Source organism: Ammospiza nelsoni, chromosome 6, assembly GCF_027579445.1.
Source record: "Ammospiza nelsoni isolate bAmmNel1 chromosome 6, bAmmNel1.pri, whole genome shotgun sequence".
NCBI lineage: Eukaryota > Metazoa > Chordata > Aves > Passeriformes > Passerellidae > Ammospiza > Ammospiza nelsoni.
In genome coordinates, this window is record NC_080638.1 from 6,073,797 (window position 1) to 6,217,975 (window position 144,179).

The following is a 144,179-nucleotide window of genomic DNA, read 5'->3' on the forward strand; positions in this document are numbered from 1 at the left end:
GAGTGCAATTTTTCCTAGCCTCTCCTCATTAGGCTGTTGGCAACCCTCTGAGAGATACCAGAGATGGCTTTGAGAGAATAAATGTTAAGGGCAGGATGGTGCAGGTTTGAGATGGGGAAGCCAAATTTTGGTAACAAGAACTACACTGCATCATCTTCATATCAAGTATTCTTTCTGGTAAGTCTGCAACATCATCTGGCAGGGAGAACAGAAATCCATCCATTATTCCAAGACAGTGAGATACAGCACCACTGTCATGCTCACAACATAACTATGAGGAAATATTTTATGGCTGCCCATAGTCAAACATAAAACACATGAGTAGAGCCTGGAAATCTTACCAAGTGCAATCAATGAAAGACAAAATACTGAAAACCACCAGTTTCCTACAGCCATATAAAGATATTATGAGCAAGACAAAGAGTACTAGAAACTATAAAAGTAGGGCATAAAAAGATACTTGAAATTGTTTCATTCGCAACCCTGCACCCTTTTATTTTTTTTTTCCCTAGGATAACAAATGTTATCATACTCCAGGGCTTCAGTTTAAAACAAAGAAGCAAAAACTGAAAACTGTACAATATTTATTTTGTTGCCTCAGCGCTACAAGGCATACCAGAAAGCCAAAAACTCCTCAAGGAAATTATAGTGTAAGTTAACACAGAGAGCTGAGAGGAACAGCAAGCACGACGTAGGCTGAAATGAATCCTCACTTGTATTTGCTAGAGTAAAGCAAGGTGTATTGAAAGAGGCCTCCCTGTTATGTTTTCTTCCCCTGACAAAAATAATGAAGGTGATCTTCTTCACACTTATGGAATTATATAGAATTGGTCTGGCTGGTGTCTTAGAATATTTAATCCTTTTACATCAGCAAAGGGATTTGCTTGCAGAGAAAGCATACAGCAGAGTGAATGCTGTAATCTTATTCTTTAAAAACATGGTTAGCACAGAAATTGTCCATTTTACTCAGGAGGATGCAATTACATTTCAGCTTTCATGTAAAGCTGCTTCATGAAATCGAAAAGCCTACACATGAACAGAAACAGAACAGCAGGGTAAAAACCAAAGACTATGGCTGGCTATGGATCATTTCTCCTTTTCCACATGGTTTGAGGGAAAAATAGCTGGCTGCACTGGGTGAGGGCAATCTGCAGTAAGCAGGCTGGTACCAGTCTGCTGACCTAATGGCAACAAGAAGCCTGGACTGAAGAGCTCAGACTCCTCAGGAAAGCAAGTAATCCAACCCCTCATGTCTGTGAGTAAAGACTTTATGAGCTGCACAAGAGAAAAAATAAACAATCACAGGAAAATGAAAAAAAAATAAAACCACACAGGGAAAAAAACCCAGCAACAAGAGATACAGAGAAATGGGAAAGCATCTGAGGTCTCAAGGGAGGAAGAAGAATCTTGTTAGCAAGCTCTAATCCAGATGCTGGGACCAAAATAGAGAAGTCCCACTCACCACTCGCTCTGCCAAAGGCTTCGAGAGACAGCAACACAAACTGCCAGGAAGGCTTTAACTGAACAGGTTTCTGTAAGCAAATCCCAGTGTCTTCATTTGGTTCAGGCACGCTAATAAGAAAAACTTTCTGAGAGAGTCAAGGAGAAAAGAATTTAAAATTTTGTTCCTTCCTCCTAATCTAGATAAAGCAATGGAAGCAAACTCACATAGAAGGAGGTATCAGGCATTTGGTTCAGGGTGCTCTTTTCCCAAGAGGACAGTCTTTGGTCAATGAAGACAGCTCCACTTTTATCAGCAAAACCAAAAAAGTCCAAAACACTCTGGAAAAAAAACATGTTTTCTGCCCATGCCAGAACAGGAGCTATCATAAAAGTCCTCCAAATTTCAATTAATCGGAAAGATACTTCTCATTCATCTCTGGGTGCATGTTAATGAACAAAAGGAAAGTTATATTCAGATACAAACTGTAAATATAACTTTCAGGTCAGAAACTCTCAGCTTAAGAAATTACACTCTGATTATGTAAGGCTATGGTAAGTTAATTAAAATTTTTTAATCAATGTTGGTTTCGATGTGAAAAACAGAAAACCCAGTCAGAAGAGATTGTCTCACATTCACACAAATACGGCTTATGTTGTGAGACATAACTGACTGTAAATCTTGACTTGTTAATTATCAAGGTCTTTACTGTGTAGTTTGATCAAAGGTTAAAATCTCCTGTGAGAGACAGATGAGCATTTGGAAAAACACAGTGATCACATTTAAGTATAATTTCTCCTTGTTTTCTGAGTATAAAGTTGTTGGACAGAATAAAAAGTTCAAAGATCTTTTTGATGGATATCTTAAAAATGTCTAGTTGCTATCGATAATGAGATTAAATTTCTGTACCCTTGACATTTGGCATGTCTGCCAAGGAAGAGCAAAGTTATTACCAATAACATCTTTGTTATGTAACGTAGAGAAATTTAAGTCACCATTGACAGTTCAGTGAGGAGAACTACCAATAAAAAAAAAATCATATCACACGTTCCTTAGTTTGCTCACATCTGTGCTTTGATAAAGTATACAGTGAGAAGTAGACACACCTGTCTGGTTTAATCATTTCGCATTTTTGGAGTAAAAGTGAAAAAAGAGAAAGTGTGAAAAAGTGAAGTCCACTGTGTGATTCAGAAGAAAGAACTGTAAAGGTTTCATCTTCTAATCCCTTGGTTCTGTGCAACACTGCAGTGCTGAAGTGAGCCCACAATTTACAGTGGGAACTTTAAATGTAGAGGACAAGATGAGATCCACCTTGAACTAAAACCCCCAGACCCCACACAGAAAAAAATCTCAGAGCTGGCTGCTGCCATGTACTGAAATACCCCAAACACAGCCACCCTCCCAGATCACTCTGCTTTTACCCAACTTTGGGAGTAAAGGCTGTTTTACAGTGTGGAAAAAAAATCACCACAAGTCTTCCCAAGGAGGGAATTCACAAGGAATTCAGTGGGAGCTGCACTGGATATTGAATGACCGGAGATGGGCTGCATTTGGAACAACCTTTTATGTTTTGGTTTTTTTTTAACTCAATACACATTCAACAGCAAGGCATGCTTATGAATCTCAAGAAAAAAATAGTTTAAATCAAAATAAAATTTTACTAAACTAAACCACTTTTAAGACATCAATGTAAAAATGCTTTTGCATGATTTTCATTTGAGACAAAAATGCATTCTCACTTAAATTCTTTTCTTATTTAGTTAGATCACCTTTTAACTGCATTTACTTTCCTATATGTTGTGTTGATTATATTTTGCCCTGTTCTTTCTGTGTAATCATACTCAACTTCTATGTGAAGAAGCCAGAAAACCTGACTACAAAGCCAACAATTTTTTCCACAGTCATAACATCATTTTCTTTTAGAAAAGCTTATGAAACCTATTTCTTTTAGCTTTTTCTCACAGGAAATGCTTACAAATCATTGCTTTGTAAGATTATTTTTTGTTTCATTTCTTTTTTTCTGGAGACTCTTCAACTCATCTATATGTGAAACTGCAGTATCCAAAACTTGTGTTAGATGAAGCATCAGCAATTTCAAATCAGAACAATTATGTTCTTTGTCTTTCATGCAATATTCCTCACCATAAACTGCAGTCACATTTCTCTCTTTTTGCAAAAGCTTCACATTGTCAACTCACTCTGTTTGTTTCTCCCCACAAGCATACAAACCCTGCTCCAGCCAGCACAAGTACAGGGTGGATTATGCATTCTTCACCTTTTATTTTCTAATATGGGGGAAAAAGGCCACTGAATTTCACACAAAATCCATGGAGTCAGGCACACACCTCAGCAGAATTCAAACTAGCTCTGTTACTGACCAAGGAGATTGCTGGCATCAACCACTCCAAGCACCACTGCAGAGACAGCCCTAGGGAACACTGGGACCAGCACCACACTTTACATTTCCCCTCAAAGGTGGGCTCCAGCAGCCACCTGGAATGCTGTTCAGAATCCTCTCCCAAAGGCAGGCACTGTTCCAAAATCAAAATTCATAGCAGCCAGAACAGCAGGATTTCAGTAAAACAGCACCTCACATAGATCACATTGGAAAAGGTGAGGCCAGGAGTAATTTCATCACAGGAAATATTTTTTCCCACAGGTTCTGGCCCAGAGAACAACTTATAATGAGGCCTGTGCCCTCTGCCTTGCTAAAGCAACCTTAACTCTTCTGGCTGCAGGGATATTCCTGGGTTGAACAGAGCTGAAAATGTCAGTGCCTAAAGAAGAAGGAGCTCTGAAAGCTAACAGCAGCTGACATAGGCTGGTGAACATTTCTTTGACAGCTACAGTATTTAGCCAGAAAAGTATGGAACATTAATCTCAATTTCCTATGCAGTCTTTTGGTGTGGGGTTTAGTTCCCAGAGTAATTAATGGCAAGAGAAACCCTTCTCACAGTGAACTAGGTGCTTACCTGATTTCCTAGCAAGCAACTCATGTATTCCAGAAAGTAATCACTTGTGAGGATTTATTTTTAACACAAATTCTGCTGTAATATGAAAGTTCAACCGCTACCGATTGTCAGTTTTCCCTAGATTTAGGCAACAATGTATTTTGGGAGTATGACTCAGGAAAACATTCACATGACCAAGTAAAGCAGGTGGCCAGGACCTACCACACAGCATCAGCTTCATCAGAACATCCTCAGAGAAGGAAAAATAGCTCCTAGCTGTTTGGGGATGTGATCACAGGGTGGAAGAAAAAGCTGTTATAAGGTATAAGTTACATTATTACAACAAATAAAGCAAACTGCAGCGTCTTTTGCCTCAGCATCACAAAGAGATACATTTCTAAAAAAACACAATTCTGCTGATGGAAGTGTTTATAATGTATTGAAAAAACTCATTTACACAAGGGACTCAGTCACAAGTTTAAATTATGCCTCTGCCAAAGAAACAGCTTACCTGGTTCTCCCTCAAAAGTATCTCACAGAGCAGCACAGTTCATTTATTCCCCCAGTGTTTCAACTGCAGTAGGGCAGAGGAGCTGTCTGCTAGTCTGTTGGGAAGGGAGATGCCCAAGATCCCATAAAATTCTCTTTGTCCTTGTGCAGATTGATGCCCAGCCATGGGTGCTGTGGCTGCACAGGAGCAGGAGGCTGGCACACATTGCACCGAGGTACCACAATGTGGCCAAAGCATCCTGTTCCCCTGGATTCCTTCCTCTCCTCCTTCACCTGGATGAAAGGGATTTGTTATTGTTCCCCTGGAATCCCTTCCTTTCCTCCTTCACCTGCATAAGAGGGATTTGCTATTGTTCCTCAGGATTCCTTCCTTTCCTCCTTCACCTGGATGAGAGGGATTTGTTATTGTTCCCCTGGAATCCCTTCCTTTCCTCCTTCACCTGCATAAAAGGGATTTGTTATTGTTCCTCAGGATTCCTTCCTCTCCTCCTTCACCTGCATGAGAGGGACTTGTTATTCCTGTCATTCCCTTGCCCAAAAGCAAGGCTGTGCCCAAGTCAGCTGTTACACAAACTGGGCAGTTTCAAGGTAAGTTTGTCATCCTTAGCCAGAGACTTGAGGAAAGGATTCTGCCTCAGGATCCTCACAGCAGCATTCCAGGACTCCTCCACATGTTCATTATACCGCAAGAGTTCTATTGTCATTACATTCCAGAGTTTTGTACCTCCTTGATGTTTCTCATAGGTGTCTCCTCTAGACACTGGCCCTTCCTTGTCTTCACAGGAGCCAACTGACTCCAGTTCCCCTTACAAACGGCCAACCCACTCTTTTGTGACATTCTTCTTATTGGCTACAGCTGTGGCCTGTTAACATCAGGCCTGCTCCTAATCCTTAATAACTGGCTCTGCTGCAACTCTCTAGGGGGTAAGATGGCTTTCTATACTACATTTATTTACTGATGTTCTATCCCCCTACACCTCCAGGGGCAGCCCTGGTTCACACTGGAAAGCACCTGTCTTTAGGGACATGGGTTGTTCCCTTTAACTGAAACCAGAAGTGTTCTGGCACTTGAAACAGTGTGCATGCATGTGCTACAACTCTGATTTGAATTCCTGCTTGTGGCAAAAGGGATTTTTAGCCCAGAACAGACACTATTTCTACATTTCCTACCTCAAGAATACCTTGCAGAAAGCATATTCTTGATGCAGTTAACTGACTATTTTTAACTAAAACTGCCTTCTGGATGGACTCCAGTTTATTTGATTGTATGTTAATCAGAACTAAAGACAGATCTAAAAGGAATAAAAACTTTCATCCTTCCACAAGGAGACTTGTGGATTTGTTTCACTTGCATGCAGATCCCATCTGACCTGTCAATTAATTTAAAATGTTTTCTCGATGTAGCTATCTTTCAAAGAAGTCCATGACTACAGAAACACATGTGATATCTGTAAGTTACAAAGCATTAATTTTCCATGACTCAAAAAGGAGGGGTTTTTTCTTGGATATTAAGAATTTGGTGTAAGCTTTGGTTTCGTTTGGGTTTTTTCCTTTTTTAGGTTAAGGTTCTGTTATCTCTTAAAGTTCAAGGATAAGGGACCATATCCTCCTCACCGAAAGTTACTTCCTTAGCATTCTCTTAAAAATTCATCATAAAACCAGCAAACATTTTAATTTCTTTCTTTTGGTTAGGAAATGTTAATTTGTAGCTGCAAGCAGCTGAGTGGAAATACATTAGCAGAGCTTTCCAGCAGTCCACATTATGACTGAGCTCAGATATTTACTTATATGAACTATACCACTCAGTGAGACTGTCAATAAGAGTTAATTAAATAAAAGTTCTACTAGACAGTGTGACAACAATTTTCAGGCTATATTTTTTTTTTTCTGCAGATGAATCTGCTTTTTGGACTAGGTAAAAATGCTTTAGAGGTAATAACATTTACTTTATTCAGTGGCTTTAAGAAATTATGAGCATGGTTCAGGTTTTATATGGAGTCCTGAATACTGGCTAGATTCTCACAATTATAACATTTTTCTGGGCAAGATACTTTCAGTGACGGGTATTGCATCATCATTTCACCTTGCAGAAAATAGGCTCTATATTTTATGCATTTACAAATTCTCAAATGATATTAACTTGGGGTTTTTTACTTATCGGCTGCCAATGCATAAAATGCAGGATCAGCTCCTATTGTTATTGTCTGGCTTCCATAAGCATTTTAACATAAATAACCAATTTCAGGGTGAGTTAAGATACCTCATTCTCAGGAGGTTCTTTTCTGACATCAAACTTTCACCTTCCCTGAGGATTTGGATATTCCAGCACGTGAGGGGAGGAGAGTAGGAAGAGTGCCTCATACTCAGCATGATGACTCCATTAACTTTCACTGGACTATCTTCAACATTCAGATCCAAAGTTAAATTCTGATTTATTAGTGTAGCAGGCTATCTGTGGCTCCCCTTGGAAGCAGAAAGGTCCTTCAATGGTTTTTGTGTGTTTATTTGCAAGAACAGAGAGCTGGTGTTCAGGGATGGAAAGCCAGATAAAATTGCAGAATCCGAAGGGGAGATAAAAACCACTGACTGCAGAGACAAGACTTTCAATCCATGTGAGCAGTCAATAACAGAAACCACAAACCACAGACTTGGGAATGCAACAATTCTCCTCAAGCTCAATTCACTCTAAAGGCTGAATTATTCAGTACACTTCTTTTTGTTCTCCCAGTAGAGTTTGCAAAAGCTGTCAAAGGAAGAGATTGTCAAATTAGAAGGCAAATCAGAAGAGATGTGTTTTCCTCCCTCTTTCTCAGGTTTTAAGGAAGCTTTCTTAAAACAGATTAAAATTGCATGTGACATGCTACAGCACCCAGAGTACTCTTTGTTAACAATGTGAATGGTATAAAGATCAAGAAAAAAATGGTAATCTGTTATAAAGAGGCCATGAAAGTGCTCCCTCATACCAAAAAGCTTGTGTTCGTGTTGAGCTGTTTACAGCCTTCTGCACAGTGTCCCTTACTCTGAGCTTGCAACTTTTCCTTAGGCAGCAAAATTTAGTCCAATGGCAGCATGGGGAAAAGAACAACTGAACAGCAACAACAAAAAAAAAAGGAACCATAAAAATCTCACTGATGTGCTGCAGTCTTGTTTTTGCTCATAACCTCCATTCAGACAACTCATTCTTTATCCATACCCCTTCAGCTCACTCTGTGGAACATATCTGAGTCCCAGTTGTAGCAGGACACTGGCTGTCAGATGTACACTCCTAATGCTCTGGTACAGCACAGCTTCTAGTGACACTTGATGGCATCTCAGACATTTGACACACTTTTCCTCTGCTCAGGAGGGACACTTGGCTTTTCCTTCAGGACCTGCTGTGAGAAAGCTCCCTACCATCATTCAGAAAACCCCAAAATGACATTTTACTCACTCTGACACAGGAATAGCTCACAGGCCTCCTGCAGAGGAAAGTACAAAGATTGGTACTATCCTAGCATTTAACACTGGGTTTATCCATTACATTTTAAAAATGTGAGCACGCATCAATAAATGACATGTGAGTTCAAACAAAAAGCCCTAAGATTTTATAAAAACCATAAGGAAAATACACTACTATCCCTTCTGTCATCAGAGTATGTAATTCTGATCTCAAAATCTTCAAATGACTCCATTATACTCAAGGACTATTTTTTCGGGTTAACACCATCAAAGTGATGATACCACCTTCCCTTTAGGTAACACTAACTTGTTCCCATATGACCTCTAGAAGTCAATGATGAGGCAAAGCCCATATGGGGAACATACCTATTTTCTAACTAAACTCCCCTTAAAAGAATTCCTAAAACCTTCTGTGAAGAATAACTAACTCATCTCAAGAATGACACTGCTCAGAAAACATCATCTCAAAACAACAACCAGTTGTAGTCACTCAGAATTCCATTCTCTTGTATGTTTACCTAAGCATTTTCTACTTTTCAGCAGCAGCAGAAGATATATCCATTAAGAACAGAAGAGTGACTGTAAATAAGAAGGAGAATGAGCCAGACAGTCTGGCACAGCCAATAACAGAAACATTTTTGACAGATATATTAATCCTTGGGCCTACAATGGCATTTCCCTTCTCCAGCCTGGACTAGAGGTGACTGCCTTTGGTGGAATGGCCTCCTTTAACCACAGCAATGTTCTCCTTGCTTTCAGCCATTTTGTCCTTCTATTTAATGACAAACTTTGAATTCTTGGGATGAAAAAATAAGCCTTGCTTGTTGTGTTCCATTAGAGACTTAGCTGTCCTATGTGTTTCCTGGATTTCCTGAAACAACGCTGGCCTCCCTTCCTCCCTTTTTTTAAAGAAAAAGGTACTCCCATGATTAGCTGTGCCCAAATGGGCAAATGGAAGTCAAGCAATTACAAACACTCAGCACAAACACTTGATAAGTTCTGGTTGCAGCACAGCCATAACAAAAATTCTGATGCAAGCTGCCTTACTTGCTTCCAGAAATGCATTTGTTTCATGAATGCCTCAGCTTTGAAGGTGACTTCATTGCCAGCAATCCTTGTGCTGCTGCCAGAACACTGGGGAAAAGCTTTATTTCAGGAAAAGAAAGACGAATGTGTCAACTGATGATGACAGAACTGTTGTAGGTCAAACAGTTAAACTTATTCTGACTCCGTGTGTAGCAGGCTTGGGGATTTTTTTGAGTACACTGTGTTGTGTGAGGGCAGCTTGAGCTAAACAGGAAAAAACAAAATAGACTTACTGTGTCAGTAAAGACTGTAACTCTCGGGATAAGGTTAATAAGAGCATCCCACTGCATCACTTTCATTGACCTTCTAGGACCAAAGTTAATTAGTGCAGCACTCATGAGGGATCTCAAATGTAACATGGTCACCTTGACTGGGGAAATCTGCTGCTGACACAGGAGCAAACCAGGAGTGCCTGCAAGAAGACAAACATGCAATCAATGATAACACACTGGCAGATACAACCGCTTCTCAGAGGCAAGATCAGGAGGGAAATGTTGCTCTTGCTCTGAGACACAGCTGATTACATTTCCTGCTGTTATCTCCAGAGACGTGGGCATTTGCTCACACAGTGCACTTAGAGCTCAGAGCTTTGGAGAATAGATGCCTTTGTTTACAAGCAGTGATGTCCAAATAGTTTCTCTCCTCTGGCAGACTGAAAAATTTCCATCTCCAAGCACCTGTATTTCAAGCATTTCAGCACCTTCAAATTGCTGCTATTCAAAAAAATGAAGCAAGATTTTTGTTATAGGAGAAGGATAAAGAAATTACCACTTGATCACCAGGCTGCCCAGAGCTCACTCTGCAGCAAGCCTGAATCCCAAGCTAGCAATGGCCTTGTGGTCCCACAGGATAAAAACCACACTCTGGCATTAATATCCCTTTACAGTTGATATATTTGTCTGTCCTGGAGAGAGGTCAAGCTATAGAACAGCACAGCTGTCTTGTTCAATGCCAAACTACCAAATTATAGCTAAATAATATGAAAAATAAAATAAAAATTATAGGCAAATTGTTTACAGTAATTAAAAATCTGGTCACACACGACCACTGGGCTTTGTATACAGATATCTCTGATAGCTTTGACAGCTTTGAGGGTTTACATACATACAAATAATCTGATAGTCCTCTTGAACCTGTTTTTTCCCTAGAAGACATTCTGGTGCCTCTAGGTCTATGAAGCTCTTTAAAATTTGACCCTTCTTCACTGCAGAAGGGTAAGCAGCAGGATGGCAGTAGTTTAGTTTCAGAGGAAGAGCTCTGACTGACAGCACCTCTCACAAATTGTCCTTCTCCCTGCATGCTTGGAAAAACAAACAAATGACATTGGTTCATCCAGCACCAAGATGAGCATTTGTGCAGCATTTATTGAGACTAGCAGAGACTTTCAGTTAGATGTAAAAACACATACTGATGGCACCAAAATCTCTGGCCCTCAAAAACATGATTTCAATGGTAACAACTGTAACAGCTATACACTATTTTATTATCTACTATTAATTCTTAACAATGACAAGCCAGCCTGAGCGAGTCGCCTGGTTACTGGTGGAATTGTGCCTGGTTTATACAATCATGTTTTACAGATATCATTTTTATATTAAAAAGGGTGGAGAGGTGGAGGAGGGAATGTCTTTCAGACATAAGCAATGTTGCCAAAGCACTAGGAGGCAAGTTATATTAGTAAACAACTTTTCTAATTAATACCCTCTCCTCTCCCAAAATGCATATCATTTTGATGATACACTTTTTTCTTTAAGAAGAAAAAAAGCGTCTACTAGAAGATGATGCTATTTCTAGAACCGTTATCAGCAGTCTTTAAACGGGAGGCTGAACATCCACACCAGTCTGAACTTCCCAAGCTTACCGTGGCCTTTGATATTTGCCTGAAGTATTATAAAAGGGAGAGAGAGAGAAAAAAGAAATGAAGTTAAATGGAGCAGCCAGTTTCTCAGCTTTTCCCCTCATGACACCCACCAGCCTCCCAGCCTACAAACCCAGAGAGCGAAGCAGCACCTTACGGATCTCCTACTTGTCAGGATAAACATGCCTAATGGCAGACATCTCCTCAGCCCCCTCCTCCTCCGCCAAGGCTCTCCTGCCCTCCCCTCCGGCTCTGCCTGGCTCTCAGGTGCCTCAGCTTTCTCAGCCGCGCTTTAACTCTTATTAACCCGTCCGTACGAATCCGCGGAACGAAGATCGCTGCTCCGCCCGGGCTACATCTCTAACACTTTCCCCTGCCGGCTGCGAGGGCGCGCGTTCCGGACAGCGAGGCGTTCGCTCGCACTCCGCCGGCTCCGGAGCGGGCACCGAGCCGCAAGGGCGCCCGGCCCGGGACGAGCGGGCGGAGAGGGCCGGGCCTGCCCGCCATGGGGAGGCGGGGGACGGGGCGCCGTCCGTCAGGACACGCGCTCCGCCAGCCCCGGCGCCGCCTCTGAAGTTTCCCCCGAGCAGCGTGCGCGCTGGGGGCCCGGGCCGGTCCTGCCCCCGGGGCGGAGAGGGGCGCGGCGGCCCCCGCCCGCTCCCCCGGCGGCAGCGCTGCGCCAGCGCGGCTGGGCGGCCGCGGCGCCGGCGCTCCCCGCCCTCGCGTTCAACTGGTGGGACCCCCGTGCGCCCCCGGCCGCGGCACCGCGGGGAGCGGCGGGCGGCCCGGCCCGGCCCGGCCCGGCCCGGCTCGGCCCGGCGGGGCGGGCGCCGCCGGCTGAGGAGGATGCGGGCGGCGGCGCGGCGGCCGCAGGCGGGCGGCGGGCAGCGGCGCGGCGCCTGACCGCAGGGCTCCGCTCCGCTCCCGAGGATGCTGCGGGGCGATGCCCGGCGACAGGGAGGACGAGATCTGCCAGAAAGCGCTGCAGCTGCTGGCCGAGCTGTGCTCCGTCGGGGCGGTGGAGAACGAGAACTGCCGCGATTTCATCTACTACCTGCGGGACAGAGCCCGGCCCCGCCTCAGCGACTCAGGTACGGCCGCCGCCCTCGGGGGCGCGGGCACCGGCGGCCTCCCTCCGGCCCCGGCTGCGGGAGGAGGGCGAGCTCCCCCGAGCATCCCCGGGCTGCCGGAGCCGCGGGGAGAGGCCTGCCGGCGCAGGGAAGGAAGGAGGTGGCGGGGAGGATGCTCCGGGGCCGCGGGTTTGCCGGGGGAGGACGCCGGTGCCCGGTGCGGGCTCGGTGCCGCCGGGCTGGGTTTTAGCCCGAGCCCGAGCCCGCGGCGGGTGCGGCAGCGCGGGGGGCGGGCGCGCAACTTCGCGCCCGGAGCGGGTCGGAGCCGCCCTGGCCGGCGCCGCCGGGGCTCTGCTGCAGTGCCGGCGGGCCGGGGCTGCCCCGCCGCTCCGCCGCCGCTCCCCCGGCCCTCCTGGAGCTCGGGGTGAAGCGGCCAGGCTCCTCGCAGCTCGGTTTGACTGGAACGCGGCTTAACGCAACTCCCCGTGTGTCGCAAGCTAACAAGAGTGTTCCTCGCGTTCCTGTGGCAGATGTGGGGCTGCGGGTCTGACAGGATGCGCGCTGGGTTGGTTTGTGTGTGTTTGTCAGGGTTATGGCTTCCACATCGTGGCATAACAGTCTTACTTAAAAACTTTAACTTAAGGAAGCTTTCTCATAAGGAGGCTGAGCTCCAGCTGGACAAAAGCAGAAAAGATTGAGGATTTGTCTCTGGATGCCAGGGAAGGGCAAATTGCGGTTTAGATTAGGAGCTTATTATATTTGTTTTTACATTATCAAGTTGAGGTTGCTAAGTATGGGGAGAAATTTAGTGAGTTAAGACAGAAGCTGATAAACCTTTGCACTACTGGGAAGCCTTGCTGTTAGATCAGCAAGTCATCACAGCACAGTATTCCTTGCTTCATTATTCTCTGAAATAAATCAGTCCATTTAGCACAGGGCAGTCTAATGACACTCTTTTCTGTAATTCAGTATCCCGAAGTAACACTCAGAGTGCAACTTCCTGACAAATCCTTGGATATGCTGGAGGCCTGGAGAAAACAAGTAAAACTAAATAAAAAAATACTCAAGGGAGGAAAAAGATGTGCTGTCACAACAAATGAATAAGGAATTTTCCATCATTCAGTTTGCTTGTATCCAAAGCTATTTGCAGCCATTCTGGCTTTTCACTACTTAAAATATTCAAATTGGAGTGATTCATGCAATGTTTGATAGGGTTTCTTTAAAAGTAGACAAATTTAATTGTTTGGTTCATATAGGCAGATTTAATTACTTTGTTCATATAAGCAGTAATTTCAGGACAGACACCTGTGATTTTCTGTAATTTTCATTTACTAAAGGATCAGTCATGTATTTGTATCAGGTCATGATTCCAAAGCCATCTGCTTAAATCAGTGCTCGCTTTGGATACAAAACTACTTGAAATGCATATGGAGACTTTAACCCCCACCACTTGATAATAGCTTTTCAGATTTCTTTCAGAAGCTACCTGCTTCTTTTTCTTTTTTTTTTTTTTTTTTTTTCCATCAGCCTCAGGCAAAAAGAATACCTGGCATCTGTTTGGGAGCGATTTTAAAACACGGCGTGCTCAGTAAAAATTTATCACCTATACCTAAAGATGATAAAAAAAAAAAAAAAGAAAGAAAAAAAAAAAAGAAAAAGTGTGTTTATTCCTACCTGTTTTGCTTGAACTGTTATTACACAACAGCCTTCCGGTGTTGTTGTGAACCTGCTCGATTTCACAGAGCAGCAGTCCCTAACCTTTGCCAGCCAATGTGCAACAACACTGAGCAATTACGCTGCAGGCAGCATCTTCCCATTGGCCTCCATCTGAACGCTTTTATTTTTTGCAGCTGCAGCCGGTCTCAGAGGGTCTGGCAGGCAACACGTTACCCACAGACCCTGGCTTGGGAAATGGTTCTGTGAGGTGGCCGCGTCGGGGATTCATTCATTTACCTAATCTTGTGTTTCTTTGATTAAAATGTGTTTCTTACCCCAGTATGGCTGTGCACGTGGTTTGTTTAGCTGGGCTGTAAGAACGGAGTGCACATGACTTCCAAAATGAAGCAATACGACTCGCAGTGAAAGGGAATAATAATATAAATAACACTGACCAGAGCCGGCTTGCTGTGTGTAGTGAGTTTCATTGACTTAACGAGGGCAAAGCGGCCTTTAAAAAGCCCTGGCAGCTGATCCATTTCCCTTTCCAGCCACTAGAGGCCTGAACAGGGATGTGGAGAAAAGTAGTGCTGAAGGACAGCATCTCCTTAGCAGAACTGGGCGAAGGATGGAGCTGTCCGTGCTCCAGCTCCTAGCCTCGAGCTGTGAATGTGATGTGCTTGAGTAACTGGCTCTCAGGCCGCCCAGAACAGCAATCTGAAAAGATCTACAGCATCAGAGTGGAGAAAAGTGCATGATTGTGGAGAACTGGGTGAAGGATGGAGCTGTTCGTGCTCCAGCTCCCAACCCCGAGCTGTGAAGGTGGTGTGATTGAGCTCTCAGGCTCTCAGGCCGCCCAGAACAGCAATCTGAAAAGATCTACAGCATCAGAGTGGAGAAAAGTGCATGACTGTGGGGAACTGGGCAAAAGTGCATGATTGTGGAGAACTGGCATGATTGTGGAGACCTGGGCAAAAGATGAAGCTGTCCTTGCTCCAGCTTCCTGCCCCCTGCACCTGTGAAGGTGATGTGCCAAAGTCAAACTGAGTAACTGGCTCTCAGGCCACCCAAAAGAGCAATCTAGAAAGATCTTCAGCATCAGAGTGGAGAAGAGTGCATGATTAAGTGGCTGATGAGGTACATGACCAGGTGTTGTGCAGGAATTAGAGCATGGGGATGTGCTTTGAAAAGAGTTTCTGAACTGAAGTAGGCACTTGCCTGAATCCATGGTGGGTACGGACAGTTCTGCAGCACCTTTGGCCGAAGCCGTTCATGGATGTTGGCTCTGTCCCCTGTCAGGACACGCTGGAAAATCCCAGCCCTAGGTGGGGAAGGAGGGAGCTGAGGGGCTGCTGAGGCTGGTGCCAGCATCTGTGTCCAAGCTCAGCCTCCTGGTGCCCTCAGCCCCAGCACGGAGCAGCCAGATCCCTGGAGATCCTCTCCTGGTATCTGATGCCCTTGGCTGTGTGGCTCAGGCCAGGAGGGGACTGCATGCCTGTGGTGTGTGCCACATCTTTATTTTTCAGTTCTTCAGGGTATTTCAGTGTTTTTCCCCTGTGTTGGGGAGTGCTGCACGTGCTTTGGGCACGAGTTTAAGGGTTAATGAGATCTGGGTTTAACAGGCTGGTCCACTGGATTTCAAGGGTGACACGAGTGAGTCAGATTTTAAAGCTTTTCAGAAAACTGAAAATGCAAATTAGGCATTTAGTGAAAAATCTTCAATTAGTTCAATAAGAGTTATATGTCAGAGCAACCTTGAAAATCCCCAAAAGGCATCCTTAAGCATTTAGATACCTTAATAAGCTGACTCGTTTTCTGTTCCATTGTAAAATGTCAATAATATTTCTGTATCACTGAAGGGCTTCGTGAGGGGGAATTGCAAAGTCTGAACACATCAGGTATGTAATACATTCATAAAGGAGAGTCAGATGGACCTCTCAGAGGATTCAAGTAAAAACAATGTTTGTCATATGGGCATTTGAAAACAATCACTCAAGATCACGGAATATCACCCCATGATACATGATAAAGCAAATATTGTAGAGGAGGAATGAGCAGAAGAATTTCTTGAATGTGTCAAAAAGAGAAATCCAGTAAACCAAAACAACAACAGCAAAATCGTGAAAGCAGAAAATCTTGATAGAGAGACTGACCATTAAAAGGAGAATTAGGACAAAAAAGCTGTTTATGAAATAAAGGTTCTAACAAAATTCACTAATCATAGTGAATTTTTCATTAATTTTGTAGTGGAAAAATTATATAAATATAAATAAAAAAGTAAAGTTTTCTGTTGCTTTGGGTTGCACATTTTGAGGATGAGCCATCAAGGTCTTATAATACTCTTAATTACATTCTTTAAAATTGACTAATAGATACTAAAACAGAATACATGATGAATATTGTGGGCATAGTGATGGCATAAAGTGTTTTACAGGTCATAAGTATGAGATAATTATTTCACAGTGATAGAAAGCCAGATTTTAGTACTTGAAGGACGTAAAGATAGTTGACAGTCAAGAAATTAAAAAATCTGGGAGTGGAAATGTGATGGATTTCAAAGAAAAAAATGTATGAGAAACTGCAATTATGGTCTTGCAGTAGAATTTATGCATTTTATGAATCAGTACTTTACTTTTTCGTGTCTACTTTCAGCTTCAGGACAGAGAAAAGCACAAAGAAAAGAAAGGCAAAGAGGCTTCAGCGTGGCCTCCCATCCCTCTGGTGGGATGTGAGAGCCCAGGTTTTCTTGGAGGGGGTTGTTCCAGTAGGCTGCTCATTGCCTAGAAAGTTAACACTTGCAATTAAATTGTACCTCAGAAAGTTTCCTTTTAATTCAGAATGGACTTGAAAAACAAAACCTGTCTTCAGTAATAGTTTGGTTCCTTAAAAAGGTGTTTTAAAATTTTTATACCTTAAATTGCTTCCTGATTTATTCCCACCTCACTCCCCAAATTTTCCAGGAGCATAACAAGCTGTGGAGTTTCATCAGGATGTTAAATACATCTCCTTTCATCTAGATAAATTTAAAAAGCATTTGCAAGTTTTAAAGACTTGAAAAACATTTGAGTGGGTGAAATAACTTCCAGTGTGTTTTTTCATTTTATTTTCCTCACTGTGAGCTGTTGCTCTCCTTATTTTTAAATTTTCTTTTCCTGATAGTATTCAATGTACCCTGCTAGTGCAAGACTTTGTAGGATAGAGGACAAGTGTAAATCATATTTCCTCTTTTGAGGTGAAATGAATGAGCAAATGTGAGGCCCAAGTTCCTTTAGGATTTGAGAACCAAAGTGCTTTTTCAAGAGTTGAAAAAAATACAGTGATGTCATGTATTTAAGACTAAAAGTAGGTATTCATTTTCTCTTTTGAAAAGTCAAGAACAAGTTTGAAGAAGGTAAAACCAATTACTTCCTGTTGCTTGAATTCTAAAATGCTCTGCTAGTTTAATTCCCTCTAAACAGAGGCTCTCAGAGGTTTTTCTGTCATACTGGAGGAGTTTAATATTGTTTTTCTCCTTGGAAATCTGTTTTAAACAGATAACTAAATTTTTAAACAAATTGTAGAAAAGAGCAAATCATGTTCAAAGTAAAGGGACTACCTGTGCACTTAATAATGGCTTGAAACTATAATTAAGATAAATCAATTTAAATAAAAGTAAAGATTTTAATTTATTATAACCACATGTAACATTTTCCTGGAATGCACTTTTTCTCTTTTGCAGCTAACCTAAAGAATTATAGGTGCTAAGTTATGACATACTCTTCAGAACCAGAGAAAAGGACAACTACAAAGATTTTCCTCACGATAAAACTGAGCTTTGATCAGGCTTGGAACACAGTCATGTTAAATACTCTTCAGATATGAAAGAGCCCTGCTCCGCTGAGATCAGTTTCTGTTTTCCAGACATGCAGAGCAGCTGCACTTTGCCTTGAGCAGCCAAACACGAGGAGGTTTTCTGTGACCAAACCTCACTCCCCTGCTGTCCCTCGGCCGCTCCTGTGCACACTGTGGGGAGCAGAAATGGTTCAAGTCTGTGAGAAAAACGCAGGAGGAAGGTGGTTTCCAGCCCTTCTTGGCCTCTGCATCCAGATTCACTACAGGCGTGGAAAGTGGGAGCTTCCGTTTCCATTTTGGTTTTAGTCCCCACTTATGTGGGGATTTCACCAAATGTTTGTTGTTTATGGTCTGCCTCATACCCTGGAACTACAACAGTGTGTAACACTGTGTTAAGTAGACTCATGCCAACTACACCTCTTTGTATTTAATAGAAAAAAATGTGTTTACTCAAATATGACATATATATATAAAAATGTGTTTACTCGTATACGACACATATATAAAAGTTTTTACTCAAATACAACACATATATAAAAATAATACTTATTTCCTGAAGTCATTGCAAGCCCATTTGTAAAGTCATGCTGCAAGTTAGAATAACATGCTAACTGAATCAGGAATCAGTTGTCTCTGCAGCCACACAGTTCATGCAAGTGTGCAGTGAACATTAAGGAAAACAGGTTATTTTCAACTGGGAGTAATAAAAATACCTATCACTGAAAATGGCCTGAAGAGTAATGACTTTGGAAAATTAGGATGCCTAGACTGAATACAGTCTGTCTTATACCTGAATTCTTGTCCTAAGTGCCAGTGCTGATGAAGAGCAATAGGTTAATTAAGGCCTTATACATACAAACTGGTTTTGCCACTAAATCTTGATCACTGCATTTGTCACACCTCCTATTTCAATGGGGTTTGCACATTTCTCCTAGATGGGGGGAGAGGGAAAATAATTTTCTAATTGTGCTTTCCTTATGCTTACCCAAAATCTTTGTACAGGCCACAGTTTACATTTGTCACCAAAAGCTCTGACTGCTAAAGCAGAGGTGTTGCTGTAAGAGATTTATGGGTTATTAATCCTAAAACCCCCATGAACCTGTGCTACAATAATGACATTTTTAGAGTTTTACTATGGTAGAATACTGAACTGTTAAGTATTTTTGTGATCCCCACATTTAGTGACCCAAATACAAATGATCAGCCACATGTTGCCCCAGGTAGCTTTCTGAAAAATTCCTTTCCAAACTAATTTGTGTGAGTTTAATTACACTGACAATTCAGAGACCTAGAAATGTAAGTCCAAAATTATTGCTGTCATAACAGCAGATCTGCTTGAGCTCAGTCTCGAGGCTGTGCAGCTCTGTACCAGCTTTGATGTGCAATATGTAGAGGCTGAGCACAAACTGCAATTTATGTATTTTTGTTTAAAACCACATTTCTAGGGTTTAGCTCTTCCCCCACTGAAAATAATGATCATTGTTGATGTAGTGCAAAGCTGTACTTAAGAACATTGCACTGTGCATTTTTTTGCTGTATTTTGTCATTCATTTAAGCTCTTCTGTGGCTTTATTTAGACCAAAGAGATAAAGAGAGATTATTTTGACCTAAAGCTTTATGTCTCTTTCATATTGCTAACAAAATTTTAGTCCAAGGGATAAAAATTTAGAATAATTAATTAAAGATGCTGTCAGTTGCAACTGCAGTTTTTAAAGTTCATCATTTTACAAGATCGATCTTTTCTGCATGCTTTGTAGTATTGTTAAGTAGGGAGTACACGATCCACTAATTTGGAGAGTACAGAAATAAAGTGTTGTGCATAACAGGTGGTGGTTTGCACATTTCTTACATTTGCCGTTGTGGTCACGCTGGGTATTGTGTGGCTTAAGCTGCTCAAGACCTTCAGCTGCCTCTCTTTTTTTGGATTTAGACATTCATTAGCCCAGTGAGATCAGCTTGGCTTCCTTTGGCAGGCATGTGCACTGCAGGATTTGATCCTGTGCATCTCCCAAGGTTAGCTGGAATTCACAAATGCAGCAGATGCAGTCAAAACTGGCACATGTGTGTATGTTTAAGCCAATTTGCAGGTGATATGTGTCTACCAAAGCTAAAGGTTGGAACAGGCTATAATTCTGTCAGAAAAAGCTTCCAGATTATTGCTGTAAATCCACCATGCTGACAAAAAAATGTCAGGCACTAATGATTTTGGAGTTAAAACTTTCAAAGGGCTTTTTCAAAAACCTTCCAGATTTCTTTTTAAAATAAGAATAATGAGGATTTGAAATAGGATAATTCCTGTCAGGATACTTTCTCACTTTCTTTTTGTTCCTGTTGAGTTTCACATGCACACAAGAAAGTCTTGCTGACTTCCCTTGGATATAAATTCCTTCAGTTCATTGCATGTTCATCAGGGAGTTATTTGGAATATCCTAATTCTATCTTACAGTCTGTGAAACTCCCTAAATATTTCCTTTCCAGCTGTGGTGGACCTTTCCTGTGTGTATACAAAACACTTAATATTTATCTCTGAAAATTTCTTCTGGTAAACCAGTCTTCATCACTCCCATCCAGGTTACTTTCTGCCTGGTTTCTCCATCCCTTTTCTAAATTATATGTGTATATACACCAATGTTCCATATGTTTGCCCCTTGGGGTGTTCCTACTCCTTTTCTCAAGCAGCATCTCATTTTATTTACTGCTCTATTTTTAATCTCTTTAATTCATCTCTGTTTTAGTTGTCTGACTTCAGCAATATAGTTTGTTTTTCTTCTCACATTTAGTAAAATTTCAGAATGCAGTGAGAGCTTCAGTAGCTGTGCAATCAGTACATAAAGTTTGACCCATCTTACACACTTCTTGTTTCATTGGGCATCTGTCTGTATATACAATTCCTTTACAGCTCTTTTTTAAAACTTTCTGCTTCTTTTGTTGTTTGCAGGAGGTTCATGGCTATGGGGTTCATGGTTTCACCAGTACCCATTAAGACATTCCAAAAGCTGTTTCTCACATCTATCCAATTTTATAAATAATTGCAACTTGTAATTCTGTACAAATTATCCGACTATTACAGAAAGGAATGTACAATGCAAATTAGGAAATGATCAATGAGACCAGCAGTCTTATTATCTTCTGTTTCCATTTGTAGCAGATGTTTTACCCATTTAAAAGAGGAGTTTATCTTTTTTCCCCCTAGAGAAGTGAAATGGATAAGATTGATGCCAAGTTATTCCATCTCTTTTTGGGAAGCCTACCCTGAATAGGCTGATCTCAAGTGTTCATTATGCTAAGTTCTCTCTGCACAGCAGAAAGTAAAAGAGAGTTTCCTGAGCCTGGCTTCAGGGAAATGCAGCAGAGATTGAGTTGTTCTTGCTGAGTGCTCTCCTATTCCCCCTAGTAGGGCTGATGTAAAATATGTGTAGCAGTGGCATTACCTGCTGTAAAGAGATTTTAGGTCCATTAGCAACTAAATACAAGAGAAAACAGAGCTGGTATTGCTTCAAAAATATGTAAAACTCTAAAGAGCAAATTCTCTTATCAGTACAATTCTGGGGGTTTCTTTTAAGCTATACCAATTTACTCAGGGTAACACAAGACACAAATCTTAATCAGTTGCTCAAATTTTGTTTTCTTCTGTGATAGTGCTCTCTCCTGCTGTAGATCATGCATCAAGAAAGGGTACTATTTCTCCAGATGCCACTAAGGCATCCATGATAACAAAAACCTAATGTAAACTTTTCTTCCTTTTTGTTTTCATTTTAAGCTGACAAATATTAAAGATGACTAATGAGTTTAAAAAAAAAAAAAAAAGCAGAGGTGAAAAATTAGGCTTAGCAGGTAAACAGAAGTTGAGGGGCTGTCCCAGTTTTGTCCATTTGTTTGAGTTTTTTTCCAAGTTCAGGGATGTTTCACAAAGGTGCAGCAGGCACAGGATTGGTTACCTGTTCTGCTCAGGAGATGGAACTGAGGAGCAGAAGAGGCATCCAGGCCTCTGAAGAGAGAGATAAAACTCATATTCCTAAGGGAACAAAGAGCACCAAGCAGACTTGCTGTCACCTGGGAATTAGAGTTAGCAGAGTTGAAGTCTGGGGTTCTGGGGACCTGCCTGGGGGGACATAGTGGACAAGAAAGGCTGTGTTATACCTTTGTTGTAAGAATTTCTATTTCTGTTTTATGTTACACTAAAACTTACCTTTTTTTGTTCTGATTTTTGCAGCTTTATGAGCTTCTTCGTGGACTTTGATTTAGGGAAAAAAAATAGATAAAGCAGATCAGTCCAAATTCTTTTTCTGTCTTGGGGTCCTCTCACTGGTTTGTTTGTTGGCTGGTGGGTTTTTTGTGGGTTCAGTAGCTTTCTAAGCCAGCCTGAGAAATCAGGATTTGCTGCTGACATTTGGGCTGTGGCTAATGAGGAAAGAGAAGGCTTGGCCATTGTGGCTTCCCCTATTTTGGAAAAGCTGTCACCTTGACTCTTCCCTGTGCAGCAGCATCACTGTTCCTGCCAGCTTTTCTAAGCTGCAGAAGGTGTAACATTTTTATATCTGCTCTCATTCTCAAGTTAATGTCTTGTTCCTGCCTACCTTATTCGTTCAGTACCTGTCTCTTGTTCTGTTGTCATTGTGTTACAAAGAGCAAATTGACTAGTCAAGATGATTTCTTTCCTGCTGCTGCTAGGAGCCAGTGATGATAAAATAGCTAAAAGCAGTTCCCAAAATAGCAGTGCACAGGTATAGGTTTGCCAGAGAGATTGGATGGTGATTACTCTGTAGGTCCTTCTGTAGTGTTACAAGTCAGACCCAGCACTGTGAACAAAAACTGCTCTTTCTTCTTTTGATGGATTTTTCTTCCTTTTTTTTCTCATTTTCTTGGGAGCTGGAAACCAGAACAGACCTTAATTGCAACAGGACTGGCAGCATCTTCAGCCACTTCAACTTTTCTTTCCTTCCCAGAATAGGGGGAAGCAGTTTTTCACCCTCAGGAACATCCAAAATTCAGTCTCGGGATTCACTTCTTATCCTAAAGGCTCAGCGCACTGAGAGATGAAGCAGTAATTTTGTTATAATGGAAAGCTTGGGATCTAACATTTTTTGGTCATTTGGCAGTTTTACCTCCCTTTTTTCTGCACCCCTTTCTCTGTGGAAGATTTACAGTGGTAGTTGTTGCCATGGCACTAAGCAGGATGAGGTGTCTACTCCAGCCTCAAAACTGGATGTTTACGGCCGTATCGTGAAAAATCATCCCTGCTGACAACTCGGGGTTGTTTACTCAGAATTAACACACCACTCCTCTTCTTCAGAGGCTCTTCAGGTCATTCCCTGTGTGTCAAGACAAATATGAGCTTCAGCAGTGCTGGAAAAGCCTCAGAATCAGCTCTGTCCTTCCAGTCCCTCGTTAGCTGTTCAAATGAACAACCGCTTCACGCCCTGCCGAGCAGCTGATTGGCCTTGGAGGGAAGAAGCATCTGAAGCAGTATTAATGTTTCATTCAAAATCATGAGAGCCAGGGAGGAGGGGAATTAGGGAATTCAAAACCCCAAATCAGGACTGCCTTTTATTTCACCAGGTCCTGTTCTCTTGAGCAGCATCCCAAATTTTCTCCCACTCTGGATTTCCTCTCAGGATGGTCTTGCTGGCTTTGTGGGGTGTTTTTGCCAAGGGTAAATTTAACAGCTCTCTTCCCTTTGTCTTTCTTTCTCCATTGTCTGCTTCTTTTCCTCAGCCCTTTTGACAGTATCTGCTATGACATATGCTGTACAGGAGATGGAGAGACAAGGAAACTGTGCAGTCCCTCTATCCTCTTCTCTTTTCCTTTCTCAAGTCTTCACTGCTGCATCAAGGCCAGTGAAAATCCCTTTTTATTTTCTCACCAAGCACAGCAGATGAGAAAGCTGAAAAGTTAGTGCCTTAAAATGTTATCTCAAAGATATGTGAGCAAACTGGATGCGATAAAGCAATCAGTAAAGGAGTGTAGTGGGTTGCATGACAGCAAGAACAGCCAGCTGCATCTGGGAAATATGTAAGTCCTTCATCTGGAAAATATGTAAGTCCTTGGACTCCAGCAGTATAAAACTTCCCATGCTGTAAAAGAAGAGCAATTCTTTCTCTTTTGTGGCAGTCCCAGTTGTTTGAAACATAGTTGGCAATTACTAATTGCAAGCATAGATTCACTGACATTAAAGGAAGCATCACCTCACAGTGGGTATTCACATAAGACCTTGAATTCCTTGTACGTAGTATAGCACGTGCTGGGGTTCTTAAATTTGCAGATGTTGCTAATAAATAAAAATAGTTTTATTAGGACAGGAATAGAAAACACACATTAGATACAGAAGTGTTGCATAACCAGCCTTGATGAGCAGGGAAGCTCCCCTTCTGCAGCATTCAAGAAGTACTGTTCCCAGTAAATGACAGCAAATAGATCCTAGGTCATCCTGAGATAAATATTAATATCACTGTTTTTTTTCACAAACTCAAGTGTTGCTTATTCTTTTACCTGTTAGGCTCTGGAAAAAAAAAAAAAAAAAAAAAAAGGGGAAAAAAGCAAGTTTTGACAGAGTGTTTCCTGACTCAGCAGTTGGATGGAGGGAACGATGCTGACGCACTTGGTTCAAGGTAATGGAAGGACTTCACCCCAGCTGAGGAGAGCTAAGAACACACAAAACAGCACAGGAGGTGCCTGCCTATAAAGCCTGCTAATCAAGTATTACTCACCAATCTGTTAATACAAATGTGTTTGACTCAGGGGTGTTTTTTAGAGACAGGAGTCATGCTTTAGTTGGCTGCCATAGATTACTAGCTGGAGACTGTGAAAACTAATACTTGTTTTTTTTTTGAATTGTGCACTTGAGATGTGATCTTGTAGAAATCTCTCAGTGCTGGTTTTCCCTACCCTTTCAGCTGCTTTTTCAGTAGTGATATGCAGTAAGAATTCCATCTAATGCCCTGTCTGTAATCAGCAGAGAAAGCAGGGCATGTCTCAAGTGTGATGTCAGTAAAGCATTGAGCAGAAAACAGCCTAAAAAGCAGCCAAGAGAAAACTGTGGGCCCAAGGATTTAGGTGGAAAGTAGCCAACGTGAATATGGCTCACTCTATTTTCATAGCAAATACGAAATAAGAGCCTGGGCTTTGCTGGGGCCTCTCAGCACTTTACTCTTATAAATAATAAACAGAATACATTTTCCTCCTGTGTGGGTTAGCAAATAGAAATGTGCCTCTGTTATCAGCAAGGAGGCCATAATTGAGAGGCAGTGATTTTGTGGAATACACAATTCAAAATACATATACATAAAAGCATTATTTATGGATTTCAAAACTTCTATTTCAGTGCTGGGTTTCATCTGTTCAGCTATGGAATTTATTTATGATAACCTTTTTGCAAATTTGGATTTACATTCTCAGAATCAAATCATGCCACTTGCTCCAGCCTGTATCTGACACAGCAACAGCTCTAACAGGGCAACTTTAGGTAATCTTTTGCATATCCCAGCATTTTGCTGTTTACTGCCCCATTTTCAGCATAATTTCAGAGTTTTGAGTGTTTGCTTTCATGGCCCGGCTTGGATTACAAATGCACATCTTGGTGTGACACCATTTGAGACTGAAACTGAAAGGAATATGGTCATGGTGATCCTGTTCACATTATTGTAGCAGAAATGCAGAATAAAACATACTTTTTCTTGGAGAGAGACGTTTCTAACATGCCCCTTTTCCAGTTTGGGTCCCCTTCCCATTTGGGATTAAAGAGTGTCTTTTTACTGGCTCTGTTTACTTGTTCTTAAGGATATCTATTTGTTTATTCATTTCAGGATGCCTCAATGTATGTTGTGCTCGTGTTTAGGAAACGTACAGAATTAATTACCCACCCCTTATATGAAAGTGCTCTAGAGAAATTACAGTGGGTAACTCTTCTCAACAACCCACTAACAGCAAACTTCCACAAGTCTGGAGGTTTGGAACATGCAGTTCTTGGAAGTGCTTGGTCCTTTTCCCTTCTTTTTTGTCAGTTTTTTTCTTAATGAATGTAATGTCATGCCTACAAGTGAAAAGTTTCCTATTTTCTTAACATTCGCATTTAGTCATTCAAAAAATTATTCCTTTTTTTTTTCCTGCAATCATCTGAGTCAACCCAATGATGGGAATTGTGTTGATTTTAAGGACATAGGATCACAAGGACTTCCTGAGCAAAGGATGTGTACAAGCACCTGAGTCTAAAGAAAATATTTATAGTACTATTCCTGTAATTCAGTTTTAGATATTTTTTCCCCTAATATAATCAAGCTGTCAGATAAGTGATGTTATTTTCTTCTTTAGACCTCATTTCTTTATTTTTTTTTAGGGGCCATGTAGAACCAGAATAAGAAGTAGATAGTGGTGCGTGCCTTATCTCCCTGTGTTGGATGACAAAGAAAAAAGTACCAAGTTCCCAAAGCTATCCTAAAATCATTCCACTGAAGTGGCTGAAAAGTTAGCAAATCCCATCAGTGTATTCCAGCTAGCAAGAAAAGTGGGGTGTGAGATACACATTTCTGGAGAAATGAGAACCCCCATTACTTTTTTTAGAGACCAGAAGTTGAAAACACTGTGGCTATAAATTTACCGTCCATTGTGTTTGTTTTTCCCTTATAAGCAGCAGAACTTTTTAAGTTCTTCGAAGGCAAGGAAAACCCCAGATTTGAGAGCAATCCAGCTGAGAAAGTCTTGGAGGAGGAGAGAAGACATGAAAGCCTAAGTGTTTCCACTTCTCTTAAGCATCCCACAGCAGTGGTGTCGTGGTTTTTAGGAACAAGGGGCTGACACCAACATCTCCTTCACACTCCTTGTAATTCTGGGAGGGAGATGAGGAGAACAGGGGTTCTCCCCTTGGAACAGGCCCAAGGAAGAGCAGTCTGCAGGAGGAAGGTTTCAGGGCTGGTGATCCCTTCTCTACATCCCATTTGTTTGTGTGCATCCACCTGGAGAGCCTGGTGCGTGCATCATGTGAAAAGGGTACCACTGATTATAATTGAACTCATCTTAAAAAACTGTGCCATACCCTGTGATTATAATTTCTCTCTCTGGTAAGGTTGTTTATCTTCTCTTTCTTGTTAATTGCTTGAGTGAAGCTAGCACATTTGAAATTCTGTTTTAGAAGTAGGATACTGTGCAACTGGTGGTATTTCACTGCAGAATAACCCCCAGAGGGATTTGTAATCCCCTGGTACTATCATCCAGTAGTGAGCCAAATTGAATAATGAGCTCGGTGCTATGAATTCAGCCTCATGCTCAGCCTCATTCTGCATTGCTTAGCATTGCTTGGAAATTAATTAATTATTACTCTGTATTTATGCTGTCAATGACATCCAGAGGCTGGCCTAAACACTCTGGAGCAATATATGTACATGCAGATATTTTTATGTAAATGCAGATATTTTGTTCTCCCTCTATAAATATGTGCTGTTGACTGTCTTTTAAAGGACCTGTTACTGCATCTTCCCCACAGCTGGACAGTACATGCTGGACATTGCACAATGACACATAGTTTGCTATTAATGTTTACAGGATTTGGAATGTTGTAATTGATTTTGGCACTGAAAGTGCAGTCTGGTAAATTGCTTGTCACCCTTGTTTCATCCCCAGTCTCGTTGAGAATCTCATATGCAATTAACCATAATTGCTATACTGTATTTATTCTGAGGCACACAGCACATTGCTGGTTTGATGTTTGCTTCTCAAAAATGGTGAGTTAATTGCTTACAAAAACACAACTCAAAATAAGGGGACCTTTGTGGTAAGGGACTTTTCTTCAGAGTAGAAAATTACAGAGACTTCACTACCATCCACATTCCAAACTCATGGCCCTCCTGTACTTGAAATCTCCCTGGCTTCAGGGACAGGAGCTTGTGCATAAAGGCAGGACAAGTCCATCTCCATTACCAAACTGTGGGACACAACAAGAGGAGCTGGATTCTCTACACACCAGGACCAAAGTTAACAAGTTCTTGTGCTGTCTGTAAGACAGAGCAATTCCTTCTGCATGTGGAACTGGAGTTCTTTGAAGCAATGTATTTGCTCCACATCCTCGAGGTCACAAGGTAGAAGCAGCACTGAATGGCTCACATGAATTCCTCTGCCAGTTTATCCTGGCAATATTTGCTGTTTAAGCAGCCAAGGCTCCAGAATTAGCATGGACTGTCTAGAAACCTCAATAAAATGAAGAGCTTTGCCAAGAAACAGTCTAGGGCAGAAAAAAAAAAAAAAAAAAAAAAAAAGTGAAGCTGTTCTCACAGATCAACAACAGGAATCTGCAAAATTTTCCTTCCCAGGACTGAAGAGCTGCGTTGTCTCCAGAGGCTGGATGCTGGAGGATGGGTCTGGTTCTCAGCTTTAGGATGAGGGCACCTGCTCTTTTCATGTGGTAGTGGATTGGTTGGAAATTTCTAATCAGAAATTTCATTGCTATCCTTGCTAAAGCAGAGGATACTCTTCAATTCTTCATGTTAAGAAACTAGCTGTTCTAATTTTTTCTGGAGAAAATAATTTCAGGATGCAAGAGACAGATCCAACTTAATTAAAGAAAATGCAAATCCAGTCTAATACATTTTATAGTAGGGAGTGTAGATTCTGCTTGCTGCAAGCACAAAATATCTCCAAGAGTCTGGATTTGACAAATAGTGGCAATAATTGTACATCTAAAACATTAAAAATGTCTTTTATCAGAATGCTGGATGAAAAAAGGAATTTTTTTTCAACTCTTGCAAATTGAAAAAAAAGCAAAAAAGCAAGCCTAAATACCATGAACTGATTTCCAGGATATTCAAACTAGTTTAGATCTTACTTTTCATCCTGTTAATTATTTTGCTATTCTCCATTCAATTAATTATCAGATTAAGGTTCTTATGTAATATGTAAAATGGCCTTTTGATTATAAAAGATTATAAAAGAAGTTCTGCAGTTTGCTTCAGAAGAAAACACAGCAAGATTGAAATCTGCAGAATTCCAACTTGAAAGAGGCTGTTAACTTTGACAGCAATTGCATGTAGCATTACAGTTGCATATTCCACAAGAAAATGGGGTGTATCAGTTGGGGCATGGAAGACAACTGCAAATCTTAACTGTAGGAATCATTAAAGATTGTACATAGATACCATTCCTTGGATTTTTTTGCTTAGATCTTCCAGAATTGCTACACTTATCAAAACCTCTATTTCATAGTTTTTATTACAGATGTTCATTATAACTGATTTGGAGCTTTGTAGTTTGCACAGGAATGATATGAACCAAAGGCCAACAAGATGATTGGAGAGATGGAGCATCTCTCCTACAAGTTAAAACTGAGAAAATTGGGTTTGTTCAGCCCAGAAAAGAGAAGGTGACCTAAATGTGGCCTTCCAGTACCTGAAGGGAGCCGACAAGAAAGAGGGAGAGGGACTTTTCACAAGGGCCTGTGGTGACAGGACAAAGGGAAATGTCTCCACACTGAAAGATTGTGCGTTTAGATTAGGTATTAGGAAAAATTTCTTTGCTGTGAGGGTGGTGAGGCCCAGAGAAGTTGTGGGTGACTCATCCCTGGAATTGTCCCAGGCCAGGTTGGATGGAGCTCCGAGCAACCTGGTCTGTTGGAAAGTGTCCCTGCCCTTGGCAGATGGCTTGGAAGTAGATGGTTTTTAAGGTCTCTTCCAAACCCAAACCATTCTATTCATGATATTTCAGTCTTCATGATTCAGTGATATCAGTGATTCATGGTATTTCAGTCTTCCTAGAATCTAGTCTGGAAAAAAAGAGAAATCCTTCTGCTTTACAACCTAAGAAATGATTCTCAGCATGAGGTTTTTTTACTCTGCAGGGTTGGTGACGTGGCTTTTCAGCTGCCTGTATCACCTTCCTTCTCCAAAATCTGTTCATCCTCTCAGTCCTTCACGTGTTGGCCGTGTGCCTGCTGAAAGCAGGTGCATTTGGAGAAATGGCAGCTTTCTCAGGACTCAGTTATTTATTTAACTCCTTTTTAACTGGATTTTTTATTTGAAAAAGCTGTCCCAGCTGTCTGGTGGTCAATACCTTGCTTGTGGGCTGAGCAATGCTTGTCAAGCCCCCTGCCTCCCTTCTCTTCAGTTGCATCACGCTTCTCTAGAAGCAACTGGAAAGCTGCTAGACTCACAGTGAGGAGTGAGAAGATCCAGGTTCCATTTTTAACTTTTCAACCTCTTTTCCAAAGGCTCACCTTGAGAACTGTGCTGTGTCATGCGTTTCCATTCTGTGTCTTGGTTTGCCTGTTTCTAAAAAGACATTTAAGTAACTTGGACGATTATAAATGGAAAAGCTACTTAGTGATTAACAGTTTAATCACTGAGATAATTCAACAGCTTTGTTCTATGGTCTACTTGGTATTGAATAGAAAAACAAACAATTCTTCAAATACCCACTAGGGTTTCTGAACACATTTCTGTGCTGTTTGCGTTCCATTAACATTCTACCGATACAGATTTATTCACAGTGGTTTCAACTGTGTCTGTCCAGACACATTTTTATGCATTCTCACAGCTTTCGTGAGTAAATCTTGATTAAAAAAAAAAAAAAAAAAATTACCCCATCAACAACAGCAGATTCATTGATTATTTAAATAAGGACAGAAGGCTATCACTTATGTCCCAGATTAATAGCAGAGGTCACTAAACTTAAACAAAGACTGAAAAAAAATAGCTTGCAAATTGCTCTTTAAAACATTATAAATTACATCTTTCTGATTAGAAATCTGAATTTTCATATCTTTTCCTATTAGTATGATATTTGAAAGCACCGGAGAAAAATATTTTTTGATGGACCTTCATGTCATAATCCAGGAGGTCAATATTGTAAATTGATGGACAATAATGAAGTAACTGTGCATCAGAGAGGTGGTCTGGAGACTTGGACAAGAAAGTGTCAACTCCTCTTAATCACTCCTGAAGAGTAATTAAATGAGTCCTTAAATTGGGCTCTCATAGGTGCTTTAGATGGTTTACCTTTGTAATTCTGAGCTCACTGATGACTGATGACATCTTCATTGAATCACAGCATAGAATATTTAAGGGTGGAAAAGCCCCTTTAGGATCATTGAGTCCAACTCTTAAGCCAGCCCTGGGAATTCCACAAAAAACCTGGCCCTGAGTGCCAAGGTGCCATGGACACCTTTCAAACACCTCCAGGGAGGGAGACACAGCCCCTGTAAGCTCAACGAGGGAAGCTTGCATTTGGCTTTCTCTCTCAGCCCCTTACAGCTCCATTAAAACACAGCAAGGACCTGTGGCTCCAGCCATCCTGCTCAGCATTAGTCATTTTTTAAACCACCAAAGCCCTTCAGGCTTATGTTAATAGACATTATTTATTAAGCTTCTGCCAGCGGTCATTTTATATGTATTTAATACATACTTCAGAATCTTATCTTTCCATCCATGCTGATGTATCTTAGACTTGGGATGGTCTTGTGTGTGTATGGCAGAGGGGAGGGATGGAAAAAGGGAGAAGAACAGAAAGAGAAGGGGAAACTTCTCAACACACAAAGCAAAGTAAATGGGTGTGGATCCATCTGCATTGTTGGAAAAATGGAGTGTATGAAGTCTGCCTGTTCATTGTCATAGAGGGAAATAGATTAAAATCTTCAGGACAGTTTTAAGATATTAACAATTCATATTTTAATGGCTGGATATTTTTACATGCATCAAATTAATACACTTCTTTAAAGTGGTTGATACCCTTAAATAGAGTTCAACATGCAGTCATTGCTGTAAATGACTTTTTGTATGAGCATAACAGCTTCTGATCCTTTCTCTAGCCTTAGTCTCTGGTGTTCAGAGGTTTCTTGAGTTGTGGCTCAAAGTGATTTTAAATATCTGAAAAAAAAACACCTCCTGCTTTTCTTAGGTGCAAAATCTACCACAAGGCCCCTTGCAGCTTTTGAAACCTCCAGAGACATGCAAGGCTAATGTGCTTGGTGAAGCTACTATCAGCCTTAAAACCCTGAAATGCTGAAGCATTACTATCTTGACCTTTATGTCAAGATGAATGAAAAATAAATTAACTTCTAGGACAGCAGGCCTTTCTGCAGGACTGCATTTCTTGGAAAATGTCTGGTTTTACATAGAGGCAGAAAGGCAAAAGTGGGCTGTTTTTCATAAATGCCGAAATATCTTCATCTTGATAGTTGCTAGGATTTCTAGCCTTAAAGAATTAGTTATTGATACTGTTGTGTGGCATTTCTGGTTTATTATTCTATGGGTCCAAAGCTATGGTTGTTGTTAACAGGAAGGCACCAGAGGGATCAGGGTGGACAGCATGTAGGGTTATGCCAAGTCTCATCTTTGTCCCTTGTCCCCCACCTGTCTCCTTGTAAAGATTTGTTTTCCTCATGAATCCAGCAGGTTCTCAGCAGCTCCTGCCCTTTTCCCAGTGAGTGATTTGTTGAGTGTGTCAGGGCCATGTTTCCCCAGGTGCCCAGTTTGACTCAGGAAATTTAGAAGCATATTCATGCACTTAGAAAATTTAAGGGCATATTAATACTCTAATCTTCCTGAGTCACTGACAGAAGTTTTCCATCCTATCCGTGAACTCTGACATTTATGTTGGAGAGCAGCAATCCCACGGTTGCTTCACTGATGCTGAAGTGCATGGCTCAGATTTATTGTCATCTTGATTTTTTTCTTCCTCTTTTTAATCTATCACAGCTCAAAGTGCTTAAATCAGCAGCTGTAGAGAGTAAAGCCCTGAATTCATCCCTCCGTGTGCTACAGTACCTTCAGTTTGCTGTTCCCTGAGAAAGCTGCAGAACTGGAACGAGAAACACAAGAAGAAAAACCCCTCAAGCTTTCTAGTTTCAATTTTATATTCACTACTAAATACAACATTAAATGATTCAGTTGATAAGAAATTGTTCTGTTTACAAGAGTTGTTGCTTCTTGTTCTTTCCACAGATTGCTTTTAAATAAAATGTCTTGCATGGCTGTACAATTAAACCCAAGAAAACAGGAATCCAGATATATTCAAATCTTACTCAAAGCATACATTCTTTAGTATATTCTTTGCAAAAATAAGCAAGCTGAAGTTCTTTTCTGTATTCAGATTTGCCAGAATTAGGAAGGCTTCCAAAAGCATCTCAGCTTTAAAATAATCCATGTCTAGGAATGAAAAAGAAGAAGAGCAGTCTGAATGATAATATTATCAAATCTGTTTCTCAGTTCTGTTCTTTAGCTACTGCATTCCTAAGATGTTTCACTTCAGATTTCTCTTGATTTTCTCTGTTTTCATATCTGTTCTGCAGTTTTCTCTTAGACAGTGCTGTTGACAGACAAGACATTTGGACTTGATCTTAAGGATCTTTTCCAATCCGAATGATTCTATGATTTTATGACTTCCAGAATTACCCACTCATAATTCTGAAAGTCTTAAGCAATTTCTTTTGCTCTCTATCAGTGGAGTATGAATTGAAAAAGAAAAAATATATATTCCATATTTTTTTTTCTAACAGTGAATTCATAGTAGACATGATTTAATGGTACATTATTAATTCATTATCTTTTCTAGTAGTAAATATCCCTGCCAGTAAGTCTTTCATCACACCCTAATACTTATGGATCAGCCCAAAAATCTTCCTTTTATAAAGTGGGAACCCTTAATTCACAAAAAACAACAGACCCAGAATACATTAGCCGTGGCTGAAATATTTTTAACAGAAGTTAATGTGAGTGTTGCAGTGCATCTGGCTCCTCATCTGAGAAAGATAAATGCTTTCAAGGCTGCCTTTATTTCCCTTTGTGCCAGCAACCTCCTCTTAAAAGAAAAATCAGGCTATTTAATCAGTGTAAGATGTTAGTGATTTGTGATGGCAACAAGCAATAAAGTTCCTCCTTATCCATCTCAGTCTATGCAGGCAACTTTCTTGAAGTCCCTTGAGAGGTTTCAACACTTGTGACAACCTTTTTATGATGTGCCAGTATAGAGAAAGCAAATGAATTTTGGCTCTTCCTTCAATGTAAAGCAAGTATTGTAAATATTGAAGCACTGTGGAGTGCCAGACTCCCATAATGTAGGCTTAGAGTCATTGATTCTGAAAAGGAAGCTAATGAAATAATTGACCTCGTTTCCATTGCAAGCAATCTGACTTTAAAGAGAAGCTTGCACTTCTACTCTATGTAAATTGTCCAGAAAAGTAATGCTGCCTTATTTCTTACATATTTATTTTGAAAACCCCAAAACCAAAATACACCTAAAAATTAAGAAAGGTTCAAAAATAGATATTTTTTTAGGTTATTCAAAATCAGAAAGTCTAAGGGTTTCCACTAGACTTAATAAGATTATGAAGGAGAGACCACTGGTATGTTAAATTCAGTGCTTCTAGTAGGAAAAAAGTTGGAAGTTTGAAAGAAAAATACAGATTTTGACTAGAAATGTATGAGCAACACAGCTCCTATTAACTGTTTGTCTCTGAGAAAGTATCTGTTAATCATATTCATCAGGTTATAGATTTGTGTGTATATATTTAGGTTTCAGGTATTAATGTGAAACTTAAATGCTGTGGAAGCTCAAACAGCCCTTCATATTCTTTAGAGCTCTGTCTACATCTCCCACTAATTTGTGACTTAGTTTAATTTCACAAATTTCGGAAGGTGGCCCTGCCCATGGCAGAGGGGTTGCATGGGATGATCCGTAAGGTCCCTCCCAACCCAAACCATGCTATGACTTTATGATCTCTCTGGCTGTTGTTTTGAGCACTTTGGGAGAATATTACTGTACAGTTTCATACAAATGGGAAGTGAAATGCTGCTCTGTCATTTCCTCTAGTACTCTAAAACACTTTACTATTATTGCAGCTTACTGGGCTTTCAAGGACTATAGTGGAACCTGGAGCTTTTTGGCATGGTTCAAATGAGCTGTTTGCTCTTCCATAACCTGGGGGCTTCCTGCTGCTGGCTATATACTGCAGAAATAAATGGCAATTTCTCTTCATTATTATTCATAGGGTCATAATATTCAAGATTAATGTGAGCTCAGATGGCTTAGTCATTAAAATATTCACAAATCTTGATGGTTTCATAATTTTTAACATGCGCAATTTGTCAAAAAAAAATTTCTACTGGAAAATTTCTCGTAGGTTATTCTTTATTCATTCTCCATCATTCATTTTGCTATTAAAACCTTTCATTCTGCTAATGAGGGAGCATACACAGTATTTGCCAAAAGTGACTAGTCATTTTGTTTGACTAGATGAGAAGTTAAATTCTTCAATTACTGCAGGAACTTCTACTTTGCATACCATAAAAAAAGCCAGGATAAACACTTGCTAAACATTAATTAACATCTCTGCTTCACTTTGTGAAGGATCCTGCAAGAAAAAGAAAAGTCAAAGTGTATCATATTAATCGTTTTCTTGGAATAAATAATCTGATTCTGTGATTTAACACGTGCAAAGAAGAAGCAGAAAAAGTCACAGGAACTTTAGTCCTACAAAGCACAACTTCTCACTGTGAAGGACCTCACAGGACTGATGGTCACAGGAATTTGCAGTGTGTGTGTCTACCCCCAAAATTTCTTTTCCACTATCAATATCACCAGCTTTCCCTTTTAGCTAAAACATAACCATGCCTCAAATGCCAAATGGCTTTTAGAAGATTTCGTGTTCCTTTGCTCCAGCTACTTTTCCTGTCCTGCAGATGCATCACTCCCCATGATTTTTCCTAACAGGGTAAAATAGAGCCATTAAAGCCATCTCCATACACAGAGGACTTTAAAATCTCACATGGTGTCTTTAGAACTGCTGTCCTCTCTTCTGTTGTATTTTAATTTATAGATTTTTTTCCCCCAGTTTATAATTTTTTACACTCAGCATTACAAAACCACAGGTATACAGTAATTTTGCACATTTTATCAGTTGTGTGAAGTGTGTATTGAAAGAGAAATCAATAATAAGCAAAAAGAAGTAAGAATGAGGCACGGGAACCTGGTAAAATCTTACTGCAGACATGAAAAATTCTTTTTTCTACTGCACTTTGTGACCATGTCACTTGTGGAAAAGAAGATTTCATTTCCACCAGAGGAACAGCATCATTCCTTGACAGTAGATACCCCTGCAGGATGGCAGGGAAGAATGCAAGCCCTTGGACATATGACTCCTCTCAAGTCTGTCTTTAAAATTCACTGTTCATGCAGCCAGCTGTCTGATTAAGGAAGGCTTTTTTGTCACTTACAAACTGTAGCACAGTATTATGCGTCAGCTAAGTTGTCAAAGATATTCACATTGATGCAGACTAAATATATTAGCGATCTGCTGTTTAAACAGTAATAAATTCTTCTTAGAACAAGTTCACATACAATTTCAATTGTAATTAATCAACTATCTGAGTGTGAAATGACTTTACCTGAATTACAAACAAGACATTGTGCTTACGTAACTTTTCATCTTAATAAGCAAAACTTTTATTTTGCAAAACAAAAAAAGGTGTAATTTACTGTGTTTTGAGTACTTTTTTCTCGTTACTTAATGTCCATTGAACAATTTGCTTTAGGTTTTGTTGGTTTGTTTGTTTTGGTTTTTGGTTTTGGTTTTGTTTTTTGCTTAAAGCTTTAGTCTTCTGACCTTATCAATAAACTATTATGTCAATCTTATGTCAGTTTGGAGTTGTATCACAGTGATTCCTGCTAGAAAAATACTCTGCACAAACAAATCTTTCACTCTTTTTTCCCTTTTTATTGTGAATATTTTGTATGGCCATTTAGTAACTCTGATTTCATATTGAAATTGTGCTGTGAAATTTATGTAGATTTAAACTGATTGACAAGTACTTTGGTGAAGTCCTAGGATTATATTTATGAGACTTAGTCAATGTTAAACAGTACCTGCAAAAAACATTAAACAAATTTGTAACCATAGCAAAGCAGATGAAGAGAAGGCACACACTGATAAACTGGAATTTGTAACACTTTTCAGGAATAAAAAGACATGCAAGCCACTCAGAGGATTAGAACAGTGTCTTAACCAACACAAGAGCTTTACATACCCTAAAGCCTACCTAGAAGATGTAGAACACACAACCAGGGAATTAAAAAAAAATCACTAAAAGCTAATAACAGCCTCAAATACCAGTGAGACCCAGCTACAAATACATTTTCAGAGCATGGAGAATGTCACTGCCATGTGAAGCCCTGACACTGATCTCATTGAGGCCAGCTGTGTTGGTCCACACTCATAAATGTCAGGGTCAGACGCAGGTGGAGCATGTACGGGTTATAAAATGAATTTAATCTGAGATTCCTTCCCTTGGTTTTCAGCTGCCTTCCCTTAAAGAATTGCACTGAAAGTTTCTAAACGTGGTATTAAGGATAATTAACAGCATTTCAGAGAGGAATACATTGGCTGGGAGTTATTCCTCTGTCCCAGGAGTCTTTGCCAAGGGACACCTTCCATCCTGAACAAAGGCCAGTTATGTTAATTAAGGAAAACTTGTGAAGCACAGAGGAAACTGCAGTGCAATACCAGGCTAAAACTGCTTCAGGTACTTGATCCTAACCATTCTCCAATGGAAAACTTGGGGTTTTAGGTTCAAAAGCTTAGGGTTTTAGGTTTTTAGGTTTAAAAAACCCCTCCAGTTGTTCCTGCTGTGCAACTACTGAGCTGAATGATGGCTACTAGCCCTCCATGGATGTATTTGCATAAAAGAAAAACAATTTAGATTGTCAAAAGCACAGCTAGGATTTCAGAAGTAGGCACTGATGTTTTCATTGTTTTTCAAGAAACTGGACTTCTGAACATATTGCTTAAAACCTACCCCCAAACAACAAAAAGATAATGAGAAGAGTATTTCTTTTCCCCTCAGAAAATGACAGCTTGAAATTTCCACTGAATTTGGATGGAATCATATTTGCAAAGATTGATCTGTCTCAATATATCCTATATTCTAGTAATATGATTATTCAGAAAAAAAATTAGCTTCATTATTTTATTTGAATGCCTTTTGCAATTTGTTGGGTATAAATAGGGAAAGATTGCTTGTCTTGGACTAAAAATATCTGTATTGCAAGACTTTGAATTGCTAAGGTTTGTTTCACCACTTGCCAGCCAAACTTCACCCAACAGATCAACTGTGTATTACAATGCTTCTGGAATGTTAGAATAGTCATTTTAATAAAAATGATAGTAAATCAGCAGAGAAAAGAAAGCCTGTTGAACTTTGATGAGAATGTGTAAAGAACTCTCCCAATTGGGATTTCTAGTAAAACTCATTCAGCCTCAAGTTAAACCAAATTGCAGCCAGTTTGTTGGGAAAGGAGTTCATTTGGTAGAACACCAGTCACATCCAGGCAACCTACAACTTGATTGTCTAAATAATTACATTATTGATCAGCAGTTCCTTTGATTAAATGTCATCTCTGTGCCTGGATGATGAGAAATTGCCCGTTCAGTTGTTTTTTATTTATCATATGTTGGCTCTCATTTGAATCTTTTGGAGGCAGACAAATCCAAACAGCATAATTTGTGCTTTTTGACTCCACAACTCCAATTGCATGTCTAGACACATAAATTGATCTGCATTAGCTATTGACCTTTCCCATTGTTGGCTAATTTAGATATTTTATTTTGTATAAAACTTAGCAATCCAAATGGTAACTTAATAAATACAAGAAGGAAAAAAAAGTACTTCAATCCTTGTTTCACATAGGAGAAGACAAACACATTTCTGTGTGTTTTGCTTGTCTGATTTTTTTGTGAGATTTTTCAGCATCAGAGTTTTAGTTTTGTGTGTAAAGCACAACCATTTATTCCAGAAAAACAAGTCACAGGTTTGCAATGTGGTACTGTCAGTATTTGAATGGAAACATTACACATTAATCTTATCTACAAAACACTCATGCACCATCTATGTAAAAGTTCAAGACAACTCAAATTCTTCTAGAGCAATCTATGATTTTATTCAAAGTCAGTATAAAACTTTATGTTCAGTGGGTCTATACTAAAAACCTTTGAAATACAAATAGAAGCATCATTTAATTTCCTTTTTTACTAGATAAGCTGCAAAGTGCAGCTATGTCTTGCAACATTACTTAAATTCTGGTTATTGTGATCTAAAAAATGTTACCCACTTAGTATTTCATCCCTGCCAAAGTGAGATTAAGCTATGAACCTACTTGGTGGCTCTCGGACATTGGAACAGGCTGCCCACAGTGGCTGGGGAGGTCTGAATCTTTGGAGAAATTTCATCAGGGCATATTCAGTGTGAGGTAACCTTGCTTGGGCAGAGTGTTGAACTAAATGATCTGCAGGGTCCCTTCTCCAAAGGTTCTGTGATTCTCTTTAATAGGAGAATCTGAAGACAAGACAATTTATATTCCTATCATTCCTTGACATAAAAAGTGGAATTTTTCTTTTCTGTGTAACAGATCTACTTTAAAATGTAAGTAAAAAAATGTAAAAAGATTCAGCATTCAGCAATGACCAAACTGAGTCTTTTTGATAAAAGGGCTGAGGATTTTTTTATCTCACTGACTGTAATAAAATCTGTCACAGAAAGAAAGTTCATCTCTCCAATCTGTGGTAACCATTGATGGTGTGATCCACAGGTAGAAAACTCAATTTTGCGTGTTTCTTCCACATCATTTTTAACCTTGTGATTGCTACAAGAAAAAGATAACCAAACCAAAACCGAACAAACAACAACAACAAAACAAACAGATTAAAAAAACCAGAAAAAATTATGCTGATAAGCATAGTAGATAAATGAGTTGGAATTCAGTAGAATAAGAGGGATTGATTATTGATTGATTGGTCAAAAATTGATTATTGCATCAGAGTATCTGTAAGAAAATGCCATGAGTAAGATATTCAGAGAGCCTCTGTCCTTCCTGGAAACCATAGCTGAATTCCTGGTGGTTGGAGCTGCATGGAAATGGTGGCAATGCCTCCTGAGTCCTCTGACACTGAAGCCACAGCCTCAAGAGACAAAGGATTAGAGACAGCTACCAAATCTCAAGAATGTTTCATCTGGGGCCACCCTAAAGGTCTGTCCTCTTGTTTTCTGTCTATTCAGAGGCCTCCTTTGCTAGAGGGGAACACATTGTCCAGCAGCAACATGCCATAATCAATAAACTATAATCCAAGTATTCTGACATGCTGGAATTCGGGAGCTCAGCTCTTATTGCAGCCATGGTGACAAAGGTAGAACTATGAAATTTTGACTTGGGATTCATATCAAGACGCTTGGCTGGCATCATGGCATTCACAGAGGGGTTTCTGAGGAGCACTTTCTGTGCTGCAGATCTCATTTCTGTGAGGACAAAGTAGTAAAGCCTTACCCTGTTCTCAGTACAAAGCAGAGGAAATCACTGGCATCAGATGAGTACTGCTACCACAGGAGAATACAGCTAAACAGGCTTAGAAAAACTGAGACATCTGGAGAGATGGAGTAAAAATTACACAGAAAATACAGTATGGAGCAGCACAAGTGGCGAATAGCAAAGCAGCTCAGGGATGCAGCCAAAAATCTCCTCACGTGGGACTGTGCTCACCTCAGATGTTCACCATGCATCTGCACTGTTGTTGAAAATTGCCTGCCAGGCACACAGGATGTGAAAATTGCTGTCTGATGAAAGGGAAAAGCTAGGAGCACAACCCTTTAGTCTGCTGTCTTGCACAGAAGCAAGATGGATCTGTGATGGTCTCTTTTCCACCCCAGAAACAAAAATTTCATACAAAAACTTCTTCCTGGCACAAAGGAGTCAGGAAGAAGTGAAGCCGGGATGAAGGATAAACACTCCCCTCTCCTGCTGTGAACTGCACTGCTTACTGCCCAGCTTCTCTGCAAGCAAGCTGTGAGATGATGGTGTTATAGATGTTATTAAAGCCCCCCAGACTCTCCAAATGAAAAACAGTTCATGTTGCCCCCATGTGTTCCTTCTCTCAGTGTCTGTTCTCTAGAAAACTTCCTCTGCTAAAGTCACCTTCAAGGTAGGGTAGGGGACTGCTGGTCTGCTTTTCAAATTGTTCCTCACCTTCATATTCACACACCCTTATCATTGGGCAGTCTTCTGTTCTCACCTTGTAATCTTCTGGCTGCTTCTGATAACTCCAAATGTCTCATTTCTTTCAATGCTGGGTCATTTAATTGAATCAGTTCTTTGACAGAAATGGCCTTTTTGCAGACCTCTCATGTATGTCTTACTTCTTCTCCAGGGAATCCAAGACAAATTACTTTATTCTAAAGGCCGTCTTTCACTTCTTCATCCTTGATCCTCAGCTTTTTAATCAAAAAGGGGTTGTGCCCTGCCTCCACTGCCAGATTTGTTTACCAATAAATACTCAAAAATTATCAAGAACTACCATTCCACTCTCTCCCAAATTCCCTTTTATGCATGGGAGGAATTTCTTTAATTAATTTTAGCTCTAAAAAAATCCTTTGCTCTAATTCCAAGCAGCTGCTGTGCTGTCCCCACTCTTAATGAGCTTTGTCTTGATATGACTGGGAGAAGGACAGAAAGGCCATGCTGGCTAAAATAGTTTGAAATTGGTTTGCAGCATGCAAAATAAACTGGACAGCTCCTGTGTGAAATGGATTGCAGTGTCACTCCCCCCACTGTGGAAATTTAATCTGTCTGGCTGGTGAGAATGAGACTCACACCAGGGGCAGAAGGTATTGACTTTTCTCCTTTTTTTAAAAAAATGTTATTTTTATTTTGGAATGGACTGGGGCTGTTTCATCTGAATTGTCATTTTTAAATAATTGTCTTAGTAGAAGCAGTACATTTCAACCTTCTGCCATCCTTTGAGAATTCAGGCTGGCTGTTTGCTTAGAGAGATGCAGCCTGACACTCTGAACCTACACACAGTGTGAAAAATTGCTTTGATCAGCTTGTGTTTATAATTTAAGGCAGTAAAATAGAATCCTCACTAATTGTGTTCAAGGCATGATGTATTGTGTAATCCACAGAGAGATTCATTTCAAAAACATTGTAACCACAAAAACAGCTGTTCCACTGAGTCATTTTCCCAACCTGCAACTTAAAGCAAAACATAGCAAAACCCACTCCCAGTAACTAATTTCTGTTGATGGAGTAGGATAATGCTGGAAATGTGGGGAAAAACAACAGAAAACTCATCTGCACATACCTTTTTATACCAGAAATTTGGAAAAAGAAAAGAAAGAACCTTTGGAGTTAAAAAATCCAGTAAAACCTCAGTTTTGAAGAGATATTGGTATCGTAATTAAATTACGAAGAGCAAGGCATGCATTGATAGTGAAAAATAATTTGCAAATATAGGAATGAGTCTAAAATTATATGGAATGGAATTAAAATAATAAACCAAGATACAGAAGTGAAATACTTTAAAAATTCATGTCACAGAGGTGCTTGTGTGCGTATTTTCATGGTGTTTAAGCCTAATACAGGCTCTAGAAAAGAAGCTAGTAAGAACTGGTAAAACAGGTGGAGGACATGCCCTATATGAAAAAAAAAAAAAAACCCAAAAAGATAAAATGTACTGCAGGCACAGCTTTTTCATCAACAGGAAGTTGAGTGAGCAAGCAAACAACCCTTTTGAGATTTAGAATGACCTTTCATCTCACCCAGTTTGTGGAGGGTAATTTTAAGCTAGGTTCAAGTCTTATGTTGCCCTGATTTTTTAAGTTTTTCTAAGCCTTCTGATGTTTACATTCCTGTAATGAACTTTCTCACACGCCTTCAGTAAATATCTTATTGATTTTCATTCTTTTGTGGGAGAAAAGAAATTTGATAGACTGTTGGTTTGTCCAGTGTCATTGGAGAGGTGGCACTGTCACCCTCCAATCCACTGTCACTTTTAGAAATTTGTAAATGTTGGAGTCATGTCAGAACTCAGTTCATCCCTCCGGGTGTCCAGAGTTGTCAAGGATCTCACCAAGGGGCTCGGAGACCCTGGCATGCAACCCAGAACACCTGGAGATTTGATTATGACCCGTGGAGCAAATTACCAGCTTTGTATGAGGATCTGAAGGTCACAGAAGTTTAAATAGTATAATAATAAAATTATCACATGGTGAAAATGTAGATGTTAGGATTTTTGGAATGGGGGTTTTAGAGACAAGATAGAGGAATCTGGGCGTATCTAGCCTTTTTTCTTCTTGTTCTTGTTCTCCATTTTCTGCAGTGATATTGGCCCTTGGGGATTGGTTTAGAGTAGAAGTGCACTGTCTAACATGGGTGATAGGTGTTGGGAATTAAGTGTAAATACGTTATACGTAGTTTGTAGTATAAAAAGACAACACTGCCCTGGGGGCAGTCAGAGTGCCTGAGCAGATCTTGACTGGGCAGAAAGAAAATTTAATAGATAAGAATTAATAAACAACTTAAGAATGAAAACTGAAGCACTCTGACTTGCTCTTTGGACGTGCAGGCCGAAACAGAGACCTTTCACACATCTCAGGGCTGCAATTAACAACTAAACTCCGAGAGAGTCAAAAATTAAAAATTCTCTTCACCTTGAGAAAGCTGCGTGGCCGCGTCGTGTTTTTTCGTGTCCTATAGTGACAGTCTTATACTGAATTCCAAGCTGTTTCGGGGGAAAGAATTAGAAATTAGAAAGCAAATTTGCAGCCCAGAGGCGTTGGGCTCCGTGTTGGCGCTCTGGAGACGCGGAGTGACAGGGATGCGCTTCTCTTGTTCGCAGACATCTCCATAAGCCTGCTGTCCCTGGTTGTCACCGCCTGCGGCCTGGCTCTGTTCGGCGTGTCCCTGTTCGTGTCCTGGAAGCTGTGCTGGATCCCGTGGCGGGAGCGGGGATTGCCCTTCGGGAACAAGGACAGCAAGCAGGAGCCGCTGCACTACGCGGGTGCGGAGGCCAATGAGCGCGACTACAGCGAGGAGTACCTGGGGCAGCCCGCCGCCTTCCCCGAGGCCTCCATGAAGATCAGCCACACCTCCCCGGACCTGCCGCTGGACACCCAGGCGGGGGACAAGGAGAACTGCGTGCCCAACGTGCGCATGCAGCGCCAGACCACCGAGCCCACCTCGTCTGCACGGTCAGTAGCTCCCTTTTGTCTCTGTTTTTCGTGAATACGGCCCAAAAAGCACAGCACACGCTGATCGGAGAAAGGGTTTAATTTTCTTGCCATGTTCCTTTAAAAATATATATTAATTTTTTTTTTATATGTATGTGATGCTGTTCACAGGGATCTTAGGATGAGGGAAGAGACGAGGATCTGACTCCATGTTTCAGAAGGCTTGATTTATTATTTATTAAATATTAATAAATAATTAAAACGATACTAAAAGAATAGAAGAAAAGATTTCTTCAGAAAGCTAGCTAAGAATAGAATAAGAAAGAACAATAACAAAGGCTCTGTCTCAGACTCTGTCTGAGCTAGTTGGGCTGTGATTGTCTGTTAATTAGAAACATCTAATATGAACCAATCAAAGATTTACTTGTTGCATTCCACAGCAGCAGATAATCAATGTTTACATTTTGTTCCTGAGGCCTCTCAGCTTCTCAAGAGGAAAAATCCTAAAGAAAGGATTTTTCATAAAAGATGTCTGCGACATATGTGTATATATATAAAAATATATGTATACAGAAGTTGTTCACGGAGGGGCACAAACCTCTGTAAGAGCCAAAATGAGGGATGTGGGACTCCAGGCAGCACTCCAAAATGCAATTTATTCCATCCAAGAGGTTACAGCAGTCCAGGGTCGTAGGTGACAGAGCTGTGCCCACAGCTGTCAACTCCAGCTGCAGGCAGGCCTGGAGACCCTTTGGTTTTGGTTACACTGCATTTTATACTTTTCTTTTGGTTACAATGCACTATATACTTTTCTTTTGGTTACAATGCATTATATACTTTTCTTTGCTGAGCATCTTAATACAGCAGAACCAATCTATACCTTAACTATTATCTACAGTCCATCATAACTACTGTAATTACCATATTCATGTTACTGTTCTCCAATCACTAAAAGTCAGTACATTACAGTTTAAGCTAGAAGTTGTTTTTCAGTTTTCTTGCAGTGGAAAATTCTGAGACCTTTTTTCTACTTGCCACATCAGCAGGCTTGTTTGCCTGTGCTCTCTTTCTGCTTGGTACAAACATCTTCTTGTTTGGGGTGGGTTTATCCTTTGCTCTAAGCCATAAAAACCCCTTCTAACTAACACACCCTTTGCCTCCTTGGTTATCCAATAAGACTGGCTCAGCAATTCTTTTCTTCTATATCAAAACTTGCTTCCAACTCTATTCCTTCATCAGACTCTACACTTAAGAATCTTTCTGCTAAGCACACATATGTGTGAGACTTTCTTGTCAAAGTTTCATCCTTCCCAACAAACCTTGCAGGTCAAAGCGACTGTATCACAATCCTGTTCCACTCTTCTCACAACTGGTGCCTTTTTGGGACTACCTAAGAACAGAGGCCAGACAAAATTAAGGGACTAAAATGCAGTTATATTTATTGGCAGGCCTTCAGGTACATTTTGGGCAGATAAAGCCCTCCTCAGGGCCTATACCCAAAATGGATGACAGGTCACAGGTTTTCATACTTCTGTAATTTTGGTCCATTTGCATTTTGGGGGTTAATCTTCCAATTACAGCTTCAGGTAATGAAGCCATTTACCCCCAGTTTGCTGCCCCTAACTCACTTTTTTTTACATCTCTTGGGGCCTGAGATAGTGAGGTGTCCTTGATTCCCAGGCCTGGAGAGGAATTATTCTGCCTGACCCAACTGGGAGAACAGTAGCTAACACTTGATATAGAGTTTAGAGTTACACACTAAAGAATTGCAGGATTACAAATATATGAAATATATAAAAGCTAAAATGCTAAGACATCACAACTACTGTCTCATTGGGGCTTTTCCCTCAGGAGCTGGATAACACAGAGCCCTGCATCCTTTAAAAGCACCAGTACAGTGTACATTTAGCTTGTAAAGCATATTCATTTGCACTTAGCACTGGTGCTGAACATTCATAATATCTCCTCAAAGATTTTTCCAAAGAAAAGTAGGGCAAGCTAATGAAACTCTTGCAAGAGTTAGAAATAGGATTAAAAAACTCATAGGTTTTAGCCACAATCATGACTTTGGGGAGAAGAGTGACTTAACACAAGCCAGTGAAATCTCCAGGGGAACTGGAAAACCAGTACATGAGGGAAGAGGAAAGGGGGAGGCTCAGAGTGTGTGCAGGGGCAGGTGGAAAAAGGATTATGTTTCATACAGCAAGAATAAGGATCAGCATGTGAAGAGCCAGTAAATATCTGAGTCAAAGCAGATGCACTTCGGCTGGAGAAGGTGCAGCGCTAGCCCAGTGGCTCTTTGCTAGCCTCTTCTTTTTATTCCTCCACAGGATATTCTGTGCCTCTCACTGCCATGAGGAGCTTAAGGGTTGAGTTGTTTTTTTTCTTCGGTGACATGATAATATTTTATCCTGGAAATGACTAATGTAGAGTCATAAGATTATGTATTTATTATGCAACAAGAGAAAAAAAAATTAGGATAGCACATATGAGGCTGTTCCTGCTGTAAGCATGGGTAAACAGATATTTACCAAGAATGAATGAACAATTATAGCAGAGGAACTCTTGCTGATTACATTCAATATAGATAGCTTTGGATTAATCCTGTGCTGGCATTTTCCACATGCTCTTTCTGTGTTCAACCTGAGCTCCTGGTGCTTCAATACACTGAGTGATTGCTGCATATGAATAGGACAATAAAATGGAACTCATAGAAGATTAAGCTTTTACCTAATTCTACTTTCACTTTCACATCTCCCCACCTCAACGGGGATTGCAAATTTGATTTTTGTTACCATCCATGAAGGAGAAATTTCAGTCACAGGAAGTGTGAATTATTAAAGCTAAAAGCAACTTTCTTATCCTCTGCTAATGAAAGTAAAGGCGCTTTTCAGCCTAAAGTACCACAGAGTTTATTACATCAGGTGTGAGGGAAAAAGGAAAACAATTGTTGGGGTGATCAGCAAACCATTTCAGCCCAGCTTGAGACATGGGAACAGACACTGATGTGGCATTAGCAGTGTGGTGCTGAGAGTCAGCTCCTGCAAACACTGAGCTGGTTCATCCCTTTGTCAAAAACCCAGCCCCATGTTATGGAAACACCAAAGGTGAGCGGGATCTTCAGCGTGTGTGTGCACAGCCTGTTTCAATTCTTTCCCTTTGGCTTTAAGGCACAACTCTCTCCGGAGGCAGCTCAACCTGTCCAACCCTGACTTCAACATCCAGCAGGTGCAGAAGCAGGAGCAGCTGACGGGCATCGGCCGCATCAAGCCCGAGCTGTACAAGCAGAGATCCCTGGACACAGATGACGGCCGCAGGAGCAACAGCAAGGCCTGTGGAAAACTCAACTTCATCCTCAAGTATGACTGTGATCTGGAGCAGCTGATAGTGAAGATCCACAAGGCCGTCAACCTGCCCGCCAAGGACTTCTCTGGAACTTCAGATCCCTACGTGAAGATCTATCTGCTCCCCGACAGGAAAACAAAGCACCAGACTAAAGTGCACAGAAAGACCCTAAATCCAGTGTTTGATGAAGTTTTTTTATTTACTGTGCCCTACAATGATCTCAGCACAAGGAAACTCCATTTCTCTGTGTATGACTTTGACAGATTCTCCAGGCACGACTTGATTGGCCAAGTGGTAGTGGATAATTTTTTAGATTTGGCAGATTTTCCCAGGGAATGTAATATTTGGAAGGATATTGAATATGTCACCAATGTAAGTATTATAATTCTTCTTTTTGAATTTTATCAGTTTCTGACTTTATTTCCCTAATCTGATTAAAACTGAAATTGTCTGTTGAATTTGTGAAGGAAAATACTCTATTCTCTCTCTTTCTCAAGCTTTGACCTTAATCCAGGGAAATTGACAGTACATTTTCAGTCCTCATTTCTTGTTCTTTGGATATATTAAAGAATGTTTTATGTAGGAGACAGTAGGTTTAGTCACTGCCCTGCTGATAGGGCAGAAATGCTGGAGAATGTTTTCATCTTACTTAATCTGAAACTTACTTAAGGAAATATTACTTTTCTTATTTTGCCTGTCTTCCTGTTTTGCATGATTTTTTATGTAACTTACAGCACACTAATCAGCCAGAACTGCAGATTCAACATTTCTTATGTAGCAATCTTCGGTTCTTCAAAAGACTGAAGACTTGATTCTCATAAAGTCAGAAAACACCAGAGCTACAATCCAGCCAAACAGAGTTCAGACAGTGCTGTTCCATGAAAGCAGTGAATGGTTTAACACACTGAATTGGTTAACTCTTTGTTTGGCATCACTATATTCCCAGGGAAATGAGGAATGTATTTTAGAAGTCTGTATTTCAAAGTCTCTATTATCAAGTTCTATGCAGGAATCCAAACAGGAATTAGGTATAAAATCATGGAAATTACTTCCAAAAAAAAGAAGGAGCTTTCTACTCAGAGCAGGAGCCAACCCCCTTGCAGTGCCATTGGAGATGAATCCCACACATCCTCGGGAGGACAGACCTTCAGAGAGAATGATACACTGCAGAAATCCACAGGGGTGAGGCCACCAGTGCCAAGTGTCAGGAAACATTTCATTTGCTGTGTCAAACCACACTCCAGTGCAGTGCACATTTTAGAGTCAAATAAACCAGACATCATTAGCAGTAAGATCAAAGGGTAAGTTTGTTAGACCTCGGTTCAGAAAAGCACTGAAACATCTGCTTAGCTGAGAACAAGAAGTCATTGAAAAGGAAAGGATTTTCTGAGACAGATAACTTGCCTGAATTCAGACCCTCACCTTATACCTCTGTGGTCTGGTAACATGCCGTATGAAAGACCAAATTGATTCATTTATTATTTTTTCTTGGAAAATTCTTTATGAAAATGGGTATTTTCCTAGCCTTAAGGAGAAGTCTCTGCACAATCCTGTCCCACAGGAGGATGGAAGTGCAGCAGCAGCGCAAGCTTGGGGGGTTAAGGGCAGGGGCACGGACACTTGGTGTCAGGAAGGATAAACCTGGCTTTTGTAGGAGAAGTTACTGCTTCTCAGCTGCAAGGGAAAAGTAAGGATGTGACAGAGCAGATGACAGTCATTGCAAGTGAAAGGCTGCCTTCATACAGCATTAAGTGTCCAAAGATCAACTTCATTTTTCACAGTCAACTGAAAGCTGAATGTACACGCACACTGGAGCTGCTTTGATGTGAACAGGTCATTTTTCCCTGCTTTAACTTAGGCAGAAGATTGGCTCTGGTATTTTCTTTTGAATCACTTCTTCCAAATTTCAAAAGTGATGCAGCATATCGTTTACATTCAGATTTTCTGCAATATCTGAAATGAAATTCAGGACTGCAACATGAGTCATTTATTAATTCCTCCTGATACCAATTCTTCCATGAAGTGTAACCCTGTTTATCCAAACAGAACTCAAGCCCTGCCATCTAGACTTGTCACTGGCTTTCCAGCTAACAGAGGCCTTTTCAAAGCAAGTGACTCATGGCACATAGGAGACACATCCAATTTTGGGTAATGTGACTTCTGAGATAAGAGTAGCAGATAAATGAAAATGTGGAGTACCCGGCTTACTTATTAACATTTCTCAAATTTCAAAGGTTAGAATTCATTCCATGAGGTTATGAGAAATACTCCACGCATCATTTAAGAAACCAAGTTTCAGCCCATTTTCTTGTCTGTGTAGCTGAGATTTCTCTCAGCCTGACAGCAGGAGCTGGATCCTGATCCAGGGCTACTCAGTGCTGCAGTGAATCCTCCTGTGGCTGCTCTCCAGGCCAGCAGGCAGCTCCAGTGAAACTCAGGAAGAAATTCTGGCAAAGTTTTCAGCCCCATTGGGAAGTTTATGGTTGGAAACCAAAACTGTATCAACTGTAACAGGTTTTCAATAATTCATATTCGAACATCATCTTGTTTCAGATAATAATTAGGAGAACAGAAAAATGCTGGGCAAAGTCACTGAAGGGAATTCACTTTATGTAGGTCAGCAGAAAGTGCACACAGGAAAGATATTCCTAGGAAATGAATGAGAAAAAGGGAAGCTCCACACAAACTGCACATGACAGGTTTGACATACTTCTGAAGAGTACAACTCATTTTAATTCCTTGTGCATCTTATTACACTCCTAAGCAGCGAGCCCAAAGGCCTTTATTTTACATTCTCCATTTTATTGTGTTCTAATCCAATTTGACACAGCAATATAAAAGAACGTATCAAAACCTTCTTTGCCCAGCAAAATGTCCTACTTCAAGTGAGCACTGCAGATTATGCTTGAAATGTCAGCTTTACTGCAAACAATGCCATTAAACTGACCTATTATGCCATGTGCTTTCTTCTGTTTTCTAATAACACTGGAAGATGTTTTTTCCCTAAACCAGCAGTTTTCATTCTTTGGCCTATAGCATCTGTTTCCATCCCAGTGTTTGAAATTATTTTGTAACACAGACACAAATCAGCATAAAATTTTTTTACGTGCTTAAAAGCAGTCTGGTGCCAAAGATGAATCTCCAATATCAAAATGATTGTTCTTCTAATCCAAGGCTCTCTGAATATAAAATCTCTCTCCTGTAACACTGACACTTTTTCCAAGCAGAAAAAAAGCAGCAGTGGGCTGTATGATGGTAGAAATAATTAAGTGGATCAACTGTAGCATGAGCATGAAATGAACAAGATAAGCTTTTATTTTTTTTTTTAAAGTATCTGCCAGTCAGATTACACTGATTTCTGGCTTATCAAGGAAAAAAGATACTTTCTATTTTTAGATTTTTAGCCTGAGTTTCTCTTGTTGGCATGTTTTGTTTAGTAGCCTCTAAAACATAGTCAAGGTTAGGGGTAGGGGTTTTGGTTGTATTTGTTCACGAACTGATGGCATGTTTGAAGAGAAAAAACAAGGGGTTGGTATTTCCTTGGCTGCCATCTTCAAACTCAAGTGGGATCAAGCAAAACCACATGGCTTTGTCACAAGATAAAATAGAAAACCATGAAAGAAGAAGGTGTCAGATAAGAAGCAGGAAAGTGTCAGAGGGTCCATTTCAGATAAAGGAAAACCTTCTCTTTCAGAAGGCGCCAAGTGTCCTCTTTCATAACTTGCTGTACTCTAGAAAGGAAAATCCTTGGCTTGTTAAACATCACTTGCAAGGCACAGAGAGCCAGCTGGAAATACAGCTCTGGTTTCTCCTGGCTCTTGGGATTCTCAAAGTGCTCAGATAAGCAGGTGAACTTCCTTGAGGAGTTTTCTCAACTTAGATGAGGGGGATAACTGGAGTAAGGAAGTCGTTTTAGCAGGTAAATTTGTGGCTTTACTCTTAGAGAGTAATAGCTTCTGCCACTGATGCTATTTTTTCAGTTGTCAAATATAGTTATGTTTAATATCTAGGCATGGAAGAAAAACTGCTCTTTTTTTCTGAATGTTTAAATTCATATATACACTTTAAAAAATATCCTATTCCTAGCACCCCATTGGCGGCTTTCTCTCATCTCAAAAAACCCCAATAGATCAAGGTGCAAATAGAAATGGAAATACAGGGAAATATTTCTGAATCTAAGAGAGAAATGAGTACAGAAACAAGATCCTGAGTAATAGAGATAGAATTTGAGAAGTAACATGCCACAGACTTTAAGAAATGTGTTTACTAAAACCCAAAAGAAAGTTATGGATAGTTCAAAGCTGTGAAGAGACATGAGCCGTATATCAAATTGTTCACTTTGACATCCAGAGAGAACCGGCGTATGCCAGAAATTTCAAAGCCAAGAAATTGATTTGATCTGTTTGTAAGAATCTTCAAGCTATTTTAGGGTCTGGGTCAAAAACAAAACAGTATACCAGACAGTGCTGAATTCCTTCTGCACACATTCAGGAAATAAACGCATATTGAAAAAATTTAATTTAGGATGCATGTTGAAATGCATGTTAATGTTTTGGCAAGGAGAGAGTTAAAAATTAGGGTGTCTATAAGTATTTTAAATTCTGCATTCTAAAAAATGCTAATTGATCGCTGCTGCTGTTCTTGAGTTTGCCCAAGCAAGAAAGATTTGAGAATTTGTATTTTTAGGCATTTATGTTGTATAACTGAGATGCAACTGGAATCATAACATCACTAGAAGGAAGTTTCAAGTTCCCTGTTTTGGAGATGTTCATACCAACCACAGTACGTGTGGAAGAGAGATGAAAAGAGGCTAAATTTTTCAGTCTGTTGTTCATGGAAAGCATAATAAAAGTATAAAATACTGAAATCTGAACTGGAAAAGGCTGCATTGCTCAAGTCCATTCCTGCTAAGAGCTGTGAGCAGTTCAGCATCTGCCAAATGCACATGAATAGGTGCAGGTCATAAGGCTGAGGGCTTAAACGCTCAAAAATGGAGGAAAATAAACATTCTTTGAAAGAAACAGGTAAATCCTGCCCCTAGCTCACCCACAGAGGAAGGGCTTGCTCAGGACATAGCGCTGCTAATGGCAGGGATGAGAGCAGGCCCAGGATCTGCAGATTCCTGGCACCGGCCTTAATCCACTCTGCTGCTTATCTCCCTCGACAGTGTGCAGACTCTGGAGCTGGCAGGAAGTCAGCTAAGTCCACCTACTCCAGTTCTAAAAACTGTTTAGCTTGTCAAGATGTTTTAGCTAGTGTTTCTGAAAAGCCTGTTCTGGCAACTTGCAGGGTTTGGAGAAGTGATGGCAGCGAGCAAGAGCTCAGAAAAGCCTTTAAAATATTTACAGTGGTTAACAGAACTTTTGAATTTGAGGAGGAACAAAAACAAACCAAGTCTCTGTTTATGAATTCGAATCCAACCCATCAATGTCAAGTGCCATATCTACTTTTTCTGTGTCAGTAAAAGAGAAACAAAAGTTGATTTTTAATTTTTTTTTTTTTTTTTTTAATACAGAAAACCTATCCTGTATTAACCTGGTGTTCTATTTCTTTAGGCTTTGGCATCAGGGAAGCAACCAGTTATGGTTGTGGAGATGTACCTATTCAATTGATTTGCAAATACAAGTCTCTTTAGGAGAGACAGATTTGCAAACCCATGAATCTTAAAAACATGGCAAATCTTAGCAGCAACAACAACTATTTTATGGCTATTTTAAGGCAGTAAACACATGGGATAAGATTCACCTTGTTTAATGATTTTTTTTAATTAAAAAAAAAAAAACAAACAAAAAACCACAAGCAAAACCAGAAGTACTCAAAAAAAAAAAAAAAAACAAAAAAACAAAACCAGAAAGCATAATTGCCTTTGAGAGGCAGATTAGTGGATATTCATCTTCTCCTGAGTCACAAGGTCACCCTTTGTTGCATGATTTTTTCTGTCCATTCTTAATCAACTGTGTAGAAAAAAAATGAAAGTGCCTGTGTAATGAATCATTTCATAGCCAAAAGATGCTGGAAAGTCAAAGATCTTTAATCCTTCCAATTCCTAAGGGTCACCACAGTAAGGAGGAAATAGAAATTAATTGGGCTTCAGCATCAGCACAACAGGTATAGTACTCAGTGTACAGTAGAGAACAGCTGCAGACATTGTTTTTCTTTTTAAATACCTTTTTAACTACTATTTACATGCATTAATTTTCAAACCTGGGCTTTTCATTTTGTCTTTTGGGGGCTTTTGCTTTGTACATTTCATGATTGTAATAATTACTTTGTAGGAGAAGATTTGTCAGGAATGCCATGCATTTAAATGATTGGGGGCCAGTGCTCAGCATGGCTAAACAAAGGACACAGTTATGTACAATCACACAGGGTAGAGATAAACTATTCCCAGCTTTTCAGAAAGTTAAAGGCAGCATGTGCCTAATTCTGCTGGGGCAAATGGGTGACAGTGAGAGTAATAAACAACAAAACTTGGGAAAGGTCAGGGGGAAAAAAAAAAAAAAAAAGCCAAGTGCCTTGGAGAGCAGTGGTTTGATAAGGAATTTTTTTCTGGTGGTCCCAAGTCAGTGGTACAAACACTGCAAGCTTGGCTCTAACAGGAGTGAAGTTTCATGCAAGGCATTTCCAAACAGCCTTGTAATTCCAAGGCATGGCCAGAAACAGGATGGATCCTGTAATATCACTGAGGCTTCAGCTACCATTTACCAGGGGTTGGGAGCAGCTTAAAGGAATAATAATTCAGAGAGTTGTGTATGCATCATGTGAAGTTTACAGAGCCCAGGAGCGTGGCCATCAGAATTTCCAAGGGAGCTTTCTCAGGATGGATATTTCTCTACCAAAAAAAACCCTACATACAAAAAAACCCAAACAAACTAAAGAAACTAAAGCAGTCAAAAGAATAAAACCAAAAGCTATGTAGTAGAAATGGCATCATTCCAGTTAAAAAAAAAAATAGAAAAAAGATATTTCAGAGTTAGTGTTTTGAAAAAACTGAAATTTCAAAATAAGATCTTTTGACTTCTCATTTGGAATGCCCTTCTATGACTATGTTTTAAAATATTTTGAAAGCAAATTGTTCTGAGTGAAGTGATGGGTATTCTGCTTCAAAACAGAAATAACTCAAAATCCCTTATCAGATGAGAATACTACTTTCTAAACTGATACTTTCCCTGCCTATCAGTGCTGCATCTTCTTGAGTTCTCCATGGTCCCTGTACCCTCCATGTTTCCCTGGTACAACAGCCCCAAGAACAGCAGTGGTGTATGAAGAATAATTTCCTCCACACATTAGCTGCATGCTGAAAAAGGTCAGGCACCATCCTAAATTCCTGCTTCCTTGCAAGTGAAAGTGTCTCTGAGTGTCCCTGTTCCACACGTCCCCCTTCTCCTTTCTTCTCACCCTCCTCTGCCAATCCTTTTTTTTCCCCCCCAGAAATCTCTCTCAAGCAAGGTTCTGGGAGAGAAAAAGCTCACAGCAACACTGACTGCACATAAACCAAAGTCAGGCTGTGATCCCGGTCAGCCAAGCCTGTCCTTCAATTATGCCACCCAAAATTGTCAGTGGGTGCTGCAAATACCAAAAAAACCTTGCCCCCGGTATTTTACAATTCATAGACAGCAATTCTTGAAGACAAGCAAAGAGCATTTGCACAGTGCTGGGACTAAAATAGCTGTATTAAAGGGATCTTGGTTGTAACCATTCTGCACATAATTCAGGATTAGACTGTGCCATAGCCTTTTTTTTCTACAGGGTTATATAACTTTCAATTTAAACATGTATTTAGCCAGGCAGAGGGAAAAAAATAATTTCAAACACACATTTAATTATTGAACAGTTTTGGGAATGCTTCCTCCATCTTCTTTTTCTAGCAGAGGTCACAAAAAGCATTTCAATAGCTTATGGATTTATCAAAATTTCTGCAAAATCCTACTCTTTAAATTAACTTTCAATATTTGGAGCCAAACTTGAAAGTATTCTTCCCTCTGAACATACTGTGCTTATGTGAAAAGCCTCAAGCCATTTTTAGCCTTTAATCCCCACTAGATATCACAGCCATCAGGCATCTTTCTCCACCAAACAGGGTATTTCAGACTTTTTACAGTTCCCTCTCTACGCAGTCTGTTTACTCAGTCCTCATGTTATTTTGGCAGGGCTTTTTATTTAAGAGAAAGTGGACTTTTTCTGTTCCAGTTTCCTTAGGGGTTCACTGTAAGGGTGCCCTGTTCAGGGGACTGCAGAGCTGTTTGGGAAGCACCTCCAGATCCAACAAGCTGGCATGCTAACACAGCCTGAAATGTGGGTGTGCCAGGGCACATCCTTCATCTCCTCCAGCACACCTGTGGCCCAGGTAAGCAGGTGGGAGAGAAAGTGCCACTACACACAGGCTCCTCTCTCCCCAAAAGTTTTGTCTGGCCCCCTTCAAAGTCTTGTTAGAGGATGGCACCTCTCAGGATCCCAGGATCTGTAACAGAGGACAAAATATCAGCTGCACAGAGAGGAGGAATTGATGGATCCTAACTAGTGCTAGGAGGCATGAGATTAAATTACAGATCTTGCCAAAATTACGACAAGACTGCACCATTTGCTAAATTGCTGTCATTATATAGTGCAAGAGCTCTATTATCATTACATTGCAAAGGTTCCATATTACCAGAGTTTTGTACCTCATTGATGTTTCTTGTAGGCAGCTCCTCCAGGCACTGACTCTTCCTTGTCCTCACAGCAGCCAACTGACTGCAGTACCCCTCAACCAACCAACCCATTCTTTTATAACACTCTTCTTATTGGCTGCAGGTGCAGCCTGCTAAAATCAGGCCTGCTCCTCATCCTTAATAATTGCAACTCTTTAGGGGATAAGATTACTTTCTATACCACTTTCATTTACCCATACTGTATCCCCCTACAATTCCCCCTTTTTCTTTTAATTATGGAGTTGCAGCATTTCTAGAAGTACATAGTCAAATAAATTAACATTATGATATATTCATATATTTCATTGAGAACCAATAGTTATACAGATGTTCAGACAACATATTTCAGTACAAATATATATATTTCTGAGTGTTGGTCCAGTTTTGCAGCTTTTCTCAGTTTACAAAGTACCTATCTTCAAAATCTTTTATACTCATATTTAACAAACACAGATAGCTGCAATTGATATATTTTACCAATAGTTTAGTATTCAAGTCCTGTTTCCCAAATCCACAGGGTCATATAGCTTTAGTCCCAAATCCATGGGGTCATCCCAAATCCATGAGGTCACATAGTTTAGTACTTAAGTCCTTTTTCCTGAATCACATCAGGGTCACTGTTTGTTGTCATTATATTGCAGGAGTTCTATTATCATTACATTGCAAGGGTTCCATATTACCAGAGTTTTGTACCTCCTTGATGTTTCTTGTAGGCAGCTCCTCTAGGCACTGACTCTTCCTTGTCCTCACAGCAGCCAGCTGAGTCCAATTCCCACCAATCCAGTCTTTTATCTCACTCCTTTTATTGGCTACCGGTGTGTTCTGTTAACATTAGGCCTGCTCCTAATCCTCAATAATTGGCTCAGCTGCAACTCTTTAGGGGATAAGATTGCATTCTATGCCACCTTCATGTACCCATACCGTATGCCCCTGCACTAAATAACCCCACAAGGACTGTCTTCAGGCCTCTCCACTGCCCTTGTAGGGGGGGAAACATTAGAAGCTGCAGCTAAGTGGGAGCTGACCTGAGGAGAAGGAAGTACTGTTCCCACAGTATGTATCTATATATGTATCTATAGATTCTCTAGCTTTTCTCCTCATCCAGGAAACTTTGAACTGTCGTGAATGACAGTAGGAACTTCAAAGGGCAATATTTAGTGCAAGATTGGCTGTGCTGGTCAGAGCAGGGTGCTGATAATGCTGAGGTTGTGGATTCAACCCCTGTAAAATTAAATTAACTTTCCCTGTTCACTGAAGGGTTGGGCTGGGTGATGCATGGGGGTTCCTTCCAACTCCCTGTCATGCTGTGAGAAGTAGAATTGCAGGTATTGCGGAGGGCCTGGGTGGCCATGGAGGTGGAGGTGTGTGGCAGCTTTGCTGTGTTCAGTCACAGCCCCTCGGAGCACGAGGGCTCTCTCTGTAGAGAACCTTGCTCGGGTCATTGCAGAAAGATCCACAGCTCTGCTCCTCCATTCGTTCACTCTGTGAAAAACAGGCAGCCAAACCACCCAGGGGAAGAGGGGCAGGAGGCATCACTCTTTCATGCTAAGTGAGCTATTTTTCTGGGAGCTGAGCTAAAGAAACAGCGGCAGAACTGAGGACCTGACTGAAAGCTTTTTCATGGAGATTTATCAGCCCCAGCCTTATGACGCCTTTGCAGCAGAGAGCTTCATTTTTATTCACTGTTTCATTTCATTTCCTGTCATGTGTGCTCATTTCTCTAAACATTCTGAATACATGTGTATGAGGAACAACGTGAAAAGTGTGATGTTGCCTGCAAAAAATCCAACAGGCCATGGCAACATCGCTTTGTGCTTGCCTGGGGAAGATTAAATGACAGACACACAAATCTCTGAATTCTGCCCTGGTTCTCACAAAGGCAGTGCAGGCTCAGTGCACACTCCAATTCTAAAATCATGGATATTATGACCCCTGTAGCTAGTCTTGCTGAAGTTACTGGAAGTATTCACAGGGGTAAATGAGGCAGAGAGGCTTTTGCAGTGTCTGAGCCTTCCTGTGGCTTCCTAGCAGAGATTCAGAGTGAGCATTTCACACCATGTACTGTGGAGAAGTGACAGGCTCAAATGATGGGAATGCATTAGCAATGTCTGTGCTATCATGACATTTGAGATTTGTGTAGCTACATTCTCCTGGCCCTTCATTGCTTGATTAAACACCTTGCTCTATTTACTCAAGAAAACAGGAGTCACAAGCTACCTCTTGCCTTAGTGAGTGCTCAATCATTCACTACTCCCTTCACCAGACAAACTTCAAATTAAAGCTGCATACACCATCTGGAAAAGGATTCCTGCCTCGTGGTGGGATCTTGCTTGTGATGGACAGGGAAGCAGAAGACAACTGACAGCTGGTGGTTTTCACAGTGGATTATATGAACTTTTGGGGGAAAATCCCCCACTCAGGTATTTGGGGCAAACCTGACAACTAAAAAAAAAAGGCAGTTTATCACAACATCAGGAAACATCCCCTTTCTTGCCAGGCAGCCAATTACTGACATTCTCAGAATAATGTGTGTCTAAAGTCATTGCTCTCCCTACATAACATCTCCTCCTGTTTCCCGCAGTAAAATTATTTGGAAAGGAGCAGTGAATAGAAGAAACACTTTGAAGGTTAACTCTAAAGAACAAAAGAACAATTCTCCATACTGTATTTTGTACATCTGTTTTCAGAATTCATTGAACTCTATATGTGTTTTCTCTTTAAAAGCATGCTGGGGTTTTATAAGTATTTTTAAAAGCCAGCTGTGATTTAATCAACCATCTGATCTGCATTATGAAAACTCTTCTGAATAGCCCCAACAATAAAATAAATATGTATGCAGTAAAGTGAAACAAAAGTGTGTACAAAAATGATAGAAAAAAACAGCAGACTTTGGTTTCAAGCACCCTAGAGAGATATTGATGATCATCAGGAAGAAAGGAATCACTTTAAAATAATGAAAACCTTTCAATATCTGCACTTCACTGAGCACAGAATCTTACAGTAAATGCTAATTTAACTGTAAACTTCACTCTTTTGGGACCACCACATTTTATGCAGGTGGAAATGAGTGTTGCTCAGGATTAGATCCTGACTCTACTGTAAAGTCAGGGAAAGAATTCCCACCGAAGCTCAGATTTCATGCACATCTTCTTGCTGTAGTCTGGCAATAGTATCTTGTAAACAGTACAAAAAGACAAATGAAATCATGTCAACAGGTAGCCTGAGCTGTGCATCAGGAAATGCAATAGAACTGAAGAATGAGCAAATTACCACCCTTCTGTTCCTCTCTACAAAAGAAACATCTGACAATGACCTCCTCAACAAAGATCTGAAGGTAGACCTCCTCCCAAAAATCTGATGATTGAAGTGTGTGTGAGCTATCAGCTTTGGTTTAGAAGAAAGCAGATAGGCTTCTCTCCACCAGGAATTACCTGAGTTCAGCATCTGCTTCTTCATTTCTCACTGGCTGCAGCCATCCTGTTGGAATGAAGACAGATTATTTTCCCCCAAGGTTTCTGCTATGAGCACCCTGACCCATCTCTCTTGGTAGCTCAGCATTGTTTCTCATTTTCCAACTCCTTTCCCAATTCCTTCACTTTACTTAATATATAGAACACCAGCATTCTTGGGGAAGCCATGAAAAACATCCCATTTTACACCAAGCTTTTATCCTAAAAGGAGATATAAAATCTTCTCATCCCATCTGTAACAGTAATACCTTTTTCATTACAATACAGGTATTTTTAAAAACAAATTTATCTATAGCATTAGATGCTCACTGTCTTCATCCCCATCATCATGTTCTTCTCAAAAGTTACTTATTTTGGGAAACCTTTCAGTGCTAAATCAGCACACACATCCTTCTTTTCTGACAGTTTTGAGTCAGGAAGGTCAGAGATAAGTACACTAAATTCTTTCAAAATCATACTTCCAAAAAAATTTGAAGTTAGGCCCTTTTAAGGTATGAGATCGAGTACCCAAAATCAGATTAACAAAGTTCTAAAGTATACTTATAATTTAGGACAAGCCAGTTTACAACTCTCATCTAAAACCATCAAATTATTTAAATTACAGAACAAATCAAACTGATTCAAATAAACTGAAAACTTGAGAAGGCATTTAAGTGACCATGAGATTTTAAGTCACAAGCTGCATAACAGTGCTACTTTTTTTCCCTACCCATAAGTGAGAATGTACTGAATAATACCATTTATTCTGAATATAGTCATAACCAGCTCTAAGTCTGGGCAGCTCACCACACTCATCTCATAATTCTGTGGAGAATAGCAGAACAAGCTGCAGAAAACATTAATTTTCCTCTCTAGGTGTGTTTCACATGTAGCATGTGTAAGGTAAAACAAGTTGGAAGAAAAATATGCTAGGAGGAGAGAGTTCTGTCGACTCATCTTTGTGGACCTAAAGCACTAAAGCACTTCTATATTTAGTGCTCTCTTTATCTCACATCTTACACTGTGCATTCTTTGGGAGTAAAAACGTGCTCACTGAGGTGGCCCTAAAATTGCCTCCAGTGCACATCTAAATATAATGGGGAGGCAGGAACACATGTGATAGAGAAGAAGTGCTACAGAAAAAGAGCTGTTATCACAGTCTGCACAATCACATCTTCCCCTGCTCACGCTGCAGACACCTGGATGGATGGTACACTCGATTTCAGAGTCTGCATTTTCTAAAATGGATTCCTGTCTTCTCTCTTCACCTTCCTTCAGGTTCCTCAGCCTTTTATTTCACTTTAAAGCTCTTTTTTTTTTCAGCACACTGCTAAGTAGATGTAGTGCTGGGTTGGTAAACTCCTTAGCAGCTTCATTATTTAAATATTCTGTTTATTTGTAAGGCAGGGGGATGATACACATCAACAGCATAAATTCTCTATGACCAGATCCATATATCTTAATGTGTGTCAGTTTGTGTCCTAATGACAATGGCCCAGAGCTGTCTCTGTAGAAAAGCAGGATTTGCATGAGCTTCTGGGCAGAACCAGCTGTGAGGGGACCAAGAGGCAGTGAGATGTTTCTGGTACTGCCTGAGGGAAGTGGATCACCATGGGTTCCATGGCATTGGTTTGGGAGGTGAGGCAGGGTTGGATACCCGCATAATCTCAGCAGGACGTGCACTCTGCAGGTTTTGCAGACTGGTATGAAATCGTCTGTAGCACCTCTAGGAGGAAACAGAAGAGCATTCTCTCCCATGATCCCTCCCCATGCCTCAAAAAACCATCACCAAAACCCCAGCATCTCTCCTGATTCAAATGTGTAATTGTCTTTTTAACATGGTTTGAGAAGCAAAGGATGAAAACTGTCGTCTTGTCCACACTTCTGGAATGATGCCGTCTGGTCATCATTAATTTTCTTGTCATCCTTTTTCTTCCTCCCACTACTGCTTTAATTCCTTTTGTATTTGGAAACCAGAGAGATTCTACGCTATGAAATGAGACCATTTCGCAGTATTGAAGATGTAGGAGTTTCATCCATACTGACATATTTAAAAACTGGGTTTTATAGGATTAAAGTCCATGATTCTATCCTTCCATTTAAGTTGCAGTTAAGATGGAATGGCTGTGCAAGGACACTCAAAGCACTACAGCTGCACGCCTTTGCCCCCATCCATTAGTAGAATACTGCCAGCAGTGATGTATTCTCTTTACCTTGGCTGCTTCACCTTGAAATTTGCAGATATTTTCTTTTCTATATTACCCATATAAAGAAGTAAATGAAACTTCTATGGAAATCGTTTTCTCTGTCTTTAAAAGTAGGCAATTTTATGTAGGAGTGTCACTAGTACAATGCATGTTGTGAAATTTAGTTCTGCATTTGTTCCAATGGAATGCTCTCAGAGTTGGTTTTGAGTCACAATGATCCCTTTTCACCTTTTCTCAGGTGGGGAAGCTTTCTGTGGATGGTACATTGGAGTCTGGCACTAAATAACACTGTTATTTAGGTTACTGTTACACAGGTGACAGATCAGAAAATGTATTTTATTTTATTTTTTTTTTAGTATTTAATGGCACCACTTAATAGCAAGGAAGTTGAAGGTAACAGAATTTCAGCATCAGAAATGAAGTTGCTGATTGGCAGCAAAAACACCTTCTTCATGTGAAGTATCCTCACTGTTGCCTGAGCTGAGGGCATGCATGGCACAACGTGACAAAATTGTCTCCAGAGAAACAAAACACATGGAGAAATTTCAGCAGAAAGACACTTGATTATTGGCTTTAGAATCACAGGATGCCTAGGAAAAGTAAAAAAAAAAAAAAAAAAAAAAAAAAAACAAAAAAAACCAAACTTTTAATAGCAGTGAAGAAAATCCCTTTGTAAATCATAGGGAATAAAAAGTAGGAGAAATAGATTCATAAGCTGATGCTGCTTTCCCCACCTGCTAAATTGGCACTGAACTTAAAAGGAGCTACTCACAGAAAATATTGCTTTTGTAAAGTCCAACTTAGATAATAACACTTGTATTACCTTTTTAGTGGGATGAGAAGTCAAAAGGGATCAGAGAGACAGAGAAAAGGTGCACCAGGGGTTTCATTGAATGTGGATTTGATATCCTGATAGCACAGAATTGTTTAGGTTGGAAAAGACCCTGCAGATCAGGTAGTCCAACCATTAACCCAGCAGTGCCAAGGCCACCACTAATCCCTGTCTCTGAGTGCCACATCCCTATGTCTTCTAAATCCTTCCCACCACCTTCCTGGGCAGCCTGTTCCACTCGGCATAATTTTTAAATGATCAAACAGGGTTTGGATTAATGGCACTAAAGTTATTTTTGTGGTCTGTGAAGGGAGCACAGTGTATCCAAGGGGATCAGGATGCAAGGGCTGCTTTGCTGCCTGTTTGCAGGGAGCAAGGCACATGTGCCTCTCCAGCTTCTGCATTCTTTGCACTGGCCACCACATCTTCCTCCCTGAAATCACACCTGGAGTGGAATTCCACTGCAGATGGAAAAAATCTATCAAGAGACATCTGATTAAATAAAAAAAATAAATATATCTCAGAGAAAATGTCTAGAATGGCAGGCTACTGCAGCACAGAGTTTGACGTTGACTTTCCGTTTTTCAAGCACAATGCTATTTGGACTACTCTCTTTTTTTGTATCGATTTCTGGAAAATTGTAGAGAAAACTTAGACTAATAGTAGATTTAGATTTGTGAAAATGGCCTTTCCTTATTACCCATTTTGTGAACTCAGTTTGCTAAGCCTGAGGAGCCAAGTCAGTACAGAACACCTAATGTGAGTGTAATGACCATGTGTACATCCACAACACATTACAGGTTCTTCTGCAGACTGAAAAGAAATTTTTTCCCCTGATACTGTGACATTCTCCATCTTTTTGCAGCATTACCCAGGTACTTTGTTTCTCTCCTCAGAGTGATGTGCTCAGAATACATGATGTAACAGACAGCTGCTTTGCACAACACAAAATGCCTGCACTCAGAATGAAATTCACATTTTAGTGGAGCTGTAAGTTCACGTGCAGCCATTGTAACTCAAGGTGGAGTGAAAGGCCAATCCATTCATTTGCATACAGATCTAGTTTAAATTGACATTTTCATTTTAAAACACTAGGGGGAAAAAAATTAACAGGCAAGACATTTTGGATTAAAACATTTTGATTAGTTAACTTCCTTTTAAAATCAGCTTCCTCCCTTGCAATTTTTCCTGGATGTATTTGAAATTTTCATTATTAGTGGTATATGGAGATAATTGAACATATCTTTCAACTTATGTCAGAATGGAAGCAAAGGGTAACTGGCAAATAATTCGTGGTAGAAATAATTTTATGCATTAGAATGGATTTGCTGCTTCATTTTTTTCAAGCTCATGTTTGCCTAGAGATACTGAACACTTAACACATAATTTAGCCTCTCCTTCACACAGCAAACCAGCCTTCAGCCTTGAAACTATGGGGGGTTATTTTCTCATCTCTTTCCATCTCTGTGATGTTCACTAGAAGTTTTCTTTTTTAATCTGAAAGGTTGTCCCTCCCAGGTTAAATTGGTTTAAGGTAGTGCATACTACAATGCCATTAACCTCTGCTTCACTTTAGTCATTTCAGTCTCACTCTTTCACAAAAAATAGAGTTCTAATCCAAATCACTAACAGCCTGTGGAAAAATTACTGGGTTTCACATGACAGATGCTGATAGACATTCATAAAAACTTGTGTCCTTAATTTAGGCAATGGATGCTTCAGGACAAATCCAGTCAGTGTCCCAGTTTTCCAGATTGCAGCGTTCCACTGGTTTGTGACACTGTCCTGTGTGGAACATTCCCTGTCTGCCTGACCTACCTGTCCTTCCATATCCACCACCTTCACCTGACACCAACACTCTTATTTTTCCCCGTGGAAGCTCCCTCCTCATTTCCTTTAGAGAAAGCACATGCCCTCCAAACACATTTCCCTGTCTAGGGCAATTTGCATTTCATTGCTATTCCCAAGCTTGTCAACATTTCTGGAGCAGCCACTGCCTTCCCTGCGGAGGGAAAGGTCTGACTCAGCTCTGTGCCAGAGCTCCAGGAGTGGGAAACCAAACCCACCCCCAGGAGGCTCTGGAGGTGTCGTTCCAAAGGTGTGAGCACCGACGAGGTGGGGATGCCTCGAGGTGGGAGAAGAGGAGAAGCCAATTTCTCCACAGCACCTTGCTTGTGAACCCATGTCTCACAGGTTATGACATTTCTCATGCATTCCATCGTGAAGACACAGTTATTTCCTCTACTTTTCAAGCCTTCCCTGTCCTACACCCACCCATAAGCACACCCTGCCTCCCAGCACCAACCAAAATTATCCAAGGCAGCCTGGAGAAAAAGGGGCAGGGCAGAAATTTTTGCATGATTAAATCTATACTGAAATTTTCATTTTCTAGTAAGTGATAAGTCATAGAATAATTTTTAAAAAGGCAGTAGCAGTTCAAGAAACTAACATAACTTTCAGAGGAATAGTTTAATTTGCAAGGAGAAACTTGCACTTCAATTAACTTTTCTCTCTGGCAAACAATGCCATCTAGCAAGCCTTCAGAACCAATTCTATACTTTTTCCTTAATAACTGATGAGGGAGTTAAAAATTACTTCTATTAACTTTCTACAGAAGTTTCACTTTCAGAGGGCCTCATTTCTGCTTTTCCCATGAAATCAATTTCTGACACACACAAACTGGACAAGTACTGCAGCCTTTGCAGTCATGTCTCTGCTAATTCTCATTAGCTCAATTCAGACTATCTCTGCCATTCATCAATTTAGTTTGGAACAAATTAAGACATTATTTCTATCTCAATAGCTACAGGATAATTCATTAGATTCACTCTTAGGCCCAGATTCAGCAAACCACTGTAGTTGTTGTGAGCTGAAAATCTGCATAAAGGATTCAAAGGCAGTAATACATATAGGATTTAAGAACATTATATATATATATATATATATATATATATATATATATTTATATCTAGGTTTATATATATGTTTAAGAACATATATATATTTATATGTTTAAGAACAGCTATGGGATAAAGTTTATCCCATGGAATGGAGGCTTTTATAGAAGGATCTTAATACAGAATAATTTACCAATGAAGTCTGAAATGACTCTAAGAACAAATATGTCCTGTAAATGCATCCCAAGGATGATATGCAGCTCACCAATTGGAAGGTTTCAGGTGATCACTGCCACTTTATTTTTAGGATATAAATTATGACAGCAGTCTTATGTGGCCTGGATTAAAGAAAAGGATACAAGGATAATGGAATCAGGAGAGGAAACAACCCAAAAAAAACCCAAAACACAAACTCTAAAAATCCATATTAAAGATGTTCACACTCTGAAGACAGAGGATATGGTGCTGACTTTCTTTTTGATACTGTCTTTATAGAAAAGTTGCCAAAATGCTCAGGAAACTATGAGTGCAAAATCCAGAATTAATTACATCAAATTCTTCAGCTTTCTGGAATTCCTTCACTGCAGTTAAAACAAGCTCCTGAATTGTTTGTTCATGTTCTTTCCCAATAAGTGAAATCAGACTTACCAAGCTCAAAAGGCTTCTTTGCTTATTTGCTTTCATTTTTTACGAAAAGCATAGAGAAAAGAAATAGAGACAATGAAATAAAATTTTTAAAAAATTAAATTACAGTGAGAAAATGGTACCCCTTGAAAATTAACTTAAAACATGAAATATAGCCTGACATTGATGTATTGAAAGAATAATTCTAAAAGATAGGCCATTCCCATTTTCCACTTACTTTACTTAATCACATCTCTGTAGATATGGATTGATTCAGGCATTAATAAATATCTCCTCTACTAGGGTTCATTTCTTTGATTTAAGATGTCATGAAAATAGAATTTTCCAGTCATATCTTTTCTATTCATCTCAAAATGTGTAATGAGAAGCAACTGGCACTCTTCTAGTCACAAGGCAATTCAATTAAAATCCAACATTTCAAAAGAGTTTTTATCAGTATATATTTCTCATAGATATAACTCAAAATGACTCTGATGAAATTATAAAAAAAGTAGAGCTAACTTCACAAATTCTTCATGTTAAATACTTTAGTTTTACTGTCATTCCCAAACAGATTATAGTCTATGGCATTTGTATAATATTTGTGTCCTGGCCATGTTCCTCAGCAGAATTAGTATCTTATCACTCAAATCTTATTCCAGGCTTCTCAACACAGATAAGTAATTTAATAAATGTATATCCCAAAAAGCAGATAACACTACTTAAAGCATGTGTAAGTCATTTGGGCTTAACACATATACCCAGTGTACTTAACTCATCCTTGCCTTAGCTGAGTGAAACTCCTCTGAAATAAATCCTTGCAAAAGTCAAATCCCCTCATTAACAAATATTAGAATGATGTACAGTGAAACTTATCTTGCACTGGAACAGTATAATTCCCTTAATTCCAGGAAAGATTTGGAAGTAACTAGGAATATTTTTTTTTAATTGTTGTTTAAAATGCAACCAATGCTCCTCAGGTTGGGAGCCAGAAGAAAGAGAGACTTCAATAAAATAGTGGCAAACTGTCCTTTCTGTGCAATTCAAATGGTACCTTCTCATTCCATGCCACCTCTGCTCTGTTCCTGCTTTCCTGTGTCCTTTGCAGAGACATGTCCAGCTGCTGCAGGAGGCAGCATGCAGAGCTACCATGGAGCTGTGCAGCTCTGACACAGCAGCAGGAATTTAGCAAATTCCCTAAAACCACTTCTGCCTCCAAAGCCTCTCCACAGAGTTACCAACTTAATAGGAAATAAGCAAGGGCATCAGTGCCTGCTAAGTGCTCCAGTTAATGTTAGCTTGGTGAGATGCATAAAAATACATGTGGGCTCCTCACAGCCCATAATTAGTTTTGCAACATAGCAGAAAAGTGACAAAGTAGTGTCTGTCTTTTTATAGCTGGAGAAGGGAGGAACCTGGTATAATTGAGACATATGCTTTAATTAGAGTGGCACAGGCACTGCGTGGTGCAGGCCCATCACAGCTTCTCTGCTCCAGAAATACAAAACTCAAGTTGCCAAAGAAATGAGCACAAACCTCATGAATGCCTACCTCGAGGACAGCAAATCTCCTTCCAGATCTGAGGCAGAGGCAAAATTATATAAATTGTCTTGTTTTCCCTCCATCCCCTGCTGCCTGCTTTACATACCCATTTTCTGCACTCTAACGCATTTATGAGGAGGCAGAGGAGAGCTCTGATCCCAAATGTCATTCCCATTTGTCAGAATATCCCTAACAACCAGGTGGCTTGGAGGTTTCACTGGGGAGGTTTGATCCAGCCTGAGCTGCTTAATGCAGCCTCAGAGGCATCAAAGGTGAGGCCATTCCAGTCACCATCCTCTTTGAGGTTGCACATTGCCCTGTTTAATATGCTGAGTTATACTCACTGAGCAGCAGCATGGAGCTGCTGACAGTACTGGGGAGGGATTTATCCTGCAGGCTAATCTCCAGCAAAATTGAATTGTTTTAAAAACTATAAATCATGTGTGATTATAGATTAAAAGCCTAATAATGTTACTATTAGAATTCAGCATTTTCAAAGGGGTAGTTTTACAGAGGGGAAAACCTGAAATGTTTTCTGGAAAAAGCAGGAACAATTTTCAGTAGAAACCACTGAAAATTGTTAAAAAGTATGACTTTTGTAATGTATCAAGTATTTCCACCAGGAACAGAGCAAGAAGGAAGCCTGATATGAGAGGGGGGCATGTCTCCATGCTCCTAACAGCAATCTTACTTACCTGGTGGTTTCATGGATTATGGGATTCATCCTGTTTGCAGTTTTCAGGCAAACCTTGTGATTTACACCTCTGGTTTGAACTCTCCCAGGTAAGACTGGGACATTTTCAAGGAAGAATCTTCATGCTCTTGCTTGATGGAATAAAGAGCTGCAGGAACATGGCAAGGGCTCAGAGACAAATCCAGGTGGGATTATCAGAGGCTCCCTGTAAGGCACAGCTCACAACATCAAGGCACTCCTGGGACCCAAGCCTGGAGCACTGCAAAAGCAAAGCTGATCCCAACCTTGTTTCACTTTTTTTAGAATACAGGAACAGGCAGAATACAGATTTAAAATAAAGGCTGTGTTTTCACCTCTGAGCCTGGGCAGGTTTTGAGGACAATGGGAGAGTGGTATGTTTGTTAGAGATATTTATTTAGCTATGCTTCCTGCTGAATGGGACCAAAGGAAAAATAATATAGAGCATGTACATATAAGTAAATTAGCATTTCAATTTCATTATCTTCTGATTATTTTCTTTTGAGTTGACCAGCCTTTAGGTCTGGTTATATTGGGGCTGTCACAGTTGCACTGTAACATGCCCATTATGGTATTTCGACCACACTGAATGAGGTTAGGCACAAATTTGGAAAGTACAACGTGCATGACTTGATAACCTATACTATTAATGAAATCTCCTCCTAAGCAGGAATTCCAAAATGCCTCTGGCAGTGTAATGCCTGTAGTGCCACGTTTTGTGGAGCGTACACAGTAATGCCTAAGCACTCAATTCAAACAGGAACTAATCCTTGCAGAAGATCCTGCCCTCTATCCTTGTTAATTCTGTTCCTCAAAGTGATTCCTTGCTAATACAGCACACCTTTAGTGACAATCCGTGGCTTAAGCTGTGTAGCTCAGTGATTCTAAACTTGTGAAGATGTGCACTAATCCTCTCGGTGCTCTGACACGTTGGCTTTGGTTCTGTTAGCTGAATTTGCAGGGAAGACCTGTGTGTGCTGGGTGTGAGGGTGATGCCTGTGACAAGGCATGGTGCCTGCATCCCCCAGAGAGATGAACACACACCTGCAGACTCTGGGGGGCTCTGGCAATGAAGCAGCAGCCTGAAGACCTGGGATTGCAGGCAATATTAAAAGGGGCTGACGTGTCCACAGCAGCTCAAAGCTACACAGCCGTGAGCCAGGGTGCTACAGAGCCATATTTGTGGTTTGTAGAGCGATTGCAAGATGCATTAGAAAGACAAATAGTAAATAAAGAAGCCAAAGAACAAATAATACATCAATCAGCCAGAGATAATGCTAAGGAAGAGCAGTCAGCTTTCTCATGTCGGCTCGAGTCAGGATTCGGTTTTTAGGCCTTTGGCTGCTGTTTCACCACCGCAGGGGGCAGACAAAGTTTGTGGGGCTCTCTGAAGAACATTCCCTCGTTAAACCTTTCTAAATGAACCTTGAGGACCCATTGTTTAACAATTTTCAATGTTGCCCTTTGGTTAGAGAAAACAGGGAGGAATAGCCAGGGCAAAGGGCAAGGCTCTCTCTGTCATAAAAATCCTTTCCAAACTTTAGAAAACCTTTACAAATAGCCAGTATGATGGAGTAGTCATTAATTCCCTACACTTTGAAATGAAAGTATGAGAAGATAAGGCCTCTTTTTCAGACTGACAGAAGGATTTACATGGCAAAAGGTGTCTCTTCCCTGCTGCTGCCTGCAGGCTGCCCTTCAGTCACATTCTCAGGCATTGACTTGTGAACAGGCCCTCTCACAATCATCTGTGACCAATTGCTGCAACACCTACAACTTGTACAACTGGAAAAGGCTAAAGAAATCACAGGCTCTGTTTCCAGTATAACTCTGTTCTTTTCCATGTAATGTCCAGTGCAGTTTTTCAAGAAGCATTAATAAAGAACTATTATATATATTATATATATATCACACATTTATATATTATATATTATATATTATATATTATATATTATATATTATACATTATACATTATACATTATACATTATATATAGTATATTACATATTGTATATTATATGTTATATATTACATATTACATATCGTATGTCGTATATTATATATATCACAGCATTTGCTAAAAACCCATCACCGTGCAGGTGACCATTATTTTTCAGTTGTAAGGCAAAGCTTTTGGGTAAGCATATTATGGCCTAATTCCTAATACTACATTCAACACATGTGATCCATTCTTTTCTTCATTTGTGCAGTTATGTTTACAGGGTATGACTCTTCAGGTTGTTCTGTGCAGGGATGGGAATGGGACTCTGTGATCCTCGTGGGTCCCTTCCAGATCAGGACATTCTATGATTCTCTGATTTTCCTTGGCATCTGAATTCAATTCCTAAAACCAATGTATAATAATTCATTTACCTATAAACTCCTTGATAAAAAATGGATAAATTTTTTAAAATGTTCATTAAGGAGGATCAAGTTGGAGTGGAAACTTCTGTATTTGGTAGAGGCAGTAAATTCACAGTACTCACAGAATGAATTCCTAGTCACCACGTGGAGCACTGGAGTTGAATATGGAGTATTCAATATGGAATATGTCTCTGGATTTTGTATTCAGACACACAAAACATATCTGCATCAAGTAATAATATACTGAGTGTCTAACATAATGTAGTACAAAATATATAAGAAGGATATTCTGCACTACAGATATAAAATACATATATATCTATTTCAGTGGTGCATAGGTCAGTTGTTGTTTATTGAAGTACTTCCATGATTACCTAAAATCCAAAATACTGTGTCAGTGCATTCTGAAACATTTGAAGTCAAACCTACCCCTATCCAATACAGATGAACTGCAAAGTGCTACAAAATAAATTACAAAATGTTATGTAAAATCCTCAATCAGTAGCTGTCCATATTTATGCATATAAATATGCCACAGCTGACAATATTGAAGTATGTCAAAATACACAGTTAAAATAACAGATGTTTGATGGGCTCCTTTGTGATCAGAGAAAACCTGACTGATTCTATCTTCTAAAGGGCAGTGACCAATTCAGGAAAAACAACCTATCAATATTTGCAAGAGTGACAAATTCCCAAAAGACGGCTTCAGTCAGTAATATCTTTAAATGGCTTTTGAAATTCTGGTCCCCTAAAGTTGCAGCACAAGAGAGAATTTCACAGCTACGAATCTCAGCCCCTCAGAGCTGGAGAAGTACATTTCCACGTTGGAAGTTGCTCTCACACTGGGAAGGACAAGTGAAAACTTTGCTTCCTGTTTTCCTGGTTATAGGTACCAAGCTCCAGCTGATCACTGGGAAAACCTCAGAGGTCAGTTATTTTCCTGTAATGATAAGGGCAGATGTTAGCCAAGAGAAATTTCTGCTGGATGTGCTGACACCTCTTTAACCTGTAGGACTTCTCACAGCATCCCAAGCAGCTTTGATCCTCCCACCAAGTGAGTCTGTGGCACAATTTGTTGCAGCAGGTTTGCTTCCAAGTGGGAGCTATCAAGAGGCACTAAACAGCCTGAGTCATAGCAGCCACCTCGATATTGTCCCAGCCTTTATTAACTTTTCAGCCACCCTGAAACACTGATCTTCAGAATGGAAAAGGTGATAAGGTTAAAAGCTGGTTATTCCTGACAAATGGCCCATAATATCAGCCTTTTCCTTCTTTGGCTGCATCTGTTAAATCACAGCACAAGGAAAGGACTCACTTTTGAGTGACTGTCCCTGTTGGGTTTTTAATTTGAATGAGCTGTGAGCTAAAGCAAAGGTGCCTCTCTTGAGCAAGGGGTTGGACACTGAGCAGAATTCCCTTCTGACACAACATTTTTCTACAGCTGTGTGCCAGCAATGCTTTCTGTTCTGCTTGTGTCCCCTGCTAACTCCTGGAGTGACACAAAGGGACTGCACAGGCTCTGGGCAGCAGCTGCCTCAGACACAAACCCGTGCTAGGGGCTCCTTCCAGGTATTTTTATTTCCTTCTGTGTCACCCACCACCCTTGAGTTTTTGGTGACTGAAAGAGAAAGAACCAGCTTGGGAAAGATGAGAAGCTATTGCACAAAGCTAAGTAAGCAAGATAAACATACCCCACAACAGCTGCATTTCCCTTCCCTAGAAAACCTGGAATGTGGCTTTGATATTGCTAATTTCAAGGATCAGGTAATTTTTTTTTTTTTTTCAGTCAAGAATGAAATATTAAGCTACAGGAAGCAGGTTTGTGAAAGTGTGAATTCGCTGCTCAGTCAAAAAAATGCAAATCAAGTAAAAGAAATCATTTAATACAATCCTTCCTTTGATATTTTCTTAATGAAAGAGCTGGATTTCCCTCTTAAAAAATAGTGATGCTTTGTAACTGCAAACAGGGTTTGTAAATTTTCTAGCATTTTTCTGGAGCCCTGATGCCATCAACAGAGGAAAGGGTTGCAAATTATTCTATCAATGAAACAGAAGGATAAATCTTAAGGAAGCTTGTCTGTGTGAGGCAAAGGATTTTGTCTTTGTTATTATTGTAATTATTATGATCAAAAATTAATAATAACCCTTACTCTTCTTCTGGTGGAGACTGTCCCATTGCCATAGACACTTCAGACCTGTCACACCAGAGTTCATGCAAACTTAAGAGTAGGAAGAAGCTTTGTCCTGCCCAAACCATGGGGTTTTTTTGTTGGAGAATTTTGCTCAGAAATGGCTTAAAAGGCAGCTGTGAGGAGCAAATTCTCACAGCCTGTTTCTGTAAACAGCTAAGTTCTCAAGCCTGTCTTCAATAACATGGAGTCCTTGAGAACTTAGCTGTTTTGAGAAACAGGCTGTGAGAATTTGCTCCTCACAGCTGCCTTTTAAGCCATTTCTGAGCAAAATTCTCCAACATTTTTTTCTGTGACTCTCTCGGTGGGTTTCATCCCGCAGACCAGAGAGAAAGGCACAGACATTTGTGGCTGCTTGTCAGTGAAACAGGCAAATCACTAAAATACATAAAATAGAACAAAGGTTTTCCAGTCCCTCACAGGGTACCTCATCATTTAAATGTGTGTCATCTCCAAGGACTGAGTGCTAGAAACTATAACCTCATTTACCCTGGAGAACTTTGGTGGTGTAGCAACAGAGTAACTTGAATGTTGTATGCACATGGATGGCTGTTTGTTTCAGATATGTTTCAGAATGAGAATGCAGCTTTTACTGCAGATCTCCAAAGGTATATTTTTATCTTTAAATCCTGCTAGGAGCAGAAAAATTATTATTGCTTCACATTATATTTCTTTTCTTGGAACAGGATAACGTGGATCTTGGTGACCTTATGTTTTCGCTCTGCTACCTTCCAACAGCTGGTAGACTAACTATTACAATAATAAAGGCAAGAAATCTAAAGGCAATGGATATCACAGGAGCATCAGGTAGGAATGAATTAAATGCTCAGTGTGGATTTCTGTCCCGTTTCCCTCCGAAGACACAGAATTCAACACTGTCAGATCCCAGAATGGTCTTTGAGAGGGGGGTGATTTTACTGTGAGCTCTACTTGAGTACAGAAGTTGATGAGAAATAAATAACACATTTTAGTTCTCTTAGATCCAAGCAACAGTTTAAAACAAGTTTATCACTCATAAAGAGTGCAAGATTGTTATTTCCAATGCCACTGTAATTCAGAGTAAAACAAGCTGGCCAAAATGCATTCCCAACACTGGGCATTTGTTTGTGCAGCAGACTGTTACAGCTATGACACAGACTGGCCCTCTCTGACAGTCCCCAAGAGCCACTGAGCCAGTTCTGCTGTTGCCACCATATGGAGAAAGAGGTGAACATCCCAGAATCCTTTCAGCAACCCTTTCAAAAGCCCAAAAAAAAAAAGTATAAACATAAATAAGATTTCATAGATTACTTTTAAATACTAGCAGGGAATTGTAGAGTTCAGAAAGGAGCTACAAAGAAATAGCTTTCTTTTCTGATACATTCAGGAGTTTAAAAATAATTATAATTCTCTTGAGAAATATAAGTCACTAATTGTTGCACTCTGAATTGTATTTAACCATACATCAGTAAATCCCATTGTGAAAAACATTGTCATCATCTGTCTGTCCTACAAATCTAACAAGTAATTAGGCTGCTATAAATAGGCTGATACACAGGCTGTTGTATAAAATAGTCATGTATAAGATGCTTCAGTGGATATCTTAATACCCTTTGAGAAGTTGGTACACAACAAGGAGCTTCTTGATCCTAAAAAGTTCATTATGAGCAGTCAACCAGGTAAAGCTTTCAAAGCTGCACTGCCTCCCGTGCATTCCATGCTGACAGAGAAGCTCCAATCCCAGTCAGGTCCAGGAGATTAATCCTTCAAGCAGGTATGGACACACAACAAGTCTCCCTTCACTTTCCATTTGCATTTGTCAAAAAAATCAACATTGTTCTTATGACCCACACAGATCCCTACGTGAAGGTTTCTTTAATGTGTGAAGGAAGGCGGCTAAAGAAAAGGAAAACTTCCACCAAGAGGAACACCCTAAATCCTGTTTACAATGAAGCCATAGTCTTTGACGTCCCTCCAGAAAACATTGACCAAATTAACTTGTCGATAGCTGTTATGGATTATGACCGGTGAGATGCCTGTAGCTGTCAAATATTGGCTGATAGAATCTTGAATGCTGGATTTGCACCCAGAAAGAAAGTGGGGTTTTTTCCCTATAAGTGGGGAATTAATGTCAGGTTGAGCTTGGTAGAAGTCTCCAAATTTTTTTGTTTTGCCAGGCAGAACTCCCTTACTAAATTTTAAAACATAGATTTGCATCCATAACTGACATCAGTAAGCTGCAAATGTGTTTGGCAGAACTGAAGTAACTGGGCATTTAAGCACTGATATTCAGTTTGTACATTTATGCTAAGCCTTTACATACACACACTCCATTTATAAAGTCGTGTCTTACAGCCTGTTTGCCTTTGCAGCTAATTACAGAACACAGGCAAAGAACCTTTTGTGTGCTACAAGGGGGGAAATATTTCAATATTTCAAATTGTTCTGAGCAGTGGGAAGTGCAAAGAGCAAGCCTACGTATTTCCTAGTGCTTTGTGTTCTCCGGGCAAGAATTAATCCTAAAACCCCCACAGTTAACGTTTCTGAATGAAATATGCAACTTGTGTGGTTCCAAAGGTAAAATTTTAAGAAAAAAATATTATGGACCATTTTCACAGTGTAGGTCACAATGAGGTCATTGGAGTTTGTCAAGTAGGCAACGACGCAGAGAGTCTAGGTCGCGACCACTGGAACGAAATGCTCTCGTACCCTCGGAAGCCCATCGCTCACTGGCATCCTCTTGTGGAGGTAAGGCTCTCATTTATTGCTTCCCCCTTGCAGTGATCAGAAATGTTTTCCCACACGGCTTTAGAAGTTGGATAAAATTTTATGAGCAAACCCAAGATCCGTGTGCACGAGTTGAATGCTAGAAAAGGGTTTGGAAACGCTTTAAAGTTGAAATGTGACACGCAGGTTAAGTCTGCTCCTTTCAATTTTAGGGAAACAGAAGGTAATTGTTGTCTGTAATATACAGTTACGGAAACACCAAACATTATACACTCGATTGAGGGTTTGGTTTTGCTTTTGAAATAAGATCTTGGGTAACTTTCACCGTTAATTGATGTAAAGAAATGGATCTTGTTTACAGAGCAATCAAGACTTATTTTTTTTATATACAACAACCTAATTTGACTTCTTTTCTTGTAACAATATATCATCCATGGCACTAGCACATCTCAAAGGATGCCTAACTGCAGTGAGAAAAATATGTTTAAGTGTCTTTGGAGATCTGAGGCGCTCATAAGAAGCGACACAATCAGAAAAGCTTTTCAAGGTTCCTATGGCTTTTTTTTTGTTTTGTTTTGTTTTGTTTTTTGTCTTTAGGGCCCTATTCAGCAGGAATGTTATGCAGGTCTTCTGCGCTTGGATGGCTGCCGAAGAGGCTTCCTCACCCTTTTAACCTATTCAGCAGAAATTTGGCATTCCTGTTGAACTCTTTCTTAGCCATATCCTCAGGGGCTATTCCACAGAGTCCAGTGGGGTAAAGATGTCCTTTTAATCCCTCTGTCTAATCCTCTCCCCAATACAGGGAACACTAATCGTGAGTCATGAGACACAGAAACTCATCAAAGATCGAACTAAATTGCTTCCTAAAGTTACAATGACTTGCTCCCATTGTTGCTCTCACTGGCTGAGTCAGGCAGTGCTCCCAGTCAAAGGGAAGTGTCTTGTTTATGAACAGCCCCAGAGCTATACTCAATGTTTAAAGACAGGAAAGAGCACAGAGCCCTTATGAAGCCAGGAGTGATGCTGTGGGCACTAATACTTGGAGGCAGGCAGCTCACAGCCCCTCTGAGCTTCCTTCCTGCACCAGAGTGCAGCTGTGCTACCACAGTGCAACTGGAGATTTCCCTGCTTGGTTCTGAGCACTGGCCATAGGCAGTTCCAGAAAAGACTGCCAGGCATTATGAAGATGCTGCAAGCTGGGAATAATCCCACAGTCTTGTCCTGTGTCCATAGGGAATTGTGTTTCCTGGTGCCACAGCAGCACAGGCTGAGCAGGGAGTGCCCATGGCAGGAGGAAGGCTCCATGCCTTCTGAGCACAGCTGCTGCCAGCAGTGGGGCAGCTCTGCCCAGGTGTTTGTGCCCCCAGTGACAGGGTAGATGCTGGCGGAAGTGCCACGCTTGAAATGCTGACCTGGGCATTTGGGAGCTCTCTGCTGCAGGCAAGTGTGGGCAGGAACGTCCTGACAGGGCACACGAGGTGTGGTGTAAGGGTTACTGTCGCCCAGAGCACAACAAGTGTCTCTTAGCAGAAGTTGTCTACATCCTTATATCCAACCTGTCTTCCCTCTTTGATAAATTTCATTGCAGCCAGAGCCCACAATTAGGTTTTGACAGCTCTTCCCTTTTCACAGGCATCCTGTTCTTTTCATACATGCCTGGCTAACTTCTTTAGATTTCATTGCTGTGGATTGCTTTTCATGTCACTGAAAGCTAAACAGAGACATATTTTTTTCCTTCCCAGGAATCAAGTGGGGGAGGGTGTCCAGCGCATCCAGGCTGTGCAGAGAAATATATACACAGCATATCATTTTGGTTCCTGAATCAGGATTAGACTCAGCGAGAGCTTCTGGAACCTCTGTGGCCACAGCCGTAGGACCCTGAATATTTGCTGAATAGGACCCTCAGTCTTCTACTGTGTGAAGAGCTATTGGTTTCAAATAGCGTGATGTTATCCACTTGTAGCATTAATTTTCCAGCTGACACTACTGCTACTGATAGATTATTTGTATGGTCGTAAGCATTACCCAAATTGGAGTCATCATTTCTGTTCAGTAGAATAACCCTGGTTTACAAGCAAAATCATAGCAATGTAAACCAACAAATATGGGAAGCAGCAACAAATATTGTCCTTGTACTTGCAAAAAAGGTGCAGTATTGTGAATGATTAGCTTTCTTAGTATTTTTTTTTCAAGAATGATTGCCATCAGATACTTATTTTTTGATGACAAGTTGTGTCCTCAGTCTCAGCTGGTGCCTCCTTTCACCTGACGTGAAAACAAATTAATATAGTTCCTTGCAGAAATCCTTCAAATCTGAAAAACTGTAAAAAAAGTTCTGCTGGGTGAGAACAAGATGCATATGGTATTTGTAATGACAGCATGTTCTTTGAGGGAGGAGATAACCATCTGTATAACATGGAGGTTGTTAGTCCTCAACCTTTGTGGATGATTTTCCAGTCAACGTTTCTGAGTCGTGTCTACGGCACTGCAGACTGTTGGAAGTGTGTCCCAGGTGGCAATGCTGGATCATACAAACACACACACACACACACCCCCATGTCGTCTGAAAATGCTGTTCCAAATATATAGTGCCTGTGAAGACTTCCTTTATTATTTGTGGTAGAGTTAGCAGGGCTGTTTTACATGATGGTATATTGTAAATTCTGACAAATTCTGACCATTAAAAGAAAATGAATCAAAGCACTGCATTTTGTCACGTAATGAAATTTGTACCAGGAAGCAGGAGACCCTGGAATAAATTTTGCACCACTCATTCAGCCATGCATGGAGTTCTCTCATCCTCCAGTGTCTTCTGCAGAGAACTTGACTCACATCTTTACATGGGAATTTTTTTGTTTAAAAGATGCAAATGCAAAATATGGATGTTTTATACAATACAGCTGTCTGCTGTGTACTTACAGAGAGGGAACCCTGGTCATTAGATAGAGTTCAGATAATTTTATGTGCACACACATTGCTTCACATCTGGTATGTGATCAGTGTTCACCAAGCATTTTGGACCTGCACCTCTGCTGACACAAATATGCATGCACAGATTTGAAGAAATATCTAACATTTTGGCCTCAAGTCTAAAAAATTAGTTTTATAACCTATCTATGAGGATCTTCCACAAAATCAGAATTACTTGTGGGTAAAGAATATCTTGGAACTTGCAGGAGATCTTGGATCTGCTGTAAATGTATGCTGCAGGTATAAATCAGCCAACAGCTCAAAGGGACATCAGCTGAAAAGTGGTATTATTATAATTGCCAGTGGGTTGCAGTTCTTCTGTTTTATTACAATGCTCAGTTTATTTAATGTATCAAAAGAATTATTTTGAACAGAGTTCTTCTAAAACACGGAAAGATATCTCTGTGACCATGAGCATTTCAAGTGGAATCCAGCAGACTTCAAAGGCTTAGAGATGAGGAAAACCCCCTAAATTTATTGAATTCTCCTAATTTTTGCTCATGACTTGCAAACTGTTACTCAGGCTGTGGCATTACTATGTGCTTTTTACAAATACCTGCCTTATCATAGTAGTGCATCTATGGAGTGATAGAGATTTTATATATTTGGATACTTCACTCTCCACCTTTAAACTCAACCAATGATATTCCCTAGACCCTAAATATTTTTCTGTTCTGGTTCTGGTTGGCCAGTAGACTGCTGCTATCTTTGGGCTGTATTACAATAATACCACAGCCTGGAAGGACCAGAGGATGGATAATTCTGCTACAAACTCAACTGGAAACCCAGGGAAAGCTATGGTCCCAATGCTGCTCAGTCTTTCTTCTCTGAGCTGTGATTCTCAGTCATAATCGCCAGTAGGCTCACAAGAATGGTTTCAAAGCTGAAACCCTCATTTATTTTCTTATTTGCTGTGAATGCATTATTACACTGTGTGACAAGTGTCGTAACTCTAAAATAGAAAAGAGAATCGCTTAGAAATGCATCTCAGCAAGATTTTAATCCCATTTTGCTCTTTAACAACCTGCTATTAAATTGTTACCTCTAGTTTTCCATAAGAAGCCTCCGTGTCAGGTGCTGTTCTGTGACAAAGCAGTGAGTGGCAATGGGAAAACCTTCAGAGTTACTGACAGTGAAGCCGAGTGCCATGGACAGTGCCCTGATATTCCCATGACAAAACACTCACAGCACAACTCCTCTGCAGCTGAGTGCACACATATCTCTTTATCTGCTTCCACTGAAATCACAAGACATTAAAAGCATTGCTGTTTTCTTTCGTTTTGCTTTTCCCTGCAAAAAGCCCTGGCGGTGGATAAGCAAACATTCATCTCAGTCTGGGGAAGCAGGGACTACCAGAACAGAAAAACAATATGTAGCATAAAAAGCCCAGTGTTAAAATTGTTCTCACCAGCCATTGCATGGCTCAGTTTTCCATGCCAGCAGATCCATAAAACACAAAAGCAGCACATGTGAGACAGTTGTTACATTGAGGTACAATTCAATTGCTCATAGGGGAACTCCTGGATCAATACAAAATGAAACAACAGCAAAGGACAATGCAAAAGAATGAAAAAAAAAGTCCACCCTTCTTGGCTTGAGGGGATGGTTGCTGAGGGGGCTTTTGGGTTGTTTTTATTCTTTGGTTTGGTTTGATTTGGTTTAGTTTGGTTTCGTTCACTTGTTTTAAACACCAAGCATGGTATGTAGCTATAATAACATGAGCACCCAAAGGCAGGGACACAAGAGATATATTGATTTACATGCTTATCACCTAGCAACATTCCAGCACTGAGGGGATGTGTCTGCAACTGAAATAAAAAATAGCTGAAAACTCTTTTGGTTTAAAAGTAACAAACAATAAACGGGGACCAGGAAATTCAGTTGAAAAATCTGTTTGACCCAGCTAGAAATCCATCAGAAATGACTTTGTTGTTAATACATTTTGTTTGAACAGAAGGAAGTGATAAAAGCCGATCAGGTGACTCCATCTGAAGTGTCATTGATGAAATGCTTTTTTCCCCTTAGAACAGTGCATTGCCAAACGATTGCATCTCAGTATCAAGAGAGAAAACAATGGATCTCTTATCTAGTAGGGGGGGAAAAAAAATCATATAGTGAAAGTAATCCACAACACTGTAGAATTTAACAGGAGCCCCCTGTGCTGCAGAAAAGGGCAGCAGGACAGACTTGGTGACCTTGAACCTTGCTGCAATTCGTGCCAACACGATTGAAGGTGACAGCGTGGCAGCGGGTGCGCCAGGTGCCAGCTGCATTCCAAGAATGGCTAGCTCCAAGAGCTGCGTTCACAGCTCCTTTCCAACACAGTGGGTTGGGCAAGGAACCCCAGCTGGGAGTTCTGCAGGGCCCTGCAGTTCCCTGGCAGCACATCCATCTCCAGGGCCCTGCAGTTCCCTGGCAGCACATCCATCTCCTTGGAGCGCGGCAGTGGCGCTGCCCACCGCGGAAAGCGTCGCCCGTGGAGCGCGGGGGAAGGTGACAGGAGGACTTGCAAACATCTGGGCTCTTCATTGGCTCCTTTGTTTTGTCTGGGCTCTTTAGTTCCTCCTCCTCCTCCTTTCTGCTCAAATGTAGACATTGTAAAGCTGAGGTGTTTCACTCGGTTGCATGCTGGCCAGCTGCCATCCTCGATGCCCGTCGCGAAGGTGCGTGAAGAGAGGTGTGTTGTTTTCTGGTATCCTTTTGGTTTCGGTAGCACATCAGCATTGTACTATACTTTATTATTTCTTGTTCAGTAAGTAGTCCTGGTATCTCTATGTTTCATGTCTAATTTTGGAGAGCAGGGCCATACCTGTATCGAGGCTCTCTCAATTAGGTGGGCATTTTGTTTGTTTAGTAGAAATAATGCATGATTCTTTTCGCGGTGATGGTTCGAGGGACAAAGAAATTCTTAATTTTGTAATATGTATTACAATCTTCTGAACACAAGTAAAAATGTACTGTGATTTATTTATATAAATCTAGTCTGAACAAATAAGTTTTGATCTTAATAAAAACTGTAAGAAATTGTGCAATTGTAATTTATTACTATTTTGTATTTAATAAATATTAAAGTTCAATTCATTATTCAGAAAGCCAGAAAACACTTTGGAAATGTTATTGCTCAGTTTTTCTCCGCAGATAACATGTTTTGATAAAGTACACGAGGCCAGAGAGAAAAAGCTTTTAATTTTACAGCACTCACACATAATTTAGGAGTTTGGATACTGAAACCTCATGTTTCATCTCATGTCCACAGTCATCATGGCAGAAAGATTACTTGACATGTCAGTGGTGAATCTCATCTGTGTTTCATATTAAGAAGAAAATCAAGAGGCTACAGAAGTGTTTCTATCAAGTGACATTGTGTTAAATTACCAAAATTAGTAATTAGCATGGCATGCTGGCAAAATTAGCAGTCCTCCTGTCAACACCTGACATGTAGCTCCAGGAAATTCTGAGAGGTTCCCTGGCAGAGGCCAGAAACAAATGGAAAAGAGCAAAAATATATCTTGTATGACCACACAAACTGCGCCCAAAAAGGTGGCACTCCTGTCCTTTTCCTTCTCTTTTACACAAACTGAACTTATACATCCATCAGCAAGAGCCCTACATGTCCATGACTTCTAATTAAGAACCTCTTTGTGCCTTTAGGGATCAGTTCAGTCTCTCCTCATTTGGCAGATCTGGCCTGCTTGCACACACCACATTAATAAAGGGCTGCTAAGACACAAAACAATATTCCATGCCACTACGAAGTTAATTTCATTCTGCTCTCTTCTAGGGAATATCTGATATCACAGAGGCATGGAAAAGAGATGAGAACAGGCCTGTAGTTTTGAACTTGGTACTGTCTTTAATAGTGGGAACACCTTTAGGCCCTGGGTGTATTGGAGACGGATGATTGGCAAGGGACACATCTATAGGCATTTTGGCAGCGAATGCAGTGTTAATTATCCCTCTCTGGCCTATATGTCACTATAAAATACACCTCAGCACAGGAGGTGTAGGAACTTCAAAATAGTTTTAATGCCTTTCAGTAATACTGGTTTCTGCTTCTGTGTTAATAAGCAAGCAAAAGCCTCTTCCTCTGTCAAAACGGGCCCACACGTTTCTCCTTCTGAGACACTTTTCCAGCAGAATCATCCTTTAAGTCTTTATATGTAGCCCAGAGGCCTGAAAAGAAAAGGGGCAGTGGTTGCACCAGCCTGCTAATGCCTGCAAGCCAAAGTTTGGGAATCCTCCCTGGAGAAGCCTGATCAATAGCAAGGCATCCCACACAGCCATAAACCTGAGAAACTATTGCTGGCCAGGGGCTGTGTACAAATCACAAACAGGATGGGACTGCTGTGGAACGTGCCTTGAGCTGTTTGATTTTCCAGCATCACTCTCATTTCATGGTTATGGCAATGGGAAGATGCCATCAGCTCGCATCCCAGCCAGCAGACACAGAACTCAATGCTACAACTCACTTTATAAGTTTTTTGCCCAATCACATAAAGCAAAAGCACATTGACAGTAGTTCCATCCAATCACTATAAGCACAGGTACCTTTGGTTAAACAATGCTTGCTTGCATGAGGTTTCTCATGTAAGCAGCACGTGTTTTTTTTCTCCCTGATTGGTATTCTTACATTGCTATTTAAACAGAATCACGTAATTCTCTGGGTGCACTCATGCATTTATCATTCCCATATTAATTAACCACACACTTCAAGCTAGCCCACCACGCCATCCCAAAGGTCATGGCTTTAAACCACTTCATAACTTGCCAAAAAACATTCAATGAATTCGTGTTCCAATACCAGCACATGTAGGAAAATCTGTAAATATTCCAAGATGTCAGAAGTGCCTGAACAGTCTGGTTCAAAGAGCTTGACTAAAGCTGTCTAATATTAAAGAATCATTTAGAAGTGTCAATAAGCTACCTAGTGTTAGATCCTCACCCAAAGGGTAAAACTCTCAATAAAAATATTTTTATTGAGTTGGAGTAACCATTCTCAATAATAACAACAACAAATTGTATATGGAACCCTTATTTTGTAATTTTCAATTTAGCAGGCAATTTCTGTTTCAAGAATGTCACTGTAATCCTATAATTTATATCCTGGTAACTGACACAAAAGCAGTTTTAAAGCAATATATTAAATAGAGTTCAGCTACATTAGGTAGCCATTACATCCTGAAAATTGAATATAGTTTTAATAACCATCTTTTCAAATGTAACAGTTTGGACACTTTTCCATAACTTCTGTCTTCCTAAAAAAAATATATCATTCCCAACATAAAATATTATTTTAAAAAACCCTGGATAACATCTGAAGAATAATCACATAGCTGAGGAAAAAATCTGAAATAATCAATCAGTTTTGTATTTCAGTGAAACTCAAGTCCAAATATTTGCTGTTCCAGTGGAAATATCTCTTCCATCTGCCAGAAGATAACCTTTTATATTGGTATTTCCTCACTTCAAAACCTCAGCTCTCCAAACATGTTGGCATTTTCCTTTCAGTTCAAATGGGTGTAATATAGACCACGTTTCAGGAAAAGAACAGTAAGTTCTCAGAACATCTTTTCTAAGTCTGGCCCTGAATCAATTAGAAATACAATTTTGGACAATAAAATAAGTTTTGCTATTCTTATCAGGAGTTAAGGCTTTCTGTCAGATTGCCCCAAATTAATTCATTTCTTGCATCTTTACCCAATTGTTTGTAAATGCCCCAAGACTTCTTCCCTTTCTATACTACTTAAACTACTTGAAAAGTTAAAGTGGATTGAAACGGGAGGAGCAATTTCCAATGTGACATTGGAGCTGTGTCGTCCCTTGATGAGGAAGGACAGGAAGTTACTTCCTCCTACTCTTACTATAAATCCATCTTAAATAAAAATTTATTGTTCCAAATAATAGGCTGAGATTGCTCAAAAAAAAATTATCCTTCCTTTCATCAGGAGCATCTTTATGACTGGGTGTGGGGCTCTGCTGAATTGCTTTTCCAATTCCTCCAATCTGCCTGAGAGCTGGAGTCCCACTCTGCCCCACTCACTCCCTGTTCTGCCCCTGCCCTGCCAAGGCAGAGCAGCAAAATTCAGCTGAACCTCCAAACTTCTGCAGCTTTTCACAAGATCTGAGACCACTTGCCTTGGAAATCCCACTGCCAGTAGAAATAACTTCCAAGCGGTACCTACATATATGCCTGACAGATCTTCATTTTAACTGTCAACTGGTGGCACCACCACTATTATTATTATTATTATTATTATTATTATTATTATTATTATTATTATTATTATTATCTCTTATATATTATTTTTATTATTGTTAGCATTACTACTATTATTATTTGTTATTACTATTATTTATCTATTTATATTATTATTTTCTATTCTTACTTTATTACTATTGTTCTCATTATTATCATTATTTTTATTATTATTTTTATTATATAATATTTTATTATTTAATTATTACTACTATTATTATTTTATTACTATTATTTATCTATTTACAGTATTATTTTTATTACTTTATTGTTATTATTATCGTTATTAGTGTAATTATTGTTATTTACTATTATATATTATTTTTATTATTGTTATTATTACTACTATTATTTTTTACTATTATTTATCTATTTACAGTATTATTTTTATTATTTTGTTATTGTTATTGCTATTGTTATTGTTATTGTTATTGTCATAATTATTATTGTTATTATTATTTACTATTATATATTATTTTATTATTGTTATTATTATTACTATTATTATTTGTTATTACTATTGTTTTTCTATTTACAGTATTTTTTTATTATTACGTTATTGTTATTGTTATTGTTATTATTGTCATCAATATTATTGTTATTATTTACTATTTTATATTATTATATTATTGTTATTATTACTACTGTTATTATTTGTTATTACTATTATTTATTATTTATCTATTTACATTACTTTATTATTGTTGTTGTTATTGTTATAATTATTATTGTTATTATTATTATTATTATTATTATTTTCATTTACTATTATATATTATTTTGTTATTGTTATTATTACTATTATTATTTTTTACTATTATTTATCTATTTACAGTATTGTTTTTATTATTACGTTATTGTTATTGTTATTGTTATTGTTATTGTTATTGTTATTGTCATCATTATTATTATTTACTATTATATATTATTTTATTATTGTTATTATTACTACTAATATTATTTGTTATTACTATTGTTATTTACTATTTACATTATTATTACTTTATTATTACATTATTCTCATTATTCTTATTATTATTGGTGGTGGTGGTGGTGTTGTTGTTTACTTCTGATACCTGCTGTTTTACCTCCTCCCATCCTCAAAATCTTTCCCTGCCCCTGTTTCCCTCAGTGATTTTTGCTGGACAGGTGGGTTCAGCTGTTTTCATCCCTCACATGTGAGCTCTGCCAGTGAGCCCAGGCCCAGCAGACAGGGCTGGTAATGAGCTGCTTCAGCCTTTGCTCACATTTCATCTGCCACTCCCCCACAGCAATGACATCTTCATCACAAAGGTGGGGATTTGCTCTTCGGGTAACAGTGCAAAATTGCAGGGACATCAGGGCTGCTGCAGGATGCGAGGGCATGATGGAATTAAGTTGCCAGTTTTCAATTTAATGAGTTAATAGTAATGGCCAGGCCTGAAACACTTTTGATGAATGCTGCAGAATCCAAGGTGACAGCAAATCACAAAATCAATAGCTACTCATGTCTGTTCCTAAAGACATCAAACGTTTGGTGTCTTCAGGTGTTTGAATAAGTATCTTAATAAAATGTTTGAGGCCATAACACAGCCTGAGATGTCAGAACATTCTGACACCTGTCTAATGTAATGTTCAGCCACACAGAGAGCAAACAGACAAGTGAGAGAGCTGTGTTTATAAAAGGAGCTACCAGAGGATTCAGGGGAACAGATACAACAATCCAGCTGTCCAAATGACAACAATTAAATGAGAAATATCCTCTGGCATTTTTATTTAAACCAAAGGCACGGCAAACTCTAATGCTGCTGTCCTGAAGAGAAAGGATGTCTAAAGAAAGGAGATTTGCACTTACAGCTCTGTATTAATTTCCTTTCCCCTTTGGCACCTGCTGTGAACAGTTTCAAGACGGGTAATTACTTATGACAAAGCAGAAAAAAATCCCCACCACAAACAGCCAAAAAGAAAGCTGTAAATCATTATTGGCTTTGGGTGCCTGAGTAAACCCCACAGTTCAGGGTTTAAGAGGAGTGAGCAGCGCTACAGTGTGCAAAACACCCTGGATTCAGTGCTGACAAATCCTGGCTCCTCACAGAAGTAAAACACCTCATGTTTCTCAGAGTATGGCATTATCTTGTTCCAAAACTGCATTATTTCTCTCACCCAGACTCCCCTCACACCCTGTTACATGGATGGCTTTCCCAGTTTGCAAACAAGCCTCAGTTTTAATCTGTGTGCTCTGTTTGCTTGGCAAGGTGGTGACAGATGCAGGGAGCAGCTCCTGTGGGTGCCTGAGCTCCCACCAGGGCCAAACCTCCAAATCAGGACAAAATTCATCCCTTTGTTTCCACATCCAATGCCTGCAAACAAAACCTGAACTTCCTGACACAGAAGATTTAATGCAAAACATTAAAAAAAATTTATTCCACCCAAACCAGCTCCATGACAGCGACCCCAGATAGAGGTTACCATAATAATACATACAATATTCTCACAGCAATTCATGTGTGACTCCATATTACGTCTGTTTAATTCACCTTTCTGCCTCAAGTGTTCCAGCAGTGGTTTTGTGTTTGTTTGGAATTTCCAAGTAAGTACCAAGGGTGTGCTGCAGACTGTGCCTAAAATAGCATCTGGTTGGTAATTACTGCCTGGAACCTAAATTACAAAAGCCTGTTGCTCCATGAAAAGATATAATTATTGAAAAGGTCTTTTATGCATGGTTTGTCTGCATGCTCAACCATCAATTAAATCATTACCATCTAATCCTGCTCATAAATGGAATTGCACAGATTCCCAAATTCCTGAACCTACAAAAAATTTGTTTCCAAGTGAAAAATTGCCATGTTTATTGAATAACTAAAAGAAAGCATAATTCCTCTATGGAGATTGGAGCTCCAAGCAGGGCCTTTCATCTCATTTCTTCATGGAGGGCTATACAATCACCAAGTTGTTAATTGAGGGGTAAAATCAATTCTGGTTTAGCCACTGCAGGTACATGGGTTAAAAGCTAATTGATCCCACACCTATTTTCTGGGTACCAATCTGCATCTGCCATCACAACTTCAGTCTGACAGCAGAGCCTTTTTGCTCCAGAATTTTGCCCAGACATCCCAATTTTGACTTTCGATAATTTTTTTCCTGCAACCAGACACACACATCAGACACTCATAAAACTCCTGAGCTTTCTTCATTCTGATCGGCTCACCAAAGGAACAGGACAGGAGAGGGGGGTGCATAAAAACACATTTTTGTGCTGCCCAGGGCTGTGCGTCAGGCAAAATCCAAGGACTGGTGTGTATTGCAAGAGCTTAAAACAAATCCTTGGTATCCTCTTGATCTCCTCCCAGTAATCAGTTTATAATTAGGAGGCTGCTCTCTCAGGTTAAGGTCCTGTAAAGTTCCAGGGAATTGTTAAGCTATTCACAGCACTCGGATGCTACTAAACTAGGAAAATAGAAAGTCCTAAAAATACCCTCATGTAAACGCATCAGAGATGGAAGGATGGGAAATCCAGACAAAATAGAAATCCATCTAGTGTGGTGTCTTCTACACATGAAAATGATGAGACTTTGCAATATTTAATTTGAGGCTACCTGATGAAAAAATGTTATCTTTAAAAATGAAGTGGGCTTTGCAGTATTTCCTTTGATCTGTCTTTAACTATAAATCAAACCCAGGTAATCCTCTAAACAAATTCTCCTTCGTGTTGTATTTTTTCATTCAGTAAAGTCATAAACACCTTTTCCAACATCCTGGTGTCAGGAGGGGTGGGCGTCACTCCTGATTATGCAGAGGGAGCTGAACAAGCCCAGCCAAGGAAGATGACCTTCTTCTATCATGAATCCTCGCATCATTCACTGTGTCTCTGGAAAAAGCCCTGTGGTGGCTTTAGAAAGATGAAGGTTTGGGTTTTACTGAGCTGGATGAATGAATTCCAGTATCACTGTGGACAAAAGAATGCAATCTGATATGAGTATTTTGCCTTCAGTCCCTGACATTTCCTTCTGCACTGCCTACTCTGGGCATTCCTCTTGTGTGCCTTGGTTTGTGTTCTGGAAATAAAAGCATTTCCCTTAAGCCAATAAAATGAAAAACACAGGACATATCCTGGGAAGTGCTAAGAAAAGTACAGTGTAGATCTATTTCTCATCTCCAAAATAATCTTACTTCATCCATCCTTTTGCAAGCAATTTCCTCCTTCCTCTGCCTTCCTGTAACTCTTTGGCTGCACATACATAGAAGGTTTTCCCTGGGTATTTCTATTTTTCATTAGAAGTGTATTTCTCCTTCAGACACATAGAATTTATTCAAAAGGCGTCCCACTAATCATATCTTCTCTAGAAAAAAAAATGTATTTCAAAAGATCAACCATTTATTTCATCTTCTGAGCAAGAAGCATCGTTGCCCTTGCTCCTGCCTAATGCACCAGGAAACGTCCCCCAGAATGACACCTGCACAGGATGAATTCTGCATGCCTCACACATGCAAATGTGGATTTTCACACAAATTCACACCACTGGCTTTGAAGCTCAAAGCCTTAAACAAAACCAGGGCAATGAAGATCAAGGAGAGATCATTTCCAAGTGGCACAGCCCTGAGTCTGTTTCAGTGCTGCCTGGCCCTGAAAATGGACTTCAATGCAGCTCAAGTTTAGCTCCAGGTTAAGTCAAACTCAGTTCCAGCCCCAAGGCTGTCCTTGAAAGTTCCCAGGTGTTTATCCTGAGGTCAGAGCCTGTGCTGACCCACAGGTGGGAGGTGATGCCCACACCTCCAGCTGGAACCCCATCAGATGGTTTTGTTTCTGTCAAGGTGCTAAAGTGGACAGAGTGCCAGCAATGGGGAAGAAAGTGTAGAGTATTTGGGTGGGAGTTTAATTTAGGACTGATCTTGAAAGTGCTATTTTTGCCTCATTAATCTAAATTACTCCTGAAACAAATTCAGAGAAAATGGAGATGTTTCTACTAACCCATCATTATGTTTCCCCAATTGTAAATAAGCCGCTATAAAATTGAAAAAGACATTAGAAAAGGGAACATTTACATAACACAATAAACGTCATTTAAGAAGTTAAAATCTTCAAAATTTTGTACAAGTATGATTATCTCAATTACTGACAATTTAGATAATCATTTTATTACTGAATAAGAAAAGAATCCTAAAATAATAAAAGAATTTATTATTAATAAATATAAATAAATAAATAAATAAATAAAAGTAAATAAAGTATTAAATAAAATATAAGTAAATTAAGTAAATAAAATAATTTATAAATAAATAAGTAAAAGAAATCCTAAAAATACTTGGAAACTTATAAAACTAAATGCAATTATTTTTAGATAATTTGTGTCATTTTATGATATTTCCTGCATAGCTTGTTATTATTTGAGCAAGACCTGCCAGTGTACAATCAGGAATATCCAGGACTGTTTCCTCTCTCTTGTATTTCCAGCAGACATCTGGTCAGCTGCAGCCCAAGGCTTTTTCTGTATTTTATTCATTATCTTTTTCATGTAAAATATAAGTGGGTATCCAGGTCTTCTTCAGATACTGACTCTCCACATCCAGCTCTGATAAATTATTTAAGTCCTTGCAATCTCATGGATCTAATCCTTTCCCAAATCTCACCAAAATGTATCATTAGCACTGAGAGATTCAAACCTGCAGCTTTGGATGTGGGCGCCTAAATTCCATCCAAATGCTTTTGTTAGGCTTTTAAATGCATGCTGGATTTTAATCACACAAAATTTCACTTTTTTTTTCATCAGTGTTATGCGTTCAGAATTTTTCCTCACAGTCAAGGTAGAACCAAGACACTGGGTGAGCATCTCAGCTTTCACTTTGTTTCTGAGAAAGTATCTGGGAAAATCAGAATGTTCAGGATGAGAGAGAGTAAATTATCTCACCTGTATTAGTTGTGCTTAGACTTCAGGAGGTTTTTCGTGTGCCCTTCACGCGATCTATAATTATTCAATTTGTGCTTCTAATAAACTTTGCCCTTTCTGTTGGTGTATATATATACATATATATAATTCCTGTTTCAGCTTTACATTGTGATTTGAGCTCTGAGTTTGCATGGCACAGTCCCTCTAACACAGGAAGGCATCACTGCGGTCCCTCAGTGGCTCATTAAAATATTTTAATCAAGTTTTAGTGCACTTTTCATGCAAAGAGTGACTGCTCGATGCTATCTCAGTAAAAGCAAAACAAAATCAGAAACCAACAACAAAATCCCAAATAAAAGAAAAATGTTTTAAATAAGCTCCAAGTTCATGAAAGAACAATCTATTCTGCCCTCTTTTGATTCAGGTATAATCAGCTTTCTTGCCTGTTCTTGTGTTTAATAACACTGCTGGGAATACTGCCATTGACTACAGTGAGGACAAATAAAACCTGGTTTAATAGATGCTTCAGTTTATAAAATAATAACCCAACAAGTTGATTAACATGGTTTTGCTTAACCTGTTCATTTATTTTCATACTTAAAATACAAGGTCCACATAATAAATTAACAAAGGACTGCAGTGCTTCTTTTTGTTCAGTATTTAAAAAAAATTTAAACTTATGTTTCTACAGTTGTAATTAAAATATACCTTAAGTAAGTAAAAAAATATATTAAGATAATGAAAAGTTTATAATGTAGAAGTGTAATTATATGAAGTAAGCCAAGAGTTTAAAAGTTATAATAGAAATATATATGTTTATGTTCAACAACAACCTATTAAATAAAAGTATCTGCAATACAGCAAAATCAAGATAAATTAAAAAAACAAAATAAACTTTATAACATCTATCCATTAAACTAGAAAGTTATATATTATCTTATTTAAAAAAACTTATAACTACTCTAAACTATAACCAGTAACTTACTCCTTTAAAATCTCACATCCTCTAAAACTAATGTTTATCTAAGCAATAGATCATGCTTAAGCCAACAATGGTCCCATTCCTTCATTAAAAACAACAATGATACCTGTGGAAACTGCACTGCACAACTTTCTGTCCCTTTATCCCCTGATAACGTTATTAAATGGAAACATTTTGCCCCTCTGCTGCCAAAGCAGCACAGGGACACCACTGAAGGAATGGTCATTAATTCTGCTGCTAGTTCTTCTCACCAGCCCCATTGTTTCGTGATCAAACCCCTTATCCTGACCCTTCCCCATCAGAAATCCCCAGCTGAGGAGATTGAGAATTTTCTCCATAAGAATTCCTTTTAAAGCCAAATTAACAGGTTTTACTGATCCAGCTGGCTTCTATTTTTTGTGCCTAGCTGGGAATACGTGTAGGGAAAGAGACAAATGTAATTTACAGCCAGATCTTAGAGCAGGTCCCCTTGTGACATCAGCATGTAGATGCTCAAGGCTGCTCATTACTTCTGAAAATCTTGTCCCATCTAAGTGCAGCAAATTCAGGGGCGTGATTGCAAACAGCTCCCAGTGCTCCAGACATTTGAAATCTATTCATCTGTCTGTCTCTATCAGATATAAACAGCATTTATTTGATGCATTTCCCTGCAATTCAAGAGAGCACGAGTAAAAATGTCAAAGTTTTGAGCCTCTGCAACACACTCCATAATAAACACAAGCCCAATTTTAGCCTTGTTTATTTTTATGAGGCTTTGCTTTTAAGGGATTTTATTTTCTTCCAGTGCACTTTATCCTCACATCAAATTCAGAGTGGTCTTCCACTTATCTTATCTTTCCTACGTTACTGACAGTCTTTTTGAGTTTGGACAACATTATCAGAGAAGTAATCAGTGTTCTGCTGAAGCTACAGGGACTCAACAGATACTCTGAAACCACATCACTCAGAAGCTCCTGGCACCGTTTGGGATAAATGCCTGCATTGGAGGAAAGAATATATCACGTTATTCATGCCTGTGATCCTTCATCACGTGGAGAAAGTTTTACTTCAAATAATGAATCAGAAAGCAAAGCAGCAAGAGAGGCGTAAAGAAAACAAGTAGACAACAGCCAGAGAGATGGAGAGGAGAGGAAAGAAGGAAAATGTGAAGGGAAAAAATGAGACAGGACTGGAGTTAAAGGCAATGATGTAGAAAAATTCCTGACAGCTTTAATGGGCTGTCAAAGAAGATCTGCAAATCCTCCAAAATAAATGAAACAAAAAAAGCTGAGCCGTATCAATTCATATAAAAATGAAACGGAGCAAAGTGTCTCATCTGTTATTTCAGGATGCCAAAATTAAACTACTCTACCTAATAAACTAAAATAGCTGTTTATGAAATGCTCCTTTAGTTTATGACATATGCAGCCTGTACTGGTTCTAAAGATTAACCTGCATCAAAATCTCCAGTCTGTTTCTCCTGGAAAATTCCCTTAGCTTCCATGGTCTCTGATGCTAAGGTGCCGTAATGTTATGGTATCCATCCTCCTTGATTCAGTCAAATTCATTATTTACTTGCTTTAACTAGACTACATACAATTAGTGAGTGAGCATGTGAGTGGCTTCTTCCTGGGCTGGTAAACAGGAGGAACAAGTCTTCTTAATGTTCTCATTTGATCAATACATCTACAACAGCAAAGGAGAACATTTCAGAAGGGAAAAGTGCAAATCCTGCCCTGAGGGCTCTGCTGTGCTCCCCAAACCCTGACCTGCATCAGGATGCTGTGACACCTTCAAAGGAATATGAGGTCAATGGGATCTTCTGATTCTCCATTTCATCTCCAGGCACACCAGGAGAAATATGCTTCTTTCTTTCCAAAAGAATATCAGCTTTTATGTGCCTCTATGGTACAGAATAAACAACCTCAGGTAGGTTTAAATTAGCAGATGATATTTGTGACTAGTGAAAAAAAAAAAAAAAAAAACAAAACAATCCTTAACTTTCTAGAGAGACATAGCTTTAAAAGACATGATCAAATAAAGTTTCAATGGGAATTAATGTATGCACTAAATGACTCATGCCACCCTAAAAATCTTTCCCTATTAGCCCTGTATGTAAATTTGTACTCACAGACACATAATATTGAGGAAAAGTGTACTAGAGAAGCCGTTTTCCCACAGTAATTGTCATTCGTGAAAAGCGCTAAAAATACAGCCATAAAAAGCAATCTGTTTCTCTGAGTTCTGTGTTTCCTTTTCTGCCATTTTTTAAAAAATGAATGTCTATTTATGGAAAGCAGATTTTCTTTTTTTCTTATGAGTTAGTCATTGGTTGCCCTGGTGTTTCTGCACCCATGAATTGTGTGGGATAATGGCAGGAATAGTGAAGGTCCTTCGGGGGTTCTGTTTCCAAGCTAAGATCCAGATGTTATCACACAATTACATTTCTTCCAGAAATCTCCTCTTAAACCTAACATTAACAAGCCTCTTTAAGGCTATTTGTCAATCAATGGAAATCATAGAAATCAATTTATATTTTGTACCTGGACAAAAGGAATGGAAAACAAATAAATGGATAAAAGAAACTGTAACCCTTTCTTGTCCATTTTCTGCATTTTCCTGTCACCATCTTTCACAACTCTCCCACACTGACTGCCCCAAAGTTTAGTGCTGTTTGTTTGCAATCCACAGAAGTTTTTGCTTAGAAAAAAATTATTATATTCCTATTTATTATAATTTGGATTTTTTTCAGTGTCTCACATCCCTTCAATTTGTACTTACATTAATGATTGTTCCTCCTTGTACCTTGCATACAATGTTATAATTGGTATCTAAATTCTTAATTTGAAAAATCCTGCCTGACACAAATATTACCCAAAAAAGAGAGATTTCCATTAACTACTCAACTTCTTTTTGTTTCAGGTTAAGCCCAGAGGACTCAGTACAGTGTAAGAGCAATGCTTGAAGTGCTTGCTGAAGTCAAGTTTGTGCTTCTGGGACTGGATTTTCACTAAAAGAGTTAAAATTGCTACTGGGAGGGGATTATTCATTCTGGAATGCTTCACATTTTCCCTTCTTTTCTACACAATTTAATTTTTTTCTTTCATTTTGGAAACATCCTCTATAATGTAAGGGACAAGCCCCAGCATTTCTGTAGACGCGGAACCCATCAGGATCACTAAAAATACCTGAAGTGGATATATGACTATTAACTCTGAGAGCAGATTTTCTATTATTGTCTTGCACTATTGTTATTCTGCACTGAGGATGCACCAGAAGGCAGCCAGATTTTCCCTACCACCAGGTTTTCTGCCTGCAGACATGAGCCTTTAGGAGGTGTGCACTCAGTATTATGGTTTTTACATTGACCCGTCTGACAAATAATGTTCTCTTGTTCTCTTTGGGCTTCTTTAGGAGCCTCAAAAGCTCCTGCAGCAGGTCATTCTTTATTTTTTTTTAATAAAAAACAAACGCTGAGGCTGAATGCTCCTGATCTAAAGGAAGACTTCATAAATGGAGATGTCAAATATTAAGAAATGTCTTCTGCAATAAGTCAGGCATATGAACAAATCAAAATTGGATTTAAAAGGTCTGAGAGTCTCAAGCAGGGACTGTTACTATGTGTTTGTAATATTCCTGGGAAATTTTAGCTCATCTCTTTGGTGATATTAAAGGTAAACATTCAATAAACACCAGCAATGCTGTTGCTGTTAGGTTTTGGGAGAAGCAATGCCATTATGAATGGGTGCAGTCACTCTACAGCACCTTCTTGCTTATTACTGCTGTTGGGAAAAAATAAATCCAAAATACTACACCAGACATGTTGGAAGCCAATACTTTTCTCTGCTGCCAGCTGGTAACTTGGTGTTCAGTTTCATGGCAAGGTACAGACCTATAACTCTGCTTTTTGTGCAAATAAAAAACACAAGCAAGTCGTTTACCTGTTTGAATGGAGGCAGCATAAATGCCTGCGTCAGCTGGCACAAAGTGCATGTCTAAATCTGCCTCCCAAGATTTCCTCTGAACTGGAAGTTCTTCTCAGGACAAGCTGGATTTTAGACTGGCAGCCTGTTATTGTACAGATGACACTGATAAATTAATTATTTGTCTTGCATGGTAGGGGCAAGGGTGCTGTTTGCATATTTTCCATAAAAACCAATTATAAATTCTTTATAGATGTGATCATTGCTGAGTGATTAATCTAGACCAGCAATTTATGCTCTCCAAACTGTCTGGGAACTGCTTGCTCTGTGTTAGGTCCTTGAAGTGTGTTATTTTTGGTCAAGGTCACGCAGCAGTTTTGCTGTTCCTTGATTTATTGAAGCTTAACTGAAAGAATAGGAAATGTTCTTAAAAATGTTCCTCACTGATGCATCCAAATACCACCACTACAGCAGTGTGGTCATCACACAGAATGATCACATCATTCTGGGATCATATTCCTCAAGGAGAGGGGGAAGAATCAGAATGGGACACTGAGAGGACAGACTTCAATTCCATAAAAAAAATCAATTATTGCTTTAAAGCCTGTCATTATGTTAAGTATACGCACACAAACTTCAAAGTCAAATGTCAGAAGGGAAAAGAAATTGTCAGTAAAGTAAGAATTTAAAAATAAAAACAAAAAAAAAAAAATCCTGATTGAAAAGTACCAGAAAGCTGTAGAAATAGGTTTGGAGGGGACCTCAGCAGATTAAATAGATCTCTTGCCTGTCCTTGCACAATTTTAACTGTGACTTAAAGCCCAGGTAGTGACAACTGGCCAGGAACTCTTCAACCTGGTCCGAGTCAAATCCAAAGAAACAAAATTCTGCTACATCTCTGCAGCTGGAGCAAAAGGAGGGGCTTGACACAAATGAGCAGGTAAAACTGAAACTGCTGAGCAAGTCTCTAGAATGACTGCAACTCCAAGAGCTGTGCAGGTGGCTGGAATGGCCACAGAGCCCTGGGATCACCAGTGTAAATAAACATTAACAGGCAAGGATGCCTGAGGATGGCAAAACGTTTCCAGAAAGCCAGCGGGTTCGTGTTCAGCAAGAGGCGAAAGCCTTGAGCTGCAATTCACCTCCTTGCAAAACTGCAGATGTTGCAGTGTTTTGGAAAAACAAATCATTAATGCCACCTGTGGGTGCAGGAGCTGAGTTACAGAGGTAAAATGAGTTGTTTGCATTCATTCTGAGAGTTCATTTGAAAGGCAAATACAGACTCTGGGTTTTCATCTCCTGAATATGCCTGAGCATCAGAGAGAGCAGGTTCCTGTTCACTCCCAGGAACTTGGGTTCCCTTTTCAGGGGAAATTATTATCATATTAGACCTAATTCTGCACCAGTTTGCAGTTGGTGAAGTAGCCAGGCGCCAATCACAAGGTATGGATTAAAAAATCAAAAGGAATCTGGTTCGAGGTGCAGGGATCTGGTGTCGACGCCAATCTCTGCTGAATTAACATGAGACTTGCCACACAGGAAGGGCACTTCAAACCTGCTGAACTGTCACTGCAATAAGGAAATGAGACATCTTTTGTAAGGAAAGAAATGTAAGGAAATGAGAAAATGAGACTTTTTTTTTTTTTTTTGCTGTTATCAGGTAAGTGTTTTGCAAGGCGAAAATAAAACGTGATGAACAGCTCATTAACAAAAGGCACTGAGGGTCAGAAAACACAACAGTAATCAGAAAACACAACATTAATATCCACACTAAGGGCAATACTGGAAAAAGAAAAGCTGCTGACTGCTAAAATCCTCCAGTGTTATTCCCTATACCTGACAATATGTGAAGTATGATGCACAAACACTTTTCTAAATAAAAAAGTAAGGAGCAGTTGCCATGGAGACATCATGCGTTCCCCTGGGGCTGGAGGAAACACAATTAGCCTACAGGATGGTTTTCAAACACTTCAGTTTGAACCTTTTGGAGTTTCAGCAGTGTAGTGATCTGGTGAAATAATTCTTTATGCTGTCTGCATTTTTTTTTCAGCCAATACATATTACTGTGTGTCCAAAAGTAAAGATTATGGAGGAATAGTTCTCATTTGGGTATTTTAAATTGAATTTATAGAAGGGAAATCTTTGGCTTTGACTTTTTTTCACTAGATTAAAAAACACCATCAGTTAGTGCAGAAATCTCTTTTTTCTCTTAAACCTTTCTGATTTTGCAACTATAAAAATTAATTTTTCTTGCACCGTAAATGGGCTTGAATAAAGACGTTTGCTTTTCTTTAGACTTCCACTGAAGGAAACAGTGGTTTTTTCTTGGCTGTTCTCCCAAGTCAGCTCTCATTAGAAAAGAGTAATCAACGATTTGTGGAGAGGAGTGTGTTTCATCAGATAAACACTCTGCTTCTGATTTGACACCACTCTCTGCTTGATTATACAGGCTGAAGCTGAATTCTGAATTTCTGAAGCCTTCCATCCCTTCTATCTGTGCACCTTGCATTCATTAAGGAGTGAGGGGAAATAATTCTAACAACTTTTTAGCCCCCATCCCTGTGCTGAGGTGTGGATAGGATGGCACGTTTTTATTGTTATTGTTAGCAAGGTTTTTGGGAAGGATCTGTGCTTCCAAACAGAAACCTCGAGGGATTAATCACTCAGGCTAAGAGCTGTTATGTGCTTTTAACACTCCAGATGAAATGAGCCATTCCTGATTGTCAGATCTACCAAAAGTCTTTGTGTTTCTGGTAATTTACACCTTCCTTTAATCGCCTGAGCCTGCTCCTCAAAGGAAGCCAATTAGCTTCAATGCATCTTTGCATATCATTGCATGTAAACAAAAGAAACCCGTGTTTTTGGTAAGTTTTTACTGCAATGGCAACTCCACTGTCGTTTTCTTTTCTTTAATTCAGGCTAGTAGGTCATATTGCTCTGATTTGAATGCAAAAAGAACAGGTCTCCAGAAATAATCCTAATTAGGACAAATACAGATAAACTTTCTATTTGCGCACCGCAAAAAATGTCAGGTAACAAAATGTTTTGTGCGGGAAAACAGCCCTGATTTAACTACAGTTAATTGTGAAGGGCAAATAGAATATCAGAAGATGATTAACAGTGTTTGTTTAACAGTAAGGATTATTAAAAAACCAGAAAGCAATTCACCACACACACATCAGAATGTGTGTTACTTCATGATCAAACATTCTGTCTGTGCTGCTGCGACTTACCCACTTCTGGCACCCCAAAGAGCACTGGAGTTCAGCTTTCAGTGCTGACAATCACAACCATGCCAAAATCTGCAATTTAAACACTATTCTACTTCCTAGCAGAAGCTGCAGAAAATTTCAGCATGGTATCAAATAGGTAATAAGCAGCTCAGGAAGGCAGAAAAATAGAAGTTTATGAAAAATTCAGTAAAGAATAAAAATACACAACGTTATGATCACTGTTTTCTTCTTGCCTTTCCATATCAGACACATGCAGGAAGTCAGAGACCAAATATTTTCTTCTTTGACAGGAAAGACCTGATCAAAACAAATTTTGTCAATGAAAGCCAAGTGCCTGGAGACCAGAGCTATACCCCAGAACATTCACCATCAATAAGGGCATAACATTTCCTGAAATATAATTCGTGGAATTTATTAAACAGGTCTGCTGGAACAGAACTGTGGCTTTAATACTGTGAGCAGCAATTTGGATATTCTCTTTCACAGATGTGTCATCTTGTCTCGACTGACATACGTTCCAAGATAAATTATATCCAACATTTTAAAATACACATTTTCATCTCTTAGCAGTTTGACAGGAGAGCTGTCTTCCCCCTTAGTCTATTGAACTTATTTTGTTTTACTTTATTGGTTAGTTCAATTTTTAAAATGTATCATTAAAATTTGTTCACAATTTGCTGCCATTTGAACATGCTCCTCATAAAACCAGAAAACCTTCTGATCATTTTAGAATGTGAACTAAAAGGCAACTTCAAATCCTTTTTTAAGATGTATCTGCTAAATTTTCAGACCTAGTCATCAATGAAACCAGGAGAGATGAAGAGTGTCAGATAATTTAAAAGTGCATTTAAGGTATTCATATCTTATTTTCATGTGTCTAAGTCTATTAAATCATTGATCCCAAACTTACAGCTGTGAAATTTTGAAAAGACAACCTGTGAGTCCAAACAGAAACTTGTGTGCAAAGAAAAGAGTGTGCAAATATAGAAAGCAAGCATTAAATATAATTAATTTCACAAAACCACATCCTAGTGAAGTGAAATAAAACCCAAAGCCTGTAAATTCAAGCAGGAATTAATTTTTGAGCATAGCCCAGTCCTTACAGTATAGCAATATCAACCAAATAAATAGCATTCTTTTTTCACCTATGACTGCATATCACCTATGAAATGTACTTCTTGTTAATAAATCAAGTGCACAATCAATTAACTTTTTAATTATTCTGGGATTCTCTTAACTAACTCTTTTGGTAGGTTCATATAAAGTTTTGTAAATAGAACTTAAATTTCAAGAATTTTTGAATCATGAGTGGTAGGAAAACCTGTTTTATGTATAAGCATAAACACATGCAACAAATAAATTTATCAAAGAATAGACAGAGCCGAGAGTCAATAATTCTGATTTTTCCTCTTCTGCAGAGTGGGTAATACCCACTGGTCTTGAGCAATGTGTCTTTACTAAGCAAAATATCACACAGCAGAGAAGGTCCACATGTAATCCATTCTGCCATCCATTTCCCTGCCCTGCAATGCTGCAGACACAGAGTTTATTCCTTTACCAAAACAAAACCTCACCCCAGAATCTCAGCCCAAAGCAGAAGCACCAATAACTGCAAAAAAGATTGGGTACGAACATCTCTCCAGGTTTTTTTTGGTATTTTTTTTTTTACATTTTCAGGCAAGTGAAAGCTGAGAATAGATTTTAGAATGAAACAAAGCCATAGTTTGAGTGACAGTCTTTAGAATTAGAAATAAAATCATATTCTCTCATAAAAGATACCTGCTTTTTATCTGCCACCAATGAAAGACAAAAAACAGAAGAACCTATTGAGCCTACACTCAAAACCACAAATTATAGGTCTCCTGTGAAATAACTCTAACCACCTCCAGCCCCTCATTCCTTGTTTTTTAACCTCTTTTGGATCATTTGTTTCTATGGTCTGAGTTTTGTTAAACATCACAGCAAGGCAGCTTCTTCCAGAGAAAAACTACATTACAATAAGTCAAGGGGTGAATTTACTGTTTGAGCCTTGTGGATCACTCTGTGAAACTCTGAAATTATGTATTGGCCACATGGCTAAACCTTCTTGAAGCATAGCAAAAGCACAGGTAAGAAAAAACAAATTGCAGCAGGGTAGAAACCCTGTGGTTTTCTTTCTTTCTCCTGTATTGGTGGTGTAGTGATCACCATTAGAACCCTCCTGAAAATGGATTTTGCATTCTAAAGAGTGAAGGCCTCTCAGCCATTGCTCCTGAGGCAGATTAATTTATTTTCACATTTACAGGCAAGAGAAAGCTGAGAACCGAGAAAGCTCAGAGCTTTTTTACAATACAGCTTTACAAATTGCAGCTCTGGTAAAAGCTTTTGTGTATTTCGCTGAAATACTCTGCTTTGAATAAAATGCACTGGAGAAAGATGTGATCTAAGCCACCCCTTTTATGTAATGTCAAGGTTCTTGATTTCAGTAATTTACTGGCTGTCATCTGAGAAAAGTAATAAATCTTGACTTTATTTTTCTCCTTTTGCATTTTTTTAATAGGAATTATTGTACTAATCTATTCAGAAGATTTACTGGCTGCAAGAGAGCCATGTAATCATCATTAGGTTGCTGCCCTCTAAAGTGTTATAATGTCTGGTATAAAACCCAAAATACTTGTATAGGAGAGAACCAAGAACAGGAGGGAGAGTTTTCCTTTTCCAGCGAGTTTGTTGACTTTAAAATGATGATAATTGCAGTTCTATACAGGCACTGAAGGAATTAGCAGAGACACAGGGGGGTCATAGTGAAAAAACTCTCCTTTTTCCATCCCACACATGAATTTTGATGAATCCCTAGGGATTTCATCCACAGCATCCTTTACTGTTTCCAACATGAACCTTCCTTCTGCATCTAGTCCAAGGCAGAGTTTTGCTTGGTGTGAGGCAAAGGTGTGTGGGTTAAACACCCCCAGAAAGCATCAAACCTGTGTGAGAAACGGGATTCTCCCAGCTCAGAGTGATCCTCAGGGGATGCAACACTGGCAGAGCAAATCTCCTGGCAGCTGCTCCCCACCTGCCTAGCACAGTAAGAAATAAAGAATGGGGGAAGTATTTGGAGCCAGGATCACAGCAAACATGGACAGTTCTACCCAGATCCATCCTTTGGAGGCTGTGGTTAAGGACACCTTTAATTCCAGCTCATGCCAGCCAGGTGCTCCTGCTTTGGGTCATCAAAAACCTCCTGGATTCTCCTTTCATATCAGCTCATTCCAACCAAGTGTTCTTGTTTTTAGTGCTCAAAAAAAACTCCTGGGTTCTCCTTTAATTCCAGCTCATGCCAACCAGGTGCTCCTGCTTTGGGTCATCAAAAAATCTCCTGGGTTCTCCTTTCATTCCAGCTCATGCCAACCAGGTGCTCCTGCTTTGGGTCATCAAAAAACCTTCTGGATTCTCCTTTAATTCCAGCTCATGCTACCAGGTTCTCAGGGGCTCCTGCTTTTAGTGCTCAAAAATCTCATTGGTTCTACTTTCATTCCAGCTCATGCCAACCAGGTGCGCCTGTTTTTAATGCTCAAAAAATCTCCTGGGTTCTCCTTTAATTCCAGCTCATGCCCACCAGGTGCTCCTGTTTCTAGTGCTCAAAAAAACTCCTGGGTTCTCCTTTAATTCCAGCTCATGCCAACCAGGTGCTCCTGTTTTTGGTGCTCAAAAACACTCCTGAGTTTTCCTTTAATTCCAGCTCATGCCAACCAGGTGCTCCTGCATTGGGTCATCAAACAAACTCCTGTGTTCTCCTTTAATTCCAGCTCATGCCAACCAGGTGCTCCTGTTTTTAGTGCTCAAAAAATCTCCTGGGTTTTCCTTTAATTCCATCTCATGCCAACCAGGTACTCCTGCTTTCAGTGCTCAAAACAAACTCCTGGGTTCTCCTTTAATTCCAGCTCATGCCCACCAGGTGCTCCTGTTTTTAGTGCTCAAAAAATCTCCTGGGCTCTCCCTTAATTCCAGTTCGTGCCAACCAGGTGCTCCTGTTTTTAGTGCTCAAAAAAAAAAACCTCCTGAGTTTTCCTTTAATTCCAGCTCATGCCAACCAGGTGCTCCTGCTTTGGGTCATCAAAAAAACCTCCTGGGTTTTCCTTTAATTCCAGTTTATGCCAACCTGGTGTTCAGGTGCTCCTGCTTTTAGTTCTCAAAAATCTCTTTGGTTCTCCTTTAATTCCAGCTCATGCCAAACAGGTGATCCTGTTTTCAGTCCTCAAGAAAGACTCCTGAGTTTTCCTTTAATTCCGGCTCGTGCCAACCAAGTGCTCCTGCTTTTGGTCATCAAAAAAGCTCCTGGATTCTCCTTCAATTCCTGCTCATGCCAACCAGGTGCTCCTGCTTTTAGTCCTCAAAAACACTCCTTGGTTCTTCTTTCCTTCCAACTCATGCCAACCAGGTTCTCTTAGTGCTCAAACAAACCTCCTGGGTTCTCCTTTCCTTCCAGCTCATGCCAACCAGCTGCTCCTGCTTCTAGTCCTCAAAAATCTCCTGGGCTCTCCCTTAATTCCAGCTCATGCCAACCAGGTGCTCCTGTTTTTAATCCTCAAAAAAAACTCCTGAGTTTTCCTTTAATTCCAACTCGTGCCAACCAGGTGCTCCTGCTGTTAGGGCTCAAAAAAACCTCCTGGGTTCTCCTTAAAAAAAGCAATACAGGTAATATCAAAGCCACTTCCTTTTCCTCCAGAGCTGTCTCAAGCTCTGGCACAGATTAAGTACTTACATATATGATTAGGCCTTTCTGTTTCCACAAGAAATTTCTTTGTGCTTAATTCTCCCCTTGCAAGTCCTATTGCCACTCTCTCAGTGTGATTGTGCAGTGCTATTGAACTCTGTGCCTCAAAGAGTAATTTAGCCCAATCTACCTTTTCTCACTGCTAAATTAAAAGGTTTCAGTCCCTCATCTGCGATTTAGCCATACCCACACCATTTAAAAAGAGAGGAATTCTGCGCCCCTCCTACATCAGTATTTTTTATGCTGATATTTTAGAAATTAATCTCTCCCAGGCTGTTGGAATGTGAAAGAAAAGCACAGTTCTCATCAACTGTCTGTGCAGAAAATATTAACATTATTACCCTCCATACATTCATTTCTCTTTCAAACCAGAGTCAGCAAGACTTTATCTTGTTATTTGCAATATTATTATTCATACTCCTGTTATTTGATTCAATTTGATGCAAAGTGCTCCAAATCATTTTAGACTTGGATATTGAGATTTAAGGTGAAGTTAAATTGCCTTTTTTTGTGGCTAAAGAGGGAAGTGTGACAGCTTCGAAGCAGAAGTTTCTGCCATGTCAGAGCCATGGTGCTAGGAGAAGAAGAACACATTCAGTCCAATTTTTTTAGTACAGAGTTGTAGAAGTTTTGGTTTGTTAATGTGAAATTTTGGTGATTTTGAGATATTTTGCTTAATGTATCAATGAGGGTGGTGGGTTTAGCTTTGGTTTATTATTATTGTATTTATTCTTTGTTGTGGGGTAGGATTAGGGGGAAGTTAAAGTAGGTTTAAAATTTTAAAAGAGTATAAAGAAAACTTTATAAACAGTAACTAAAAGAAAGAGAAATAAGGATTAGAATAAAACTTTTAGAACACTGTTTTTCTCTTTATAATTTGTTTTCTTAATGATACTGTTAAGAAACAAAACTTAAAATTTTAGTTAGTTTAATATTTTTAGAATAGGTTTTCTTCAATTTACTTAGGGAGAGAAGTCTCTCGTTAATGTTATGGAGACTTCTCTACAAGGAAAAAAAGTAGTTTTCATGTGTTTTTAAATTTTTTTATGAACAGTAGTTGTTTGGAGGAAATTTGTAATTGTGACGTTTTTCTTATTTTTTATAAGTTTTACTCATAGTCATGTTTATGGGTAATGTTAACTTATGGGTATTGATTTAAACATGAGTTGTTTAAAGGTAAATGTTTTTACTGTTTATCTTTAAAACTGTATTTCTGGGAATAGAGGGTTTTTTTTCTTTATTTTTTTGGAGGTATAGAGTTTTCACTACTTATTTTCTGTTTAAACTTCTCGTAGGATCCCAGTGATTTTAACATCTGTTTATTTTGGTATGGATGCTTCTGTTTGATATTAATTTGAATATTTTATTTCTTTATGTTTGTATGTGTATAAATAGATTAATAGGTTAGGGATTTAAAACACGTAGGCAGGGATGCAAAACAATGGTGACTTTCCCAGAGTCATAAAAAATTCCATTATTTGACAAGGATTTCAGCAAGCATTGCCATATCTGGGGCTGGAGAAGCCTTTTTCTTCATCTGTTTCCTGCAAACAAAACAAATAAACAAACCAAAAAACCCTCAAAAAACCAAAAAAAAAACCAAAATAAAAAAAAACAAACTCCAAAAACCCCATGAGCCAAATCAGGATCCCTGAGCATCATCTTCTGATTTAAAGTGTTCAGTTCAAATCTATGCTGATGACATTACTTTCTCTCCTGAAAATGGATTTCCTCACTTAGTTACAAATTGGGGTAAACTGATAATTTTTATTTCTTAAATCAAACACCATCTTTTAAAACTAAAACACATAGAATCTTCATCAAATAACTTTTGTACCCCAAAGAACATGAACAAGATCTTATGAGTAATGAAATGGCCTAAAGCAGCCAGATAAAGGATGCATGAAAAATTCATTGCTTCCCTTAAATATGTTGCAAATTTTATTTGTCTCCACAGCTCTCTCGTGGAACAAATTTATTCCCCACAGTGATATATTTTTTTTCCTCATCAGAAGTTATCAATTGCATTTTAAGGGCCTCATGTAATGGATATTCCATCATTTTCCATGAGAAGATGCTTCACAATCTGATAGCTGAGGATCCAGAAAACAAATCCAACTTAAGAATGCTCTTTGCTTGTATAACCTAGTAATTATCCTTGTCCTGAAATTTAATCATCTAGTGAACTTACACTGGCCTCAGTCATGTTAGAGGCTTGAAACAAACCTTAAAAAGGTGACAGGAGATGACAGGCAACATATTTCTTTTCAAGAGAAATATTGTATGAATTATTAATCTGACCCAGAAAAGAAGATAATCAAAGACTAGCAGGGGCCCCTTGAGCACTGTTAGAGCATAATTCCACCCTCTGAACCTTGAAAGTGTGGGGAATTAATATAGGAGGGAGCAGAGCAATAAAGCGAAAATGTATGTCACTGGCAGAAAGTTTAAAAGAATGTTGTAACACCTAAAATGGTGTTATTTATATATATGAGTGTATTTTAAATTATTCCTCTATTACCATCTCTCTAAAAAAGAAAAAAAAAAAAGGGTGATGCAATAATTTGAAAACACTACCAAGCAATTCCATACTTTTGAGGAACAGAAAACCCAAAGAAAGTGCACCAGCAGAATGAAAAATTTATTTCTTAATTACAGAATCTTTCCCTCAGAATGAAAAAGCAGCTACAGCCACCTAAAAGAGCGACATAAAGAGGATTTTAGCTTTATTCAGTGCTGAATGCATTAACACTGTGGACATCATCAGTGGCAGTAACTTCCACATCATGACTTTGAATGAGTGAAAACTGAAATGAGATAACCAAAAATTTTAGCTTAAACATGTTCAGAAACTGTAGCAAAGTCTCCTCTACATCTGTCTGCTATAAAAATGAAATGCTGATATGAGTTGACACTGTATTCCTCTTGCTTCTGGAAACAAACCCGTTGCTTTTAATTACTACATTAAATAATCAGTGAAATTAGCTAAACTAATCCTGAATTTCTGATCTTGATCAGCTCTTCTTAGCACAGCAGGTCCTGCTAACACAGGACAAGGAAAAATGTATAAAGTTCTAGTGATGAGATGAACAGATAAGTAAAAGAGAGCAAAGAGAGGACTATAGATTCTGGATCCTGCAATGCTTGATAGGTTTCCAGAGCATTAATTAAATGAAACATTTCACCACCTGCCTAAATGCAGGGCATAATCTCTGTAGCATCTTGGGTGGACGGAAATAAACAAAACAAACAAAAAAGAAATTTTCAATCCACTTTCCTCAGAATATTACCATTGTGTTTTAGGTTGCAAGATGTAGCTGGGGGTGTGTATTTTATTTTCATCTGTCATAACTGGACAGTTCTCTGCTGTTCATGGGGCAGTTTTTTCTTCATCTCTCCCACAGCCAATCCTCCCTCCAGGATATCTCGGCTGTTAATGGGCCATTCATTATTAATTGTCTTTGGTTAATGGGCCACTGAGTGTCCCTGCATGGCTGAGCCAATTCCAGCATCCCATGTGGAGCTGCTCTGCCCAGGGGAGGAGCCAAGCATTCCTACCTGGATCCAATCTGAGCTTTGGGACATTCCTACCTGGATCCAATCTGAGCTTTGGGGCATTCCTACCTGGATCCAATCTGAGCTTTGGGACATTCCTACCTGGATCCAATCGGAGCTTTGGGACACCCCAGCAGCCTTTGCCCCCTGCATTCCCAGAGGAGCAGCTTTCTGCTGCCCTGCATGGCCAGAGGGAGCCCAGGCCCATCTCCAGCAGCCCTGGAGCTGCAGAGGAAAACTCCCCCCTTGTGCAGGATCCCTGCTGCAGCAGAGCCACAGCTGGGACTGCAGGAGGGCTGAGCCCCCATGGGATGGGGCTGGGACACCTCCCTGACACACAGGGGGCAGGGACTGCTCTCACTCTGGGTTGTTTTGTATTACTGCATTTTTATTTTCTTTTAATTTTGGGGGTTTTTTTACTTGTCAAGAACTGTTATTCCAACTCCCATATCTTTGCCTGAGAGACCCTTAATTTCAAAATTATAACAATTCAGAGGGAGGGGGTTTACATTTTCCATTTCAAGAGAGGCTCCTGCCTTCCTTAGCAGACACCTGTCCTTCCAAACCAAGGCACACTCTTACACCTGAGCTCTATCAGTTTACAGCAGGGCTGAGGATGCCTTGCAGTGCATTTGCTCAGAGCACACACGAGCTGCCAGCTGACTGCTCATCCGCACAGGAACACCCAGTGTCATGGAAAACACTGAGGGAACTCCAGCCAAAGAAACCTGTTTACATTACATCTCATCTGAGAAAGTCATGTAAGGCCAATCTCTCATCCCAGCAGGCCTGAGGTCTACAAAATTGTTAAAAGCTCTAATGAAATGGAGAACCTCTGCTGGTTTTCTCCTGCTCCCATGGGGCATACACACAGAGCATGGCTCTTACAGGACCCCCAGGCAGGCTCAGTCTGATGTGCATTATTATTGTTTATTCTACAGATACAGCATTAATTATTTACACTCTGTATTTAGTCAGGTACACACTCCCTTATCTTTAAAATAAACTTCCCATTTAAAATAAACTTCCCATTTCCCAGATTAATTTCTCACTGTTTCTATCCACACGCTCCCTCTCAGCAAGACTTTGAAAAGCAGATTTTGCTCTGTAAGTTCAGCAGCAAAAGTCAGGGCTGTGTATGAACAAGCCCTCATTGTCCAGGAGGATGGAAAGACCACCTGAGCCTCTAAGTGGATAAAACACAAACTACAGAAAACTTCAGAGCAGACAGCAGTTTTGAGCCAGCCAAACCTTGGACCCTTGGTTCGTATTGCATCAACATGAAACATTTTGTGTGTATCTAAATCATCCCCATATCCCACATGGTTTTGACCTGGAGGGTTTTCAGAGGGTGTACTTAGATAATCCCTATTACAATGGTTTCTGAGCACCTCACAAACCTTTACAGGGTGATTTTCTGAGTACCTTCACAGAGGGGAAAAGGCTCAAAGGTACAGTAACAGAAAACTCCAAGTGCCTCACTGTCTTCTTGAAAGTGGTTTCTGTTTTCACTGTGATTCAGAGTTGCAGCAATAAAACCTGCAGCACACCAGGAGTGGGCATGGCTCTCATTCTCTTGCCCTAATCACTTTGTCATTAATGGTACCAGAAACCTTTAGAAAACAGGTCATGTGAATAGATGTGACTGTTTATGGGTATTATTAATTTACTTGCTGCAGGCTGTCATCAATGTTTTTTGTTGCTTTAATTGCTCAGGAATGCTCTGTGAAAACTCACAGGCTGATCCTGGAAAGTGCTGGCTGGTTCTGATCCAACAAAAGTTCCAGGAGAGTCTGACCACACCAAAAATATGCATTACAGAATGTTTGTTCAGCTGCCACAAAAAAAAAAAAAAAAAAAAAAAAAAAAAAAAACAATAAAAAAGTTTAGCATCTTATAAGATTCATTTTATAATCTTTCTTATCACGCAGTTCCTGTGCACTCCTCCCTCCCCAGGCCTTGTCCAGCCACTTTTTCTGACAGCCACTGCTGTTTACCAGAGTTATTTCTAAATGGTGAAAATTGCTTTTGGGGTCCCAGACACTGATTTCCCAAATACGAGGCTTCTGAAAGAGTTTTCTGTTGGACGAACTTTCAACCATGTTATGAGATTTATTCCCCAAGACCTTTCTGACATAAAGGTAATTTATTTCTAAATTTTATTTTTAAGGGAATCCATAGCAGATTACATATAGACAGAGATAACATTCAGAGGCATATTTTGGCAGAGAGTTTGGAATTCTAATATAACTTTCACTTCGAGGACATTTAGACAGGGACAACAAACACCAAGCCAAAAATCATTGCTATTCATTGCAACAGGTTCAACAGTACTTGTAAAGCTGGATATCCCAGCATTTTATAGCCTCCAAAATGTTGAGAGGCCATATGAATTCCAGTGATTACATAAAGCATTCTTTAAATTTGGAATCAAAATCATCTGGGCACTTACGCCTGGAGTATCCAATATAAATTCCCATTGAGTGCAAGAAGCATTCCAGAGGAATTGGCTGTGGTGGCTTCATTATCTAACCATGAGAGCACTTTATTATTTCAGATATCACTTTTCTCAGCCACATAAGTTTGGCCCACTTCAGCTACTCCTGCAACTCTGGTGGAGCTCAGACCACATCTGAGAGAGGTTTGCAACCTACAGCTGCCTCACAGGCATGTGCTGAACAAAACCCTCAGTGTTCTGTGAAGGTGCCCAGGCTCAGACTCCACAGGGACCATCTATCACACCTCCTAACCACAGCTGTCACCTTCCATCTGATCTCAGGAAGGTCTCTAAAAGCCACTATTTGTTACCTTTTCTGCAAAATACTCACCAACCACATTGAACCCCAGATCTTGTTTCCTGAACTCAATTCCAAATTCAATTTCCCTTAGCTTTGCCCAGGTGGACACCTGCAGAAACATAGCTGTCCCCAGGCTTTTTCATCCACAGCCTTTGGGGGAAAAAAAAGGCTCACATTCTCTTACTATCACTTTCAGTGACCAGCTAATTGATTTTTAGGAGCAGCTCTCCTAATACCAATCTGCCACCAATCTCTTCCAAGGCATCTGAGAAACCCAGTGTGCTGAACAGCCCCATAATTTAATTACCTGTTTTCTGCAACACAGGGCCAAGCTCAGGCAGAGGAAATACCACTGCTCTCTTTGCTCTGGCCACCCACAAAAAGAAAAGCCTGATCAGTTTTTGGGCGTTTGCAGCAGCACACCTTCCCTTGGATCCATTTCCCCCAGCCACCATGAAGTTGTCAACAATTGGCATAAAATTTGCCAGCCTGCACCTTCTCCTCGTAAGAAAATGTGAAAACAGAGATGTGTGCAAGGTCTCAGAGCCCTGCAGGCAGGGATGCAGGTGAATGTTGGGGAAGTCAGCTGGAAAAGTGGCTTTGAGGCAAAAATCCCACGGGAAGAAGCTTGTTACCTCACAGTTTTCCTGTCTCTCAATTGACATGTTCTTTGGTTTTTCCCCTTATCTCACCAGAACAGAGATTACAGCACAGTTGTGCAGGGAAAGACAAGGAATTCACAGTTCTGAAAATGCTGAGATCATCATCCAGAACTGCAGAAGATTATTCTGTGATATCTCAATCTTCAGCAAAAGCTCATTACTGAGAGCACGTTTACTAATCATCATTGAGACAGAATATAAAGAATGGGTAAAATTATTGTGGCCACTAAAGAAACTGGTGTGAACTATGCATTTCTAACAGGCTTTTAGTAAACAAAAGCCAGCCAGCATTAAAAGCTAAATAATCACTAAGCTATCAATAGTTTATGAAAATAATCCGATTATGTAATGTTCTATTACTTTCAGCTGATGAATTTTTAAACAGGGAATCTTTTCTCGGGTCCCTGCCACAAAGGCATCAATTCTTTTGATGCAGACTATCTCAAACAGATAGAAACTCACTCACACAGGCACATGCTCATTGGTTTCTCACAGAACCCTTCCATTTTGGCCTCTTTCCTCCGTTGCTCTCAATCAAAGTAGAATGCAGCCTCCAATCATTTCAATTTTTCCATTTATGGCAAATAGGAGCATCCATGTGTGCTCTCTAATTACTTCACAGATCCTCTTTGGCATCAAAATGAGTTGAAGGAAACTCTTCAGGATAAACTGCGTGGCTGGGTTTGGGTTCCATTCTGAAGAGCAATGCACAGCAAGGACGTTTGTGGACATAGGAATGCTGTCAGGTGTGATGGAGCTGTCAAGAATTTCAGAGATCAAGCTGCCCATCTGTGATTTGTATGCAACTGCTCTGACCACACTTTGGCCATCAAGCTATTGATTTTGTGCCCTGCAATCTGTGAATTTCTGACTCAAATATTTGATCAGGCTCTGTGTTCCTGGCCCCTCTGACTCTGAAATCCCTGGGAGTTTCTGTGCCAGGATTTTTACAGCTAGCAGCCTTTCTGCTGCTTAACTTGCATAACCTCCTCTGTCTTGCTTTATAATGTGCACTTAAAAGACCCAAAAAAGCCCCCATAATTTATGACAGCATCAAGAACAGCTACAACAGGAAAATGCTAACTACATTCCTGTTCTCACTGGTGAACAGAACTTAAGACATTTCTTTCTGCCTCTTAGATGAAAGTTGTTAATAACCTAACTTTTTTAATTTACATGAATTTCATTTAGTTTCATTTCTGATTCTTAGTGCACTTCTTCTGTTCATGCTTTTTTTGAGGCAGAAGTGAATGAACACTGGTGGAATCTAGTGGTGCTGGAAGGCATATTAACTGCAGTTGATGCTAGAAATAGTATGGGAAAGCAAAAGCAGTGACAGATTTATGCCAGATGAAAAAACACAGTGCTTTGGTAATATATCTCAATATATGTGCCATATATATATATATATATATGATAGCAGTTTATTTATCTCCCTGTAGTTTCATTTTCACATTTACGTCTCTCAATCTACCAGTTCAAGTTCAGTGGTGTGATCAGGCAATAGAAATTCTGTGTTGGTAAATGGCAGCAAAAGGTTTTCCAGATTGTTTAGAAAGCTCCTCTGCAGGGACTAGATGTGCAGGATTGTACCAAACACAGAATCACCTCCCACTAGGAGAGAATTCCCAATATGTGATGCTTCCATTCAACTGCACATTGCCTTGCAAAATGAGGATGGTCACACCATTGCTCAGAAAAATTTATAAATGTAAAACACACAACTTGCTCAGCAAATTATTCTGGAACTTGTTACTGAAAAAAAATAAAAATCAAGGCAGGTGTCTCATGATGGTAGTGATGAATCTTCCAAAATTGAAAAGCAGAGAAAGAGCAAACAAGAACGCAAAATTAAAAGAAAAAAGGAGGGAAATCAGGGATGCTCAGTGCTTGCTGACTTGTATTTAAAACACTACAAAATTATTTGACTACAACACAGCAATAACAGCAGTAAAGCCTTAAGGGAGAGAAATTCAGATAATTATATAAGTTTGCAATTGCCATAAATTGAATGGAAAGAAAACCCTTGATGCAGGAAGGAATTATAGCTAGATTTATCAGGATTAATTTAAATAAAAGTGGAAATAGAGTTTAATGCTGCAGTGGAGTAGTTCTCTTAAAAGCTCACAAAAAATTATTCTGTAAAGAGACTGTTGAGTTTATGTGGGAGGGGAATTGAATTTGGGAAGTCACTTGCAGAAGAAAACTTGCAGAAGTGCACATTTTTAATGACTGGAATAATGACACAAATTTCACCACTGTAAAATAGGCCTTATTGCAATCACTCAGTTCAAAATCCAAAAAAGAAAAATACATGAACTTTTTATGTAAAAGTGTTTTTGTTTTGATGGTTCATTTTTTGCAAGAACTACCATAAACATACAGTAATTACAGACAACTGTAGAAATGCTGGGAGTCCTACCCTCCAGCACTGGATACAGGTTTTTCAAGCAGAGTAAAATGGAAAAGCATTCTCTGTATCAGAATCAATGGGAAATCTGAAATCTGAACCCAGAGCAGGTAAGGAGAAATTAATTTTGAATCAGCACCTTATTTTAAAAAGCCAGAAACTTCCAGATATTTAATGATTTGCATTGATTAAAAAAAGGGGAAAAAATATAGTGGGAATCCCTTGTGCAAAATCCAGCTTCATTCTCAAGAGAGTGAAGAGCAAATGCCTGACAGTATTTCACAAAGGATTTGTCAAAAAAAGAAAAAGCTTTCCCTTCACTCCAAACAAACCTTTTCTCAAAAGCTGCCAACATGTTCTAATGAAACAAAACAGAATTTCAAGCACTGCTGTGACAGGACCATAACTCAAGGTGATACAAATAAATTGGAGAAATTGTATTAAATTAGTGATATGACAGTCTATGAAGATAATAAGTGGCTGTGGAACTGTTAACACTTTGCGCTCCAAAGTTGAGCTAAAATCTCACTCAGCTGTGAATTCTTGTCTCAATATAGTGCCATTTTACTTATGAAAAATAAAGATATTAATATTTTGCTAGTCTATTAGATAATTAAAATTCAGTCATTTACAAATGCTTCCAAGCTAGAACTGGTATTATGGAAGGTCAATTGCTTTTACCTCCAAAGAATCTTTGCAATGTGCATGTTTTTAGGCTTATTTGTCGTTTATTTCTGCAACAAGCACTAGTTTGTCTCAGCAAGTCACAGACTGCATAATCAATTTCTCTTCTTTTTTCAACAAAAAAGCACAAGGCATATCCTGATCTGGTTTCCATCCTGTCTAAATACTTGGACTTTTTCATCTGTGTTCAGTGGTGTCAGCCTATATTGGAAAAAAGGCTCCCAATATTACCAGTTAGATTGTGCCTGGGCCAGTCTGTCCCTCGCTGCTGGGCCAAAGGCAGCAACTGCGGCGTGTCACCCCAGAGATACCTTGGCTAGCTGGTGGTTGCAGCTGGGCACTGAACAAGTCCAGGCTTGTTGGAACCCCGTTCACCTCAGGAGGAATAGCTTCAGGCGATGGTGAAGAGAAAAAGGAGAGGATTCCGCTGGAGGGTTTAATGTCCAGAGGTTTATTCCATGGTTACAGAGGTCTGAACGTGAGCAACTGCTCCAACAGAATACCGACCGCATGGTCTGATGACCTTTTTAAGCTCAGGGACAGGGGGAGGGGAGGTACAGGTGAGCCACCAACCAGGTGAGAGGGGCAGGGGCCCAGTGGAAGATGACACCCAGACAGGCCAATGACCCCTGGGCCTGAGTGGCATCCTTTGAACTTGACCAACCACACGATGCCTTGCTGGAATGCTAAGTCTGAGTGACAGGACTCACTCAGCATGGGGGTAAGGGGGAAGGGAGAGAGTATAGGCACACCTGGGAAAGTGACCTGGAAGGCCAAAATGGGACATTACAGCACACCACAACATCTCCCCCTAGTTTTGTTTAAAAAGAAGAGGACTGTGTTTGTTTAGTCCAAAAACAATGCTAAAAACTACAATAACTAAAATAAACAGCAGTAAAAACACAGTTTTCAGAATAGATCCCAACCAGCCCGAGATTCCCCAGCCATTGAACAGTCTATTCAGCCAGTTGTCAGTTTCTCTCTTGATGTCCGAGAGCCTTTGTCCATATGTGGTTTGGGCTGAGGAACTATGCAGGAGGTCACAGGTGGGATGATCACGAGTAGGACAAGAAGCAGGCTCGGTCTCATGGAGTCTCGAGGCTACACACGAACAGTGGGATCTAAACTGGTACAAAAACTTGAAACAAACATATATTATAAACTATTCCAGATAGGAGGTTTAAATGGAATTTCCTCCAGAGAACACGTGCGGCGTTTTCTTCTCCAGGCAGCATGAGCAACCTGGGGTGCTTCTGTAGATTTCTCTGAGACTTTGGGAACATAGGGCTTTACCCATTTGGAAGGAACCCACCTTAAACCAGAGGGGGTGGATACACAGGCATATCCACGTCCCCAAGTAACCAATTTGTAGGGTCCCACCATTTTCCAAGTCTCAGGGTCCTTTACTAAAACTGGAGGTTTTTCCTTAATTAACCTATGATTGCTCCCCCCAAAGTGGCGTAGGATGGGTGGGTTCAGGCTGTCAAAAGAACAATTCAGAAAATTTATTGTGAATAGCGCCCTGGATAACCGGATCTGGGGAGGTTCTACCTTCAGAACCTGTTGTTGCTGGTCCAGGACCCTTTTAATATCACGGTGAGTTCTTTCTACAATGGCTTGACCTGTAGGGGAGTAGGGGATGCCAGTCTTGTGCTCTACTCCCCATTGCTGCAGGAAGCTCCCGAATTCCTTGGATTTGTAAGCAGGCCCATTATCAGTTTTCAGCTCCTTGGGGATGCCCATGAAAGAAAAAGCCTGCAAGAGGTGCTTAACAGCATCAATAGATGATTCTCCTGTGTGGGCAGAAGCATAGACCGCTCCAGAAAAGGTATCTACACTAACATGAACACATTTCTGCCGTCCAAAAGACTGTATGCGTGTCACATCTGTTTGCCACAGTTCACAACTGTTCAGTCCCCTTGGGTTTGCTCCCGTACTCACTGTAGGGAGTGCATGTTGTTGGCAATTCGGGCACGTGGCCACAATCGCTTTGGCCTGTTCTCGAGTGATGTTAAACTGACGAACCAGGCCAGGTGCATTTTGGTGGAAAAGCTGGTGGCTGATTTTTGCCTGTTCAAAAACATTTGGGAGAGTGGCCATCACTGCAGGTGCAGCAAGAGCATCTGCCCTTCTGTTGCCTTCAGCGATAAACCCTGGCAAGTCAGTGTGTGACCTGACATGCATCACATAAAAAGGTTGCTCTCGGTGAGTGACTAACTTTACCAGTTTTGAGAGCAATTCGAAAAGTGCGATGTTAGACACATCTTGCAGTATTGCTTGATCTGCCCTGGATACTACTCCTGCCACATATGCAGAGTCTGTAATCAGATTAAATGGTTCTGAGAACCTTTCAAAGGCCCTAACAACTGCAGCCAATTCAGCAACCTGAGGTGAACCTTCCACCTCAGCAATATCTGTCTCCCACTGCTGGGTTTGAGGATCCTTCCAAGTCATAACGGACTTGTGGGACCTCCCAGACGCATCTGTAAAGACAGTCAGAGCCCTTTTTAAAGGTCTCCTACTTAAAGCACTTCTCAATTTTAAGGTAAATTGAACATCTTGTTTGAACAATTTGTGAGCGGGCCGCGCTACCGAAATTTGTCCTGAGTAGGAATCCAGAGCAAACTGCAACACTTCATTTTCTTGAAACAATTGTTCCAGTATTTTCATAGTATTTTGACCTGATTTTAACTCAACTGGAATGTGAATGCACTTAAAATCACATCCTGCTAACTCCCTGATCCGGGTCCTTGCTTTCCGGATCAGTTCCGCTACCAGCTCCTGAGGCTTTGTCAGTCTCTTGGACCTTTTGTGACTGAGGAAAACCCATTCTATGATCAAGAGAGGGTCCCTCTGGTCCCGATCCTTTTTTGGTGTGTTCTTTGCCTTAGGTGTTTGTTTTTCCTCCCACTGGAAAATAATTCCATGGAGGTGTGGCAACTTACCTAGAATGATAAATTTGAATGGCAGGTCAGGCCGGCATCGGTTGGCCTGTCTTGTGGACATTGCAATCTGAACCTTTTCTAGAGCTTTCCGTGCCTCTGGGGTAACAGACCTAGGAGCACCTGGGTCCTCTCCCCCTTTCAATAAATTGAAAAGAGGGGCAAGGTCTTCATTAGTCAGACCGAGCCATGGTCTTACCCAATTCAAAGACCCACACAACTTGTGGACATCTGCAAGGGTCTTGATCCTTGGATTGATTTCTAGTTTTTGAGGAACAATGGTCCTATTTCCAATTTCTAAGCCCAAATACTTCCAAGGTGGCATCTTTTGAATTTTCCTTTCCTGGAGCTCGAACCCTGCAACAATCAATGCATCGATCGTTAGGTCAAGCGCATGCGTGAGTAAATCATCATTGGGGGCACACACAAGGATATCATCCATATAATGGTAGATAATGGCCTTCTCTGTGGCTGCACGTACTGGGGAAAGCAGGGAAGACACATACCACTGGCAGATAGCTGGAGATACCTTTAATCCCTGAGGAAGAACGGTCCAATGGTACCTTTTCATAGGGGATTCCATATTAATAGAAGGAACTGAGAATGCAAAACGTGGTGCATCGTCAGGGTGCAAGGGGATTTGGAAAAAACAATCCTTAATATCAATAACAGCTAATTTCCAATCTTGGGGAAGCATTGTTGGGGATGGCATACCAGGTTGGGGAGAACCCATATCTTCAATTACATTATTAATTTGTCGGAGGTCGCAGAGGAGCCGCCATCTCTTTTTGTCAGCTTTTTGGATGACAAACACTGGAGAGTTCCATGGGGACATGGTCTCTACAATGTGGCCCTTTTTTAGTTGCTCTTCCACTAGTTCTTCAAGCACTTTTATTTTTTGTTTACTGAGTGGCCACTGTTTCACCTGAACTGGTTTGTCTGTTTTCCACTTCAGTTTTTGGGTGGGGCGCTGTTGTTCAGTGACTGCTGTACAAATATGCTGTGGAGAGTCTGGAATATCAATTGTGACACCCCACTGGGCCATCAAATCTCTCCCTAACAAAGGTTCTGAATAATCTAACACAAATGGACGGATATTTGCCAATTGTCCGTTTGGTCCCTCAAATTGAATAATGCTTTTGGATTGTCTTGCCAATTGCAGACCTCCTACACCTTGAAGGTGACCGGCAACATTTTGCAAAGGCCAGTGTGCTGGCCAGTCTTGTACTGGAATCACTGTGCAGTCTGCACCTGTGTCTACAAGCATCTCAATGCGTTTAGACTCCCCACCCCCAGTGACATTACACCATAATTTGGGTTTGTCTTTCCCAATAACTTGTACTCGGGCGACTGTGGGCCCTTGTTTTTTGATATTTTCAGGTAAAGATGGCACAGGGATAGCTTGTGCAACAATTTGTCCCTTGGGAAGAAACAGGGGTGGGTGGAAACAATGCAGGCCGAGAACAAATTGCTCAGGATCTGATGTTGTCATTCCTGGAGCAATTTCGATCTCTTGTGGTGTGTGTTTGGTGTCCCCAATGACGATGTACTTACAATGAATCCGGTTCCAAGTACCTTTCTGTTCAGGATTTACAGACACAAAATGCCAATCAGTGTCCTCCAGATGGAGTGACTCAGTCAGCTGCAACCTGTAAGGCTCATTGACAGAAGACGTGGTTAACACAGGATCACTTAAATCATACACAATCTTTGAAGCACCTGCTTCACTTACACAAACATTAATATTATCGCGCGCTTGATTTGTTTTGCTACCCTTATTCCCTTGGCCTGCTCTTCTTGTGTCTGTGCGCCTGGCAGGCCGGCGCTCCCTTTTCAGTTTTTTTGTTGTTGTTGACCCCCAGGGAGGGCTTGTAGTTCTCCTCCCCTGCCATTTCTAAATTCATCAAATTCCCTTTTCAGGGGGCACTGGTTACTCCAGTGCCCTAGGTTGTTACAAAGCAGGCATGGTTTTGTGGGGTCAGCCAGTGCTGGTCTCCGCTGCTGCCCAGGGTACTGCTGTGCTGAGGGAAAAGGCGCAGGGCTGGCAACGGCGACACGCTGGGGTGGTCTTGGCAGCAGCCTTGGTCTGGTGTCTTCAGCCACACTCATCAGAGGCACTTTCCTGTTACACACTAGAAGCATGTCCTTTAACGTAGGAGGCGGTTGAAGAGGAAGGCTAAGGATTGCTGCTTGACACTGTTTATTTGCATTTGTAAATGCCATTTCTTCTAAAATTGCTTCCCTAGCATTCTCTTTTTTAACTTGTATTTCAATAGCTGTAGTTAACCTTTCTACAAATTTCAAAAAAGGCTCTGATGGTAGCTGTTTAATTTTACTATAGGGTTCAAAAAGCCCTTCAGGTTGTAGGGAAAAGAATGCTTTTTCAGCTGCTTCTTTTACTTTCTCAAGTGTTTCTGCAGGAATTGCAGTAGCTTGAATTGAGGGAGAAGACCATTGGCCCTCACCACAGAGGTGCTCAATGGTGATAGGGTTACCACTGTTGTCTTTGGCTGTGTTTGGATCAGAATGCAAGCCTGGGAGAGCATCATTCAGCATTTGTTTCCATGCTATTTCCCATAATTTAAATTCCGTGGAGGTCATGAGACAGGAAAAAAGCTGTTTTAAATCATGTGGAATCACTACAGTCCTACTCAGTTCAGAATCTAAAAGGCCACGGAAATATGGACTGTGTGGACCATATTCTTTATGAGACTTACAGATCTCTTTAATCAATTGTCGTCCAAAAGAACTCCAATTAGCGGTTGGAGCTGCTCCCCCCTGAGCTGCAGGCTGAAAGGTAACAGGAGCCAGTGACAACATGGGACTATGCATTGAATGTGCTGTTCCCTGCTCTGTATCTCTTGAAACAGAAGCATTGGGATCACAGCTACAGGTTTGGGGGATGGCAGTGGGTGTGTCCCCACCGTGGGAACCCGGGGAGGGGGCGGGGACAGGGGGCTGGTAGGAGGCGGGGAAACCGTGGGAACAGGGGGCGGGGTCAAGGGGCAGGCAGGGGGCGGGGACACCTGGTGACATCACGTCAGCAGACGCCCCCTGGGAGGAGTAGAGGGGTGGAGCTGAGGGTACTGCAGGAAGGGGAGGGGGAGGGGGGAAGGTATCACGAGGAACAGGAGGAGAGGGGGATGGGGCTGGAGTTTCAGGATGCTTAAGAGGATTTTGGGAAGAAGAAGACCAGGTTTGGGAAGATGCCTCGTGGCATCCACCATCTTGTGGACCCCCTAGGGACTGGGGGCCATTTTGGACATCACTACTCTCTGCAAAGCTAACACATGCTCTGGGTTTCAGAGGAGAGGACACAGGGGATTGGGAAAGGTTCCACGCAGCCTGGCCAGGGCCTTGTGGACAGGGCAACTCAGGCATTTTACCAAGCTTTGGGTAAAGAGGTTTAGGGGTTTTAGAGCTAGGAGAGGGAGAAACCGGGAGAGCAGAGGTACATGGCTTTACATTTGGCTTTTTCTCCATTTCTTTTTGTTTGAGCAATGCTGTACGAATTTGTAAACTCCAAAACACAAATTTAGCTGAGGGTGCATTGCTAGATTGTCCTAAGGTTATCAATTCATTTCCAACTTTATCCCAGAATTGAATATTGTGGATTTCTTCAGGGGAGATTTGTGGGAAGTGGAGGAAAAGCCATCTTACAAACTGTTTCAATTTTCCCTTTGAAAACTTCACATTACTACTGTTTAAAATGCTAACAATATTATAAAACACTCCTTTTTGTACAATGCTGAGTTTCAAACCCATGTTAGATGTAAAAAGCAAAGTACTAAATCCCGCCTGACCAAAAACAAAGCCAAAGTCAGCTACCGATTTCAAAAAAAAACCACAGATGGAAAGGGATAACGAGCCGACAAAAGCTTCTCAATGCAGCTGTATGTACTGCTTTTAAAATTCCCGGGCAGCAGCAGCAGGGCACGCCCTGCCGAGCTGAGGCAGAAACAAAGCCTCCCCCGCCGTGGAATGCAGCCCCCCCCCGCGGAGCAGAGAGAGCAGCCACGCCACGTGGCAAGCCGAAACCAGGGCCCCCCGCGCCGCGTGTGCAGAGAACCCCCCCTTCCCCACACAGAGGGAGAGAGGGATCCCCCGCGGCAAGAGAGCCGAGAGCCCCCCCTCCCCCGCACAGAGAGAGAGAGAAAGATCTCCCGACCACGTGGAGAGAGCCGAGCCTGCAGAGCCAAGAGGAAGGGCAGAGAGCTCCCGCGCAAAATCCAAAAGCTAGCAAAACACGCGGCAGAAAGCTAATAGCTAGAAATCAATGAATTCCCGTCTGTGGGGCTGCGCAGCCAAAAATGCAAATGCAAAAAGGAACAGAACTCACGGCAGAGTCTGTTTTTGAGCTCCTGCCCTAACGAGAGCAGAGATACTCACCCGAAATTGAAGCTGTAGCTGGCTGGGTACAGGCAGGTCTCTTCACCGGAACAGGACCTCTCTGTGGGCGAGAGAGGCTCTCCTGTCCTTCCTCTGGAAAATCTGCTCACCAGAAAGGAGCTGGGCTTTCCAGAGGCGCCGAACAGTCCACGAAACTTCTTCTGGGAATAATCCCTAAGTCTCTAGCCGAGGGCAATGCAACCAAAGCCCCTTTCAGCTGGATGCACGGCTGCCAGAAGATTCTCCGAGGTGCTGCGGGTCTGTCTCGGGCTGCAGAGTCGCTTTGCCCACCCAGGGACGCCAAATATTGGAAAAAAGGCTCCCAATATTACCAGTTAGATTGTGCCTGGGCCAGTCTGTCCCTCGCTGCTGGGCCAAAGGCAGCAACTGCGGCGTGTCACCCCAGAGATACCTTGGCTAGCTGGTGGTTGCAGCTGGGCACTGAACAAGTCCAGGCTTGTTGGAACCCCGTTCACCTCAGGAGGAATAGCTTCAGGCGATGGTGAAGAGAAAAAGGAGAGGATTCCGCTGGAGGGTTTAATGTCCAGAGGTTTATTCCATGGTTACAGAGGTCTGAACGTGAGCAACTGCTCCAACAGAATACCGACCGCATGGTCTGATGACCTTTTTAAGCTCAGGGACAGGGGGAGGGGAGGTACAGGTGAGCCACCAACCAGGTGAGAGGGGCAGGGGCCCAGTGGAAGATGACACCCAGACAGGCCAATGACCCCTGGGCCTGAGTGGCATCCTTTGAACTTGACCAACCACACGATGCCTTGCTGGAATGCTAAGTCTGAGTGACAGGACTCACTCAGCATGGGGGTAAGGGGGAAGGGAGAGAGTATAGGCACACCTGGGAAAGTGACCTGGAAGGCCAAAATGGGACATTACAGCACACCACAACAAGCCTACAACTCTCTTGCCTTTTCTCAAAAACATGAAGACTCAGTGGATACCCAGAACCACTTTTTATTGTGGTGACTGAGATACACAATGTTATGCATGGTAATCAAATGCAAAATCAAATAAAAATTCATAATTTACTCAGCAGTATCTAAGGGTTTGTAGCACTGCTGAGACACAATGAGTGAAACAGGCTGAAAGCTTCAGCACATACAAATTTTTCCATTGTGACAAATGCTCTCTCTGCACTTGATGATGATTCCACATTATATAAAGCCTTTTTCATTTCCCCCATTTAAGTCTCTTTTATTCAGCACTACAGAAGGAATTCTTTTCTGCTTGGTTCTCCGTCAGCCTGAGGGATTTTGGAGGATCACAACCACTGAGATTATTAATTGGACAACACTATTTACAGGCATGAAGGCTGAGCTGCTCCACTGCTGCAGCACAATTACTGGGAATCTGAAACAGCGTGATGCATTTCTATTGCACTGCACAGCCTTACTAAGTAATGCTTCTATGGAGATTGCTTCTTATCAAAAAATGGCATAAAATTCTGGGTTTCCTCTGTAAAATTGAATAATGGCACTCCAAAATCCACACCTAGCATCAGCAGTACCCAGCATCATTTTCCTTCAAAGCTCTCATGTGAACTTCCTTTCAGTGAAATTTTGGATCTTAATCATTCATGTCCCACTTTGTTTCTCATGTGATAGCTTGAGTTTTGACCTGCTATTTCTGTCTTCAATCTGTTATAGGGGAATATAAATCCAGAGAAAAGAAATTATTCCTTGATGTGATGCTCCCTTGCCTCTATATTTTTTACTCATAATTACTTAAGGCTTCAGAGGTGGCAATACCAGAAACAGGCAATTATTGTTTCAAGTAAGGAATTAGGATCAGGAGGAGAGAAATTCCAAAGAAAGATGGATTTCAGAGCTCTGCAATTGAGTGGGAAGGCCAGCTCTTTTCAGGGAAGTCACTGTCCCTTCTGGTACCAGCAGCTGTCCTTTACTTCATGCATAATAATACCATTAGTGGAGCTTTGGGAACTTCTGGAAGGGTGATGGTGCACAATTTTATTAAAACTGATTGGTTACAGAAGAGCACAATTGTAAGAACATGCCCCAAACTGCTCTCATTATCCTTCAGTGTTCATTCCAAGTGTTGCCTCCTAGAGAAAACACTGGGCTTGCACTTGGACTCCAAGCAATTCTAATTAATGCCAGTGATTTAATGATTAAACAGCAGTAAAAGCAGGAATTTACATCAGTTGTTTAATAATGTTAAAACTCTGCTGATCCTATTCTAGTCTGGGAGAAAATGAGACGTGGACACTGGAGGGATTGAGCAGATCTGGCTACCAGGAGCTTCATGAAAATCTTGGACTCTGAATTAACCCCATGGTCCAGATTCAAACCAGGCTGAATTCAGAGGCTGTGGCAATCATCATGAGACCATCACTGGCACAAGTAAAGCATGCAGAGTCTAAAAGATGAGGCCACAGTGTTTATAATGTGCCTGCAGCCCTGACCTGGAGGGACCAAAATAGCCCTGACTTACATGTTCATCTGCAGCTTACCCAAAAAAGCTAGAATGACTAATTAGCAGAGAGTTACAGAGCATGTTTGAAGCAATAACCTGAAAGAGAATGGCCAATATGGATTTCAAAGGGAAAATTTTTCTGCAAAAAGATGGTTATAAAAGGTTATGGAGCTGCTTATGGCAGCTCATTCAGACCTTTTGATATTCAAAAAGCATTTGATGGCACTTCTCCTGCTGAAAGCCATGCAAAAAATAAATATGGGTCACATAGAAGGAAGTAACCTATGGTGAGGACTAATTGCATTCATCTTTTATTTATACATGAAAACCTCATAAAACATTCCCTACCCCAGTGACATCCAAACACTTTCCAGACTCAGCTATATTTAGGACTCTGCTCTGCTCCCTGGAGAGGGAGGTTCTGCCACGCTCTTGGAGCTGGCTCACTAAAGATCCTCAAATTCCAAGAGCAAAGGGACTCACTGGCTGTTTTAATAAAAAAAAAATGTAAATTAATGAGTTTCACCTTGCCTAACCCACCACATCTTTCTGTCAACCTATGGTATTCACATACTCTTTGAACAGAGAGAGACATCATTCTCTCTTCCAGGATTTTTCATGGGGAAGGCAGCAAGAAAGCTCAGAAAACAATTCTTATCTCTATTTGCTGATCCTGTTGTTTGGCACACGTGGAATGTGTTATGGAGATTGTTTTTCTGCTCCCCCCTGCAGCATGTCTGTTTTTCCATCCTTTCATATCTTTCTGAATTTGTCATTTTACCAAGGATCAATGTCACAGAAAATCATAGAAAAGTTCTGTTCTTTTTCTTGTTCCATACAACAAATTACGAACATGAAGGATTGTGGGAGCTAAAGCACTTCCACACGTAAAAAGACTTTTGAGCACTTAAAATTTTTCCAAACCATTTCAGAGAAAATGAGTTTTTATTTGCACACAAATGAATTCTTGAGTGATTTCATCAAAAAAAACAGACAGGTGCTGTGTATTAATGCTGGAACATTCAATTTTGGCATTTTGAAACTGAAGGCCTTGACACTTTTTTTTAAAATGAAAATTTAAAAGTGAATTTTATGACAATTAATTTTTTTAAAAAAGAAGAAAAATAACAAAATGAAAAAAATGTCTTTGCTATGCTAATAAATTAATATGCACAAGCCTGCTTGTGCCAGGTTGGCCCTCAGGCCACCTGGCATGGAATGGCTCATGTCACACTAATAAACTCCCTTCCCTGCCAAACCAGGCAGATTGGGAAGGCTCCTGACCAACACTGATGCCTGAATCCTGCCTAGCTCCTGTTTGGGAAACTGTCAGTGAGCTCAGGCCAAAAGGGAGCAGGAGACCTTTAGAAAAGTGTGACAATAGAGAAAATAATATTCTGATAAACACTGAAGCTCCCTGGCACTGTTTAATTTATGAGAATCAACATATCCTGAGGGGTCAAGAACTGAAAAAAAGGTTTTTTTGTAGATAAATACCTGTACTTGGCACACCAACACCAGGTGTTGTTCTACACATATTTAAGCACTGCTAGTTGAAACAGGAACCAATGACTCAGTCAGTTTGGGACTCCAGGGGCTTAAAAATTTCATTTTAAACATCCTGTGTCATGGGGAAGGCTTGGAAAAGGGACAGTGGCAACACAGAAGTTCTCCTACGTGGTTTCCTCACATAAGTGTTTTATGAAGGTATTTTTAAGGAAATGAGGAAACAGTCAGCTAAGAGCACCAAAATTGCTGTACCAGTTCTGTTGGTGCAAATCATTGTGTCTTTTGAATGGCATGAAAGACAAGGCATGAAGCTCTTTTAAACTAAGAAGAAAGTCCTAAAGTTGAGCTAAGCCTGGTTTTATACTGTAGAAATATTTTCCTTGTTCACTGAAGGTCAGGAAAATATTTTAGGCAGCATTTAGCCCTCTGTAGAAGCTGTGAATGCTGCTTGTGCCTGCTCTAAGGGAGAAAGGCTGAATGGGACAGGAAGAGAATGGGATGCTGCTTCTTAATTTTGGCTAGCTACAAACCTAACCAGGATCCAGCTGCAGACTTTCAAAACCAGTGCACTGAGCTTTATGAGACATCCTCACAACCATGAAATGCTTCTTCACTTCTGCCTTTGAAACTAGTGCCTGTAAGAATCTCCAAACTTTCACACAACTCTTAGATCTGATTCCACCACAGCCTCTTGCAACAGCAGATAAAAGAGCTCATAACAGAGCTGGAGCAAGACAGACTGTTCGGCAAATTTCTGATATTATTTAACTTCCAGATAAATGTTACTCTCAACAATTAAATCTTGCTGTTTGTTTTAATTAAATGCTTACTTTGATCATTAAATGAGGTTAAAAAATTACTTCATTTAACAAAGCTCTTCTTAGCACAGCAAAGGATTTTTCCCATGCTAACAACCCTAATCTTCCATCTCTTTAGAAACTATTTTTTGCTTTTCAATGCCTTCTGTTGAGATTTTCAAAAGCACCAACTTCAAAATCTTCCCTTCTGCAACCATCTTTCTGCATGTATTAAACACTGAATACACACAGTGTGATCACCCAATTCACAAACTCTGAACATTTTGAAAGGTTTCTGTATCATAATTGGAGCCCCAAGAGCCTGCAGGATAAAGTCTACCTGTTCCTAAATGGGACAGGTAGAGAAAAGAATCTCCTAGCTGAACATGGTGCATTCAGGATCTGGTGAACAGTATTGATCCCAAGATCCTCCTTCAGAAAGCAGGCAAATTTTTTTTATTAATAATTTTACTTTTATTAATTTTATTTATTTATAAATTTATAAAATAAAATAAAAATTTTATTAAGTTTATTATATTTTTGGTAAAATTTTATATCTCTATTGTATTTATTATTTTTTTTTATTATTACACATTATTGCTGTGCTCTATGTACTGCATCAAGGAGTTGGGTGCATCAGGAGTTGGGTGTTAGAAGCTTCCTGGGAAACCTGCCAGCAATCTCTTCCTGAAAGACTATTTCTTACCCAAGTCTTTCATTCTGACATGTCTTCTAATTACTGTTCTGTGACCCTGTTCAGTTGTCTGCATCAACTGGGATGATAACATTACCATAACAACAAGCCTGTACCTAATGAGACCAACATTCAAAGGTAATTTCTTGTCTTATGACAAGTCATAGGCTGTCACTGCTTCCTTTTTCTGCAGTGACAGAATTCTGGGAGTGACTCCAGAATTTCCTCATCCTGGGAAGTTTCCTGCACATACTTAAGTGCCCTCAGAAGGCAGAGCCCAGTGCAGAGGGGATTTCTGCTCACCCTCCTGAAAAGATCAACTGGAAGTCATTGGGTTAAAGAGCCAAACAACAGAGCCAACAGACTGAGCCAAGAGAAGCCTCGTTCGCTCCAAAATAAATTGTCAGCACTGGATGTCAGGTGTGGGGTTGTGACGTCCCTAGGACGAGGTGAGAGATGAGGATTTGACTCCATGCTCTCAGAAGGCTTATTTGTTATTATATGATATGATATGATATGATATTGATTATATTAAAAGAAATTATATGCTAAAACTATACTAAAGAAAGAGAAGGGAGACATCAGAAGGCTGGACAAAAATGAATAATAAAAACCCGTGACTGACCAGAGTCTGACACAACTGGACTGGGATTGGTCATTAAATTAAAACAATTCACATGCTGGGTAAAGAATTCTCCAAATCACACTCCAAAGCAGCAAAACAGGGAGAAGCTGAAGGTTCCCAGGAGAAGAAATCTTGGCAAAGAGATTTTTCAGAAAATATCAGCGTGGCAGTCAGGGGCCACAAAGAAATCTGCCATAACAAAGCACGCGCCTTTCCCAGCCAAGGCCCTGCTGCATTTCCTGCTCTGCAATCTGCCTGTGGTGCACACAGGGATTTGTGAAAGGTGCTGAGAGGTCAGAATGGACTGGTGTGTGCCAAAATCATAAGAAAGCCAGTGTGCAAACTGGGACTGAAATGCAAATTCCTTGGGTTTGTGGTTTCTCCTGTGGCCTGGTAGAAAGGCTGGGCCTGCTGCATGGGGCATGGAGCTCACAGCCAGAGACAAGGGAAGAGATTCCAGATTTATTTGCTGTCCTGCTAGACATGTCAGGATGCTGGTGGGGATCTGACTGATAAGATTGTTCCTGGAGAGGGGCTCCAGAGAAAACTGGGATTTGGGTTGTTTTCATCTCACTTTACACACTCCACCCTCTGGAAGGACCAACCTGAGCGGCAACTGCTGCACTCATTTACATCAAAGCTGGGAAGGGATGTAAAAAAACAAAAAACAGCTAACAAATTGTGCCAACAGTGCCATCAGAGAAATGAAAGGAAAGAAACTTCATATAACTAAATTTCATCTCCATTTATACTCAAGTGAGGACCACAAAAGAAATATCTGCAGAAGGATGGAAGAGGCTTACTGAAAGAGGATTTTTAAATAGCAGGAGAGTAGTTCTGGCTTAATCATCTCAATCTTTAATCATAAACCAGATTTTTAAATTTTTTTTTAATGTTAATTATGAAATTCACAAAAACTTTTATACCTCGCAATTTTTTCTTGTATTAGAAATTTTTTTTGGTTTTATGTGTGTTTTGTATTGGCTGTATACACTTAAAAGCCACAAATATTTCATGTTGCAAGGGTAAGAGGGAAAAGCTTACTAAACTTATAAGCAAAATCAATTAATTCAACTTGACTGTACAAGAATATAAAGTCAACTGTGTTACATAAATCAGTGTAGTATCAAAGATAACAGAAAAAAAACCTCACAGGATCACGGTGGCATAGCAGATTTAGCATAGAAACAGTATGAAAAGGCATCATATTCAGCTATTCATTATGTTCCTAGAACCTTTCATGAAATTTTGGTCCCAGTCACATGACTGAAAGTTTTGCTGCAAACTTTGCTGAGTCCAGATTTGATTTTCCCTGTTTTCTTTCTCCTCCCCTTCAGCCCCACCTTTTACCCAGAAAGAGAAGTATTCACAGTAATTCCTTGATGGCATGCACTTCAAAGAAATAAATATCTACTGAAGATGTGCTACATGGATTTATTTTTTACTTTATCCAAAAAAAAAAGTAGATTTTTTGGAAGAGTAAAAATAAAACTATTTAAACATATGACAATACTGACCTTTTAGCCTGATAAATATTCTGCAGTAGAACTAATATACTCCAGTGACACAAACTTTAAATTAAAAATATAAAAAATTTATTGCCTCAACATGAAATAATGAACATTGTAGCTCCATCCAATACATGTTATGAAAGATTTAACTTCAGGAGAATGCAACATGCATGACCTTTAAAAAATCAACTTATAAATACTAATTGGGGTAAGCTGTATGGACATGTATGTCTGCTGTGATGAAAATAACCTTCCCAACCATATCCTGATGCAATCTTCCCTCATTTCAGACTTTCCTATCTTGAGATATGCCCTAATCCTTCTTCAAATGTGTCACTATCATGTTCCCAAGTTTGAAATACGGCAGAAATAGGTGATAAAAAAAACCCAACATTATTTAATTTGAACAATGATCACAAAATGATCTTCCCTCTCAGCTATCAGTCTCATACAACATTTCTCTGAGATTCTGTGATTTAGGAGATAAAAAACTTGCTTGAGACTGGAAATCTGAAACCATTAAATATTAAAGAGAATAAGGGTAGCATGAGCTCTTTCTGCATAAAAAAATTTGGTAGTTTGTTGGGTTTTCTTTTAATTATATCCTAACAAACTGTAACAGCCCTCCTATATCCAGGTCACAGTTTGAGTTGGCTCATGAATATTGTTATCCAAAGTTTCCCTAAGAGATCTAAAGATCTCAGGGGAAAAAAGAATTATATAAATAACTGCTGAAACTAAATAGTAAGCACTTTTTTTTTTTTTAATGGTAATGTTTGGACCATGATAATCTATCAATGGTAAAAAGATAAACTTTGTGGGCAGAGGTAATACCTTTTATTAGACCAATTAGCAAAGTTCAAAAAGACAGGCTGGCAGAGATGGATGAGCATTGCTTGTTTATTTCTCCAAATGGATCAGCTTCCCCTGCAAGGTTTCCCTCCCAATTAATGGTTTCATTAGCAGTGATGATTTCATCAGCTTGGCACCTGTCTGTTCCATCCACTGCCAGGGAGCCCTCTCTGGGCACTGAGGGAAGGAAGGCTCTGGCCCTGAAGCAATCATTTCAACAAATCTGTCATTTTTGTTTCTATGGAAACATACATCTGGCTGCTTTCCCAAGCTGATAGCCAAGTCAGCCTCTCAGTCATGCTCCTTTATTTTATCTTGCTCTTAACCATTGTAAAGACATTTTACTCTCATGCTGACCTGTTTTGGAGAAATTCTGCTACAGCCACCACTTGCCTGTTGGTCCTGGCTGGTGTTGGTTCAGCTTTGATTGAGTTTGCAAATCTCCCTCTGGCTGACAGCCACAGTCCATCACACAAAGCCCACACAATTCAGCTCCTGCCCTCTCATCTGACTCAGCCTGGCAAAACCCCATCCGTTTTGCTGCCTCGGTTGTCAAAGATCTTCTAGGACATTGAAACTTTGTACTTCTGAATTTTTAATAACTGCAGGCTCTCGATTTTCAATTTCGAGCACTACACATCTTTTTGATTAATGAACTTTTTCTCTGCCTTCCAGATAGGCATATTCTGCAGCCAATACCTGTCCCAAAAAGTCAGGTCAGTTTGTAGAAGCCTCTTGACATACTAACCAAAATATGTTCCAATAACCAGGAACAAAATACATCCATTCACTTACTATCTGTTAGTCTGAAAATTTACACCAGTAGTTCATTAATTTTCCTGTTTGCTATAGTTGCTAATGTGGCAAGAGAGATATTTTCTCATGTATTCCCATACCTAATGGTCACAGTTCTTAAATACAGTTTTGGAATCATCTGATCTAATTCCCATTGCTTTATTTCCTGCATGACTGACCACAGGAGGTCTTTGTCCAGGACCTTCATACAACAGACCAAAAAACAGGAGTTCTAAAATTAGAGCTGGTTTGAAAAGGCTTTCAAATGAGAATGAGCTAACAGACCAGTTCTTGTTGCCTCCAGTGCCAAATGAAAGTGGGAATCCTGTTTATATAAATCTGAAGGACCTCAAAGAGTCTGCCTGTGCCCATCACGAGAAAACATGAAGAAATCTGCAGTTTTAAAATCCTGCTAATGACACAGGAACATTTCCTTCATCAGGAAGTGCACAGTGTCCCCAAGAGAGGGCCTTTAAACCATGGATCCTAGATGCTGTTGCATTAAACATTAAAAATTATGAGCATAATCATGATGTAGCTGTTCCTAACTGTATATTCTTTACATATTTCCCCCTGTACATATTTTTTACATATTAATACTTCAAACAGTAGCCTGGCTTCACCTTCAAAATTCAAAGCAATTATCTTCAGCTTCAGCAGAGGGAAAGGTGGGCTTCTCTTGTCTCACCAAAGTGCAGTTTATTACAAAGGTCTTTGTGTCTACAAAAAGAATAATCTTGATTTCACCATGACTTTAAAACACAAAATCCATCATATTGGCAGCAGATGTGAGTACAAGATGGGTGTATTGAATAGTTCAGCTCTCCTCTGCAATACTTCCAGCTCCTTTCTCTGAAGTATGTCAGAAAGTGCTTCAGAGCTCCTTAAACAAAATTTTCCTACGTGGTTTGATTAATTAGTGCAGTCAGAACTCTCTCACAAGTCTGGTATTGTATCTTAATTAATTGCTTAATGTTTCTTTTGCCTTGGGAAACTTGATGAATGGTCTGCAAATCAAACATCTGGTCATACACAGAAGCAATCACTTACCCCTCCAATGGAGTGTACAGGTCATAAAGGCTGGGAATGGTGCAGATAATGCTGGTCTTGCACTCAGTGTGCATTTTAGGGGATTTCCAGAAGAATATCTTCCTGGTCTTGGTGCAGGAAACCAGCTCTGTCCTTGTTTGCATGTGTAAATCAGTGTAACCTTCAACAAAATATCCCCCCACACTCAATTTTGCCTTTTCAGAGCTGGCACTAGCTGCTCCCTCAAACCACAAGGAACAAACCAAAAAAAACCCCACATTCTTCAAGCTTGGCTGACTCCAGCCCTCTCTTAAGGATTTCTCTGCTACCCTGATTCCTTTATCTTCAGCCAGCCATGCCACTTCTATTATTTTTCTGCAGAGAAGGAACACCGAGTTCTCAGAGTCTGTCAGTAAAAATCCAGGTGCCTTGGATGACCCTGGGTGCCCACATGGGGCAATTCCCCCAGAATTCTGCCAGTGTTATTGTATTTGGGTTGTGCCCAGACGAAGGAAGGAAGGAAGGAAGGAAGGAAGGAAGGAAGGAAGGAAGGAAGGAAGGAAGGAAGGAAGGAAGGAAGGAAGGAAGGAAGGAAGGAAGGAAGGAAGGAAGGAAGGAAGGAAGGAAGGAAGGAAGGAAGGAAGGAAGGAAGGAAGGAAGGAAGGAAGGAAGGAAGGAAGGAAGGAAGGAAGGAAGGAAGGAAGGAAGGAAGGAAGGAAGGAAGGAAGGAAGGAAGGAAGGAAGGAAGGAAGGAAGGAAGGAAGGAAGGAAGGAAGGAAGGAAGGAAGGAAGGAAGGAAGGAAGGAAGGAAGGAAGGAAGGAAGGAAGGAAGGAAGGAAGGAAGGAAGGAAGGAAGGAAGGAAGGAAGGAAGGAAGGAAGGAAGGAAGGAAGGAAGGAAGGAAGGAAGGAAGGAAGGAAGGAAGGAAGGAAGGAAGGAAGGAAGGAAGGAAGGAAGGAAGGAAGGAAGGAAGGATCTGACTCCATGTTCTCAGAAGGCTAATTTATTATTTTATGATACTATATTGTATTAAAAAATGCTATACTAAAATATACTAAAGAATACAGGAAGGATACTGACAGAAGGCTAAAAAGATAATAATGAGAACTTGTGACTCTCTACAGAGTCCTGACACAGTTTGGCACTCATTGGCCAAAGAGTGAAAACAACTCACATGAATCCAATGGAACAATCACCTGTGGGTAAACACTTTCCAAACACATTCCACATGAGCAAAACAGAGGAGAAGCAAATGAGATAATTATTGTTTTCCTTTTCTCTGAGGCTTCTCAGCTTCCCAGGACAAAAGTCCTGGGGGAAGGGATTTTTCCAGAAGATGTGAATGTGACACAGTGTAGCTCAGAACTTCCAGCCAAACAGAAGCCATTCCTGTCCAGTGCATCCCCAAGGTTTCCAGCAGATTCCATGGCTCACTCAGCATGGAAACCCCATGGGAAATTCCCCTGCAATGGCCCGTGGGGTCTGACAGAACGCTGAGCTCGTGCACTGGAGGTGCCCAAAAAGAGTTCCTGCAGCTCACAGTGGGGCCAGATTGCTCAGGACAGCTTCCAGAACACTCTCAGTCTCTCAAAAGCAGTTTCTGTCTCTAAACTGCAGCTCTAATTCCTGCAATTTTGAAGCATTTCTACAGGGACCCTTAAATGCTTGGGTTTTTTTGCCAAGAAAGTACAAACGAAAAGAGAACATTACATTGTAAAATTTTGTGGATTTATTTAAACTCTGGGATCTTTGACAAATCACCTCAAATTAGGAATTTGATTTTTTATATTCTAGTTTATAAAACGGGATTTGAGGGTTGAGTGTTGGGCTCTAATTTTCAAATTAAAAGTGCTTGTTAAAAAATATCCCAGTCACTAAACTTGCTCCTAATACCTCCAGATGCTTGTGAAAAAACAAAAGGACTTTCAAACTCAGAGAAAGATGAAATGAAACTAAAATAAATTTTCTTTCTCTACATGTGTTACTGGATTAGATTCACCATTAACATCTAAAAAATATTTTGAGGTCCCTGGCTATAAATGACAATCACATGGTGCATTTATGTATAGCCTATTGTGGTTATTAAACACCACATGAGAGTCTGAGAGAACAAAATGTTCTGGTACTAATTACTCCTGAGAACATTGCTATGCCTTCATCTTCTCAAGGAATGGGTTGTGTTTGTACCTAGAACAGTGAATAAAAAATCCACCAAAGATCAGTGCTTCACTCAGCAGCATAAATACACTCTTTTTTTCCAGACCAGGCACTGAAATGCATTTCCAAAATACTATTTTAGGCAGCTTTCTGGGAGATGTTCTGGGTACAGGAAGGCACCTTCATCTTCTGAGGCTGCAAATCTGAGAAAGTAGTCAACAAATGATGAAGATAAGGTCATATTTGGAATCAAGACAAAATGAGGAGTAAGAGGTAGTGCCTAAGGAAATGGCTGTTAAGCTATTTAGAGTACTTTCAATTGACAGTGCTCATTTTTTATCGTCCTGACTTGAAAAAGCCAAATGACAAAAGGCTCATTTGAGTTAGTCAGTGAGAAATCATAGCTGAAGCACTCAGGACAGAAAATTCCAGTGTTTATTTTAGCCCAAATTAGTTTGAAGGACATCTGAGAGGTAAATGATCATCAAGATACATCCCATAATGGATACTCTGCTCTGATTTATCTGTGGCATTCCCTGAACATTGGAAAAAAAAAAGGGGAAAGAATTTGGAGATTTGTGGTAACATTTTAAAAAGCAAGAGAAGAAAGCAGCTATTCTTCCTGGCTCACTTCAGCCAGTAAAGAACTGATATTATAAACATTGTGATAAATGAAAGCAAAGAATTAAATTTTGCCGAATACCTGGGTGGACTCCCATGTTATTTCACTAGGAAGACTGCTAGTAGGAAAATACATTGTATGTAATATAAAAATGGAGCTAGTGAATGCCTTTTAAATTTCCTGCTGGTAATTTTTATTGTCAAAACTTCACATACAACTTCCACTGAACAGCAGCAGAACATAGCTTTTAACTGGAATTATGGAATATGTGTTTAGCAAAGAGTGAGTAGTAAATTATTCTGCTTATTTATTATTCAGATTAAGTCTTCCAGAAACATTTCCTATTCTATTAATTAATAATTTGAAAGCTACTCAATGCAGAAAGCTGTGAAGAGACAGCTTTTTTAAATTTGATTGTTTCATGTGCAGAATGCAAAATGAAATTGCAAAAGTGCACATATTTTTACTGATATATAATCAAGTAGCCCTGCTATTCATGGCCTCTGCTGTGCATCTTCACCAGCTATTCCTACTTTGTTGTGGCTACCAACTCTTTACAGAAGCCAGACTGAAAATAATCTAAATACTAACATAGTCAATTACATAATGCATCAAATATTTTTTTATTTCTCCACAGCCTGGCTGAAATACACGTGCAAAAGCTGGCAAATTAGCTAACATTGCTGTAGTTACAATAGCCTGAGGATATAAGCCAGGCAAGATTTATTGGGCGACATGATACCTTTTATTACATCAAGGGATGCAGCTGGGAAAAAAAAAATGAAGACACAAAGCATAATTCTGAATTATTAGCGTGCATGCACATACATGCACACAGGCCAAGCAGACAGAGTTTAAAAGCCACAGAACATGGATCTGTGTGCAGATTTAGTCTTTTTTGTTGCTGCTGTAGTGCAGAATTCCCATATTTCAGAAATCTCTGCGACGGCAGTGCTACGTCAGATGGATTATAATCAGTTCTGGGAGAGCCGAGCTTCCTCAGCCCCCGTGGGCAGTGCTGAGAATTAAAAGCCACAATCTGTCCAGCTCCCTCTGTTCGCCAGTTGTAATTAAATAGACCTTCAAAATCTGTATTTTCCCCACAATATTTTGCATACAATTAAGGTTCTTTTAAAATTAGTTCGTCAAAGCATGTTTGGCTTCTATTTATAGCAAGAACAGGGTTCCCGTTTGTTTCTCTAAGTACCCAGGAGCTCACGCTGGAGACTGATGTTTGGGATTACAACAAACTGTTTGAAAATTGTAAACTGGCAGTCATTCCTGACATTAAGACAGATGCACCAGAAGTACATTCTCCTCATTCTTTTCTGACAGAATAAAAGGTATGCCAACTTATAAATAAAAGATTTAACCATGCTTGCAATTGCAAAATTTATGACTGCTCCTGCAAGCGTGTGTGGTCCAGTGGAATTCAACTCCCTGAACCAATCTTTTACAAAAAAACACAGTAAACTTACTTCAGGCAAGACAGCTGGTTTTTTATTTATGAGCATATAGTTAATATTACAAGCAGCTGTGAAAAGGAAGAGAAAGGAAATCAGAGCACGTGAAGCATAGGGACATTTCCAAATAGGTAAGCACAAATCTCAAAAAGAGGCTTTTAAAATTCAATTGAAAGTCCATTCTATATTGGATACTATTCAGAAAACTTGCTGTGTTTGGATAAACACATTTTTACAATGCCAGTAACCTGGCATAATTGGATAGTTTATAGCCATCAACACTCTCTCCCGTTCGGTTTCTAGATGCATCATTCTTGTGAGCCCTTTATGTGAATACAAAAGCAAGGGAATGATGTAAATCCCAGCAAGTCTGCCACAAGCTCTCTGAGTTGGCTCTCAAGACACTGAGGGACTGGGGGAAGCTGCAGCAGGGGAGCGCCACAGATCTTAAAGCCTCCTGAGCACACTGCACCACCTAGAAGTGTTGAACTCGAGCCAAAAGGAAAATAAAACTGAAAGAGGTGCCAATGGGGATGTTTGCAAACTATAGGCAGTTCTTTACTTAAAAATACAATTCCATGCAACGATTGCTCACCCTAAGACTCTGGATCCAGCACAAACTGTCTGCATGCTGTTCTGTACTAAACCACTTTGGGACTTTTTTTCCGTGCACATGTGAACTGCTCAAACCAGAGATCCATCACTGTAAATTCATGGTATGGAGCCATATTTCCTGAATAACTAATAACAAATTAACTCCTGAAAGCTGCAATGTTATGCTGAAACCAGCATAACATTCCATTCTCATGTAGTGCTTGCCTGTGCCCTCGACTCTGAGGCTGCAGAATTTCCCCCCACCCCACTGCCAGTGCTTCTCCAAGAGAATCCCATCTGATACAAGCAAAAGCAGCACTGCAGCACACATATGTCACAATCTGGACAAAAAAAGGGGAATTTACAGCTATTCTACAGCATCAAGGATACTGCTGCACAGAACAGAAGTACATCATACTAGTCATTTACTTGTGTGCTTCTCTCTGAGCATAAATTGGCACTTGCTACCCAGAGGAATCACCCTAGGTGTTTTGAAGTAGATTGAAATTCCTTTCTAAGGATTAGTCTGTGCAAAAGTCCTGCTGGGCAAACTGATTTTTCCATGTGCATTTTTCCATTTTGCCTATATTCAGTTTGATTACAGAGGATTGGAAATTTCTCATGGGATGGTGCTCATTGAAAATAGGTAATTGGGATAGCACAGTTTGAGAAGCTTTGGAGCAGTAAGAATAAAGGCAAATGTTCTGTTTGTACCACTAGCACTGTGAAATCTTTTCATGGCTTTTCAAGTTTATTAGCCTGGTTGTAGACAGAAAAACTAGGTAATTAGGTAGGTAAAAAAGACTCTCAAATGTACAATTGCATTCCTAATAACTGCAATGGAAACAAGTCCCATTATAGCACTCAGTGGTCTGTGGCACCTTTCACCCAAGGTGTATTTCACCCTCCATGTTTGTGACTGAAATGCAGTAACTGTGAAAAACACAACTGCTCAATAACGCCAAGAAACCAGGTAATATTTAGAGGGAGGAAGGAAAATGGGTTTCTGCTCATTTTAGTTGATGCCAGCTTCAAGAGAGAAATTATCCAGAGTTCCCTTTTACCAGACCATGCAGCTGGGGCCACATTCCACGTCACCAAGAACTCTGTAGGATCTGTAATTACTGATCCACCAGGGTTAGCCAAGAGCTCTCTCTGCCCATGCCATACCAGCCCCTAATTGCTGTCACAAATGGTTCAAGGCAGCCTATGGGTGTGCATATCCCCATACAGAGTAACTGCAGTTATCCACACTCCTATTTAGCCTCAATTTGGGATTGTGTTTGTGCACTTAGTCCCAGCCCACCTGGGCAGATGCACTGAATGGCCTCACAACAGTCTGCTCAGCAGAGAGCCAGCACAAAAAACACAACACAAGGCCCTTTTTCTATGCAATGGATGGGTTTTAAGAGGCAGGGCTCTCAGTTCCTGTCCCTATCAGGGATTTCCCTCTATTTCCCTCTCAGAAATTGTACCTGTTCCCATTTCAAAGTCAGGTAAACATAATTTGTGTATGGTTTCAGTCTTTTTGTACATTGGAGCAGAGCAGAAGGGAAACAACGAAATCCATGAGCAGTAGCAAGTGAGAAGCCACAATACAGGTCCAGTGCCTCTTACCTCCCTCCTGGGACAAGTATCTGCCCATCCTAAACTGAAACAAGGCTTAAATCTCACAGCCAGGGTACACATTCAGCATAAACCATCCCTAAATCTTGCTGTCCCTTGGCTGTATATGCAAGAAATTGCTGTAATCCTGTTTAACTGCTGACAGTGCCTGGATCACATTCCTATTTTTTTTACACTTGGCAGAACTCTCTGCATGCATTACAATATACAGAGGGCAGAGGTTTGACCATCTGGCCATAGATGTCAAACTGAGACATTTTCCAGTGGCAGCATCTGGTTGTTCCTCAAAAAGCAGTGTGTTTGCAGCTTTGGGCCTGTTACTCAGTAGGGCTACAGATGCATTCTGGGCTACCAGGTCTCCTTGCATTGCTTTTTTATAAGTCACCTTTAACTCTCTATATTTTTTTTTTTTTTTTTCTGTTTGTGAGACTCTGGACTAGCATATTTGTTTTGTGAAGGTTTAATAGGGAGGCATGTGAAACATACATACACCAAGAGGAAATATGTAGTCCTACATGGAGGCAGGAACAGGCAGGCTGAGAGCCTAATCTATAATTAACAGGCCATCCTCAGCTGTGTAGCAACAATGCCCCTTAGGAGCCAAGGACAATACATGTGGCAAAATGATAACATTCAGACTGATTACAAAGCTGTCTATGCCTTCTAATGCCTGGCATGTGCCAAACATGCATGAAATTGTAACATTTCCTTAGCAGGCATTTCCAGTAAAAGAAAACACGAAGCCTGGATTTAAAGACTGAACCTCTTTCTGTAAAAACCTCTGCAGAAATGCCCCACAGGATTTGTTCCTCCATCCTGAGCCACTTCATTCAGTGTGACATTAGTGAATCACTGATGTACTTCAGAGTTTGAAGGACCAGCAGCCAGACTGTACTGAAGGCCAGGGAGAAAGTCACAAAAAATAAGCTAGTGGCCAAATCTGATGTGTCACTTTTATGCCGTGTGAGGCAGTGACATCTTTTTAAATCATCTCTCAGGCAGACACACAGAGATATTTTTTTCAGAGCATCTGAAAGAATATATGTAATACCTGTGCATGTATTAGAATATATGTAATACATGTATAGGTAATGTACATTCATTAACACTTACACAGACCATAATTGTTGTTCTAACACAGCCCAAAATTCACATTTTAACACTGTCACACACAGATTCTCTGCTAACACTGCCATGGCAGCACAGCATGACTGCAGGGATTGCTTACCTGGGACTATTCTCCAAATCAGCCCAGCTGGGTTCCTGGGCCTGGGACAATGACAATGACAATGACAATTCCACAGGGACTGTACAGTCCTTCTGCCAGGGACAGGAGTGCACAGAGCACACAGTGAAGTTGTGGCAGAACGTTTGGGTGTGATGCTCACATGTGCTGTGCAGAAAAGGGAATGATATTTCACTGTTAAACCAGCAGGCCTAAAAGATGCAGCAGTGTGCAGGCTCCCAAGTGTCAGGAATAAATATGTCCCATTGGAGGACTAGGCTGATTCAAGAGCAGAAAAGATCTCTCCCCCATGTACAGATGCTGCTTGTCCTCTGCTGCAGAGAATCACAGCAGGAATTTTATGTTTGAACATATGGACGAGTTAGTCATGCCCTATCTACTCAGAGAAACAAACAGAGCCAGGTTGGATAGCTTGCAGGGCAGAACAGCTTTTCTTTTTTCTTTTTTTTCGCTATAACCCAGTAAAAGGCCACAATGGTGGCACTGAATTTCTATTTTAATCAGTTAACAGAAACAGTTTCTGATTGTCTGGCCAACTGGGGGCTAGAGAGATGGAAAATTTTACCACATATTATCTATCGCTGAATGGATTCTGTCCTTTCCAGCCTTCCTCCTAAGACAAGTGTTTTGCTTTTTTTTCCCTGAGAAAGTACTCTGTAAGTTGAATATTTTTATGAAAAGACTGAAATGTTTTCAGCAAGAAGCTCACATTTCAGACCATACAAATTCAGTGTGCACTGAGCCCTGACAGGTCAGAGGGAACAGATGAAATCCACTTGGTACAGCACTGCAAATGTTGTACACTGTGCACAGAAACGTGTGACCTTTTCCTGGATGGAGATAATTAATTTTGGAGATATGACAAAGCTTGGGGAATGGATTCAGTATAACAATGGCAGCACTGCTAAACAACAAGCTGACTTCTAAAGAAGAATTAAAGAAATGGTTATCAATTATTCATGACAGCTTAACTTGTTTATATCCTTTCCAGGCAGCATAGTGCAACTGCTTTATTATTCATCATAAACTGGCACCAGGACCATTTCATCTGATACACTGACTTCCAAATGTGATAGTGCTAACACCAGAGAGAGCATAGAGGCCACAAAATCCATTTCTTACATATGTGTCATGCCTAGAGTTCACTGTGTTTATTTGGAGGGGACTCTCTTTAATGTGGAGTCTCCTGTGAATGTCTTATTTTCTATTCACTTTCAGAGATTGGGTGCAGCATAATATGAAGCATACACTGAATGAAAATATGGAAAGTGTCTTGTCATGGAGGGGCTTTGAAAAATGTCAGTTTGAAAAGCTGTACAGCTGACTGCTCTGCAGGCCCAATGGACACACCCTTCCCGGACCTGCAGCTTGTCTGTCAGGAGATTTCCTGAACTAATTCTCAGAATAATGTGTCTCAAAAAACATCCTCTCTTCTTATGTACTTTTTTGTGCTTATTGGCTCACTTGCCCCCCCTATAATTACTAAGTTTATTTTTCTTAGATTCTCTGGCATGCATCAAGGATAATTTTGAGACCATAAATTGGTTGGCAGAAATGAAAGTTGGAAATAGAAAAGATAGAAATGATGAAATTTATTTTTGGGACTAGATTAGAGAGACATAAAAATCTATATACCTTTAGATCACCATTTAAAGTCCGAATATGTCTCTTTGGCTCAGTTCCTGAATGCAATTCTTAATTTTGAGTTTGTCCAGAGAAGTATTCTCAGACAGCTGTAAAGATTTAACAAATTTTCCCAGAAGCAGAAATCTCAAGACTCCCATGTAGAAAACTGAGAACACAACAGGCCTTGTTAGTCTTACCTTCAGACCAGGGTGATAGCAAGCAGACACAAATAACAAGAAAAAATCCAAGGTATTTTTTTTCTTTTACCATATTTTGATTTTTCTTTAAAACTTTCTTTTTAAGTACCCCTTGCTTTTCAGCGTGACTCTGGAGCTCAGGCTTTGCCCGTCTTCCTCATTTTTACTGGAAATGTGAAAAAAAACCAGCACAATTTATCTCACCCATCCTCAGCAACTCCTTCAGGGCCTTTTCTGTCCCAGTTCCCCCAGTTCCTAGATGTTTCCCCATCTTTCAGGGTTTCGGCAGATTTAATTGGACACTTGCTAGCACAGCTCCGTTCCGCTCAGCTCAAGTTTCTGCCGCCGTCGCCATCACCAGAATCTCTGAACGTGGCATCAGCAAGCACTCAGAAATTCAGAGCAGGATCAGAGTTTTAGTTTGAAACAAGGAAACCACAGAGTCCTGAACTCACTGAGCAGTCCCAGAGCACATCACCCTGCCACAAACTCTCTCCGTACCTGCCACTGACCCACGAACATTTGCATTATTCATTGTCGCTAAGCGTATTTCTTCCACCAACTGGTGGAATTTAGTCTGTGCAGAGGGAGACTTACTTGCTAAATTTTAACAGCTTTCCCAGGTATGTACAGAGCCCTTCTTGGTTCTTTGCAACACTTTAGTGCAGGTTATGAATCTATTTCTTCGGTGCAACAATAAATGAAACAACACTAGGTGATGAAATGTTACCTTGTCATTGTCTACCACCTCCCCCCCGAAAAAAGAAAGAAAACAACACAAAAAAACAATAAAAAAAACTGAAAACATTACATCCTAGGCATTTAAAGTTCAAAAAGTATCTTTTCAGCTTTTCAGAAGTCATGCCTCACACCTAAAAGGCCCTTTTGAAAAAGAAGCACAACCAAAAAACCACACCAGGCATTCTTAACTGAAATGAGATGGGAAAATGTCATAATCATTTCCTGTAAATACTCTGAATTTAAAGCAATGTCATTTTGACTACTGCACTCCTGTGAATAGGTTTAATGAACATGAACATTCAAGCAAAACGAATTTTAGTGACAATATTCATGAGCAAATTCCACACTGGAAAACAAACTAAAAGCAGCAAAAATTTTAATGTTGGTTTATATAGAATTGCATAATTCAAAGTTTGTTTAGTTCTGGGGATACAAATTGAAGTTTCAAGCTACTAGGACTTGTCTTTGATCAACAGAAGTGAGATTCTGAGTTCGGCAACAAACAAACAAACAAACAGATTATTCAGAATAACTGCAAGCAGTTGATATTTATGCCAGACTACTTCATGATCCATGTCCAGATGGATTTCTCTGGATTATTTTAGTGGTTATAGGTGGCTTATAGAAAAAATGGGAACAAGCTTTTCAGTAGGGCCTGGAGCAACAGGGCAAGGGACAATGGTTTTAAATTAAAAGAGGGTGGATTCAGACCAGATACAGGATATCAGTTTTTTACACTGAGGGGGATGAAACACTGGCACAGGTTACTCAGAGAAGTGGGGGAGCCCCATCCCTGGAAACACTCAAGGCCAGCTTGGAAAGGGCTCTGAGCAACCTCCTCTGGCTGAGGAGGTCCCTGCTCATTACAGGGCAGTTTTCACCAGCAGAGCTTTAAAGGTCCTTTCCAACTCAAAATATTCCATGATTCTACCATTTAACCAACTGTCTTGGGTTAGAAATGCAAAATATGGCTGGGGGTGTGTGTTCTGTCTCCACCTGTCAGAGCTGGGGCAGTTCTCTGCTGTTCATGGGGCAGTTTTTTCTTTATCTCCCCCATAGCCAATCCTCCCTCCAGGAGATCTCTGCTGTTAATGGGCCATTCATTAATAATTATCTTCTGTTTATGGCCACTGAGTGTCCCTGCATGGCTGAGCCAATTCCAGCATCCCATGGGGAGATGCTCCACCCAGAGGAGGAGCCAAGCATTCCTACCTGGATCCAATCTGAATTTTGGGACATTCCTACCTGGATACAATCTGAGCTTTGGGACATTCCTACCTGGATCCAATCTGAGCTTTGGGACACCCCAGCAGCCTTTGCCCACTGCATTCCCAGAGGAGCAGTTTTCTGCTGCCCTGCATGGCCAGAGGGAGCCCAGGCCCATCTCCAGCAGCCCTGGAGCTGCAGAGGAAAACTCCCCCCTTGTGCAGGATCCCTGCTGCAGCAGAGCCACAGCTGGGACTGCAGGAGGGCTGAGCCCCCATGGGATGGGGCTGGGACACCTCCCTGACACACAGGGGGGCAGGGCATGGTCCGACTCTGGCAGGGTTGTTTTGTATTACTGCATTTTTATTTTATTTTTTCCTAGTAAAGAACTGTTATTCCTACTCGCATATCTTTGCCTGAGAGACCCTTAATTTCAAAATTACAATAATTCAGAGAGAGGGGGTTTACATTTTCCATTTCAAGAGAGGCTCCTGCCTTCTTTGAGAGAAACCTGTGCTTCCGAACCAAGATGCTACCTCCAACAAGAAATCTACACAAATAGAGTACAGCTTTATTTCACTTTTATTATTTCATGCGTAGAGACAGCCCTGATGTGACAACTCATTTTTCCTGTTATTGCTGGGCATCCTGGGCTCTTGCTGGTCCGAAGGAGCTCAAGAATTCCCAGTTTGGGGTGGCACAGACCTAAAGCCTAGAAGAGCTTTCTCTCCACCTGGCTCCCTGGTGTTCTTCACCCCAAACCATGCTTCCCTCTGCGTGTTCTATCCCCCTCAGAGGCTTTGGAATTGTGTGTTCCAGTCGAGTCTGCCTTGCAATTCCCAGGGCTTGGGAGCCGCCTAGTGGAGTCCTCTGTGAGTCCTGAAATTCTGCCAGTCCTGCTCCTTATCACTGCACTGCTGGCTGATACCACTCCCAGCACTGTGCAAATCCTTAAAATCAGAGGGTTTTGGGAAAGCTGCCAAAGGCAGGCCTCAGAGACAGCAGAACTGGGATTAGAGCTAAGCAGTAGCCATGAGATTGGTCAGCAGAAAAATTATTTAAAAAGTAGAAAAGCAAGGACAAATAGAACAATGGTCTGTGTATTAACGCTTGTCTAGAATAACTCCCAAAGCTATAGAAAAGTTTAAATAGCAAGATATTTGGAGTCCTCTGTGAGTCCCAAAATTCTGCCAGTCCTCCTCCTTATCACTGCATTGCTGGCTGATTCCACTCCCAGCACTGCTTTTATAGCTGACCACCACAGAAGGACTTCACTCGGACTTCATGTCTTGGTCCTATCTACAGAAATGGGAGTCACTTTCTATGGTATAGAAATGAAGGGAAAAAACACAAAGAAAACAAAAAGGCAGTGACTGAACTGGAATTAAGTGCTGATTTCCTACTGTGACAAAGATATTTTCTAACCTCACAGATCTCAGCATTAGCCCTGTGGCCAGTAGTAACAAGGAACTTGGTTCTGCAGACCCAAGTCCCAAAAAAATTAGAAAATACAGAAGTAGACCATGACACTCCCTATACTACTAAAATAAAACACCAGTCTGATTCACCAACATCAAAATCTATCAAAATAGGCAGGCGTAAACTAAACAAAATTGCAATCACACACAGAGTCCCACATGAGCACACAAGCATTGGGATATCACTGATGCATCAGGG

At 40.3% G+C, this 144,179-nt stretch overlaps 1 protein-coding gene across 3 annotated transcripts; it reads left to right on the forward strand.

The window, feature by feature from the left end:
* Positions 1–12,199: 12,199 nt before the first annotated feature.
* On the forward strand, positions 12,200–78,065 carry LOC132074967 (synaptotagmin-9). 3 transcript variants are annotated; one of them, XM_059475076.1, is made up of 8 exons: positions 12,200–12,375; positions 43,475–43,826; positions 46,976–47,522; positions 73,346–73,466; positions 74,494–74,665; positions 75,257–75,386; positions 75,963–76,119; positions 77,108–78,065. In XM_059475076.1, exons 1-7 carry the CDS (start codon positions 12,228–12,230, stop codon positions 76,068–76,070), a joined length of 1,578 nt encoding a protein of 525 aa, XP_059331059.1. In that variant the 5' UTR covers positions 12,200–12,227; the 3' UTR covers positions 76,071–76,119; positions 77,108–78,065. The 3 variants fall into 3 exon arrangements, 2 of the variants coding, with proteins under 2 accessions (XP_059331059.1, XP_059331060.1); XR_009418685.1 differs by lacking the exon at positions 75,963–76,119 and having other exon boundaries at positions 75,262–75,386; positions 77,108–77,196; XM_059475077.1 differs by lacking the exon at positions 75,963–76,119.
* The last annotated feature ends 66,114 nt before the right edge of the window (positions 78,066–144,179 follow it).

Bases quoted from the DNA above. Each gene is read 5' to 3' on its own strand.
- LOC132074967 (XM_059475076.1), top strand. From the start codon at position 12,228: ATGCCCGGCGACAGGGAGGACGAGATCTGCCAGAAAGCGCTGCAGCTG. The intron at 47,523-73,345 runs GTAAGTATTATA...TTCTTGGAACAG, and splicing joins ATATTGAATATGTCACCAAT to GATAACGTGGATCTTGGTGA. The intron at 73,467-74,493 runs GTAGGAATGAAT...TGACCCACACAG, and splicing joins GGATATCACAGGAGCATCAG to ATCCCTACGTGAAGGTTTCT.